This window comes from Nelumbo nucifera, chromosome 7, assembly GCF_055504915.1.
Source record: "Nelumbo nucifera cultivar China Antique chromosome 7, China Antique-T2T, whole genome shotgun sequence".
Classification (NCBI taxonomy): domain Eukaryota; kingdom Viridiplantae; phylum Streptophyta; class Magnoliopsida; order Proteales; family Nelumbonaceae; genus Nelumbo; species Nelumbo nucifera.
In genome coordinates this window covers 48,510,414-48,654,592 of record NC_142655.1, presented here as the reverse complement: position 1 = coordinate 48,654,592, position 144,179 = coordinate 48,510,414, and the positions used below count along the sequence as shown (strand labels likewise).

The window sequence follows — 144,179 nt, the reverse complement described above, 5'->3', positions numbered from 1 at the left end:
TGCATCGGATGGCAAGGTTGTTATTGTCTGCAGTGAAGTTAATGCCAACCTTGTATGCCAAGATTCTTTCTAGGTGATAGACTCAGGTGCCTCATTTCACAGCACCTCTTGATTAGGTTTCTTCTCATCCTATACTACTAGTGACTTTGGCTGTGTTAGGCTTGGGAATGATGTTGTTTCCAAGATCTCTGGCATGAGAGATGTTTGTTTGAAGACAATCATCGATCACAAGATGTTGTTGAACAATGTCAAATATGTCCCTTACATCCGCATCAACCTTCTCTCTATCGGTTGCCTTGATGATGCTAGATACACCAAATACTTTGGTGAAAGGAGATGGAAGCTCAACAATGGATGTCTTGTGTTTGCTAGAGGAGAAAAAGTGAACAGCCTCTACGTCACACAAGCTACAATCTACAACAGGAAGGTGAACTCTATTGAAGACTCTCCATTAAACTATGGCAGAAAAGGCTCAGTCACATGCGTGAGAAGGTTCTCTAGACCCTTGCAAGGTAGGAGATTTTTCCCATTGCCAAAGGTACGCATTTGAAGACCTGCTTTAACTATTTAGCAGGCAAGCAACACAAAATCTCTTTTCAGTGATCTCTTCTTTATCAAAGCTACGATATTCTTGATTTTATTCGTATCGATGTTTGTTCTATGAGCACTAGAACTCTTGGTGGTGGTGTTCTTTATTTTGTTACTTTCATTGATTATCACTCTAGGAAAGTTTGGGCTTATGCACTAAAGTCCAAGGACCAAGTACTAGCCATTTTTAAGAACTTCCATGCCATTGTTGAAAGGGAAACTAGAAGGAAGCTAAAGTGTGTATGAGTTGACAATGGTGGTGAGTATAGGGTTCTGTTTGTTTAATATCGTAAAGAACATGGCATCAAGTTAGAGAAGACCATCCCAAATATACCTCGACATAATGGAGTTTCCAAAAGAATGAACTGCACCATTGTAGAGAGAATAGGTGCATTCTCTCTTACTCAAAGCTACCAAAGCCAATCTGGAGAGACTAGAGATGCTATGAGAACTATTGTAGATTTAATCAATTTTTCTCCATTTGTTTTAGAGTGAGTCTAGAAAGGGAAAGATGTTAATTACAAACATTTATGCATTTCCAACTATAAGGCATATGTTTGCCTTCCAAATAATGAAAGGTCCAAGCTTGACAGTAAGACGAAACATTGCAACTTCTTAGACTATAGTTATGAAGTGTTTGGTTATAGGTTATGGGATCCTGTAAATAAGAAAATCATCAAAAGTAGAGGTATGGTATTCTTTGAAGACCAAATCATTGAAGGCCTTGAGAAGACAAAGAAGCTAAGGTTTGCACAAGAAATCATTGTGGACTTAGTTTCAAGTCCTCCACCCAAGATGCAAGAAGAAAATGGGGGAGAGATTCTTGAAGAACTGATGAATATATAATTTACATATAATTTATGAGGTTTTATGCATGATTTTATGACGGTTTGTTTGATTTTCACCCAATTTCAGCTTAATCTTAGGAAATATTTCAGGGGAAACCAATTCAGGAGAAAGAAGGCATAAAATAAGAAGAAAAGAGCCAAATTTAAGGTTATTTAGCCTAGCTAGAACCATAGCCCAGCCGAGAGAACAAGGGAAGATCACTCGGCCCATGTAGCCCATGCTACACTCTTTGGGAGAACCCAAAGAGAGAGCCTAGCAAGAAAGTTAATTCAGCCTAGCAAGGAGGAGGCCCATTTCAGCTCAGGAGCAGCCTAAATTGCAGCCCAAAAACAACCCAAATTTTAGCCAAGGTGCAGCCCAAAGTGCAGCCCAAGAAGAGCTAGGGGCGGCAATTTCTAGAGAGTTCAAGAGAAAGGGGCATCATTTTCTAGAAGTTTCAAGAGAGGCTAGAGGTGGCAGCTTCTAGACTCCTTGAAAGCCTATTTAAGGAGGTCTCTTGGAGGGGAATGATATTCAATTGCCTAAGTTCAAGTCTCCTTGGTCTCTTGGGATCAAAATTCAAGGAGAGGAGAAGAGAGATAGCTAGGTGCAAGAGAGAAGGAGCTGAGGAGATCCAAGCATTCCAAGAAGAGAAGAAGGTGAATTCGAAGGGAGGAGAAGCTTTTGGGAGATCTAGGTCACACTCTTCCTTGATTTATGCATACTTTGTGTTCGAATTCAGTTAGAGATTATGTAATTTCCCCATCTATCTTTCTTTCTTGCTGTAACTGAAGTTTGATTATTATAAATTCAATTCTGTAATTAGTTTTCTTGAATCATTCGAATAGATCAGATCCAACTTTTATGTTTCTTGATTAGAAAATTGATTGTAGAACTGATTGGCCGAACTGCTATCTTACAAATCCAGATCTGTAATTTCAGATCTGTAATTTGTAATGTCTGAATTGCTTGAGAGAGAATTCAGACATTCTTCATTCAGTATTCGCCGATCTGTTCTAGAGTGCTTGAGAAAGACTCTAGAATTTCAGATCTACTAATCAAGAACTGAATTGAATGCAAGGTTAGAGATAACTTGCACAATTTAGTTGGTGATTATTCAGATGGATTGATGTTCATTCAGCTGAATTGATGCCCTTGAAATGTTTGATCTTAATGCATGCATGAATGATTAGATTCTTGATAGAGATATAAGAATCATCATTCATGCATAGGATGAACATGCGCTTGAAAGAGGCTGTTCATTGCCTTGGGGTTTCACCAAATCAAGGCTAAATCAAATTCTATTTGAATGATATAGAGAACTGATTGCTGAATAAATTCTGTAGCTTATCCTCTCAACTTGAATGCAAGGTGTTTGAGCCAATTCCTAGTAGATAGTTTGTTATGTAGAGTTTCAGATTTGAATTAGATTTAGAATTCGGCTAGTCAGATAAGAGTAGGCTGATTTGATTCTAGTAGTTGCTACATAAGTCCTCGTGGGAACGATACTCTATTCATCACTCTATTACTTGAGCGGCTAGTGCACTTGCTAGTGTCACCAAGACGCACCAAATTTTTGGCGCTGTTGCCGGGGATTTATTGCAGCAATATTAGGAACTATTAGCCACTGTTAATCTGATTTTCAATTCTGTGCATTATTATAGTTCAAATTAGTATGCATGAGACTCCATTGCTGATCTAGTTAGTTTTCTTTCCCATTGATGATCTACTTCATCTTTGATTGCTGATTTAGTCTCAGTAGTAGAGGTTCATTCTATTTTGCATATTTCATAAAAATAGTGTGGATTAGATCTGTATACATTAACTGTCATGGCTAAAATCAAAAATCAGATTTGAGCACATTGAAAAAAAAATGATTTTTGATCTTCATTGCTGATTGTTGTTTTAATCTCAGTAGTATAGTCTTGCATATTTCATAAAATAATGTTCTAGTTTCAGGAGTGGAGTTGCGTTTTCTTTTGTTCTGTATACTTCATAAAAATTGTGTGGTTTAGATCTACATACATTCACTATCATTGCTGAAATCAGAATGCAGATTTGAGCACACAAGAAAAAAAAATTTAAGTCTGATGTTCTAGTTTCAGTAGTGTAGTTGCATTCTAGTCTTGCATATTTGATAAAAAAGGGTGTGGTTCAGATTTGTATACATTACTTTTCATTGTTGAAATCGGAATTCAGATCTGAACACACGGAAATATATATATAGTTGTTCTGATAGATGTAGTTCTTCAAATCTGCACACACTCACATTACTGATTTAGGTAATCTTTTCTTTTAGTTCTGCACTTGTTAATCTGAATTCTCTTTCCTTTGAAATAGGATTCAAATCTATATTTTCTGATATCTGTAGTATAATTCAGATCTGAATTTTCCTATTACTGTTAATCTAATTTTTAGCTTTGCATACATTGCTGATTTTTAACTTTGTATCTGAGAATTCAGATTTGAATGCAGTAGTTTTCATTGCTGATGAAGGTGGTATTCTTTCCTATTGTTGAATTGCTTCATCTTTGGTTTTTGTTTTAGTTTAGGTAGTTTAGTTGATTGCTGGTTTTGTTTATCTCAAAAAAAAAAAGAGATAAAAGTTGAATTGCTGAATTGTTTCATCTCATAGGCGGCTAGTGCAGTTCAGGTCTGATTACCTTAGCTGTGATTTCTGAAATCGAAAATCAGATCTGAACTCATTATGGTTGTTATAGTTTCATTAATGTAGCTGCTCTTTTTGGTCTGCATATTTTATGAAAACAATGTGGTTCAGATCTGATTACCTTACCTATCACTTCTGCAATCAGCTCTGAACACATACTAAAATCAGATCTGTCATAACTTGCTGTCAATTCTGATTTAATAAGATTTGCTAAATCTCTGAATTAAAGTAGGTTTCATATCTATATTTGTGGTGCAGTTCAGAGCTGTATTACTGATCTGTTTAGTGGCTATACTAGTCATGGTAGCAAGATTCAGATCTGTAAACACTAACTCTTACTGCTGAAATCACATACCAGATCTGAGCACACTAAATGTCCTTTTACTGCTGATTGATTTCGGTTTTGTACAGATCTGTATACAGCATGCTTCATTGCTGATATCAGTGGTTTGTCTTGCTGATTTGCTCAGTTTTTAGTATGGCCACTTTAGCTGGTGTTTGGTGATGCACAACTCATAAAAATAGTGGGGTCAGATCTGATATTTAGTAGCCTTTCAATATGGAGCTCAGACCTGAACACAGTCACCTGAACACAGTTGTTCTACTCTCAATAGCTACTGATTTCAGACCTGTACATTGACCTGCAATAGTGTAGTTTTAGTAGCTACTGATTTTAGCAATGAAATCAGATCTATACAATGAGAAAGATTTTGTAAGTTGCAGTAGCTACCTGATTTCAAAGAGAATTTGTAAATTGCTACTGATTTCATATATGTATATTGCTGTTCTCAGTAGCTGCTGAGATTTCAGATCCCAGTAATTAATTTTCATTGCTGATTTCAGCAATGAAATCAAATATGATATTGAGAGAGAATTTGTAAATTATTGTTCTAGTACTAGTAGCTACTGATTTCAGATTTGTATATTGACCTTCAGTAGTATAGTTTCAACAGTTCAGATCTGTGTAATTAATTTTCATTGCTGAAATTAAGAAGATTGCATACTACCCCCAACGTATATACAGATTGGAACCCGAAGAGCAGCCTAAAGTTCTTGATTTTAGTCTTGTTTCGGACCTGTTTGCAGTAGATTTCAGATCTGCTTATTGCTATTGAGCTTGGAATTTTGTATTCTCAGATAGCATTCAGTATTTGCCTTGAAATTTTCAATTAGATTAGGAATTCTGATTGGTTAAATTATTTACATTTTTGAATTGTGTATATTAGTCTTTTTATTGCTTTGACTTCTACAGTTTATGACAAGCAGACCTGAACTGGTTTTCTCATCTATAGCATTTCACTTTAGATTAGTTTTAGGATGTTAGTTAGAATAAAGCTTTTGATCCCTCCTTCTAGTACTTGGTGATTTTCCACTGTGAGACCCCTCATCAACAGAGCCATTGCAGAATTTGAAAATAAACTTCAGGGAGTCCTCTATACCCCTCTCCTTACTTGATGATGCTCTTGCTGGATTTATTGTTACTCCCTAACAGTAGGAACATTGAGGACAATGTTCATCTTAAGTGTGGGGGAGTTAGGCTGAGGCTAGGGTGTGGGGCTAGAACCATGCACCTCAATCACCCCAACACACACATGCAGGCAATGACATGACCAATTAGACTGAAATCCCCCAAGTTCATTGCTGTTTATTAGGTGAATTTAAAAATGGAGTAAAAGGAGTTAAGGGAGACCACTGTAGGTGTCAGTTTTTATTCCTGTGAATGATCCAACTTAGCACAATGCATGAGGTTAAGGGAGCTGAATATGAATTTCATCATGACCAGCCCTAACTACCTTCATGTGTATGAAAGCACTTGATTTCATTATTAATGGTCAGTCGAGCTAGTTCACATATGAGTTGTTAATGCATGAGATTCAACAACTACAAAAGGACAAAGTCCAATTGACTTCACTATTCCGGGCAGAATAGTAAAACTAGCAATTTGGAATATGAGTCTTGTTATCTGCCTCAAGCCTATGACCAGTGTGAGATGGAGCATAAAATGCACTCACACCCAAAAAAATTGAAGAAAGAAAGAAAATTTGGTGACGACTGAGGTTCAAGGGGACAAAATGCAGTTGATCACTCATGAGGTGCAGTTACATATTTGAAACCTAGTTCAAAGTGATGGTTAATTCTGGCGGTCAAGGAGCTGATCTTCATATTGAACGGGAGTGAAAGCTAGAACTTGAAGGATCTCATATTCTCCCTTTCCTTGGCTCTTATGCATATGGTAAAATGGTAGTTTATAGGAATAGGAGCAGAATACTTACAAAAGTTTCCCGACCACTCAATGCATTCCCCTCCTAAAAATTCATCCGGTAAATGGTGGGAATAAAAGGGGGGATGATCAGTTTCTGGCTAATGTCTTTGCTTGAGGACAAGCAAAATCTTAAGTAAGGGGGTATTTGATGAATATATAACTTACATATAATTTATGAGGTTTTATGCATGATTTTATGACGGTTTGTTTGAGTTTCACCCCACTTCAGCTTTATTTTAGGAAATATTTTAGGAGAAACCAATTCAGGAGAAAGAAGGCATAAAACAAGAAGAAAAGAGCCAAATTTAAGGTTATTTAGCCCAGCTAGAACCATAGCCCAGCCGAGAGAACAAGGGAAGATCACTCGGCCCATGCAGCCCATGCTACTCTTTTTGTGAAAACCCAAAGAGAGAGCCTAGCAAGAAAGGTAATTCGGCCCAGCAAGGAGGAGGCCTATTTCAGCCTAGGAGTAGTCTAAATTGTAGCCCAAAAGCAGCCCAAATTTCAGCCAAGGTGCAGCCCAATGTGCAGCCCAAGAAGAGCTAGGGGTGGCAACTGCTAGAGAGTTCAAGAGAAAGGGGCAGCATTTTCTAGAAGTTTCAAGAGAGGCTAGAGGTGGCAGCTTCTAGACTCCTTGAAAGCCTATTTAAGGAGGTCTCTTGGAGGGGAATGGTGTTCAATTTCCTAGGTTCAAGTGTCCTTGGTCTCTTGGGTTCGAACTTCAAGGAGAGGAAAAGAGAGATAGCTAGGCGTAAGAGAGAAGGAGTTGAGGAGATCCAAGCTTTCCAAGAAGAGAAGAAGGTGAATTCAAAGGGAGGAGAAGCTTTTGGGAGATCTAGGTCACACTCTTCCTTGATTTCTGCATACTTTGTTTTCGAATTCAGCTAGAGATTATGTAATTTCCCCATCTATCTTTCTTTTTTGCTATAATGGAAGTTTGATTGTTGTAAATTCAATTCTGTAATTAGTTTTCTTGAATCATTCAAATAGATCAGATCCAACTTTTATGTTTCTTGATTAGAAACTTGAGTGTAGAACTGATTGGCCGAACTGCTATCTTACAAATCCAGATCTGTAGTTTGTAATGTTTGAATTGCTTGAGAGAGAATTCAGACATTCTTCATTCAGTATTGGTTGGTCTGTTGTAAACTCTTGGAAATTCTAGAGTGCTTGAGAAAGACTCTAGAATTTCAGATCTGCTAATCAAGAATTGAATTGAATGCAAGGTTAGAGATAACTTGCACAATTCAGTTGGTGATCATTCGGCTGGATTGATGTTCATTCAGCTGAATTGATGCCCTTGAAATGCTTGATCTTAATGCATACATGAATGATTAGATTCTTGACAGAGATATAAGAATCATCATTCATGCATAGGATGAACATGCGCTTGAAAGAAGCTATTCATTGCCTTGGGATTTCACCAAACCAAGGCTGAATCAAATTCTGTTCGAATGATCTAGAGAACTGATTGTTGAATCATTTCTGTAGGTTATCCTCTCAACTTGAATGCAATGTGTTTGAGTCAATTCCTAGTAGATAGTTTGTTATCTAGAGTTTCAGATTTGAATTAGATTTAGAATTCGGCTAATCAGATAAGAATATGCTGATTTAATTTTAGTAGTTGCTACACAAGTCTTCGTGGGAACGATACTCTATTCATCACTCTATTACTTGAGCGGCTAGTGCACTTGCTAGTGTCACCAAGACGCACCAAGAACTTGAGACCTTGCAGGAAGAAACCTTAAGAGATAGCTCAATACATGATGAGTATTCATCTCTTGAACCCTTCAGTAATCATAAACTAATAAGGTCAGCGAGATAGAGACAACCTTCTAGATTGTACCCTCTAAGTGAATATTTGCTAGTCATTAACAATGATAAGCTTAGGAGTTTTAAAGAAGCATTGGCTTATGAGAACAAGGAAGAATGGTTGAGGACGACACCAGATGAGATGAAATCCTTGCCTTCTCCATCTTGTTTTTTTTCTATTCATTTGGATCACACACTCTCTTACTCAAAATGATAGATCCAACAAGTGGAAGAAAAATAGAAAAAATATCTAATATATGGACCTAATAAAACAAACAATAAGCTACAAAGAATGAAAATAAATGGTTTAGTATACTTGGTGGTAGAAAAGATGCCAACCACTTTTCAAACATGTGGAGAGCAAGTTGAGAGGCCTTTTTGATAAAACTTTAGCTCAAATAGCATGTACGGGTTCATTGCATTCAAAGAAATTGCATTCACTAGAAGTGAGACATACATCATCCAATTTATAATTTGAGAGATATAGGAGATCAATACAAAATAAACTCTATCCTAAAACTATTCAAATTCTCTATCTTATCATAACAAACTCAACTACCTTATCTTTATCCTTGATAAATAAAATTAAAAATTTTCTTCCTCAAATCATTTTCCAAACTTATACAAGCTTTGTCATGAGAAGGAAACTTCATGATAATATTCTTATCCTTCATGTGAAGTTATTCATTCTTTTAAAAAAATGTAAATACAGTAATGTGGGGTTATAAATCAACAATAAAAAGCTTATAACTATTTCATTATGTTTCAGTGTTACGACTCTCTAGAACTTTGATATCCCTTTAAAATGGAGACATCTCATGTGGTGCATTAATTCAAATTCCTTCCTACAAAATTATTCTAATTGGGTCAGTATTGCTTTGCTTGTAACCTTCTTGAGGTCTCCCTCAAGGAGATATGTTGTTCCCTTATATTTTTTTATATGTCTATGAGACCTTATTGGGTCTATAAGATGTCATTAGAGAGGGAAACAAATTACTCCAATTACACTCTCCAAACTTGGTCCTCCTTAGCTATCCCAAACTCACTTGCATTATAACATCAAATATACAGACTTCTTGGCCAACCAAACTTGAGAAATATTTGGGCCTTCTGGTCATCAACAATAGAACTACGAACCATACCTTAACGAGTATAATTGATAACGTAAATTCTAAACTTATAGGTTGGAAGGCTTCAGCTTTAAGCCTTGTTGGTAGATGTAGTATGATAAGCAGTGTGGTTGAGAGTATTCCAAATCATGTTATTAAGTGTTTTAAACAAGCTATCACTAATTGCATGTTAAATAAGATTAAAACAAGGTTTTTATGAGGCAAGAATGAATTGAGACAAAAACAACCTCAAGTCAAATGGGCATTAGTAACTAAGGGCCTGTTTATTTTTTGGATTTTGAAGGGGGGGGGGGGGAGTTGGTTAATGGGATTTTTGGTTCCCATTGACCAAAATACCTATGTTCTTTTTTCAGATTTATGTGGGGTTCATGGAAAATTTATTTTCCCTGGATATCACTTACTAGGTAAGTGATTCTCATCTCCCATGTGGCTAAGTAACTTTTTCACTTAGGGGGAAAATTGCCAACACTTGGATGGGACAAAATTGTCCCTTTTAATAATGGTTTTTTATGTCTAAAATAGCCATTGCCTTATTTACATGGGAAATAAAAGAATATGTGTAAATGCACTTACCGAGGTAAGAATTTCCCAGGAAAAACTTACCTAGGTAAGTTACTTCCCAAAAAGCGAATGGAGCCTAATAGTAAACTTAATAGAGGTCTTAATCTTAAAGATTCTAATGATTTTAACATTACTTTTTAATGAAATTGGCTTAGTGCATTTGGAATAATCAACATCAGATGATTTGAGCTTAGGTTCTACCTAGTCAATATTCTCATGGAAAAGATTTATCAAACTTATAAGTTAAACCTCTCTATCCAGTGAGTGCTCACCCATCATATTCGTGAACGCCAAGGTACCGTGAGAGAGTCTTCTATTTTAGGATAGGCCCCTCCCACATTGGTCTATGACGCCCCTATCATCTTATGAAACAATCCAACAGATTCAGCAGCAAATGGATAGCCCAATTTTATAGTGTATTTCCTCATTACTGAAGGACCCATCTTCATGATAATGATGGAAGGCCTTTAGAGAGTTCATCATATGAATATCCCTATCACATGCACTCATATTTCTGGAGGGAACGAAATATTACGCCCTAGTTTAATTTAGGTCAAACCAAAGTGGCTCTCATTGACTTTCATAAAGCCAAATTTAGATGGGCCCTAAACGGCTAGGGTTCCGCACGGTTCCTCTTGGGGAGGTGTGGGGCCCACCACGAAGGGAGATCATCCAATGATCTTAAGGACACCATGACAATTATGTGCATTCAGCCATGGTATCCATAAGAGCCACTATCGTATCATCATGGGCCAAGTACTTATGGCCCATGAATGTTGCACATCACACATCCATACATCATATGCAGGAACAAAATTGATCCAATTAATTAATATTTGTAAAACCCATTATTAAAGCCCATAAATATCCATAATATTACTGATTAATATTATCTAAGTATATGGGCTGAATTGCAAAGAACAGTTCGAACCATATAGCTTTTATGCAGTTAATGGGCTAAAGCAGTTTCAACACATTAAAACAGGGTTTTACAGGTGTGGGCCGAATTACATCTTGCAATTAACCATCAACTCCTGGACCCAAGAATAAAAAATTAGGGTTGATAACAGCCCCCATCGAACCACAGATTTGCTCCAACCAGTTTGGTCCAATCTGGTTCGAATGGGACTAGGGTTTGATTTTTAATTCAAGAATTAATTCAATATTATGATCTGAAATTAAATTACTAATAAAAGACATTCAAGAATTAGTATAAGGGCTGTTCGTGAATTTGCTACCCTGCAAAACAGAGGTTAGTTCGTAGCTTGCAGTTTCTCAAACTGCAAATCGTAGATAGCCAAACCCTAATCTGCGAAAATCCTTCCTTCTGTGCAATCTGCTTCGATCTTGATTGAAATAAAATAGAAAAAACCTAATTTTCTATTAATATTACATCAAATCGAATTCCTATACATTCAGTCTAAACTTAAAAAAAAATAATTACAGACAAGAATGTGAAAGAACTGCAAAGCGCAGAACTCTTGTGCCAATCAGGATTACGATCTCCACCGTACAAACAGCCCATAAATCAAGAAAAATATAAAGAACCATTCTAAATATAATTCAGATTTATAAAATTTAATTTCAGATCAATAGCCCTTAATCTGGGAACCGATTTCTCAGAAAATCTCTTATTTGCGCAAATCGGGTAGAACGCCTTCTGCCCCATTTGCGCAGTTCCAGATCTGGCTAATTTCAGTTCAAGATTTGAACCTGACTCTGATACCACTAAAGGGATGAGAGATCTATCATATGGATAGCTGAACCCTGCAGGTAGGTTGGGCGAAATTTCAAAAATTTCTCTCTCTTCCATGTGGGAATCACATTCCCTATTTTAGAAAACTGCATTTTCAAGGATCAATCTTGAACCATAAACCAGACCAGATCTGAAACCAAATGGTAGGAGAGTGATATACCTGATACGGAGTAGTAGTAACTTCTAATGAAGGTTTTCACGCCCAAGGAGATCACCAAAGACTGCTCCCACTGAAGATGACACAGCGTAGGGTGTAGCAAAATCAGCAGGGTGGTTCTTCAGCATGAACCTGATTCTTCACCAAGAATCTGATGGAGGGCGAGTGAGCACGACTTCAGATCAGTTTTTCTCCCAAAAACTGATATCAAGAACCTTTCTTGATCGCTCCTACAGGTGGAGATCGAACTGGCAATGGTGACAGCAACAGAAGAAGGCAAGAACAGAAGATGGCGTCAGTCCAACTACAACTGTCTTCTCTCTTGAATCAGTAATCTTGAAGGATGAATTGGGGTTCGCCCTCCTCGTCTATTTATAGCATTAAAGAGAGGTTCTCCTAATCCCATTAGGAGTTTCCTAATCCAAATCTCGTATTTGGATCTGGACTCTCTTTAAGAGATAAGGATAATCCCTTATCTTATCTACAGATAAAAATCAGCCCTCCTAATCTGATTAGGAGTTTCCTTATCCAAATCTCTATTTGGATCTGGACTCTCTGAGTGAATAGGGACAATCCCTTATCCTATCTACTGATCTAAATCCCAGAACCGCCCCTCTTTAATTAACCATATTAAACCAGTTCGAATTGGGCTTTAGGCCCATTAAGTCCATGTGCTCACTTATTCTCCAAACTGCTGCCCAGTTGGGTATCCTTGTATGGCGTGGGACCCAAACATTGATCTACACACCAGCCACATGGGTTCAGCTCAGCCTCTGTTACAAGGCCTGGCCGAATTCACTGTAGGAGACAGTGAACCCCTGAGTCCATCACCATGGGCTCTTAATGGGTCCAACATTTACACTAAATGGTCCTTGGGTCAAGCCACCTTATAAAAACCCAATGATTGTGGGCAGATGCAAGATTATCCCATAAGGTATTACCCTCAATGGTCTTACACTCAACATCTTAGCCCATAATGATCAAACACTACCCGACAAGAGAGGACCTCTCCCTCGGCTGCAAGGAATAGTGCTGCACTCTCTACTCACATGGATCCCAGGAATTAAAACCTTTTGCAAACATTTTGAAACCATAATATATATATATATACCCTCAATGGTCTTACACTCAACATCTCAGCCCATAATGATCAAACACTACCCGACAAGAGAGGACCTCTCCCTCGGCTGCAAGGAACAATGCTGCACTCTCTACTCATATGGATCCCAGGAATTAAAACCTTTTGCAAACATTTTGAAACCATAATATATATATATATATATAAATATATTTTGCAAAACAAATTTAAACGGTTGAAATCGGCTGCCGACAGCTTTGGTTTCCATCAGAGAGAGTGCATCCCCGATCATTTACTTTGTTCGACAAAGGGGCTGATCCTGTCACTATAATCACCCACTCAGATGAATTCTCGGACTGTCCCAACATACCTAGGTTTTGACCCCCTCTAGGGATCTCACTGATTGACATATCAAAGACAGCCCAATCTGACACCTAGTGCAGTATCATAATCGTGTCTAGGGGTCAGGTGTAACATTCCAGTTTTGCCCATCTATCTCCAAGGTCCAGGGCAATACTTGAATTATGGTCCGGTTCAGGGTTTCAAGAAAACACACATCAGGTCTCACCCTGGCAGCTGAGACAAGCCACCCCAACCAACTTGGTGGCACATCAGTATCAGCCTTGGTAGGATAAATCTCCCCATATCTATTCAACGGCTATGAAGATTCTAAACTAACACGAGTCTCATATGTGTCCAGTTTAAGGGTATTACACAGAAATACACCATAATAACATGAATCAAATATGTTTTTATTCATTTACATTAAATGTCATAAGGTACATCATTCTGATTGGAGCTAAGGACAAATACTATCTAACAGAATAAGTGTTTATTTTCTACTTAGGCTGCATTTGGAATTCCTTATTTTAAGGGCTTATCTCCTTTTTGTAGTTAAAAGCTCAATGTTCATAGGGGCATTTTAATAGCAAAAAGCTTAATGTTCACAGAGACATTTTAACTACAAAAAGAAGACAAGTCCTTAAAATAAGGAATGCCAAATGCAGCCTTATTGTGTGATCTCACCACTTAAAATAAGTACTTATGTGTTACTTAACAGGGGCTACTTTTTATCCATATATGGATTGAGGCAAACTTCAAGCCAAATAAATAGAACTAAGCAGATTTTGTTTTGGTATATTACTTTGCTGATTTGGCAAACTCGAAATGATACAATATGTTATAATAAATCATATAATAGAAATCAAATGAAAAGATGGGTTATATTTCACACCGATGAATTTAATTAACACAGATAGTGCCTTAAAGGTCAACCAAGAACAGCGACAGCTGGATGACTCATTACTCATTAGAGATTTATTTTTTTCTTCCTTTTGACAATGGTTAACAAAATTTATGGGGGGCACTCCTCCACTTAAAGTAAATTTTGGAGCTAGAAAAAGAAAAAAGAAACCTATGTAACTAGATCCCATACATTTTCTAAGATCCAAACTATGCCGATTTTTTATTCAAGAAATCAACTAAGAACCCATTCACTTTTTGGTAAATTAGTTATCCGGGTAAATGCATTTACCCATATTCTTTTATTTTTTAGGTAAATAAGACAATAACTATTTTAGCCATAAAAATCCATTATTAAAAGGTGCAATTTTGTACCATGCAAGTGTTGACAAATTCCCCCTAGGTGGGATTGTTATTTATCCACTTGGGAGATAGGCATCACTTACCCGGGTAAATAATACGTAGGAAAAATAAATTTTTCATGAACCCTATAGAAATCTGAAAAAAAAAACATAGGTTTCTTAGTCAATGAGAATCAAAATTCCATTGACCAACTTTCCCCCTCTCAAAATCCAAAAAAAAAAAAAAACAAACAAACGAGCCCTAAGAGGTACATAACGAAAATGGTGGAGCTTGATACATGAGAAAATAGGACAGGTATAGCCTATTATGGGGCCCAACAACCTATTTATCTGGAAGGCAATTAGGCAAGCAAGATGTGTGGAATTCAACATACTAGGTGCCATAAGTCCAAAGCCCAGCCTGGCCCACGATTGGCTCATTAACACCCTTAATTTGCTACAATATGATTTAAACAACTAGTTTCTTTTATAGATAAACAAAAAGATGGTTAGACCCTACATGATATGAATAGAAATTAGAAACGATAAAAATTCACTTTATATAATTCTTTCTCCAATAAAATTTTTAGGTTATGTGATAAAAATTCATATCATCGATTCTGATATTATCATAGGGAGATGTTCCCAATACACAACGGGGATGTGCTATGGGGCATTATGGGGTGGCCCCTTGTGGGGCAGAGATGTGAACTCTATATTGAAGGCCATTGGGAAGGACCAAGCCGAACATTTAGCTGCTTTGAAGTACTCATGAGAAAATCAGGATAAGCTATTTGAATAATTTAAAGGATATTGTACTTCACATGATTGATAATATGAATGGCAATTTTTTCTATTCCCACTGGGTACCTGACCTCTCTGACCCGATGACCCTATCGAATTAGGGATGGGGAGTGAAGTCCCTCGCCCCACCCCGACGATGATTCGAGATTATACCTTGCACTCCCCATGGGTAAACCAAGCTTCATCGAAACGGAAGAGTCTGGGGTACCACTTTTTAGTGGGTCTAGTATCTACTAGAATCGGGCTATGATCCGATCTAGCTTTTGGAAGATGGCTGACTGTGGCATTCCCATTCAGACTAATCCAACTCTCGTTTGCATAAGCTCGGTCCAACCGCTCTTCCACTAAGGCACCTTGGACTACGTGAACCGGTTACCGACTGAACTTCAACTCAGAAAGCATTCAAACAACAAACATTGAGACTTTTTCTTTTTTCAAAAAATTGTCTACAGACCTTTTCTTTTTCTATGAATCGATGCTAAACATATCTTTGTCGTTGCATTTATTTATTTATTTATTATTTTTCTGCTTAGATCGCGGCCATGTTTCTAAACTGTCCTTTTGATTAATTTATACGCAGACTTCTAGGCTGTGTTTGGATTACGTTGGAAATAAAAAAAAAAAAGGTAGGAGCGAAATGGATTCCCATTATCCATGTTCTGTTATTTTATTGCTTCCAAAAGTGGGTGGTGTTCATTGAGATTCCCACAAGGGGCCACCCCACAGTGCATTCCTGCGTGTATTGGGAACAACTCCCGATGATAGGTACCAGAATCAATGATGTCATCATCAGGAGATGTTTTCAATACATGGCGGGGATGTGCTGTGGAGCGTTGTGGGGCGGCCCCTCGTGGGGAGATGTGAACTTGTGTTCATTCCACAAAAAGAAACAGTATTGATGTGATTGTAAATCGGGCCAGGGTTAGGCTGCCACGTGGACCAGTGGAAAAATCACAATTGGCCGAGCCTATGACCACCATGTAGAGTTGTAGACGAGGGCTTGGAGGAGCTGAGCGATTATGTGGGATCCGTCCATATGACCATAAATCAGTGCAAGAGCAAGCTACAAGATCTGGGTGAGATGAGACAGGTGGTGAATGTTGGCCAAGCCTGATGAGATTCCTTGTCTTGTGATCACCTGCCAACAAACATGTTCCAACCCCCTACCAACATGATTTCACACCACACATCTCATTTATGGCGAGTCCTACTTTTATGGTGGGCCCCAATCTCATAGTGAATTGTGAATGTTGGTAGTTTGTTGGTGGAAGATCCTAACTCACTATATGCACCCAAGACTACTATTAATTCCAGGAGTGGTTCTCCACATCACTAAGCACTATGTGAAGAGATAACCCAGTGGTTGTCTCTATACATGTTGCAGATAAGTTTGTATTCCAATTTTAAAGGGAGAAATACACTACAGTCCACTGCATAATTCTGAAATTATAGCCCCCATAGCCTATTAATAGCCCCTCCTCCCCCCTCCCTTATAAACGAGACCGGATCTGTTCCTCACACAGGGCGCCTCACATGCACATCCTACCATGCATTGGGAACATCTCCCGTACTTATAAGTTATTATTCACGGGAGATGTTCCCAATGCACAGTGGATGTGCCTGTGAGGCGCCCCTGTGTGAGGAGCAAATCCCGTTCCCTTATAAACTGTATCCTTAATCGACGGTCAAGATTCATCCCACCTGTACGGGACTAAGAATTCTGGAGGTGGGCTGAATAGTTATTCTCCCAAGTTTAAATGAGTTATACAAAAGTAAAATAAAACACTATACTCTATACATTGCATATACGCTATATTTGGTAAGGAAGACAATGGTGGTTATAAAGTTAAAAGGATGTCAGTGGGTCAAGTTAAATGGTAAACATGCACTGACTCGATCCTATCAAGTTAGGTCGGGTGGGTTAGGCTTGAGTGAGGATGAATGAGAAAATGGATGAATCGTCCAACACACCCCGATTTCATATTTCCAATCTTACCCTCTTAAAATGCCTGAAATGGTCAAGATATCCTGATTTTATATTTCCAGGATTAGTCTTTTTTAACACGCCCCTCACAGCGGTGGTTCCTTTTGAACATTCCCTCTCTGGCCTTTGTTATTTCCTCCGATCATTCTTTCAAGTATAGCTGAACAGCAGAACTGAACGGACTAACAGAAAAATCTTTTCATTTTTCGACACTTGGCAAAGATGAAGTGCAAAAGTGTTCCTCTGGTTTGAGTTCGATGGTATATGAGAATTGCAGCCCCAACTTCAATATAGCAAGAGATCTCTCCACATCTCAAACAGGATTATTGATTACAGTTAAGAAAACCGAAATATGTTGCTCACCACTATTTTTCGTTTGTTAACCTTAATTCTTCCAGACAATTAATTCCTTATATAGCATTGTATGTATGATGATTTTATTCATTTATATGTTTATTAACTACCCCTGTTCTAGGCTGATACATATTTTTGAATTTGTACAAAAATATCCAGGATGTGTAATCAAGGAGGGAATAGCATTATTTAGGAACTTAGGTAAAGTATTTTTTTAGTAAATAACAACATAAAACAACTATTCAACTCTTAATGAATTAGTGACTTCAACTACTCCATAGAACTTAATTTATGGAATCAATCATAGGATTACTTAGAAAGCAACCATGAAAATTGGATTTAAAACATTTGAAGTGGCTTCCAATTAATATTTCTCTTTGAAGGCCACAACCCATGAGCTCAATTTCCCAATAACAACTCTAATCAACTCATCAATCTGATAATGGATCCCTTGGAAATTTCTCTTGTTTTTTTTAGTCCAAACTGTTCACACCACAGAGCAGCAAGTAGAGTCTAAATTTGTTTACCCACTGAAGTCAGATGTCATAAACCACCGATTAATCAATAAACAAATAATATAAATTCAGCTTTCTGGACACATTGAGTAGGCAAGGTTTTTGAATTAGAGCGTCTCTTCTGATAAGGCAATCCTTAGTTAGATCTTTCCAAAGAGCAGTAGACCAAAGTAGAAAAATGATTCTAGAGGGCATTAGACGTTTCCAAATTTGTCTACTAGGAAAGTTGCCTTGGATAGCAAGGAGAAGATTTATAGCCATTGAACTCACCAACTTTTCAAGGGATAACTACACTACACTTCATGTCTGAATTCTAAATTTCACTGTAGACCTATAACAATTCAAATTTTCAAATATCTCCACCTATAACACCAAATACCCGCCCATATATTAGCATCAATTCCGAGCTGGCACCTACCCAACTGTACGATGGAGCTGAAATTTATTGGGGTGGACTGAACAAAAAATGTCCACACAAAGTTGTGCTGGTCAGCACTTCTTAATTTTCTACATTAAAATATTGCCTCTGCATGAGTAATGGTTCATAGCTTTCTTCTTATTTTGCATTTTTAGTTATAACATGTTAGAACCGTTTTTGTATCCTTTAAATTACTATGAACTAAAATATCATGAAAACTGAATTTTGAATTAAAGTTAAACTCAAAACTGTATCATATGTTGAGATTTTCTTAACTTAAATGAATCCTGATTCAAATATCCCATGCATCACATAGGACATTCTACTAGTATGTATATAAGTTTGGTTGGGTAGAAGTGTGTTATAAATGGAAGGGTTTCTTTTGCTCTAACAACCCGTGAATTTTGCCAAAAAAAAAAAAAAACATTTTAGATCCTAAAGAATTCAGAAGGGACATTTTGGCCCTGAAAACCATGCATGAGTCAGTGATTTGCTCACTATGTGAACATTCTTTTTTCTTTGGAAAATTCCAGACCAAGTAAATTAAACAAAGTAAATAGAGCATAAGTAAATTAAGTCAATTAAGTGAATAAACTATTTGATTAACTCAATTAACTACTTAAGTTAGTATTAATTAAGTAAATAAAACAATTAAAGAAACTAAGTAAATAATTGTAATTAAGCAAATTGAGTTATTAAGTTAACTAAGTGAATTAAGTGACCGTTAATTTACTATTAGTTAAGCTAATTAAGTAATTAGTGTTTATATATATGTAATAATTTACTCTTAATTACTGCTAATTTTTTATTTTATAAATTAACAATTGTTAATTTAATGACTCTACTTTCGTAACATCCTTGAAATAATTAATTTATAAATTAATTATTGCTAATTATTTATTTCAAGGTTAATAAAATTTATTTTTTAATTATTAGATTTTCAAATATCTAAAGTGGTATTTTCAGACTTGAAGGTCTAAATTGGCCTTTTCAAACTTAAGAGCAGTGCCATGTAAGCATATTTTTATTATTTTATTCATTGTCTAAAGTATCGATCAATGGCATCTTTAATGTTGTCTATTTTTGTCTTAAAGCGGCCTTTTCATTATAGTTTGAGGGCAAAAATGACCCTTTCAATTCTTTAAGGTCTAAAATAGCTTTTTGCACAGTTTAAGGGTTGCAAGAGCCAAACATCCAATATTCTTAGATGTAAAAAAAATTAAAAATTATAACCCATGTTTACTTGTTGATTAACCAAAAGATTGCATTTCCTAAAGATGAAATGGAGGTTTGAGTCTAATGCATTTGTAAACACACCATTTTTATGCCTGTTAGGGTTGTCAATGGGTCAGGTCTAGGTTGTGTCCAGGTTGAACTGGACCTGATTTGACAATAAATAGTAAAGACCTGGAACCAAACCAGACACGATAGGATCTCTAATTTCAAACCCAAAATCAAACTGATCAGTTCTTGGGACAATCGGGGCTGACCCAATGGACTTGATTATAATAGACCTATTATATATATATATATATTTGAGGGCAAAAATGACCCTTTTAGTTCTTTAGGGTCTAAAATTGATTAAATCAATTCGGGACTGTGTAGATCCAATTCTGAACCAATAACAATTGGGACAATACATCAGGAACCAGAAACCAACCCATTGGTTCCAGTTCATAAAATCAAAACCAAACCAATCAGTTTGAGCCCATCGGGTCGGACCTGACTCATTGACCCAACTGTGTATTTGGAACATCTCCTAATGACAACTATGAGAGATTAGGGCTGTCAATGGGCCGGGTCTGGTTCAGGTCCAGGTAAAACTAGAACTGATCTGACAAGAATTACTAAGGACCTAGAATAGAACCAAACCCGATAGGGTCTACAGTTTAAGACCCAGAACTGAACTGATCAGCTCTTGGGACAATTGGGTTTGACCTAATGGATCCTATTATATTAAACCTATTGAAGATATTATATATATAATATGAATTTATTAAATATATTATACATTTAATATATATATATAGCTCGGGTTGGGTCTAAATCAGTTCGGGACTAGGTGGAACTGGTTCCGACCCAATAAAAATTGAGACAATTTATCAAGAACCAGAACCAGTTCCAATTGCTATAACCAGAACCGAGTTGATCAATTCAGGTCCAAGAAGACCCATTGACATTCCTACAGAAAATGTTCCTAATGCATGCTGAGATGTGCATGTGGGGCACAGATGTGAACAATGAACTCCCATATGGAGTCCTGATCACCTGCCAATAAAATATTTTCCAACACTCTACCGACACAATCTCACACCACACATCTCATACATGGAAGGTCACACTTTTATGGTGGGTCCCAGTTTCATGGTGAGATGGGTGGTGTTAGATCATGTTGGTAAGGGGTTGGAACATGCTTTGTTGGTAGGAAATCCCAACTCCTCCCATACATGCTTGTCATTATCATTCATGTAACATCATATCCAAGTAGTATTGGTTGATATGTATCCATACAAGTAGATATGGATGGATATGGACAAAATGTTGATGGAATGATTTACTTTGGTTGTTTAACCTTTCCAACTAATTTTCTCGCTTACAAGCTTTTCATCTTCATCTATTGATCCATCAACAATTTGGGTCTATTCGTTTCCTCTTAACTCTTATTTCTTAAGAGGAATCTTTTAACTTTAAGAGAAAAATGGTTGTTCGTTTCCTCTTATCTCTTATCTCTTAAAGTAATCATACAACTTTTTGTTTTTCAATGATATCCCAAAAAAAGACAAACGAAATTTCTCATATATGGGGTTAAAATGGATATTTGATAATTTTCAAAATTCAGAATTCAGAATTTAGAATTCAAAACAACATTCTCTGTATTTAGAGTTCAGAAGAAAAAAAAAGTCGATACATCTTAATGTAATTATTGCACTTTCAGATATCAAACTTCAGAGCAAACGAATAGGCCCCTAATGTCATTCTTTTTATTTTTGGTAATTGATAAAACTAAGTGACAAAAAATAAAAAATTATTTTAGTAATTAATTTTTTTGAATTGCATAGGATATGTGTTTGTGTAAATTATTAAATAATATTGTAATGTATAATATACAACAACATATTTATCATTTACAAAATTATAATAATTTACACTAATAATTTCTAGGATAACTAGAAAGCCACCCTGTTCTTAGATGTAATGGCACTTAAACCCTTGAACATAGTTTTGTGACAAAGGCCTCTTTTAACTTTTGGATTCTAACACTTTGCATGCGATTAGCATTCCATCAATTACCTAATGGAATATTTTTTTAAACATTTATGAAACTCCAAACTATCCTCATTTATTTTATGAAACTATTTTGTTCTTTTGAACAAAATAGTTGAACTTTTGATTGATGCATATGGTTTGTAAGATTTGTATCTTAAACTTTTGATCGATGCATTACTAATAAAGTTATTGTATGATATTTATATGTCCTGATATGTTTATTGTAATGACTTCTTTATATAAACAATTAAAAGGATATTTTCTTACTTTTTGTACCTCATTCATAGTTATTTTAACCTTAGATTTAAGCAGCATTCGGTGGTGCTGAACTGAGCTCTAAACTTTGCAATTGTTACTTTTTAGTGTGGTTGGGTGCTTATTTGATTAAATTTTTAGAGGTTGAATTACCTCCAAACAAGTTTTATCTCTGATAAACAAATGTGAGATCAGTTGGAAGTGCAATAATTTTGGAAATTTTGGTTCAGTTTTTGGTAATTGAACCTGATGTGGGTTAGATTGGCCCAGCCCACTAATGCCTGTTAACGTCAGCCACAATAGGCAAAAGCCCTACTGCCTTCGTATAGAGCCAATCACATAACTATCTAGCGTACCGTCAAGGCCCGTAGTCTGACTTTGTACGGCTCTCATCCGAGGCGTTCATCTCTAACTATCACCAACACGCTCGAGTATAAATAAGAGGTAACTGCTCTTGAAAAGGGGACAGAACAGAGTAACTCCAACATTTACTCACTCATTCACTTCCTGCATGCACATTACCTGCCAAGCATTAATTTTAGGAGATCTGGTGCATCCAAGGACTTTCTCCAGGAGCACTCTCGCATTCTCCCCAGCTTCATGCTTCGTGCTAACTTGAGCGTCGGAGCCTCCGCCTCGGGTATCCACCCCGAGGCCTCTGACACTCTTTGTCTTGCAGTGCCTCAAGTCACCAGGGACCTCGCCTTGGCCAGTAGTCTTCGGCTACTATAGTCTTCGGTTACCATAGTCCTTGCCTCGGTTTGCTGTCATCGGCTTCGATCAACCTCTTCTGAAGCCTTAGGTTCCTTGGATAACTCTCGAAACTTGAAGAATAATTTACCTCGTTGCCCTCAGCCAAACCGCACGACAACAATTGGCGCCATTTGTGGGAATCTGTTGCTAAGATGACCCTCACTTTAGGATAAACAATAATAACACTCTAAGATCATCCAAAATTCCTATAAACTTGGTAGCCATGGTGAGGAGAGCCAGGAACACCCCAAACCTGATTACCTACGAATAGTTTCAGGCCGTTCTTGATCATTTGGACCGCCTCACCCAACGAATGGAAGAAGTCAGCCCCCAAGCAGGAGGTCCCTCTCAAGGCGACCACCCCGCTGGGGTGTCAGAAGATCAGGGTCAATGTGAGAACATCGAGATACCAGCCCTCGGCCACGGTAATCCGCTGGCCGAACTATCAGAATCAGGCAATAACCGCCTCCCAGACTCACCTTGAAGGAATGTCTGTCCTCCGAGACGAAGGGAGAGTGCACCCGCTCAATCCGAAGGTAGTAATCTTCGGAGGAGCACCACCGTCGTCATAAGGAGGTCCCCCAGGATGATGGCAGGTAGTTCGATTGCCTTGGAGTTCGCTCCCAAGGCGAGAGCCGACGCCATCCCACTCCACCTCCTGTCTCAGACCTCAGGGACATTTTGAATGACCATCGCGCCCGCAGAGGAGCATGCGATCTTGCCCCGGAGTATTTGGGAATTCGAGCCGACGCCCATCGGGTCCGCGAAGACAAGAGTAGGGCCCATACCCATGCCGACCCAGGGATCACCGAGTTGCGAGCCGGGATTGGGGCCATCAAGGACGAGCTCCACCAGGTTAAGGAGAGCCGAGCCGATGCCTCAACCAGTCACGACAACTCCACTGGTCGCATGGGTGCATTCACCCAGGAAATCATCTCAAAGCCTCTACCTCACACTTCAAGTCTCCCACACTGGAGACGTACGACAGAAGCACTGACCCCGATGATCACCTAGAGGGTTTCAGAGTGCTCATGATACTATACGGCTATTCCGGCGCCTTGACGTGTCAAACCTTCTAGGCTACCTTCAGGGGAGCCACTCGTTGTTGGTTCTCCAATCTTCCTCCTCGATCAGTCAGCTCGTGGGAGCAATTTACAACCTTGTTCCTCGCTTGCTTCATCAGTAGTAGGTGATGCCAGAAGAGTGTAGTCTCTCTGATGTCGCTCAAATAGGAGTCAGGCGAAAGCTTGTGGTCTTACATCAATAGACTCTACCCCAGCTCGGCTCTCAAGTGCTTAGTTGCCAAGACCCCGCCGAAGACCAAACTTGAATTCCTCAAGAAGGCCCAGAAATACATCGTGGCCGAAGAGGCTTCGGTTGGAGACAACCAAGCAAGAGCAGCCGAGCGCCACGATGGGCCCCTGGAAAAGAAGAGGAAAAGTGGAGTCCAGCACCACCTTGACAACAATGTTGGCAAAGACAACAAGAAGCCTGCCACCCTAGCCTGTAGGGACTACATGCCACTCAACTCCACCCCGCACCCAGATTTTGATGCAGATAGGGGAAGAGAAGTTTGTGAAGTGGCCAACGAAGTTGAAGCGGAACCCCAAGAGGGGGAACCCTACGAACTATTGCAAGTACCACCGCGGCACCGTACACGACACTGATGATTGTCACGATCTAAAGAATGAAATAGAGTCTCTCATTTGCCAAGGACACCTTAAGTAGTTCGTTAGAGGAGAGGCCAGCATATCGTCATCCCAGCAATAGCAGCAACAACAACACCAGCAAGTGGCAGTCGTCATTGACGTCATTGCCGGGGGCATGGCCATGGGTGGAGCCTCGGCTTCGGCTCGAAAAGCCTACGCTAAGCAGCTCAACATCCAGGAGCCTGCCCTGAAAAAGCAGAAATACCCGGACACTCCATAGAGGCCGAGATGTTCACATGCCCTCATCTTCACTCACGAGGACCTAGAGGGGGTTACTGTCCCTCATGACGATGCCCTCGTGGTTGTAGCCATCATCTCCAATTTCATGGTGAAGAATATTTTAGTGGATAACGGCTCGTCAACCGATATCATTTTCTATGATACCTATGAGAGAATGAAGCTCGTGCTAGAGAGGCTCTAGCCAACTGACGCTCCTCTCGTCGGCTTCTCCAGTAGCGTCACCATGCCGGAAGGAAAGATTACCCTGCCCATCACGGTGGGGACAATGCCACACCAGGTAACTTGGATGCATGAGTTCCTAGTGGTGAGGGTTGCCTCTCCCTACAATGCAATAATGGGAAGGCCAACCCTTCATGCACTAGGGGCAGCCATGTCTTCTTATCACCTGGCCCTTAAGTTTCCCGCCGAGCACGGCGTCGAAGTCGTTCCTAAGAACCAACAGATCGCCCGCCAATGCTACATGGCGGTGCTAAAAGGAAAAAATAAGGAGGCCTTATCATTGGAGGGCCTCGACCCCTGGGAAGAACCAGCAAGCCAAGGCCAACCAGCCGAGGACTTCGTCTCGGTTCCCCTAGATGAGTAAGCCCTAGAGAGGACAATCCATGTCGGGTCCAACCTCCCCCCTAAACGCCTATCTGAACTAGTAAGTTTCCTCATAACTAATGCCGATGTTTTTGCTTGGTCCGCCGTTGACATGCCTAGAATTGACCCTTCAGTCATTACTCACAGTCTGAGCATGAACCCGAGCTCTAAGCCAATTCGGCAAAAGAAGAGGAACTTTGCACCGGAGCGATGGAAGGCTATAGGAGAGGAAGTTGACAAGCTACTCGACGTCGGCTTCATCCGTGAGGTACGTTGCCCTAACTGGCTATCTAATGTGGTTTTGGTAAGGAAAGCTAATGTGAAATGGTGGATTTGTATTGACTTCACAGACCTTAATCAACCCTGCCTGAAAGACAATTTTCCTTTGCCGAGGATAGACCACTTCGTCAACGACACTGCAGGGTATGAACTACTCAACTTCATGGATGCCTTCTTCGGGTATAACCAGATCCAGATGCACCCCGAAGACGAGGAGAATACATCTTTCATCACTGAACATGGCACGTATTGCTACAAAGTGATGTCGTTCAGCCTCAAGAATGCAGGGGCCACTTACCAACGCCTTGTCAACAAGATTTTCAAGAATCTAATGGGGAGGAATGTCAAAGCCTATGTAGACGACATGGTGGTGAAGAGCTTGAAGGCCGAAGAGCACACATCAGACTTGGTCGAGACCTTTGATACTGTGCGTAAGTTCAACATGAAGCTCAATCCGAGCAAGTGTGCCTTCAGGGTTACCTCGGGGAAATTCTTAGGCTTTGTCATCACTCATAGGGGCATCGTGGCCAACCCAAGCAATGTATAGGCCATACTGGACATGGCACCCCCTCAAAGGCTCACCGGTAGAATAGCTGCCCTCAACCGCTTCATGTCAAAATTGGCAGACCGCTGCCTTTCCTTCTTCTGTGCCATCAAGAAGCTGAAAGATTTCTAGTGGACAGAGGAATGCCAACGTGCCTTCGATGAGCTTAAACTGTACCTTGCCTCACTCCCGCTCCTCACTCAACTGGTTTCAGGAGAAACCCTGTATTTGTATTTGTTAGCCGGGGACGAGGCCATCAGCTCGGTCCTGGCGAAAGATGACGAAGTTTAGAGGCCGGTATACTATGTCAGCAAGGTCCTCAACGGCATTGAGACCCGGTACCCCGAAGTGGAAAAGCTAGCTTATGCCCTCGTCACCTCGGCAAGAAAGCTCAGGCCGTATTTCCAAGCCCACTCCATAGTAGTCCTGACAAATCGGCCACTTAGGGCCATCCTCGCCAAGCCAGAGACTTTGGGACGCCTAATTAAGTGGGCAATAGAATTGTCAGTGTTTGACATATAGTACCAGCCGAGGCCCGCGATCAAAGCGCAAGCCCTGGCTGACTTCGTAGTAGAAAGCACTTTCAGCAGTCCCCTTGGCCGACCTCACGATGAAGCTTCAGAAGAAGCACAACCGGCCGAGGAGGTCCCCCCCCCCCCCCCCCCCCCCCCCCCCCCGCGTAGAGACTTTTTGTTGATGGTTCATCCAACGGAAGTGGAGCAGGCCTCATTCTCCTCACTCCTGACAATGCCGTCATAGAGTATGCACTGAGATTTGAGTTCCCCGCACCCAACAACGAAGCCGAGTACGAAGCCCTCTAAGTTGGATTGCAGCTCGCCCGAGATCTCAGTTCCAAGCACGTCGAAGTCCTCAGCGACTTGCAACTGGTGGTGAACCAAGTCAACAGTGAGTACGAGGCCAGGGAACAAAGCATGGCTAAGTACCTCGCCAAAGTTCAAGAGTTAGCCCGCCACTTCCAACGCTTCTCTCTGTAGCAAGTTCCGCGAGCCAAGAGCTCCAGAGCCGATGCCCTCTCCAAATTGGCGAGCACCTCGGCCGCACTGTGCGCATGGAAAGACTATCCCGGTCCTTCATAGAGGAGATCCAAATCCTACCTGTGGAAGCTGACCCGTCTTGGATGGATCACATCATCGACTTCCTACTGACAGAAAGGCTACCCGATGACAGGAACGAAGTCCGGAAACTCCGCCTACAGGCAGCACACTACACTTTGCTAGAAGGAAATTTGTATAGGAGGTCCTTCACCTTGCCTTACCTCTGATGCCTCCATAGGGAGGAGGGCAAGAATGTGCTCCAAGAAATTCATGAAGGCATCTACGGCAATCACCTCAATGGCCAAACCCTAGCCCAGAAAACTTTAAGGCAAGGGTACTTCTGGCCAACGCTTCACAAGGATGGGACCGAGCTGGAGCGGAAATGTGATCAGTGTTAGAGACATGCCAACCTCAGCCATTAAACAGGGACTACCCTCTCAGCCCTCGATAGCCTCTAGCCCTTTGCCAAGTGCAGGATGGATCTCCTTGGCCCCTTCCCTCAGGCTACGGGAGGCCGGAAGTACCTTGTCGTTGCTATGGATTGCTTCACTAAATGGGTAGAAGTTGAACCCCTAGCCACTATCACTGTGCGTGCAATTAAGAGCTTCTTTTGGAAGAACATTGTTTTCCGCTTTGGCCTTCCCACATGCTGGTCACGGACAATGGGAAGTAGTTCGATGACGCTAAATTCCGAGAATGGTGCACCTCCCTCGGCATCAGGCAGTAGTACACCTTGGTGGGGTACCCCTAGACGAACGGCCTGGCTGAGGTCACAAACATGACCATCTTGGACAAGCTAAAGACCAGGCTGGATAGAGCTAAAGGCTTATGGGCCGACGAACTACCCAATGTCCTCTGGGCATACCGAACCACACCTAGCATAGCGACAGGAGAAACTCCCTTCGGCCTGACCTATGGCATGGAAGCTGTGATCCCAGCGGAGATTGGCCAACCAATGCTTCGGGCCCAAGGGTATACCGAGGACGGGAATGACAAGGCACTCAGAGCAAACTTAGACCTGCTGGAAGAAGCCCGAGAGGAAGCACAGATAAGGATGACTGCCTATCAGTAGCAAGTGGCCCGCTACTACAACTCCAGAGTGAAAGAAAGACACTACAGAGAGGGGTTGTGCACTGGCTTCCCTCTCCTTGGGTGGAAGTAGTACATGGCCTCGGAAGCATGCTTCCTCGGCACGAACATGGGACGAAATAGTTTCAACATCAACTCCACGCCCTTGAGCTGAGGCCATACCATCATAGCCACGATGGTCCGGAGGGCATTAGGTACGAGCTAGCTGATGGTAATGCCGTACAACACCAGCAGCTCGAAAATCAATGTTGGGAGGGGAAACCTAAGGCTAGACTCTAAAAAATGCTGGTAGATGCAGATTTCCCCCTCCTTGGTGGTCAACAGCCTATCGCCCACGTTGAGGACCCTCAGGTTGTAGGACCGAGGTATATGGGACCTCTTCGCTAGGGATTTGACCTGGTAGACGTCCAAGGCACTATCAAACTCCGAACGTGGGGTGCCAGCATCAGCCACCCTTCAGGCAGCACTCCCCCCTACTGGTCCGGCGACGAGTTTTGTAGCATCACCCTCGGAGATAGGAGATCCCTCAGGCTCCCTTGGCGACGCCAAGGCAATGCTTTCATGAGGAGAGTCACGTCCCCGGCGGCTACCTTCGGCACCCCTCGAGGTTAGCCTCTCCCTCAAAACAGCCACCTCCCATTGATGGGGGACTGCAGCTAAGGAACCTAGAGAAGATAAGGGAGAGGGGGTTGCAGGAGAGCTCCCTCCCAAGATGTTCGAGAGTTCATGGCACTCGGGACCAAAGTCTAAAAACAACATTGGGAGATTACCTATAAAGGATGGAGTGTCCTGAAGAAAGAAAGGGGCAAAGGAGTTTTGGAGACTTGGGAGTTAGGGAGCTACGTTCACTTGAGAGCAAGGGCATCTAAGTCCAAATGGAAAAGAAAGGCACCGCCAGGGCCCCTATTTAAAGGAAAACGAATGGCCATGATTTCTCCAAATCTAATGGCTGAAACTAATCCGCGATGCACCACCTAGCGCAGGCCCTCGAAAGACGAAACGACGCCCAAGGCAATGGTTCAGATCGACATAGATCCAACAGACGCGGGAGCCCCATAGAGCAGGCCCTTGGAAGATGAAACGACGCTCAAAGCAACGACTCAGATCGACGCAGATCCAACAGACACGGGAGTCCCCCGCTCCTGCGAACCTGTCTCACCGTACCTTCTAGCGCATTCCCTCAGAAGGAGAAACGACACCACAAAGACTGCTTGTAGCAACCCGCTGAGCAAACCGAAAGACCCACTCGCCGTGAACCACTGGACAGACCGTTCAACCCAACAAACACAGGATTCCTAGGGTGGCCGTCCCCTTCACGGTAGCCCCAATAGGGTGGTTCGCCCGTGTGGGATATGAGACACCCCCCACTAGGCCAAGGCATCCCCGTTGCTCGCGCTTCCGAACCGAAGAGTGACGACGTGAACAACAAAAACAATGCCACTGCAGGGCATCCCTCAGCTAACGATTCCTAAGGCATTGTGACCACTACTCCCAATGACCAAAGCCGAAGCCTCACTTCAATGACCACCCTTATAACGGGTAGAAGCTGAGGCCTCACCTCGGTCTCGGGAGTGGGGGGTAAGTTAACATCAGCCACAGTAGGCGAAAGCCCTGATACTTTCGTACGGAGGCAATCACATAACTATCTGGTGTACCACTAGGGCCCGTAGTCTGACTTCGTATGGATCTCATCTGAGGCGTTCATCTCTACCTACCACACTCGAGTATAAATAAGAGGTAACTGCCCCTAAAAAGAGGCCAAAACAGAGTAACTCCAACATTTACTCACTCATTTACTTCCTGCATGCACATTACCTCCCAAGCATTAATTCTGGGAGATCTGGTGCATTCGAGGACTTTCTCTAGGAGCACTCTCGCATTCTCCCCAGCTTCACGCTTCATATTAACTCGAGCGTCGAAGCCTCCGCCTCAAGTATCCACCCCAAGGCCTCTGACACTCTCTGTCTTGCAGTGCCTCAGGTCACCAGGGACCTCGCCTCAACCAGTAGTCCTCAACTACCATAGTCTTCGGTTACCATAGTCCTTGCCTCGGTTTGCTGTCCTCGGCTTCGGTCAACCTCTTCCAAAGCCTCAGGTTCCTCAGATAACTCTCAAAACTTGAAGAGTAAATTTACCTCATTGCCCTCAACCAAACTGCGCGACAACAGAACCAAACCGGTAGTATTAGCTTTTGGAAATTAGGTAACCATAACCGAACCAAAACCAATCAGTTAATTGGTTGATCGGTTAGGTTAACTGCCGGTTCGATCGTTGGTTTTTCGGCTTTTTAGTTTTTCTAATATATATTATAAAAATATATATAAATATATAACAAAAAATTATAAAAATATATAAAATATTATATTTTAAATAATAAATAATGTATAATATATTATAAATATATAGAAAATATATAGAAAAACATATATACCAATCAATTTGATTAAACATCGGTTTTTTATATTGGTTAACCAAAACCAAACTAATACCTTCGATTTTTTAAAAACACCAAACTGACTGATTCAGTTAACCGATGTCAGACTTAAGTAACGGTCAAGAGTGAAAACCTTGTCTTAAGTCAACTACATGAGACAAAAGTAAAATATCATATCTCAAGGCCTTAAGCCACACTAAATGAGTGTTGTTAGACTTGGGACCAGTAATCCGTATGTTCTAATGATTTTCATATGGATCTTACAAATTTAGTAATTTGGAATCTCCACGTTTTAGATTCTTTATACTGTTGATTGTAATTTTACCCAAAAAAAGGTTATTGTTAATTGCAATGCATCTCTCTTCATAGACTATTAAACTGTGCATTTTTTTTTGGGTAAATTACATATAGGTACCCTATACCTTGGAGTTGTGACAGATAAGTACCCTAAACTTTTAATTGCAACACTGAGTACGCTGAACATTTAAAAATAGGCACTTAGGTCCATCTCTTAGTGTTCCCTCAGTTAAACATTGACAATGTCAAAAATACCCTTCTTGTGTATTTTTTAGATCATTCTACGGAATAAAATAATCACCAGAGAATGCTGTCTTCAGAAAATTTGAATATATTATTCGCTGTCCATGTGTGAATATCATCATAGGGAGATGTCTGGTTACTTGAGAATGATACCAGAAATACATGAGAAAGGTATTTTTGATATTATGTAATGTTTAACTGACGAAATACTAACGGATGAATTGAAGTATTTGAGAGTTTAAGGTAGTCAAGTATTGCAATTGAAAGTTCAGGGTACCTATCTGTCACTACCCCCAAAGTACAAGATACCTATTTGTAATTTATCATTTTTTTGTATGTTCAAAAAGAAGTGTGCATTTCTTAATATTTACACCTTTTTCATAGTTATTTCAACCTCAGATTAAGCGCTATTAAAGTTTTAAGAGTCCTATCATATGCAAGTGTATCCATACCCATGGTTCAAAGTATCGATACGATATGCCCGATACGGGGCGTATCATACCGTATCTTTTGAAAAAGATATGGTTCGAAACGCCTGTTTCTAGGTGTTTTAGAACCCCAATTTTTTTAATAATAAAAGACATGTTAAAAGCTTTCCACAACCAAAATGTGAAAAAAAAAAACTAAAAAAAAAAGTTTCAGCCATTTCTAAGTACCGATACGATACAATACGAAACTCGCGATACTTTAAACCTTGTCCATACCTTTCCACTGTATCAATGCATATCCAAAGTGTACATCTTATGTACCGTATTCAAGCTTACTGATACAAACCTTGCTCTAAATCTTGTCTAGAGAAAGTCTCAAGACAGGTTGATTCAAACAACCCAATCTCCTAAACAAAAATAAGAAGAAAAAGCTTCCTTTTTTCATTACTGAGAACTGTTTCATAATATCATAAGCTGGAGATATAACTTCCATCTAAGCATCCAAAATATCTTAGGGTTGGTATGATAGCAAGCACCGTTCAATTCTTAATAGCTTAAACAATTGAACAGTTGGACCGGCACAAGAATTGAAAAAAAAGGCTTCCGCTTCTTTACCCTTTTATATATAACTGGCAAAAGAACTTTTTCATTCTCTTTCCTTCACTAATTTCTGTTTATTTATTCATTCGTTACTGGTATTGGTTGGGACTACCGGGCTGGGGGTTGGTTGTATGACACATTTGTTTAGAGATCCTATATGCAACATGAAAATGATGAATATCTTCTAAACTACTCTTATGGTTTAGTTAATTGAATATTAAAAAGACTATTTTATCCTATACTTTTCTTTAAATTTTCAAAAAGTGTATCTCCCTTTCCCGTCCGTTCTTTTCTTCGGAACTGCCAAAACTGCAGATCTCTCTCTCTTCCTCTCGTTTTCTTCTCTGGAACCGTTAGAACCGCTAGAAATGTAGATTTTTTAAATCTTTCCATCTCCCTATCATTCTCTTCTTGGAACCACAAGAACTGCCGAATCTGTAGATCTACCGGCTCTCTTCTTGGTTCCAACGAAGCCAGGGACGATCTCCGACAAAGCCAGTGGCGAAGAAATATTGGTTGTTCTTAGCAGTTCTGACGAAGTCAGTGACGGAAAAATATTAGTTGTTCTTGGCGATTCCAGTGAAGCAAGTGATCGAGAAATCTTGGCTGTTGTTGGCGGTTCCGAACGAAGCCAGGATGAAGAAATAATGGTTGTTCTTGGCAGTTCCGCCGAAGCCAAGGACGATCTTCGATGAAGCCAGTGACGAAGAAATCTTGGCTGTTTGATCTATAAAAACCTCAAGCTTCTCCTATTTTGATCTATAGAAACCTCAAGCTCCGTTTCAGATTTCTCTGTTATCAATTCATCTGTTCACTCCGTTTCAGATTTCTTTTAAAACCCATTAAAAGATGATCTCCCGTTTCGGATTTCTCCGTTTATCATTCATCTGTTCACTCGATTAGATCTTGGCTGTTCATGGCGGTTCCGCCGAAGCCAAGGAGGATCTCCCATTAGATTTTTAAAACCCATTAAAAGACTAATATTGGGCAGATTGTACCTCTCAACAATTAACCGGAACTGATTAAATCTTTTAAAAAGAAGTAACGAAGAAAGCCTTTGAGGATGTTGGAACTGAGCTTCACCGGAACTGAGATCTATTCTGCACGCTAGCTACGTCGGAAGCCTTTGAGTTTCAGAACGTCGGAAATGAAGAAAGCTTCCAGACGAGACTGAGAGGAGACCAAGGATGGTGGAAGTTTTAGGAATTTTTAATAAATATATAATGAAAAGTTAATGGATACTAACGGTGAGGATAGAGTTTGGTCAATTTTCAAACAATAAGAGTACACCTGTTCAATTAACTAAAATCATAAGGGTAGTTTGAGAAATTTATCCAAATATTAAATGGTTGCCTGTAGTTGCAAGTCTAACAAGAACTGCACATAAAGAAAATGGACCGACTCTAAAATTATTGAGAATGGCACATGCTGATATCAATGCAAACTTGCAAAGAGAACACCGAAACCAAAACAGGAAAATTTAGATATGGATTGTCCTTTCGTTTTAAATATTTTTTGGGAAACATGAAATGAATTGTCTAAGTAGTATAACAAATGTAACAGAAATGTCCAAAACAATAAAGTCTACAATGTGTTTCATCAAATACTAAGAAAAACCATAGTACAGTAATTTTCTTTTTCTTTTTTTTTTTTTTTTGTGTAACAATACAAAAGAAATATGTAGCCTATCTTCATGATCCGCCACCTATAAGATCATTATCTCGCAGCTTCAAAACTAACAAGAACACTGGGCATGCATTCGCAATGTACAAGTATTTCTTGAGACTTACAGCCATCTCTTCTGGCGCAGTTTGGAGATTGTAAGGTCTGCCCCTCCAAAACCATCCATGACAGAACTTGCTGAAGGGAATTCAGCCCTAGATGTCGAACTATGATGAATGTAATTAAATTAGTAAACAAATATTTATAAGAAAAGAAATAATAAATTCCCATTTGAAAAGCATCTACCATATTCATAGATAACAGATTCCACTGGGATACATACAACACCACATGTTTACAAAAGAATGGTTCCAACAAAAGAAGGCAAAAAGATGACCTTTCTTTTTGCTGACAATAAAACTGATCACTCAAAACAAATAGAGAAGACACCAACTTACCAAGACCATGATTCTCAAAGTGGAGACCCCTAATGCAATGAGGATTTTAGGGAGTTTTATTAGAAAAAATGGGTAGATTGATTGTAGAATATTGGGGTCAAATCTCATCATTTGGTCAAATGGGCAAGATTCACCTATTCTAAGAAGGCTAGACAGATTTCTTTTTAATGGTGAATAGGAGGAGCTCTGCTCAGATATGGTGTAGAAAATGTTATCATTCTCCATGTTATCTTAGTGGCTTTAGTAGTTCGAACCAATAGGAAGAAGAAGAAGAAGAAGAAAAGGAATAGTTGAATCTGATAGCATAAACCCTATCAGTCGATCCTAATATGAATTAGCCTCTAATTAGTTGTACAAAGACAAACTGCCCCACACTTAAGTATGGGACAGAAAGTCTCTATTAAAACTGCCACATAAGCATATAACTTAACAGAAATTGAATGACTAATCTACCCTTATTTGGCTAGCTCTAACACTCCCCCTCAAGCTGGAGAATATATGTCATATAATCCCAGCTTGTTATATATATAGTTCACTCTCCTTGAGCTTAAGCCTTTTGTAAACAAATCTGCCCATTGATTACCTGAGCACACATGCTCTATGTTTCTCTCATGAAAAACAGGGTTAGATGAGATGTGGAGTGCAACTTAATTATCACAGTACAATTTCATAGGTCTATCCATGGAGAACCTGATTTATTGTAGGAGATTCCTCAGCCATACTAATTCATATGTAGTGTGTGCCATGGCTCTATATTCGGCTTCGCACTGCTCCTTGCCACAACCGTCTACTTCTTACTCTTCCATGTTACAAGATTTCCTCCAAGAAATGTGCAGTAACCTGTAGTAGATTTTCTATCAAACACAGAGCCTACCCAATCTGCATCTATATACCTAATTACCTCAAGTCTTCCTCTTGGTTTGTAAAATAATCCATGGTTTGGAGCTCCCTTCAGGTACCTTACAATTTTGAGAATTGCATCCCAATGAGGTATCTGAGGGTTTTGCATAAATTGGCTCACTACACTGACTGCAAAGGAGATGTCTGGTCTCGTGATAGTCAAATAGTTCAGCTTCCCCACTAACCGTCTGTACCTTCCAAGATCATCAAATGTTTCCCCTGTATCACTGCTCAACTTAACATTTGGCTCCATGGGAGTTTCAGACGGTTTTGCACCTAACAGTCCTGTTTCATCCAATAGATCAAGAACATATTTTCTTTGGCACAAGTTTACACCTTGTTTTGATCTAGCAACTTCTATACCCAAGAAATACTTCAATGTCCCAAAGTCTTTTGTTTGAAAATGGTTTTGCAGAAAGACCTTTAGTTTATCGATCCCCAATTTGTCACTACCAATTATGACAATATCATCGACATAGACCACTAATAAAATCTTTCCGGCTTCTGAATCATAGCTGAACACCGAATGGTCAACCTGACATTGTTTCATTCCAAAATTCTTTACATAAATTGCCTTTTTCAATCTGCACACCTTACCATCCTCCCTTGAGCAACAAACCCAGGTGGTTGCTCCATATATACCTCCTCCATAAGGTCACCATGAAGGAAGGCATTTTTAATATCAAGTTGAAACAAGGGCTAATCATACATAACTGCCAGGGAAATTAAGACACGGACATAGCCAATCTTAGTCATTGGAGAGAAGGTCTCCATATAGTCCACCCCAACAACTATGAATAACCTTTGGCAACAAGTTTGGCCTTCAAACGCTCCACACTACCATCTGACAAGTATTTAACAATATACACCCATTTACAACCCACAACATACTTACTAGGAGGAAGAGTAGTGAGTTCCCACGTTTGAGTATATTGAAGGGCAGAGAGTTCCTCCTCCATTGCCTGCCACCACCCAGGTGAGCTAAGAGCCTCTTGGGCATTCTTAGGTATAAAAATAGATGACAACAGTGAAACAAATTGGCGATGTGAAGCGGAAAGGCGAGAGACTGAAACAAAATTGAAAATGGGATGGAGGGTACAACTACGTTTACCTTTCCGTAAAGCAATGGGAAGATCAAGTCCTGAAGGTTCAAGGACAGGAGCAGCAACAAGATCCACAGACAAGGTAGAAGCTGGAGGAGGAGCCGGTGTCTGTCGATAAGTATACACGTGCTGGATCGGTGGTCATTCAGTAGGGATCTGCACTGGAGGTGGTGAAGGGTCAACCCCAACTGGAACAACTGGAACAGGATCACGAACTAGAAGAGGAAGAGGAAGCAAAGGTGGAGATACCGATGCTTCAGGTCTGGAGAAGAAGGGGATAGACTAAAAAAATGTGACATTAGGACAAACATAGCACTTCCGAGTAATGGGATTGTAACACTTATACCCTTTTTGAGTTCGAGAGTAGCCAAGAAAGACACACTTAATAGAGCATGCATCCAGCTTGTCTATCCCGGGACTCAGATTGTGAACAAAGCACACAACCAAAGATGCGGGGTGTTAATGGAAAGGGAGACAAGGTGGGGAACAAAATAGGAAAGGGAGACCAACCATGAAGAATGAAAGAGGGCACCCGATTAATAAGGAAACATGCAGTAAGTACAACATCACTTCAAAATCGTTTAGGAACACTCGTATGAAGAAGAATAGACTGAGCAATTTCAAGGAGATGACGATTCTTTCGTTCAACCACCCCATTTTGTTGAGGAGTGGATGCACATGAAGTTTGATGAATGATGCCATGCTGTTCTAAATACTGTTGAAAGGAAATAAGAAATTATTCACGACCGTTATCTGAATGAAGAACTTTGATTGGAACACCAAATTGTGTTCGTATTTCAGCATGGAATTTTTGAAAAATGGAAAGTAATTCACTTATTTCTTTCATTAAATAAATCCATGTCATCCTTGAACAATAATCAATAAAAGTGACAAAATACTTGTAACCATTATAAGACTCTATTTTAATTGGACCCCAAACATTTAAATGAACCAAAGCAAAATGACTCAACATACGACTATCAACTCTAGGACTGAAGGGAACCCGACGATGTTTCCCATACAGACACGACTCACACTATAAAGACAACAAATGACTCAAAGACAGAAGCAATATCTTGAGTGCCTTGAGAGATGGATGTCCCATTCAACAATGCCAGTGTAGAGGAATGAGTGAAGTCTAAAGTGCAACTGACGATCCACCACCGTCAAGGTAATACAATCCACCAGCCTCATGCCCCCCACCAATCTTCTTCCCCGTCTTGAGATCTTGAAAAATACAAAATGAAAGGAAAAATGTAATAGAACAATTAAGAATCTTGGTTAATTTACTAACAAACATAAAATTGAATGGAAACTTAGGGACATATAGAATAGATGATAAAGAAAGAGAAGTCGTGTCAACATTACCAACACTATAGATGGGAGAAGAGGAACCGTTGGCAAGGGTAACAGTTTGAGATGTGGAAGTTTCAGAAAGGGAAGAGAACACACCTGGAGTCCAGGTCATGTGATCAGAGGCTCCAGAGTCAATAATCCAGGGAGAGGGTTTGGATGCCAGACAAGCTATACCTGAGTGGGCAAGGGTGGCTATAGTATGTTGTGAAGTAGCCTAGAGGAACCTCTCATACTCATCGCGTGGTACACTTACCATCTCCTTCCCGGAAACAGATGTAGATGTGGAAGGTGTTAGATTTGCCTGTTGGTTATCACTGACATTAATCCCACCAGCTACTGCATGATTAGCCTATGTAGAAGGAGGGCCATGGAGATCATAACAAAAATTCACCGAATGTCCGTCCTTGCCACAATGGGTACACTTCCTTGTAGAGTTACTTTTTCCTTTACCACGGCGTCCCCCTGAATCACGACCACCACCACGGCCAAATACGAAACCACCACGACCTCCTCGGGAGGCATGTCCTCCCCCTCTAGTACCACGTCCACCTCCTCTGGCTATCACAAATGCTGATCTGTCAGACTGTGTGGGATTCTCTGTAGATCCCAAAGAAATCCTACGAAGCCATGTAAAAACTTCCCCAAGTGTAGGAAGATTAGAGCCTCCCAATATTTGGGCCCTAACTGGTTCATAGTCTGATTTCAACCCCACTAAGAACCTAGTGACATCTAGTTGTTCCCTCTATTGTTGTTGAACCTTAACATCTGGAGTGAGGGGATGATAGTCATTGAGTTCATTTATGAGGTTATTCATACTGGCATAGTACTCTTCTAGGGTTTTATTCCCTTGCTACAGATCGAAATACTCCTGATAGACCTGATATACCCTTGTAGTATTATCCTACCCTGAATAAAGCTTCTTGGCATGTTCCCATATGTCCTTAGTTGTATCTAAAAACATAAAGTTGGTACTTATTTTGGGTTCCATACTATTCCATAACCATGTCATGATTTGGGCATCTTCTTGTTCCCAGTCATCAAACCCTGGAGAGTCAATTGATGGTTTATCTTCCTTCATGTGTTTCACTTTCCTCTTTGCCTTGAGGAAAGCACATAATTCTCACCATTAAGTTTAATGGAGGTCATCTGCACACCCAAATAATTGGAGGGGATCATCACACTCGGTTTCTGATCACTAGAACCATCTCTCGTTGCTGCCATTATGTCTCCCCACTGCTATCTCTAATGTTGAACTTTCAGTCACCAACCAAATACTACAGCAGCCAAGGCAACACTACAACAGTCTCTAAACTCAGGTGATAGGTTCACAACAAGTCACAATCAGTCACCATTGTGCACAAACTACCATTCAGATTAAGAACAAAAGGCAAACCAACATTCAGACAACACCGACAAGGCAGAAAATTGATGTAGGCAATTCGGCAATTCCTTCCAGCACCCCACCAAAAAAAAACAACTTTTGTTCTTGCTCACACCACTACTGATTACACATAGCCATAAATCACCACTACAGTAACCCTTACACCATTTGGTCACTTTAAACACAGCCTGTTCTTGGGCCTTTTGCCAAGAACCAAGGCTACAAATAACCTAGTTCTTTAAATTCTGATCAGTCCGAGCAGATTTTTGAGGGTTTTCCAACCCAGAAACACCAACAACACAAAAGAAAAGGATAAGCAACCTTGATGGAGAGCTTCAGTCGACCATCCACTTATTTCTGGAGTTATTCTCTTGAAAGGCAATCACGTTTTGAGCAGAGAAAGAGAGGCCGAAGTGTTCTTAGACCTAGGTCGAGTCTATGTTCTCCATTTGCAGTCCAGAGAGAAGAAAAAGAAGTCACAAACAAAAAGGAGCAACAGTCACGAGCAGAGATTTAAAGAGCAACGTCCTACTCTGATACCATGTTATCTTAGTGGCTTTAGCAGTTCGAACCAGAGGAAGAAGAAGAAGAAGAAGAAGAAGAAGAAAAGGAATAGTTGAATCTGATAGCATAAACCCTATCAGTCGACCCTAATATGAATTAGCCTCTAATTAGTTGTACAAAGACTAAACTGCCCCCCACTTAAGTATGGGACAGAAAGTCTCTATTAAAACTGCCACATAAGCACATAACTTAACAGAAATAAAATGACTAATCTACCCTTATTCGGCTAGCTCTAACACTCCATTTCAGATCACAAACCCATTATTCTGAGAAACTTTATCAAGTTGGATGGCCCTAAGCCTTTCAGGTTTGAGAACATGTAGGCTGTAGCTGGGGAATAGTGAAAGAAAAGTGGAGAAATTATTATTTTGAAGGGCAGGATATATCATAATGAGGAAGTTAATGTATTTAAGAGAGGACTCAAAAAGTTTGGAATAAGGAGGTTTTCAGGAATACCTCAGCTCAAAAATCAGAAATTCTTAGAAAAATAGTTGAATTGGAGAGATCGAAGGAGGGTGATATCTTATCAAGAGAAGGAACTGTTAAGGAGGGAATTAAAAGATGTAATTCATAGGAAGTAATGTGGAGGTAGAAATCAAGGGCATTATGGCTAAAGGACGGAGATAAGAATGCATCTTTCCTCCATGCATTGACTAGAAACAGGAGAAGAAATTTCATCTTCAGGGTGGAGGAAGAAGGTAAGGTCATTGATGATCTAAAGGAAATTGAGGAAGGGTGGGAGATGGGGGAGGGGATAAAGGATTGGCTGGACAGAGAATATTCTGAAAGGGGATATAATAAAGGGTCACAAAGATGACAAGGCTCTGGATCCAGATCGGTTTAATCTCTCATTCTCTAAAAGCCGTTGGAAAATTCTAAAAGGGGTATAATGGCAATGTTGGAGGAAAATTGGCAGGAAAAGTTGATTGAGAAGAGTGCAAATGCAATATTTATTTCCCTCGTTCCCAAGTGGAGGGAACTTGTAAAGTGAAAGACTTCAGACCGATTAGTTTGACTTCAAGCCCTTACAAGATTGTTCCAAAGGTTTTCTCTAGAAAATTAAGAATAGTTCTGCTTGAGATTATGGGACTTACTCAAATGGCTTTTGTGGAAGGCAACCGATTCTAGATGGAGTGATGATAGCAAGTGAATGTATGGACACAAGTATAAAAAGTGGCAGGTAGCGGCTGATTTTGCAAACTTGACATTGAAAAGGCATTATGATCATGTTTTGAGGGTTTCAAAGCAGCTAGAGATGGAGTCTCTGTCACTCATCGTCACTCGTCTTCAAATTAATGAAATGTTTGATGATTGGAGTGGGCTACATTTCACAGAATCTCCAAGAAATTGGGCAGCAACCTTGGGATATTTGGTGGGGGAGTTCCCATTTATGTATTTGGGACTCCCAATTGGAGCAAAGGCTTCTATTTCACTAACGTGGCAATTGATGCTGGATAGAATAGATCAAAGATGTATTATTTGTCATTGTTAAAAGTTTCTTCTTCTATGGCAAACTCAATAGAAAAGATGCAAAGAGAGTTTTTGTGGGTAATTGAAGGGATTGAAAAGAAATTTTATTTGGTTAAATGGGACAAGTTTTGTAGGGATAAGAATGATGGGGTTTGGGAATTAGAAAGATGAAGCTTTTCAATAAGGTGTCAAGGAGGAAATGGTTGTGGAGGTTTGGGAATGAGAGGAAGGATTTGTAGGAAAGGGTGGTGACCTCAAGTAAGGAGTGATTGGGTTCGGGTGGGATTCCAGGGAAGTTTAAGTCCCCCTATGGAGTATTATGTGCTTTCAAACAGCTTTCCTTAATTGTATCTTTTGAGTTGGAGATGGCTCAGCAATAAAATTTTTGGAATATGCTTGGTTGGGGTTTGGAAAGTTATGTGATCATTGTCCACATTTGTTCAGGTTGGGTAAGAAAAACAGTTTGGTAGTAGAGAACATTGAAGTTGGTGCCCAAAATTCAGAAGATCTCTTTTAGATTGGGAAATATGGAAATGTGTGGAATTACTCTCAAAATTACAATCAGTTGAAGTGCAATTGGAAAGGAAAGACTCAAGAAGATGGAAAGAATCCATAAATGATTTGTTTTCAGTCAAATCATTCTACAAGGATATGCTAAGGAATGAAATAAAAAGATCTGAGATTAAAGGGGGTTTCGGGTAATCCCATCCCTCCAAGTAAAGAAGCTTTTGCTTGGTTAGTGGCTTTGGACAGTATCAAAAAGATCCAGCTTGTTACAAATATGATCCATCCTAGACTGACCTATACTTTTAGTGAATAGGTTAGCAAGTTGATCTTCTGACTTGACGTACGAGGTAGCAATATCACCACTTGCCACCTTCTCTCTCACAAAATGGCAGTTAACTTCCGTATGTTTAGGCTGTTATTAGTGTCTTTTCTCTGTTAAGTTGTAATCAGGGGTACCCCTGTAATTTTCCTCTTATTTTTAACACCCTAGTAAATAAGTCAGTGAGGGTGACGCCACTGACATCTTTTGGCAAATATTCTTCTCTTTTCCTCTGCTGTCTCTCCTCTCTTCTTCCTTCTTCATTTTAGATGGTATCAGAGCAAGTTTGACAGGAGTTTGAGGCTCAAGTGGATATTTCTTCTCTTCTTCTCTGTTTTCTCTGGAAAAGACTAAAACTTTCAAGATCTGAAAAGGATCTGATCGGGTAAGGACTAAGGAGTGTTTTGCTATTCTTGTTTTTCTTTTTGGTTGTAAGACCAAAAGGCTGATTGTTTGGGTGTTTCTCTCTTATCCTGTGATGGGGTTTTGAGTTTGTGGAGAGGTAGCTCTCAGTTTTTTTGCTGGTTGTGGTATGAGATCCATTCGGCTGTGTGGTGTGCCTTGTTTTATGGATCAACCACCAAGTTCCAACCTTCTGATTTTATCTTTGTGGAAGGAATTCTGTGTCTTCCTCCTGCTAGAAGTGTGCTGTTAGCAGACAAACAGATCTGTTTGCATCTTATCTATTGAGTTGGTGCCGTTTTTATCTTTTCGTACAAGTATTAAGTGTGGTTGTTACATTTGTTGTGTTTGGGAAATGTCTAGAGATGATTCAGCCATATCCAAATTCACTGGAAGTCAGAATATGGTCAGTCCAGGGGCTGAAAGTTGGGGTTTCTCTGTAGCTATTACTGTCCTTGATGGGTTATTATTTGGAGTGGTCGAAAAGTGCTAAACTGTATGTGGGATAAAGAGGAAAGCTTGGATATTTGTCTGGCGAGTTCCTCAACCCACAGAGGCTAGTTCAGCTCATGAAAAGTGGGGAAAAACAGTTATTTGATTATGTCTTGGCTCATAATCTCTGTTAAAAGGCTGTCATCGGTTCACCTTTAGTGCCACAATGGCACTTTTGTAATTTTACTTTATTTTTTTATCACCCTAATGTAAATACCAATGCTGGCGATGCCAGCACAACTTTTTGGCTTTCAATCCTCTCTTCTCTTCTCTCCTCTCCACTCCTTTTTCTTTTCTCTTGCTGCTTTCTACTTATTTTTTTCAGGTTAATATGGTATCAGAGCAGGTTTGTTAGGCCAGAAAACAAGATAGATCAAGTGTTTCTTTCTTTTTTGCTCTATTTTTCTTGGAGAAGCTAGAGAATACAAATCGGACTGGTCTGAGGAAGATTTTCAGGCGTTTTTCTCTTCCTTAGTCGTGTACCAAGAAAAAACTTCTGTAACAGGTTAGTGTGTTTGATGTGAAGGGTTTAGAACCTGTTTTCAATCTTTTTTGCGGATCCTGTGATCCTTATGGTGTGTTTGTAGGTCAGGGGATGACCTGTACTTGCTGTAACAGCAGTAAAGTAAATGTTTGGTGATTGTAGGTCCAGATCTGTCCTGGGTGGTGATTGTTCCACTTTTATTTTATGCTGTATATGCATTTCCAGCAGCTGTACTCTGTGAACTGGAGAAATTACCCTAATTTAATGCTGGACTGTGTGTGGTCTGGAAAAAATTAATCTTTTCAGCTACGTCTGGTGTATCCTCAATTCAAAATGGGCTGAGTGAGGGGATGGATTTGAACTTCCCTATGGCTGTATTCCCCTAGATGGGCTTAATTACCTAGAATGGTCGAAGGGGATCGACTAAGTAGAAATCACTATTTGCTGATTCAGTCAAGTTTCTTGTGAAAGGAAAGAGGGGGAAGATGAAGATTTCAGCAATAGAGAAGGAAGGAGAAGAAGAAAAGAGTAGGAGGTCAACCAGGATTGTGAAAGTTAACCCTAGCCGCCTACCTCTCATTATATTTATATTTAACTTAAAGATGAGATATTACAAGGATGCCCTTAGTAGGGCGGTTACTAAAAGTTGAACAGTCACAACTTAAAAAAAACATAAACTAATGGGCCTAAGGCCCAACAACTTCCTAACTAAATAAAAACAAACCGGACCACTCAACACTCCCCCTCAAGTTGGGAGTAAATGTCACACATTCCCAACTTGCGTAGATCATGCTCCAGCTTGTTCTTTGCAACACCTTTTATGAGAACATCAGCGAGCTGTAGATCAGAAGCAATGTATGGAAGACAAACTTCTCCAGAAGTTACCCTTTCTCTGATAAAGTGTCTATCCACTTCAATGTGCTTAGTTCGGTCATACTGGACTGGGTAATGGGCAATGTTAATTGCTGCCTGGTTATCACAATATAGCATCATGGGATCTTCTGTCTATACACCAATTTCTTCTAACAGAGAACGGATCTAGAGAAGTTCTGAAACTCCATGTGCCATGGCCCTGTATTCGGCTTCAGCACTTGACCTTGCCACCACTGTTTGTTTCTTACTCTTCCATGAGACTAGGTTACCCCCAACTAGGGTGCACACTCTTGAAGTTGATCTCCTGTCATCAAGGCATCCTGACCAATCTGCATCTGTATAAGCCTCTAGTTTCAACTGTCCATGATCAGTAAACAATATGCCTCTGCCTGGGTGTCCCTTCAGATAAGCAAGAATCCTATCAACTGCCTCCCAATGCTGGACTTGTGGAGCATGCATGTATTGACTTACTACACTCACTGCATAGGAGATGTCTGATCTTGTCATACACAAGTATAGCAGCCAACCCACAAGTCTCTGATATCTCCCAATGTCCTTTACTGGTTCACCTTCTGATGCATTGATTTTATGGTTCTGATCAATAGGGGTGTTGAATGCCTTTGTTCCAAGCTTCCTTGTTTCTTGAAGAAGGTCCAAGACATACTTCCTTTGAGAGATAAAAATTCCATGTTTCGATCTTGCAACTTCAATGCCTAAAAAGTATCTCAGTTCTCCAAGATCCTTAATTTCAAATTCTTTATGTAGGTTCCTTTTCAGACTATCAATCTCACTCAGATCATTCCCGATGACAACAATATCATCCACATAAACAATTAGGACTGACACCAAAGATCCCCTACGCTCACAAACAAAGTGTGATCGGATTGAGTCTGAGTGTAGCCAAAAGCAATCAATGCCTTACTGAATCTGTCAAACCATGCTCTGGGAGATTGTTTCAAGCCATAGAGTGACTTCTTAAGCCTACATACCTTTCCCTTTTCAGTATCATTGTAAAAACTAGCAGGAAGATCCATATACACTTCTTCTTGCAGATCCCCATTTAGGAAAGCATTATTCACATCAAGTTGAAACAAGGGCCAAGAATATGAGGCAGCAAGAGAAAGAAGTATTCGAACGGAGGTCATCTTTGCAATTGGTACAAAGGTCTCTAAGTAATCAATGCCATAGGTCTATGTGTACCCTTTTGCAACAAGTCTTGCCTTGTACCTTTCTATACTTCCATATGCCCTATATTTTACTGTGTAAACCCATCTGCATCCAACTGTCTCCTTGCCTTCTGGTAGGTCCACAATGTCCCATGTCTTATTCTTAATCAAAGCCTCCATCTCTTCCTGCATAGTTGTCTTCCACTTAGGTTTGGAGAGAGCCTCACTAACACCCTTGGGTATAGACATTGAATCAAGAGAGGAGAGAAAAGCATGGTAGGAAGGAGAAAGTCCACTGTAGGATAAGTACTGTGAAATACAATGAGCAATACACTTTCTCTTCCCTTTTCTGAGAGCAATAGGGAGATTAAGGTTATCTATAACAGAGTTAGTAGGATCAATGGGAACTGAAACAGTAGCAGGACCAAGAAGAATACCTGAATCCATGTTAGCCGAATTTGGAGCCTCCAAGGAATCGATAGGAAGTGGTGTGAGTTCTGCTGTAGTGGAATCAACCGCCTTGTGAAGTCTCTGTCGTGAATAATGCTGAGAAACAGAACGCAAAGGAGGTGGCAAGGTAGGTGCCACAGGGTGGTGGTCAAGCACAAGAGTAGACACAGGGACTGAAACTGGGAGAGGAATAGATTGTTGACTCACTTCCCCAAAACACTCCTCCTGAGAAGGATTCTTTGAGAAGAAGTACATGGATTCAAAAAAGGTGACATCCATGGTAACATATCGGCTCCTAGAAATTGGATCATAGCAGCAGTTCCCTTTCTGATTCTCTGCATATCCAAGGAAGACACACTTCTTTGCCTTGGGATCAAGCTTTGAGCGGTGAGGACCAAGGATATGTGCAAAGCAGACACACCCAAACACCCTGAGAGGAATATGAAACATCTCCCCCTGAGGAAAAAGGAGACTGAATGGGGTGCTGAATCCAAGTATACGAGAGGGCACCCTGTTAATCAGATATACTGCTGTGAGAACTACATCACCCCAAAACCGATCCGGAACTGTAGATGTGATCATCATGCTTCTTGCAGTCTCAACAATGTGTCTGTTCTTCCTTTCTGCAACACCATTTTGCTGTGGACTGTAGGGGCAATTGCTCTGATAGACAACACCATATTCTAACAGATATGAGGCAAGGTGTCTTTCAAAATATTCCCTGGCATTGTCAGATCTGAACACCTTTATTCTTGTTCCAAACTATGTTAGTACCATCTGATGAAATTGCCTCACCAAGGATGGTACCTCATCGCGGGATTTCATTAGGTAAATCCAAGAGTATCATGAGAAATCATCCACAAATAAGAGAAAATAGCGATAGCCTCCCATAGAAGGAAGATGGTAAGGGCCCCACACATCTGAATGAATAACATCAAAAGAAGAACATCTTTTATTACTAGGTTTAAAAGAATGTCTACAATGCTTTCCAAGTTGACAACCTTCACACTCCAGACTTGACAGACTAATAGACTCAATAAGTTTTGGAAACAAAAAACTCAAAGAAGAAAAAGGTAAATGACCCAAACGATTATGCCAAAGCATAATTTGACTCACAGATCCTGACTCACTATCCCTGCTGACATGATGACTCTAATGAGGAGGAAGTACATCCAAGAGGTAGATTCCATTTACTTCACGACCACTCCCAATCGTCCTCTTTGAATCCAGATCCTACAAAATACAACGACTAGGAGAAAAAATTACTGAGTAGTTCAAGTTTTTAGTCAAATTACTAACAGATAACAAATTAGTGCTCAATCTGGGAACATGAAGGACAGAAGGTAGACAAATAGAATCACTAATCTTGATAGATCCCTTCCCAGCAATAGGAACATGGGATCCATCAGCTGTGGAGACCCTATCTCTTCCAGAACAGAGCTGGTAAGAAGAAAAAATAGTGGAGCTATGGGTCCTGTGCTCTGAGGCTCCAGAATCTATAATCCAAGGAGGTCCCTCCTTACCTAAAGTGGAAACATAATTTGCAGTGATGTGTGAACTACCTGTGTGAGCAAAGGAGGTAGAGTGGACTCCACTAGTGCCACCTGTACCTTGCTGTCCGCTTGTGGCTGAACTGGAACTGGCTGTATCCCGTTAGTTCAGAAGTAGCCCATACCTCTCAAGTTCGGTCCTTACTGCAAAAGCTGCAACAGACTCTAGAGCAGTTGTAGTAGGAGGGGCCGGAGTGTCACCAGTAACTGCCATGTGCACATTTCCCTTCTTATTTTTCAATCTAGTCGACACAAGATGTGGATGAAGCTTCCGACAAATATCTCTTGTATGTTTAGGCTTGTTATAGTAGTCACAGATCAAATCTCTTTTATCTTCCTTCTTGATTTCACTGCCACTTTGTTTAGGTTTCACAACACTTACCATGGCAGACTGATCAGAAATAAGGATTTTCATCATCACATCCCTCCTGCACTCCTCCCCTGACACAAAGGCATATGCTTGGGAGAGAGTGACATTGTCCCTAGAAAGAAGATGCTGTCGTGCAATATCATACTCAGGATTAAGGCCAGCAAGGAATTCAAACACCCTATACTTCTCTAGATGTTTCTGATAGGTAGCTGCATCCTTAGTGGTTTCCCAAGCAAATGTCTCTAAATAGTCAATCTCCTGCCACAGGGTTCTAAGGACTAAAAAATAGGCTGCAACAGATCTATCTCCCTGCCTTGTAGCAATAATCTGATTTCTCAATTGATAAGCCCTAGCAACATTCTCCCTCTGTGAATAGGTTTTTGCAACCCCATCCCATATCTCCGTAGCTATATTTGCCCATAAAAAAAATTTACTTATATGTTGCAACATGGAATTACACAATCAAGTCATCACCATATAATTCTCCTGTACCCACCGGGAGTTGCTAGTTTCGGGTTTCACCTCTTCACCTCTTCACTTCCGGGCTTATTTTCAACTCCGTGGCCCTCCATGCTTCTCAAAAAAGGTAAAGGAAATAACTAAAATTTGCAGCAAGATCAAACAAAACACCTTTTGGAACCAACAACACCTTCCTGGTGTCCTGGACTTTCTTTCCACAAAAGATTCCTTTTCTGTGGGATGAGAGGAGAGAGGAAGAGGCAGCCGCCCTCACTAGAAGCCTCCAAACTAGGCAGGACTTGAATCGCCCCTTACAAAAAACTCCAAGGAACCCTAAAAAATTAGGGTGCCACTTCCTAGGTCAAAAATGAAGAGTCCAACAAAAACAAGACTCTTCTCCTTTCTCCAGTTTTTCCTGTTTTTGATGAAAAACCCTAGACCAGCTACAGGGCACACAGATCCATCAAAAAAATCCAAAAACTGGGCTTACCTGAGAGCTTCGATCAGCCTCTTAAATCACCATGCGGTCGACCGATCTAGGGCTGCATGAGAGAACAACTTCAAGAATCTTCGGCCTATCTGATACCAAGTAGAAATCACTATTTGCTGATTCAGTCAAGTTTCTTGTGAAAGGAAAGAGGGGGAAGATGAAGATTTCAGCAGTAGAGAAGGAAGGAGAAGAAGAAAAGAGTAGGAGGTCAACCAGGATTGTGAAAGTTAACCCTAGCCACCTACCTCTCATTATATTTATATTTAACTTAAAGATGAGATATTACAAGGATGCCCTTAGTAGGGCGGCTACTAAAAGCTGAACAGTCACAACTTAAAAAAAAACATAAACTAATGGGCCTAAGGCCCAACAACTTCCTAACTAAATAAAAACAAACCGGACCACTCAACAAACTATATATCACTGCAAGGGGAAAATAGAGTATATTAATGGAAAGCGTTAAAAGGTTGTTATTCTGTAAGTTTAGTACTACAGGGGTACTTTGGTACTTTCATCATCTTTTATTTTATGTTGTGTCACCCTAGTATAAATAATAAAAAGCTGGCACCACCAGCAGCTCTTTGAGACTCCAAATCTCTTTTCTCTCTTCTCTTTTCTTCCTTCTTCTCTTCTGAACAACATGGTATTAGAGTGGGACTGTCAGATTTAAAAGAAGAGATCGAGCAAACCTCTTTTCTGTCTTCTTCCTTCACCAGCTACAGTGTGATTTGTTGAAGATCCAGATCCAGTTTTCTTTTCTTCATCAGACTGAAGTACTCTCTCTCCTTTTCTCCTTTTTATTTTTTTTTCTGGTCGTGTGCCAGAACAAAACCTGTAATAGGTTCAGTTATTTGATGTGAGGTGAGCAGCACCTCCTTATTTCCTTTTTTGTGGGATCAGCTGATCCCTGTAATAGGCTATAGGTCGGTGATGACCTTTATATGCTGCGACAGCAGCCTTCTGATGGATTTATAGGTCAGGGGAAGACCTGTATATGCTGCGACAGCAGCCATACTTGATTTGTAAGTCAAGAGAGGACTTGCACATGCTGCGACAGCAGCCATACCTGATTTATGGTAGGCCAGTGATGACCTGTTAGTTCTGTAACAAACTAATTTTGTTTGAAGAACTGAGCTTTAAAAAAGGGAAAAGGAGGGGAGTGGTGTCTCCTCAATGCAAAACGGAATAAGTGGGTGTATGGATTTATCCTTCCTTAGGGCTGTTATACCCCTGAATGGCTTAAATTATTTAGAGTGGTCGAGGGGGATCAAGTTATATATTACTGCAAGGGGGAAGATAGGGTATATAAATGGGAGATTTAAAGAACCAAATTTCGGGAATGCTGAGTATGATAGATGGAACCAGGAAAACAACATGGTTATGTCTTGGCTTTAAGTGTCTATGCAACCCCAGGTGAGATAGAACTTTATGTGGGCTGAAATGGCTTATGAGATTTGGGGACAAGCAAAATCGACCAATTCTGAACTATATCACTATGCAAAAATCTATCAGTTACAAGCAGAATCATCCACTTGTAAATAGGGGGAGAGGAACCTTTTTACGTACTATTCAGACTTGACCTCCGTCTGGAAGGAGTTAGATCACTATCAGAGTGTAGACTGGAAGTGTGATGAAAATGCAAAAGCATACAAGAAACTTGTTTCCCAACAAAGAGTGTTTGCATTTCTCCATGGCTTGAACCCACTATATGAATCCATCAGAGTCCAAATCCTAGGCAACAACGATCTTCCATCTGTCCAGGAGGTTTATGCATTAGTACAGTCAGAAGAAAGTAGAAGAAATTTAATGAACAACTCTGGAGGGAATGCAGTTGTGTTGGCAACGAAAGGGAATGTTACTACCAGTGGGGGAATTTTTTTTAAGAAGGGGGACCTTCATAAAAGGGTGGAGGACAAAGACAAACTATAGTGCACCCATTGCCAGAAACCCTGACACATCCGTGAAACATGCTAGGATCTTCATGGGAAACCAAAATGGGCCGAGGAATTGAGAAAGAAGTGTGGAAAAATAAAGATGAAGAGAAGAAGAAATGAAGAGGGAGAGAAAAAGAAATACTTCTGTATTGATAATGTGTTGATGAAACATGTTGAGCATACAACTTAAATAAGAAAAGATAGGAGAGACAAACTCCTAGGATCTCTCTCAATTACTCCTAAAATCTCTCTCAATTAGGGATTGATTAAATCTTTCCTTAATCCTAGGATATGACTTTCCTAATTTTATTCAAATCTAATCTTTACTAAATTTATTTAAATCTGTAATCAATCAAATCAAATCTTTCTAAATTTGCAGCAAATCATATCTTTCTTAATTTGCCACAAATCATATCTTGCCGACATATTCTTTCTAGGAATCTTTAAAGAGATAATTACATATAGGTACCTTGTACAGTTGTACTTTGGGGGTAGTGACACAAGTACCCAAACAGGCATTCTTCACATCCAGCTGATTCAGTGGCCAATCAAGGTTAGCTGCAACAGATAAGAGTACTCGAACTGTATTTAGTTTCGCCACTGTAGAAAAGGTCTCAGTGTAGTCCACTCCATATATATGAGTAAAGCCTTTAGCTACTAGGTGAGCCTTATATCTCTCCAAGGATCCATCTGAGTTGTACTTCAAAGTGAACACCCATTTACAACCAACAACTGTCTTTCCATCCGGCAGATCCACTTTCTCCCAAGTAGCATTCTTTTCCAAAGTTCTCATCTCCTCAAAAACAGCTTCTTTCCACTCAGGAACATTTAGAGCCTCCTGGATACTGTTAGGAATAGAAACACTAGACACTTGTGAAATAAAGGCACAATATGAAGGTAAAATATTTTTCTAAGATACAAAATTTGACAGAGGATGTTTTGTACAAGACCTAATACCGTTCCTAAGAACAATGGGAAGATCAAGCTGACTGCAAGAATTAGAATTACCTGGAGGAATATTTTTAGGTATTTTTGGAGAATTATCATGAATTTCATGATCCACCCTCAGATCAGATTCTTGTTGATGCTGCGGAATAGTGCATTTCCTTTTCAGTGCTAGATGTTCCCTTGAATGTACAAGGCTTTTATACTGTTTTGCACACATCTCTGTTGTTTTAACTTTTTTATTTTGAGATGGCATCACCGAAGGTTGTTCATTTTCAATATTTAATTCATTTGTTTCCACTGCTTTTGTATTTTCTGCATTACTTTCTTTCGGTGACTAGTTGTGAGGAACATCATTATGGACAAATTCAAACATTAAATCAGAACCAACTAAAAGATCATCTTCACTAGTGTTGCTCTCCCCCTGAAGATGGGAGTGTCTGTAGTAGGAGGTTCCTTCAAAGAATGTGACATCCATAGTCACAAACATCCTTTTCAAAACTGGATCAAAGCATTTGTAATCTCTCTAATTAGTGGGATAGCCTACAAAAATACATTTATGTGCTTTTGGATCAAGTTTTGAATGTTTAGGATCATGGTTATGAATAAAGGCCACACTTCCAAAAATTTTAAAGGGAATGTTTGTCACTAGCCGAGAGTTAGGAAAACAGTCAGTGAAAACCTGTATGGGTGTTTTAAAATCCAAAATTCGTGTAGGCAGTCTGTTAATCAAATAAGTGGCTGTTAAAACGGCTTCTCCCCAAAGATACTTAGGAACCTTAGTCTGAAAACTTAGGGCTCTAGCAACTTCAAGGAGATGTTTGATTTTCCTTTCAGCCACCCCATTTTGTTGAGGTGTATTATTACACAAACTTTAGTGTACAATTCCTTTCTCAGCAAAAAAATTCCCTAACACATTGTTAAAAAATTCCTTTCCATTATCACTTCGAAAAATTTTAGTTTGAGTTTGAAATTGTGTTTGAACCATGTTATAGAAAGTTTGAAACATAGTTTCAGCATCTGATTTCTCTTTTAAAAGGAAAACCCAAGTGACCCTAGTATGATCATCAATAAAAGTAATGAACCAACGCTTTCCAGAAAGAATTGTTACTCTAGAAGGACCCCAAACATCACTGTGAATCATGGTAAATGGTTTTGATTTTTTATATGGTTGGGAAGGAAAATCAACACGATGATGTTTTGCTAATTCACAAGATTCACACTTAAAACACGAATGAATTTTATTCATGAATAACTTGGGAAATAGATGCTTTAAATATTGAAAGCTAGGATGTCCTAACCGATAATGCCATAACAAAACTTCACTGTCACTAGAAACCGAGATAGAGCTGAAACAAGTCTATCGGTCTTGCCTTCCAAAGGTTGATCCTTTATTAAAGAGGTAGAGGCCACCATCTAGTTTAGCACCCCCAATCATCTTCCCCGAGGTTAAATCCTGTAATTCACAATAAGAAGACCAAAAATTAACCCGACAATTATGATCAAGGGTTAGTTTGCTGACAGATAAGAGATTGCATGATAGGTTAGGAACATGTAGAACATCTTTAAGATTTAGAGAATGAGAAATAGACACAGTTCCATTTCCGGTAACAGTAGCAAAGGAACCATTTGCAATTTTAACCTTTTGATTCCATGCACAGGGTGTATATGAAGAGAAGAATTGTGAAGTGTCGGTCATATGATCAGTGGCACCTGAATCTAATATCCAGGAGCCATTAGATTTGGTACAAGCAATGGCTGCAATGAAAAAATTACCTGACTAGGCTAGAGAGCAGGATGGGTTAGAGCTTCTTAACGATTGAGATTGAAACATTTTATATAAGTGCTCTATTTGTTCTTTTGTGAAAGGAAGAGACTCCGAGGATGATTGCTGCCCTGGATCTGAATTGCTTACTTGAAGCACGCGGACATTTCCCCCTGACTTGTTGTCACTGTCTGATTTTTTCTTCCAACTTGCTGGTTTCCCGTGCAGCTTCTAGCAGGTTTCCCGAGTATGCCATGGCTTTTTACAATGATCACACCAAGGTCTTTGCTTTCCTCCTCGTTTATCTCCGTCTACGTCTGCACCTCGGGCCACAAGAGCAGACCCTTCATTCTCAGTTTTTGTTTCATTAACATTCTTCAACATCACTTACCGCCATGCTTCTTCTCTATGCACTTCTGAAAAAACTTCTCTTATAGTAGGCAAGGGCTTTCGCCCTAAGATATGTCCCCGAACCTCATCGAGTTTTTTGTTCAAACCAGCCAAGAAGACAAAGACCCGGCCTCTTTCTATCTTCTTTTTGCACCGAGCACTGTCACTCAGACTTTCCCATTTTTCTTCTTCAAATAAATCCAACTCCTGCCAAACAGCCATCATCTCATTACAATAAGCAGTTACGTCACGCTTACCTTGCTGCATCTTCCACATTCGGGTATTCAATTAGAACAGTTGTGAATGATTGTCCAGATCTGAATAGGTTTCCCTAACAGCTTCCCACACATCACGAGCAGTCGACAGGAACATGAATGGTTTTCCAACCACAGGATCCATAGAGTTGATCAGCCAGGCGGTAACCATAGAATTTTCAGAACGCCACTGCCTGTACTTTGGATCATCAGTGGCTGGCGGTTTTACTTCGCCATTCAAATAGCTGAGTTTCCCTTTGCCGTCGATCACCAACCGCACAGATTGAGACCACTCAAGATAATTCTTTCCATTCAATTTGTGAATGGTAATCTGAAGAGAATTCTTAGAGAGAGAGATGGCCGTTGACTGAATACCTCCCTCCAAAGATGTCACACCATTGGTAGCATTTGAAGAGGCTGAACCAGAGCCAACCATGGCAGCCTTAACATTCATGATCGGACCCTAAAGCTCTGATACCATGTGGAAAAATAAATAGGAAGAGAAGAAGAAATGAAGAGGGAGAGAAAAAGAAATACTTTTGTATTGATAATGTGTTGATGAAACATGTTGAGCATACAACTTAAATAAGAAAAGATAGGAGAGAAAAACTCCTAGGATCTATCTCAATTACTCCTAGAATCTCTCTCAATTAGGGATTGATTAAATCTTTCCCTTAATCCTAGGATATGACTTTCCTAATTTTATTCAAATCTAATCTTTTCTAAATTTATTCAAATCTGTAATCAATCAAATCAAATCTTTGTAAATTTGCAGCAAATCATATCTTTCTGAATTTGCCGCAAATCATATCTTGTCGACAAGAAGCAAGGTTCAGATATGAATAAGAAGTCAGGACAGCAAGGTCCAAGAAAGTTCATCACAACAAATATGGCTTCTCAGGAGAATCAGCTCCCCACTACTATTATGACTCAGAGACACATTTCTGGTTCTGACTGAGGGAGGATATTATTAATTCCTTCCGCAACCATTTAGAACTCTATGGTAGAACAATTCATTAGATGGATTCTCCTCCTTCAACTTCATTTGTGTCTACATCAGGTAACGCTGTCACAACTTTCCATGTATCGTCTCTTTTCCCTGACTCTCCTTGGATAATTGATTCTAGAGCATCAAAACATATGACTGGTAAGTCCACTTATTTCCAGACCTACCACCTCCTCTCTGGAAGAGACAAGGTGAGAATAGCTGATGGTTCATACTCTACCATAGTTGGTCAAGGAACCATTTCTCTTCCCTTTGGCCTCATCCTAACTAATGTTTTACATGTTCCAAAATTCCCTATTAATTTGTTCTCTATTAGTAGTATCACTAATTCTTTAAACTCCTTAGTGACCTTTTTCCCTTCTTATTGTGTGCTCTAGGATTTGGCCTCGAAGAAGACGATTGGTAGAGGACGTATCGTAGATGGACTCTACATGCTGGAGAATAAGGCTGGTCTTACAGTCACAAAGTTTAAAAGTCAGTCTAGTACAAGTCAGGTCTATTTATGGCACAATCGTCTTGGTCATTTGTCTTTTGAGTCTTTAAAATTGGTGTTTCCAGAGTTATTTAAGTCAGTGTTAGCGTCAGAGTTTACATGTCAAACTTGTCAATTGATTAAGCATTGTAGAACTCATTTTTCTTCAAAGAATAATAAATCTGAATTTCCTTTCCATATTATTCATTCTGATGTTTGGGGCCCTATTACATTACCATCTGAGAGTGGCTACAATTGATGATTACTCCAGATACACATGGATATATCCCATCTGAGAGTGGCTACAATTGATGATTACTCCACTGAATGATCTTCACCCAATTTCAAACTGAGATCCAAATTTTCCAATCCGATAATGCCAAAGAGTATTTTCATAATGATCTCATGGAATTCTTTGCTTTGCGTGGATCATTTAACTGTAGCACATGTGCCCGAACACCACAACAAAATAGTGTTGCTAAAAGAAAGAACCGACACCTTCTTGAAGTGGCCAGGGATTTACTCATTCATATGAATGTCTCGGAACGTTTGGCTTGAGGTTGTCCTTTGTGCTACCTATCTCATTAACCGTACACCCTCTCGTTGGTTACAGTGCAAAGCCCCACATCAGCTTCTTTTTTCCTAAGGCTCATATTCTTTCTATTACTCCTCGTGTATTTGGTTGTCATTGCTTTGTTCAAAATCTAGCGCCCACCCGTGGAAAATTGGATCATCGTGCTATTCCTTGCATCTTCTTGGGGTACTCCTTTACTCAAAAGGGATATCGATGCTTTGATCCTGTCTCTCTTTCTTTGAGAGTGAGCCTTTCTTCCTTGTTTCTCCTCAGGGGGAGTGTAGGAATGAGGAAAAACTAGTTCAACTCCCTCTTCTTCTTGATCCTCCTCCCTTTCATGTTTTCTGTCGACGCCACAAAGGCCAGCCAAGTTCAAGAGCTGTGGAGCATCTAGAAGCTATACCACCAATGACATCAAACTCTCCGGGGGTGGATTCTACCCAACCAGGTACCTTGGTTCCCATTGATGTTCCTGACCCTATTGCCATTGATACCTCTATTGCTGATGACCTTGACCTTTCTATTGCCAACCGGAAAGGTGATAGGTCTTGCACCACTAAACACTCCATTTCCCACTTTGTTTCCTATGAGAACATTTCACCTTCCTTTCGGGCCTTTCTCTCTTCCATTGACAGTGTTCCTATTCCTAAGAATGTGGAAGAAGCTCTTTTGGTGCCTGAATAGAAAAATGCTATGAAGGAAGAGATTAATGCTTTACATAAAAATGGAACAAGAGAAGGGAAATAGAGAGTAATCCAAGACTGAAATGGAGTAGAATGAGGTTTCATAAAAAAGTTCAATATCTGAAAAGTAGAATCAACGAGTGGAATCTATTAGATTTTGGAAGACTGGAGGAAAGGAAACAACTGGTGACTGCTCAAATTGAGGCCTTGGATAGTAAGGAAGGGAGGGGTTGTTTTACAGAAGAGGATAAAGAGCAAAGATGGAAACTGCGCAAACAATTAGAGGACTGTCTTCTGCAGGAGGAAATAAGTTGGAGACAAAAGTCAAGGTGTAAGTGGTTGAGAGAGGGGGATAGAAATACAAAGTTTTTTCATGCAATGGCAAATGGAAGAAGGAGAAGGAATTATATCTCAAGTTTGGAGATTGAAGGGGCAATAATTTCCAATCAAAGAGAAATTGCAAGGGCCTTTGCAAATCATTTTAGGTCTATTTTTAGAAGACCCCTAAACAATAGAGTATGGCTTGAAGGATTGGAATGGCCTACACTGAAACTGGAGGAAAGAGAATGGCTAGAAAGGATGAAAGAGATAAAGGAAGCAGTGTTCTCTATGGACAGATCAAAGGCACCAGGCCCTGATGGTTTTACGACGACTTTTTATTAGGATTGTTGGGAGATATTAAAAGAGGACCTAAGGCTAGTGTTTGATGAATTTTATTCTTGGTTCCCAAGAAAAGGAATGCAAATCACCTGAGAGACAATAGGCCGACCAGCCTGGTTAATAGCCTATATAAGATCATCATTAAGGTGTTGTCCATTAGAATTAGAAAAATGCTCCCAACAATTATAACAGACAACAAAGGAACTTTTGTGAAAGGGAGGCAAATAACAGATCAAATACTGATAGCAAATGAGAGTTTGGAGGAGTTCAAGAGATCCAAGAAAAAAGGGGTGGTATGCAAATTGGATTTGGAAAAGGCTTATGACATGGTGGATTGGTCCTTCCTGTTGGAGGTGATGGTCAGTTTGGGTTCGGAGACAGGTGGTGTAAGTGGGTGATGGAATGTATCAGGAGATGCCATTATTCCATTTTGATAAATGGGACAGTGGTAGATTTCTTTCCAGCTTTGAGAGGAATAAGACAAGGAGATCCTCTTTCCCCCTTATTCACGATGGTCGCAGAGGTTTTGGGGAGATTAATTTCTAGAGCAAACTCCAGGGACTTAATAAGATGATGGAGAGTTGGAAGGGAGAGCGTGCCACTCTCACATTTGCAATTTGCAGATGACACAATACTCTTTTGTGAAGGAGGGGACCTTAATAGGATAAGAAACCCGAAGCTCACTATACAACTCTTTGAGCAAATGTCAAACCTTAAGGTGAAATTTGAGAAGAGTTGTCTAGTAGGGGTCAATATGGGGGAGGGGGAGACATCGGAGTGTGCAGACATCCTGGAGTGCGTAGTTTCTAATTGGCCTTAAAATTACCTCGGTTTGCTATTAGGAGACAACCCTCAGAAAGATGAGTTTTGGATTCCGGTTGTGGAGAGGTTTGAAAAGAGACTTGCAACTTGGAAGAATAATTATTTGTCTCTTGGTGGGAGAATCACTTTAATTAGATCTACATTAGCTAACTTTCCTGTCTACTTCTTATCAGTCTTTAAGATTCCAGCTAAGGTGGCTAACAGGTTAGAAAAACAAATGAGAGAGTTTCTTTGGGAGCCAGGGGAGGAGAAAGACCATAAGGTTAGGTGGGAGATGGTTTGTAGGAGCAAGAGGGAGGGAGGTTTGGGTATTGGGAATATAAGAAATAGGAATTTGGCACTACTAGGGAAATGGTTGTGGAGATTCTCTTTGGAGAAGGATAAGCTGTGGGTGAAGATAGTGGGCAGCATTCATGGGGTAGCAAACAATGGATGGGATTCTGGGATTTTGGCAAGGACTACAAGAGAAGCACCTTGGAAAGCTATTCAAGCTATTTTGCCTTTGTTCTCTCCATGGATCAGGTATGACTTGCACTCAGGTAATCTCATCAATTTTTGGGAACATATCTGGATTGGGGATTCCCCTTTAAAAGATCAATTCCTGAGTCTTTTCACTCTTTCCACTCTTAAAAATGAATCAGTTTCCTCCTTCCTTGCTCCTTCTAACTCAACTTTTGGGTTCAGCTGGAACTTAGGCTTTAGAAGGGAAATCAGGGACACAGAGTTTGATTGTATCTAATCCTTGCCATCCATTCTTGAAAGGTTATTTTTTAAAGCCAACAAAGACAGACAGTAGAATTTGGTCTCTCACCCCCTCTGGTTCTTTCACATGTGCTTCTTTCTTTAAAGATTTAACACAACCTTCATTGGGTTTATCGTTCCCTGTTCAAGAGGTGTGGTGTCTTCCTATACCCCCTAAGGTTAGGAGTTTCTGTTGGGAAGCCTTTATGGAAAGAGTTAATACATGTGATCTACTTCAAAGAAAAAGACCCAACAGTTGTTTGTGTCCTCACTAGTGTGCTCTCTGTATAGCTGATGGTGAGTCTGAATACCATTTACTGATTTCCTGTCGGTTTACTAAAGGCATTTGGGAGTGGTGTACTTCTTTGTTTGGGTGCAGGTGGACCCTCCCTTTGAATGTGTAGAGTTTATTCAGTTATATGTCGAGTGGGCCAACAAAAAGGGCCAAGGTTATTTGGAGACGTATAAGGGCTGCAGTATGTTGGACTGTCTGGGAGGAGAGGAACTCACGGATATTCTCAGAAAAGGAGAGAACCTTGGAAGTACTTTTGGAGGTAATCCATATTAGGGTGATACATTGGCTGAAAACTTTGGCATTGTTTGCAGATTTTTCAATAGATGAGATGGTAAAAAACTGGAAGGAAATTGCAGAATTAGCATCAGATAAGAAGGCATCGCTTTCTTACTGGAGTCCTCCACCTAACAACTTTATTAAACTGAATTTTGATGGCAGTAGTATGGGCAATCCAGGGCCATCTGGAATAGGGGGAGCAATAAGAGATGAACATGGGAATCTGTTAGCTATGTTTTCAAGACCAATTGGGGAAGGAGACTCTTTGAGGGCTGAGATTCTTGCAGCTCTTGAAGGGGTACGAAGAGCCAAACAGCTGCAATTTAGTAAGCTGATCATTGAAGGAGACTCTGAAGTTGTGGTGAACTGGTTAAAAGAGGATAACTCAAGGATATGGAAGTACAGCAATGAAAAAAGAAAATTTAAGTGGCTGACTAAGGATGTTGAAATTCAGTACAATTGGGTTAAGAGAAGTGCAAACTCATTGGCAGATGGTTTAGCTAGGCAAGGGGTTAATAGGAACTTTTTGTTTTGGGCTTTATTGTAATTGTATTTGCTGCTCATTGATTGTTCTTGGGAGCTAAGATTGTTTAGGCCCCTTGCTTTGTAATTCTTCTTAATATTAATTAATATATTTCACAGTTATTGATAAAAAAAAAGTGCATTTTAGGGAATGTGCCTTGCCTAGGTCCTAGGCGCAACATTTTCAAAAGGCGCATGCCTGGTGCACCTAGGTGTGCGCTTGATGTGCTTTGTAACTCAGCCCAATTGTGTGCCTTTTTAAAATATTTCACTTATTTCGCTTACTCACCAAAGCTTCGAGAACCCCCTATTTGCTAATGTTGTTCATTCGTTCGTCCTAATAAAATATATTCTTAAAAGGCAATTAAAATTATAAAATCGTTATTTTTTTGTGTGAGAATTAAGAATTTAAGACCCTAACATAGACTTGTTTGGGCTTGTTTCAAGGGCACGGTACAAAGGCGGTGCATAGAATAATCAAGAAGGCAACATGTTTTACATCATATTAGTTACTTGGAGTAATACAATTAAGGATAAAAAAGAGATTGTGGGTTTTATATGCTTGAAAATATTTTATATGTTTGATTTTATTTTTAAATTTTCATTAGAATACGCTTTACATGTTATGTTTATGTATTTTAATTTTGGATAATAGGTTTTTAAAACATTTATTTTAAAATTTAAGTTTATATTTTTTATTAATATTATGTTTAATACTTTTTTTTAAGGTACAATGCCTTGCACCTTGCGCCTCAGGTGCAAATTTCCCCTTTATCTTTTTTTGCACCTTGCACTTTTAAAACACTACATGCTTGATCATGCCCGTATTGATTGACATGCTATATGAAGGAATAAAAATGCAAACTTCACTTATGCCTCAAGTCCTTGACAATATACATAATTTTCAAAAGGAAATGTTTTTAGATTTCATACTATTCTTTTAGTACCTCTTATTTTCAAATTTCATTTTTCCCCAAAATGTCCTTCCTACATTAGATATCAGAAAAAACAAAAAGCATAATTTTCAAAATACTTTTATTTCAAAGCTTTTCTTTGCTTTTTAGACAGACTCCAGAGCAACAGAATGTCACCTTAGTCTCTTCCTCTAAAGCTCTACTATATGTAACATTGCTGGAGGTTGAAGATGTTGACATGTTAAGTTGATGCTCTAGTGGTACTTCCCCAAGAACCCTTAAAGAAATCAGAACTAATAGCACAAAATTGAAAAAAGGAAATTCAAATTTCCAAAAGAAAAATTATACAAGAGGCAAGGAATATTGACCCTATCACAGTCTATTACATCTAAGAAATTAATTGGTATTTATGAGCATCCTGACAGGGTGGTGATTAATAGGTCATTTGTCTCAGTTTTGATGTTTGGAAATGGATGGATCATCCCAACACTAAGTGACTACCTAGACAATTCAAATTAAACCACTTGATGTAGCTTATGTAATAAGAAAGAAAATAGAAAATAATTGAAAAAAGAAGGGAGAAGAGGGAATTTGGATGGAATTTCATTAATAAATGATAGATTACATTAATGTTTGGAGACTCATCCAATGAAGAAAGGGCTTACTCACCAAGAGAGGACTCTCTTAACCCTCAAAAGAAAGCTTCTAGCTTCGAAAAATAAAGGTAAAATTTTGGAACTCTCCTTGCTTGAAGTTACATTGCTTGATATAGAGAAAAATATAACTAGTTGTTACAAACCCACTAACAAACTAGTTGTCAGAAGCCCACTAGAAAGCCATTAACTAAAATAGCTATTTAAAGCTCTTTAGTGAGTTTACATATAGTTCCATTTCTCTTGTAAAAAAATGATTTGGAACTTCAAGGAGCATTTTTAAGTTCTGCACATCATATGCAACTGACCATCCTATTTCAAGTGCTTGGAGAATAATGCATTGATTCCAAAATCTATAACCTTCAAATTCCTTTTGTTGTTGAGGAAGAGATTTTTGGGCTTCAAATTCCATGGGTTCAATCAATGAAGAAGAAAGAGGAGTTGGGGGACAAAAATGGAGGGAGGGGGAGAGAGAGAGAGAGAGAGAGAATTGAAGCTTGAACGAGATGTTGAAGAGAATTGACGGAATGCTAACAGCTAAACTGAGTGTATATTTCTAAAAGTTCAGAGTACTTGGTTGTTGCACTTTAAAGTTTGGGTACTTGTGTCACTACCGCCAAAGTACAACTGTACAAGGTACCTATCTAAAATTCTCTCTTTAAAGATTCCTAGAAAGAATATGTCGGCAAGATATGATTTGCGGCAAATTAAGAAAGATATGATTTGCTGCAAATTTACAAAGATTTGATTTGATTGATTACAGATTTGAATAAATTTAGGAAAGATTAGATTTGAATAAAATTAGGAAAGTCATATCCTAGGATTAAGGGAAAGATTTAATCTATTCCTAATTGAGAGAGATTCTAGGAGTAATTGAGAGAGATCCTAGGAGTTTGTCACTCTTATCTTTTCTTATTTAAGTTGTATGCTCAACATGTTTTATCAACACATTATCAATACAAAAGTATTTCTTCTTCTCTCCCTCTTCATTTCTTCTTCTCTTCCTCTTTATTTTTCCACATGGTATCAGAGCTTTAGGGTCCGATCATGAATGTTAAGGCCGCCATGGTTTGCTCTGGTTCAGCCTCTTCGGATGCTACCAATGGTGTGACATCTTTGGAGGGAGGTATTCAGTTAGCGGCCATCTCTCTTTCAGAGAATTCTCTTCAAATTACCATTCACAAATTGAATGGAAAGAATTATCTTGAGTGGTCTCAGTTCATGCGGTTGGTGATCGACGGCAAAGGGAAACTCGGCTATTTGAACGGCGAAGTAAAACCGCCAGTCACTGATGATCCAAAGTACAGGCAGTGACATTCTGAAAATTCTATGGTTACCGCCTGGCTGATCAACTCTATGGATCCTGTGGTTAGAAAACCATTCATGTTCCTGTCGACTGCTCATGATGTGTGGGAAGCTGTTAGGGAAACCTATTCGGATCTGGACAATCATTCACAACTGTTTGAACAGAATACCCGAATGTGGAAGAAAAAATCAGACAGTGACAACAAGTCAGGGGGAGATGTTTGCGCGCTTCAAGTAAGCAATTCGGATCCAGGGCATCAATCATCCTTAGAGTCTCTTCCTTTCACAAAGGCACAAATAGAGCACTTATATAAAATGTTTCAATCTCAATCGTTAAGAAACTCTAACCCATCCTGCTCTCTAGCCCAGTCAGGTAATTTTTTCATTGCAGCCATTGCTTGTACCAAATCTAATGACTCCTGGATATTAAATTCAGGTGCCACTGATCATATGACCGGCACTTCACATTTCTTCTCTTCATATACTCCCTGTGCAGGGAATCAAAAGGTTAAAATTGCATATGGTTCCTTTGCCACTATTGCTTGAAAATGAACTATGTCTATTTCTCCTTCTCTAAACCTTAAAGATGTTCTACATGTTCCTAACCTATCATACAATCTCTTATCTGTCAGCAAACTGACCCTTGATCGTAAATGTCGGGTTAATTTTTGGTCTTCTTGTTGTGAATTACAGGATTTAACCTCGGGGAAGATGATTAGGGGTGCTAAACTGGATGGTGGCCTCTACCTCTTTAATAAAGGATCAAACTTCGAAAGGCAAGACCGATAGACTTGTTTCAGCTCTATCTCTGTTTCTAGTGACAGTGAAGTTTTGTTATGGCATTATCGGTTAGGACATCCTAGCTTTCAATATTTAAAACATCTATTTCCCAAGTTATTCATGAATAAAAATCATTCGTGTTTTAAGTGTGAATCTTGTGAATTAGCAAAACATCATCGTGTTGTTTTTCCGTCCCAACCATATAAAAAATCAAAACCATTTACCATGATTCACAATGATGTTTAGGGTCCTTCTAGAGTAACAACTCTTTCTGGAAAGCGTTGGTTCATTACTTTTATTGATGATCATACTAGGGTCACTTGGGTTTTCCTTTTAAAAGAGAAATCAGATGTTGAAACAGTGTTTAAAACTTTCTATAACATTGTTCAAACACAATTTCAGACTCAGATTAAAATTTTTCGAAGTGATAATGGAAAGGAATTTTTTAACAATGTGTTAGGGAATTTTTTTGCTGAGAAAGGAATTGTACACCAAAGTTCGTGTAATAATACACCTCAACAAAATGGGGTGGCTGAAAGGAAAAACAAACATCTCCTTGAAGTTGCTAGAGCCTTAAGTTTTCAAACTAAGGTTCCTAAGTATCTTTGGGGAGAAGCCGTTTTAACAACCACTTATTTGATTAACAGACTGCCTACACGAATTTTGGATTTTAAAACACCCATATAGGTTTTCATTGACTGTTTTCCAAACTCTCGGCTAGTGACAAACATTCCCTTAAAAAATTTTGGAAGTGTGGCCTTTGTTCATAACCATGATCCTAAACGTTCAAAACTTAATCCAAAAGCACATAAATGTATTTTTGTAGGCTATCCCACTAATCAGAGAGGTTACAAATGCTTTGATCCAATTTTGAAAAGGATGTTTGTGACTATGGATGTCACATTCTTTGAAGGAACCTCATACTACAGACACTCCCATCTTTAGGGGGAGAGCAACACTAGTGAAGATGGTCTTTTAGATGGTTCTGATTTAGTGTTTGAATTTGTCCATAATGATGTTCCTCACAACCAGTCACCGAAAGAGAGGCAGAAAATACAAAAATCAGTGGAAACAAATGAATTAAATATTGAAAATGAACAACCTTCGGTGATGCCATCTCAAAATAAAAAAGCTGAAACAACAGAGATGCGCGTGAAACAGTATAAAGGCCTTGTATATTCAAGGGAACATCTAGCACTGAAAAGGAGAGGCACTATTCCGCAACATTAACAATAATCTGATCTGAGGGTGGATCATGAAATTCATGATAATTCTCCAAAAATACCTGAAAATAATCCTCCAGGTAATTCTAATTCTTCCAGTCAGCTTGATCTTCCCATTGCTCTTAGAAAAGGTGTTAGGTCTTGTACAAAACATCCTCTGTCAAATTTTGTATCTTACAAAAATATTTCACCTTCATATTGTGCCTTTATTTCACAAGTGTCTAGTGTATCCATTCCTAACAGTATCCAGGAGGCTCTAAATGTTCCTGAGTGGAAAGAAGCTGTTTTTGAGGAGATGAGAGCTTTGGAAAAGAATTCTACTTGGGAGAAAGTGGATCTGCTGGATGGAAAGACAGTTGTTGGTTGTAAATGGGTGTTCACTCTAAGTACAACTCAGATAGATCCTTGAAGAGATATAAGGCTCGCCTCGTAGCTAAAAGCTTTAATCAAACGTATGGAGTGGACTACTCTAAGACCTTTTCTCCAGTGGCGAAACTAAATACGGTTCAAGTACTCTTATCTATTGCAACTAACCTTGACTGGCCACAGAATCAGCTGGATGTGAAGAATGCCTTTTTGCATGGAGACTTGGAAGAAGTATATATGGAGCCTCCACCTGGTTTCACTGAGAACTTTGGAACTAAGGTATGCAAGCTAAAAAAGTCTCTATTTGGACTTAAACAGTCTCCCAAAGCCTGGTTTGAAAGATTCACAAGGTTCGTTAAAAGTCAAGGATATAGTCAAGGACAATCTGATCATACTCTTTTCACAAAAAGATCCACCGAAGACGAGGTATCGGTTCTGATTGTCTATGTTGATGACATAATCTTGATTGGACATGATATTGAAGAGATGAGCAGACTAAAGCAGAGCTTAGCCAAGGAATTCGAGATTAAAGACTTAGTCCAGCTAAGGTACTTTCTTGGAATGGAAGTGGCTAGATCAAAGAAGGGCATTGTGGTTTCGCAACGAAAATAAATTCTAGACCTCTTGAATGAAACTGGAATGAGTGGATGCAAACCTTCGGACACTTGGATAGAAGTTAAGGCTAAAATCAGAGAAGTTAAAGATGGGGTTCCAGTAGATGCAGGTAGATACCAAAGGTTGGTAGGAAGATTGATTTACTGGTCACATACACGTCCTGACATTGCCTTCGCTGTGAGCATGGTGAGTCAATTTATGCACTCCCCGTACGAAGAACATCTTGAAGTTGTGTATCGAATTCTTAAGTATCTAAAAGGCACACCAGGAAAAGGACTCTTCATGAAAAATGAGAAGAGAGGGGTTGAAGTGTATACAGATGCGGATTGGGCAGGCTCAATCATTGATAGAAGGTCAACTTCGGGGTACTGCACATTTCTTTGGGGCAATTTAGTTACTTGGAGAAGCAAGAAGCAAAGTGTAGTTGCTAGAAGTAGTGTTGAGGCTGAATTCAGATCAATGGCTCAAGGAGTGTGTGAGGTTCTTTGGCTAAAGAGGGTGCTAGCAGATCTTAAGAGACCAGTGAGTTTTCCTATGAAACTATATTGTGATAATAAGGCAATTATCAGCATTGCTCATAATCCGGTTCTACATGATAGGACTAAACATGTTGAGATTGACAGACACTTTATAAAGGAGAAACTCGAAGAAGGAATAATTTGCACTCCGTTTGTACCAACCATGCAACAAGTTGCAGATGTTTTGACTAAGGGCTTGTTGAGACGGCCATTTGAACTTCAAGTTAGCAAGTTGGGCATGATAGATATCTTTGCACCAACTTGAGGGGGAGTGTCGGCAAGATATGATTTGCGGCAAATTAAGAAAGATACGATTTGCTGCATATTTAGAAAGATTTGATTTGATTGATTACAGATTTGAATAAATTTAGGAAAGATTAGATTTGAATAAAATTAGGAAAGTCATATCCTAGGATTAAGAGAAAGATTTAATCGATCCCTAATTGAGAGAGATTCTAGGAGTAATTGAGAGAGATCCTAGGAGTTTGTCTCTCCTATCTTTTCTTATTTAAGTTGTATGCTCAACATGTTTTATCAACACATTATCAATACAGAAGTATTTCTTCTTCTCTCCCTCTTCATTTCTTCTTCTCTTCCTCTTTATTTTTCCACAAAATACATATGTATCATAAACCATGTGTAAAAAGCATGACCTGGCCCATCAGGCTTCCATCTGATGAATAAAATTTGCAGATTAACCATTGTTCATTGTCCAGTTCAGATAAGCCCTATATAATACCATATATTGGACTTCCCTGGTGAAGCCAATTAATTGGATTTTAGTTTTCTAAACCAAAAATTCTTATACAAAAGAATGCTATTTCACCAAATTCAAGGAGGATAGTGGCTTGAAGTTGCCACATAAGAAGGCGATATATCAAAATATGTAGCCTTTGGCTTCACCAGGCTCACCAGCTAAGTTGATCTAACTAACAATGAAATTTATTGATATTAAGTCTCCTTCATCCAAATGTTTTCAAGAAAACTCCAACATTGTTATTGTTAATGAAGATGATCAAGACTGCTATCAGTCTTGGACACTAAGGAATTTCAGGTTCGGACAGAAGAGAAAGTGAAGAAGAAAGAGGAGAGAGATTAGTGAGAGAGCAGTAGAACACAGGTTTGAAAGGAAGGACAGATTCTGAATGATCTGCCGCCGCCACTTCAATATAAAAAAACTGAAAAGTAAATAACAGAACTAGAATAACAGAATAACATAACAGATAGACTAGGTATATTCTACCCTACGGACAGAGTGGCCCCACAGCTGTGGGGCCCACATCGGTTTCTCTACACTCCCCCTCAAGTTGGGAGTAAATGTTTATCATTCCCAACTTGGATAGATCCGCTTCTAGCTTCTTTCTTGATACAGCTTTAGTGAGGATATCTGCTAGTTGCATACTGGATGTGATGTAAGGGAGGCATATTTCTTGAAATGAGACCCTCTCTCGTACAAAATGTCGGTCAACTTCAATGTGTTTGGTTCTGTCATGTTGCACTGGACTATGTGCTATATTAATAGCTGCTTGATTATCACAATACAGCATCAGAGGCTTCTCATACTCAATACCCAACTCCTCAAGTAGAGATCTTAGACATAAGATTTCAGCCACTCCGTTGGCCATGGACCTGTATTCTGCTTCAGCACTAGACTGGGAGACAACACTTTGTTTCTTACTTCTCCAGGAGACAATGTTTCCTCCCACAAGGGCACAATATCCTGAGGTAGACCGTTTGTCATCAACATTCCCAGCCCAATCGGCATCTATATAGACCTTCACCTTCATGTGGTTATTGTTCTTGAACAGTATACCCCTACCCGGGCATCTCTTCAAGTAGGCTAAAATTCTTTCTGCCGCAAGAAGATGTGTGGTTCTAGGAGAATGAATGTACTGGCTGACAACACTAACAGCATAAGTAATATCCGGCCGAGTGAGGCAGAGATATAGGAGTTTTCCTACCAACCGCTGGAACATAACTTTGTCTTCAAGCAGCTCCCCACTCTCTGCACTAATCCTGTGGTTCTGTTCAATGGGTGTATCTGCAGGTTTGACACCCAGATTTCCAGTTTCAGCCAACAGATCTAAAACATATTTCCTCTGAGAGACAAAGATCCCCTGTTTAGATCTAGCAACCTCAATGCCCAAAAAATACCGTAGTGTACCCAGATCTTTCACCTCAAACTCTTGATGAAGGAGCTGTTTGAAGGACTCAATCTCATGGCTGTCATTTCCTATCACCACAATATCATCAAGCAGTGTCAGTGAAGACTCCACCCTCTTGATGAACAGTGTACGATCTGACTGGGCCTGTACATAACCGAACTTTCCAAGAGCTAGTCTGAATCTGTCGATCCAAGCTCTAGGTGACTGCTTCAAACCATACAATGCTTTATTGAGCCGGCAGACCTTCTTACCTGTCTCTGTATCATAGTATCCAGGAGGCAACTGCATGTAAACCTCTTCCTGCAAGTCCCCATTCAGGAAGGCATTTTTAACATCCATTTGGTACAAAGGCCAACTGTGGCTTGCTGCAAGAGATAATGGAACCCAAATGGTGGTCATCTTGGCTACCGGGGCAAATGTCTCCAAGTAATCTATACCATAAGTCTGAGTGAACCCTTTTGCAACTAGCCGAGCTTTGTACCTCTCAATGGATCCATCCGCATTGTGCTTCACGGTAAATACCCATCTGCATCCAACTGGTTTCTTTCCTTTGGGCATGTCAACTAGATCCCAGGTATTATTTTTCAACAGGGCATCCATTTCAACTTGCATTGCACCTCTCCCCTCCAAGATTGATAGGGCCTCTTGTACTGTTCTTGGAATAGGGACATTGGAAATGGAACTAAGGTAGGACCTGTAGGTAGGAGATAGGCGATCATAGGATAAAAAATGGGAAATACAGTGGGCTGTAGATGTGGTACAATGTCGTTTCCCTTTACGGACTGCAATCGGAAGATCAAGGTCATCTGTAGGAGGTGAAATGGCAACAATAGAAGAAGTCTCTGTGGGTCCTGGGACTGTGATGTCTGGACCTGGAGCCGTAGATGAGATTGGAGCTGGCCTGGACTGCTGATGATCGAGATCAACCTGCCTGGACCGCCTGCGATAGACCCTCAACTCCTAATCCCTTTGACCACCCTCACCATTGCAGCTCCCCCTCAACTCCTGATCCCTCTGGCCACCCTCACCATTGCAGCTCCCATCACCCAATGGAATAGGTAAAGGAACTACCCCACTCTCACTGCTCTCCCCCTGAAGACAAGGACTTAAACCCCTACTCTCACTGCTCTCCCCCTGAGGAGAAACCCGAGGATAATAGGGTGTCTCCTCAAAGAAAGTGACATCGATGGAGACGAACTTCCTCCTTGTGACAGGATCATAGCAGCAATACCCCTTTTGAGTTTGTGCATAACCAAGGAAAATGCATTTGGAGGCCTTGGGTTCAAACTTGGAGTGATGGGGTCCGAGAAGCTGAACAAAGCAAGTACAACCGAATGTTTTAAGGGGAATAGAAAACAACTCCTCATGTGGGTATAGAAGGGAAAAAGGAGATCGCAAATCAAGAACCCGGGAAGGAATTCGATTAATAAGATATACCGCCGTGAAGATAGCATCACCCCAGAAGCGAATAGGGACATTGGAGGTAAACATAAGACTTCTAGCCACCTCCTGCTGAGGTGTATGAGGGCAAGAGCTCTGATGGATAATCCCATGAGTAAGAAGGTAAGATGCCAATGACTTAGCAAAGTATTCCTTTGCATTATCAGATCTAAGAACTTTAATCTTGACATCAAACTGGGTTAGGATCATTTGGTGAAAGTTTTGGGTCAGGGCGGGAACCTCATCTCGTGAACGCATAAGATAAACCCAAGAAAACCGGGTATGGTCATCAACAAATAACAAAAAATATCTGTACCCACCCATAGAAGGAATGTGATATGGCCCCCAAACATCCGTATGCACAAGATCAAAAGGACGATTACTCCTTTTATTACTCAATGAATAAGAGTTTCTACAATGTTTAGCAAACTCACAGCTTTCACATTGCAACTGGGACAACTCAACGGACTCAAACAAAGTAGGAAACAGACTCTTTAAGGACCGAAAAGACAGATGACCCAATCGGTTATGCCAAAGCAAAACCGAACTCACACTCTAGGAAACAAGTGACCTCTTACCCACTGACTCTTCCCGATGAGAACTCTCCCCAAGCAGATAGATCCCATTCGTCTCACGGCCAGTCCCAATCACCTTCTTCGTCTCCAGGTCCTGAAAAACACACCGGTCAGGGAAGAAAGTTACTGAGCAGTTCATGTGTTTGGTAATACTACTGACTGAAAGGAGGTTAGTATCAAGCTTAGGAACATGTAAGACAGAAGACAAAGAGATCGTATCTGATAACTTAATGTCCCCCTTCCCAGAAATAGGAACCAGGGAGCCATCAGCAATAGATACTTTATCCCTACCAGATGACAAAAGGTAAGAGGTAAACAGTGAAGGCAAGCTAGTCATGTGGTTGGATGCACCTGAATCTATTACCCAACAAGGTTCAGTAATACCTGGAGCTGAGGCATGGTAGGCTGAAGCTAGAGGACCTGAATTTACGATTGTAATCTGACCACCCATCTCAGAAACACTGCCATAACTGATGCCTCCAAAGCTGCCTTCTGCCTGACTTTTAAACTCCATCTCGGTCAAGTCTTAAAACAGCACTTGGGCTACCAATCACAATTAAAAACAGTATAGGTCTGATCTGTATTCACAGTGTATGTGCACAAAACTAGGATAACTCTGATCTGAAATCAACTAACAAACACAGCAGTGGCTGTCCGTAGAGCTCTAACCCCTTTAAGAGAGTTCGAAAACCCCAAAAAACTCGGAAAAACAGCTTAGAAGGAGGTTTGATTTGCCTTTGCAGAATTAGGGTTTTAATCAGTCCTTAAAGTGATCAATTCAGTTGCACAATCTAATCAGTACTGTATAGATAGACTTGCAGTAGGGTTAATATGAAACCCTAGAATCTGATCAATGCTAACAATAAACTTGAGGACAGCTTTAGATAGATCACAAGATTCAGTCCAGCACTAGGGCTTGCCGCAAGATCACTTTAAAACTCTAGTGCAGAAAGAAACAAGGCTGAGACAGTTCGGTGTAAAACAGTAGGGTTTTAATCACAGCAGAACAGTAGGGTTTGCTGTAAAACCCTAGTGAATCAAAGAGATGAAAACCTAGAACGGTTCAGCCTTCCTCTCCAGATAGGTCCAACCTATCTTTTCTTAGAAAAGTAGATGACTTACAAGAAAAGAATTGTTCGCTGCCTTCTAGGGTTACCCGAACCCTAGTCTTCTCTGATCCTTCCTAACCACCAATACTCTGCAACCATAACAAAACTTCCAACAGCTGCTAGCACTTCTGGCGATCTCCAAGAATCAGTCTGTGAACTCCACCTTTTCAACTTCTAGTCCTAGGAGATTCTCATGTGGTCGGCTGGTATTAGACTCACATAAGAAACCCTAACCTGGCTCTGATACCATGAAGATGATCAAGACTGCTATCAGTCTTGGACACTAAGGAATTTCAGGTTCGGACAGAAGAGAAAGTGAAGAAAGAGGAGAGAGATTAGTGAGAGAGCAGTAGAACACAGGTTTGAAAGGAAGGACAGATTCTGAATGATCTGCCGCCGCCACTTCAATTTAATATTTATATGTTATGCTAGTTACATGAAAGGACATATTTGCCCTTGGTGTTTACATCATAACACTTAACAATATAAAAAAAACTAAAAAGTAAATAACAGAACTAGAATAACAGAATAACATAACAGATAGACTAGGTATATTCTACCCTATGGACAGAGTGGCCCCACAGCACATCGGTTTCTCTACAGTTAAAAAGATGCTAGTGCAAGCTGCATTAAAATTTCAAATCAAGACATTCATAATGCTGAAATAATATCTCAACATTGGTCACTGATACATAGTTAACTTGAAGGAGAAAACACCTACCTACTCCGGAGAATCACATATGGCATGCCAATTTGCTTAGCTCCCACCACTCCAGAATGGCTTCCAGCAATAAGCACACAGTTCTGTACTGGTACTTTTGCATATTCTGCTCCAGCACGCAATGATGCCACAATGTTTTGAAGACTGTATAAACCACAATTTTTAGATTTCCGTCATTGTGGACAAACACTAATTAAATAACAAATAAATAGCAAAACATCAGTTATAGATGATAAAGGGTTTAAGATGTTCATAAACTTGGTAGTTGCTATGACATGCAACTTTTATCCTTTAATAATAATAATAATAATTATAAAGAAGTGGTTCCATATCATTTATTTGGATGTTAAACCATACAGATGCATCAAAACGGGTACAAGTATAGCATTCATATGCAATACTTTTTATGTAGGACAAGTTCAAATCCTTTCGAGAATGTTGAATGGCTTGATCAGAAATTTATGGCTGTTGATGGCTATAATGGCTTCTCTAATGAAAAAGAAAGAATCACTGTAGGGTATGGGAATCACTCATTGTAATTAGCATAAGCTCATAAAAACTCAATAAACTTCAGTGAGCCTTGTGTAAAACGTCCATATTTATACACTGTAGACTCATAAGAATCTTAGGACTCAAAACTGTAGACTCATGACAAACCTAGCAAGACTCAAACTGAATTGCCATTATACCATTTCAATTCAAAGAAGACTTTAACTCTTAAAATAATGAAAACAGCCATACTGTCCAAAAATACAGAAGTAAATAAAATTTCAGAAAATTCCAATTTTTTAGCTCCTGCATCATTCTCCCTGGTTTGAAAAAACCTGCCCTCAAGTTTTGAAGAACTTGAGGATGAAAAGTTGGCATGCCTCAATGACAAGGAGGAGTTCCCATTGCTTCTTCAATACACTTGTACTGTAGAATAGATGTAACATATGGATAGAAAAGAAAGCAATGAATTGTGTATCTGAAACACCACCTTCCATAACCTTCTTTGTTAAATCATCAATAACATTAGCTTCTTGAACTCATAAATGAGCAATATGCCCATCTTGTGGTGAATCTTCCCCTTCTTCATCACTACAAACTTTCATATCCAAAATCTCAACTGCAACATTTGGAGCTTTCCTTCAATATCTAGTTTAGGAACCACCATATCTATGTATTTAGCTACCATTGGTTCCTTGGTAAACTCTAAGACTTCTTCCATATTGATGTTGGTAGAACTTGTGCTATGTCAGCTTGTAACTCCTGAATTGGTTGCAATTGAACTTGTAGGGTAAAGTCATGACTTACTTCCTTGCTAAGATCTACTACAACCAGAAAATTTGTATCTTGCACCAGAATTTCTTCAATTTGCTCCACTTCTGTATATTCTTGATCATTAAATCCAAGCTGATCACGGGTGTTGGAAACTCCAATAATTTCCTTCTGTTCTTGGTCCATACCCTCTTGATCTGCAATTTCTACAACTTCTCTAGGTTAGAATTTTGGTTGTCTAGCTTCATTTTCAACTTTAGCTCTAGGATAGGCATTAACATGCAAGGAATCATCTGCTTTATCTCCAACTTAGTACCTTCTTCTCATTGGCTTCAAATTCTTTGTTGTAAATAGATGCTTCTCTACCTTGGGAGCCAATTCAAATACATGATCTAAGTCATAAATTCGAACCATTGACAATTTCTTGCTGTCAGCCCTTGATCCATTCTTGAAACGATCTAATTTGTGCATTTTACTTTCTGTAGTGTCACATCTAAAAGATAGTTCACCAAACTTATGCATATGTTAAACTACAGATAGTGTATCTTTCTTGAGATTAGTCAACTCCATATAACCATGACCAACAAGCTCCTGTTCCATGTATCCCGCCCTACTAACACTCTGGTCTAACACTCTGGTCTAACACTCTGGTCTACCTACTAACACAGAAACTCGTTGAGTAATCTGTTAATTTCCCCCCAGTCATGGCTCTGTCTTCCTTCTGGGAAACACTGTAGCTGCTTTCTTCCCCTACTGAAATGCTCAACCAATACTCTGTAGAATCCTTTGATATTCCTTTACATTCAACCACATATATCTTGCCTTCTTCACTACCAGATTCCTGCCAGTTTGTTTGCTTGCCTTTTGACAAGCTCCAATTATGAAGTCCCATAGCCATTCAACTACTTCTAGCCTTTCCAGAAAAATCATACCCTTCTTTGCTTCCCTTATCTTCAGGCTTGGCATTCCCCTGATTCTCATTTCTTCAAACAAAAATTCCTTTCCTTCAACCTTGAAGGTTCTTTTCCATCAACCTGCTTGCATGAACTTCTCCATCTCTGCATCACTATTTATTAGGCCTATCTTTTAGTTCTTGTTTTATTTTTGTATAATGGGCTTTTCTAGTTTGTTTACCATTGAGCCTATGGGCCTCCACATGTTAGTTCTTAGTTGTTACTTCCCTATTAAGTGTATAACTATAAATTTAATAATTAATCATTCATTGCACTAAAGCATAAAAGATAGTGGGGAGTTCAATGACCCCCACAATCTGATTGCTCTTTCTCCCATCTATTTCTCTTCTTCTTTTCTCTTCCTCTTCTCTTCCTTCCCTCTTTCTTGTTTTCTTCTTATTTCACTTATATCTTTGAATTAAATATAGTTCTGTGCTGTTGAAATCAGTCTACTCTTTACCCAGAAATCAGATGTTTGTGATTTTACGTTGAAAGAGCCTTTATGGCAAGATTCTAGTCGCTTCTCTTTTTTTTTCCAGATCCATGGAACATCAATAGCTAACAATCCAATCCTCTGAGTTTATTTTCTTGTGATTCTTTTTTTTCTTGCTTGAGCTCAGTCCCTAATCTTCAGCCTTTTCATATCAAGGATATTTGGTCCAAACCTATTCCTCCTAAAGTGGAAGCTCCTTGCTGGGAAGTGTTTCTTGGAAAAATAAATACTTTGGACAACTTGCAGAAAAAAAAAGAAGACCTGGTCTCATTATCTCCTTTAACTGGTGTATCCTCTGCAAAGCAAATGGAGAAAGTCGCTACCATTTACTAAGCTACTGCCCTTTTGTTGTAGATCTTCGGAGAAACTTTTTGGTTATTTTGGTTGCAGGTGGATAGTGCTGATGCAGATTAGTAGTCTATTTAACCCTACAACCTATGGCCAAAGAGAAGAGGTAGAGTCTTGTGGAGGTGTGCTAGGGTTGCTTTGGTGTAGACTGTTTGGGAGGAAAGAAATGCCAGAATCTTCAGTGCTATGGAGAGGGATGAGACTAATGTATGGGACTGTAAAATAAGCAGGGGTATAAATTGGGTGAAATCTTTGGACCTCTTCTTACCCTTCTCCTTTGATGATATTTGGAGGAATTGGGAGCTGGTTGCCAAAAGTTCTGTTGCTAGAGATAAGCCTGTGGTGGAGTGAAGGCCCCCTGAAGAAAGTATTATTATGTTAAACTTTGATGGTAGTAATCTAGGCAACCCAAGGCCATCCGGAGTTGGGGGAGTCTTCAGAAATGCTGAGGGCCAGATTGTTGCTTATTTTCTAGTCCTATTGGAGTGGGAGATTCAATTAATGCATAAGTTCAAACAGCGTTACAGGAAGCAACATTGCTAAAGAATAGAGTTTTGAACATTTGCTAATTGAAGGTGACTCAAAACAGGGCAGTGAGTTTTCAATGGAAAAGAAGATCAGCAGATGGTTGGCAGAGTATCTAGCCAAACAAGGGGTACATAGGAATCAGCTATTTTGGGCTCAATTGTGATACTTTTGGGATGTTTTGAGGCTGCATGTTGCACCTCCTTGTGGGGAGTACTCTATTCATTTAGAAGGCTGCACTCTATCTTTCGATTATTCTTTAATAAAATCTCAATTACTTGTCAAAACAAAAAAAAGACAATCCAAATCCAAAGATTACAATCTGTCAAGTATTCACCTGGAAACAGAAGACCAATGTTAATTTTGACAATGGGACACAATCATTACATTGGCTGGTAGTAAAAGACACTCAGTTGAGATGGTATAAGTTTTGAATGCGAATATCTTATAAATTTAACATTTAAGATTTTACTAATGAATACATTTGCTTCATGCTACACTAATACTATTTTTCTGTTCTCTTTTCCACCCTCATGATGTAAGATGCATATGAGATGTGCATGTAACATTTAAAATGAACAGACCTTTCAGGTGTGCCTGTACCAATCTCAACTCTGAGCTTTAGCATGGACGCAACCTCCTCTGCTATCCTTAGTTTCTCAGCAGAAGCTGCTCCAGAACAAAAAAATACGATGCCTTTAATAATAAAAATCTTCTGAATGAATACCAATAAAAAAAAAAAAAAAAAAAAAAACTTATGAACAAATGAGAATGCCTCCCATTGAAGTCATAAAGAAACAACTCAAGATCACTAATCTACCTGCTTTCCTAGCTTCCTTGGCTAGTTGCTCATCCAAACTAGAAGATACACCTTTACCAAAAACAAGTTGACCATACAGACTTCGCTCAACCTCCTCCTTTCCAATGATCTTTATATTTGAGATTCTTTCATCTCCAAGCTTTTCAATTATGGACCTTAGAGTATTCAATAGAAGTAAATGTTAGCTTCATCATGTCCACAATCAGAAAACAGTAAAAGAGAAAGGATCTCATCATGCCCACTCTGTTATTGCTGTGCAGTCACTCTCACACAAAAATATTGCCCCTCTTTTGTTTATACCATTTGTACCGCTTGTATGCATTTTTATTTTTCAATCAATTCAACTTCACAGTTCCCAGGCATTTATAAATTAATCAAGTGAATAAACTTTAATGAAAACTAATAACAATAAAACAACAGTCATAGTGAGAGAAATTATAAAGGAAAGAGAAAAGAGATGAAAAGTTGGGTTTTACCACAAGATCTCGATATGCAAGCCGGTTAAAAAAGAGCAGTACAGGTTATTGGAGATACAAATTTGTAATGAGGGAAGTTGAGAGATTGGCTGCAGAGCTGAGAACAAATTGTAACTGCATTTCATGATCTGCTAATGGGTTGCCAGAAAATAACAGGGGTGGTTACAGTGGGCTAGGCCAATATCTGGGGATGCTAGATGCATTATTGTACTTATAATATTCATTTATTCATATTCATAAAATTATAGTACTTCTCAATAGAATGAAAAGAGGTTCTACGTCTAACCGAATCAAGTGATGTGGAGTTGTTTATCTTCAGCTCATTTTTCCATTTTGTCAAATGGCACACCCTCAATCTTTTTAAAGCCACTAGAGGTATTATACAAGGAGATCCTTTCTCTATCTCTCTCTTTTACTATTTATTCTTGTGGCACAAATCTTGAGTAGCCTATTTCAGAGAGCTAATGAAAGAGGGTCCATAAGAGGCTTCATAAAGGGAAAAATGGAAAGTCGGCATGCCATTTATAGTTGGTAGATGAAACCATCATTTTAGGTGAGTTTAGGGGTTTGGGGGAGATTAGAAATCTAAAAGGGAAGCCCAGTACACAAGGTTCCTACCAATGTGGAGTCTGGGGAAGGACATATATATGCAGCCTTATCCCTGTATATACACAGAGTCTGTTTCCAAGATTTGAACCCTGGTCGCTATTAGACAGTTTTGTATGCCCTTAGCTTCAATCAGAATGATGTACTTTATGAGTTTATTATAAATGAATAAAAGTGCATATTTGATTCATGTTCCCTTGGTATGTTTCTGTGTAATACCCTTAAACTGGACACTTAATGAGACTCGTGTTAGTTTAGAATGTTCACAGCCAGTGGGTCGGTCTGGGGAGACCTATCCTGACAAGGCTGACACTGTGGTGCCACCAAGTCGGTTGGGGTGGCCTGTCTCAGCTTCCAGGGTGAGACCCTAGGCACATACAGTGTAGGATTAATTGAATCTATGAATTGGACCAGATTTCCAGTATTGCCCTGGACCTTGGAGATTGATGGGCAAAACTGGAAAGTTACACCCGACCCCTAGACTCGATTATGATACTGCACTAGGTGTCAGATTGGGCTGTCTTTGATATACCAATCAGTGAGATCCTTAGCGGGGGTCAAAACCTGGGTATGTTGGGACAGGAACAGCCCCTTTGTCGGACAAAGGAAATGATCGGGGATGCACTCTCATTGATGGAAACCAAGACTGCCGGCAGCCGATTTCAACCGTTGAGATTTGTTTTGCAAAGTATATTGTATATGAGATATAAAAGTATATATATATTATGGTTTCTCAAATGTTTGCAAAAAGGTTTTAATTCCCGGGATCCATATAAGTGGAGAGTGCAACACTGTTCCTTGCAGTCGAGGGAGAGGTCCTCCCTTGTCGAGCAGTGTTTGATCATTATGGGCTGAGAGGTTGAGTGTAAGACCATTGAGGATAATACCTGATGGGCTAATCTTGCATCTGCCCACAGTCCCTGGGTGTTACAAGGTGGCTTGGCCCAGGGACCACTTAGGGTAAGTGTTGGGCCCATAGAGCCCATTCGATGGGTTTCAGGGGGTGCACTGTCTTTAACAGTGTATTCGGCTAGGCCTTGTAACAAAGGCTGGGCCGAACCCATGTGGCTGATGTGTAGATCAATGCTTGGGTCCCACGCCATACAAGGAATCCCAACTGGGCAGTAGTTAGGAAGGTTAAGTGAGCACTTCCCGGGATCCATATAAGTGGAGAGTGCAACACTGTTCCTTGCAGTCGAGGGAGAGGTCCTCCCTTGTCGAGCAGTGTTTGATCATTATGGGCTGAGAGGTTGAGTGTAAGACCATTGAGGATAATACCTGATGGGCTAATCTTGCATCTGCCCACAGTCCCTGGGTGTTACAAGGTGGCTTGGCCCAGGGACCACTTAGGGTAAGTGTTGGGCCCATAGAGCCCATTCGATGGGTTTCAGGGGGTGCACTGTCTTTAACAGTGTATTCGGCTAGGCCTTGTAACAAAGGCTGGGCCGAACCCATGTGGCTGATGTGTAGATCAATGCTTGGGTCCCACGCCATACAAGGAATCCCAACTGGGCAGTAGTTAGGAAGGTTAAGTGAGCACATAAGCTTAATGGGCCTAAAGCCCATTTCAAACTGGACTATTCATTTAGTTAATTAAAGGGGCGAATTCCGAGATGGATTAGCACATAGGATAGGGTCTTAATCCTATCCACTCAGAGAGTTCAGATCTGAATATGATTCAGATCTATAAACCTCCTAATGAGATTAGGAGAAAACTAATCTAATCTGCAGATAAGATAAGGGTTTATCCCTATCTCCTAAAGAGAAGTCTTATCCAAATATGATTTGGATAAGCTGCTCCTAATTGGATTAGGAGCTGATCTTTTAGGTTAACAAAAGAAGGGGGCGGCAGCCTAAGAAAAAAAAACAACACATCAGATTTTCTTTAGTGCTGAAATCAAGAGAAGAGAGAATTCTGCACCCTGCGAATACTCCATTGCCGCCTTCCTGTTCTTGCCGCCCTGTTTGCCAGTTCGATCTCCAGTTGTGGGAGAAGTCAAGATTGGATCTTGACATCAGTTCTTTAAGAAATGATTGAAAGGAAGCTGTGCTCACGTACCATCCTGCTGATTCTTGCGAAGGACAGAATTCTTGGAGAAGAACACTGCTGATTCTACTCCATCCTGCACTGCGCCATCTTCAGTGGGAGCAGTTTTTGGATCCTTCCTTGGGCGTGAACACCTCCGTTGGGAGATACTACTTCTCCGTATCAAGTATATTTCTCTCCTACTCCTTTTGGTTCAGATCTGGTTCAGTTTAAGGTTCAAGAATGATCCTTGAAAATATGATTTTCTAAATAGGGAATGTGATTCCCAGTTGAAGGGAGAAAAAAATTTTTGAAATTCGCCCCTTATTCCGCAATCTTTGGGCGTCCATAGGATGGATCTCTCATCCCTTCAATCGCCTGGGTCACAATGGAGCAGCCCAGCCATTGTGCCAAGAACCAGCCTCATTTGAAATGGATTTTGCAGGAATCAATCTTGAGCTTGATGATAGAGTGGTATGTGGTGGTGTCCTAGGATGTGACATTGAAACCCAAACAATTAACCAGAAAACTCCAAACATTTTTCAACTTGTACACATAGTATTCAAGGTGCCAAGGCAAGGCTAGGAGACAGAAGGGCAACTAGTAACTACGCGATGAATTTCTTAAATAAAAACCATGAATTCTAGGGTAGTTTCCTAGGTTCAATAGCAACTAGCAACTATCTTTCCTTAATTTCATAACAAAGTATAAACTTTGTATTAAGGAGAAGAAAGAAGAAAAGAAAATCCAAAAAATATAAGGTCAAAGCCATTGTTTGGACAAAATTGTACTTATTCATTCAGGTTTTAAAGTATTTGAGGGTTCAAGACAACATATAGAAAAATGTCAATTAATTGTATTGTACCCTAATAAATATGAAAATAATACAAAAAGACTAGTATATAAATGCACAAAATGAATGTTTTAGTTTAATAATGTTTAATTTATTATTATAATCTCAAAAAAAAAGAATATAAAAGTATTTCATAGAGCCATGAACAAATTAGCTTGGCAATTGAGCAAGGAACCCTCCATGGGTGCCTTGTCGCCTAGGCATCATCGCCTTGAAAACTATGCTTCCATGGTTCCACCCAACACAAACAAAAAAACATATTAGCAACCCACCTGAGAACAAATAAACCAAACTCCAATCAGAACCCAAATACTATGCTCCAACAGTCATCTTCTCTGACAATTTAAATAAATTACCCAAAATGTCATAGTATGGCATTTTCAACCAATTGCTGTTTTGTTTATCCTATTGTTACAAATTAATTGGAGAGTAGTGTTGTATATATAACACCTTCAAATCAATAAAATTTACAGTTATTAATTGGTAAATAGAGGGGGAAGGAAAAGAGGGGGGGGAAGAGAGATGAAAAGAGAACCAATAGGATCATTCTAGCATATCCTAGAATCGATTTACTGTTCAAATGCATTCCAAGATCAGCTAAGTCATTATCAAATACCCTTGTTAGAGACGGCACAGAGACTGTACATTGGGCTACTCATGTATCACATTCTGTTCATGAGAAAATCGGAAATCAAAAAAGGTGTTATATGATCTTCCTTTAAATGCATCATGCCTAGACAGTAGAATCCCTACCACATTCTTAGAGACAAACCATCCTCCATAGTCTAAATTTCAAAAATATGTGCATTCCTCTCTCCTCAAATGGCCCACACAACTGCAAGTGGGAGCATTTTCCATATGATCCTCCCACTCCTATTAAAACGCCTCACTTGCCATATATCCATAAGCTCATAACAGTTAACAGACCCTGGATGGCATAATTGAACCACAAACAGTCAAGCATCCTTGTCCAAATGTGAAAAGCAAATTTGCAATTAGTATATGATTTGCAGATTCCAAACTGACTATTACAAAGGATACAGTTATACCTTTCTACCACTGATAGAAGGGAAAAAAAACAAAGATCTTGGAAGGCACTGTTGAGCAGCAAAACTTGAGTGATTCCAACCCCATATCCTTGTCAGCCTGATTCCTGTTTAATTTTGCATCATTTAGGACTTCCATTAGCTCCAGAACTGAATCCATCTATCAATTATTTGCGTTTCTTCAAAACACAGTATTTGACACAACCAAATCATTCACCTCTTCATAGGTCTCTTTCACAAAGCTTCTTTATTCAGGGCTAGATCAAATATGAATGGAAATGCTTCCTTCGATGGTCTTCCTAAGCACTATTATCTTCAAGAAAACTAATCTTGCTATCCCCTACTGAAAAGAATGGTAGGATCCATCGTATGGACGCCAGAACTGTTGCGGAATGGGTGGGCAAATTTCAAAAATTTCCTACCTCCCTTCCAACTGTGAATCGTATTCCTTGATTTTAGAATTAAAATTCAAGGATCCTACTTGAACCAGAACCGAACTAGATCTGAACCAAAAGACAAGAGAGGAATTATACCTGATCTAGAGAAGTAATATCTCCCAAAGTTGGTGTTCACGCCCAAAGAAGACACCAAGATCCACTCCTGCTGAAGATGACACAGCAACTGTGGAACAGAACCAGCAGAGTGCGTCCTACGCACTGAATCCTTCACAAGAATCCTCTGGAAACAAAGAGCACCGAACTGAATCAGCCTTTCAGTAAAAGCTGATATCAAGAACTCTTTCTTGATCTTTCCCTCTCAGAGAAATCGAACTGGTGGTGGTTGGCAGCGGCTGATGGAGGAGGAAAACTAGAGAAGAGAGTGGCGAACTACTTTTCTCCTCTAGGGTTTCTGAGATCTAATCTTCAGAGTGCAGGTGTGCTCTCTACGAAATCCCCTTGGGTTCGAATTCTTGTAATTCGAATTAGGGTTTTCCTCCTTGTTTCTTAATGATTAAGAAAGCCTCCTAATCATATCAGAAGTTGCCCTTATCCAAATCAGTATTTGGATTACGACTCTTCTTAATTTTATCTGCAAATTAGATTAGCTTTAGGGCTCATCTTAATCTCAGATCCGCCCCCTTAATTGACTGATCAAATCAGCCCAGATCGAAATGGGCTTTAGGCCCATTAAGTAATTAGTGCTCAAAAGTCTTCCAAACTGCTGCCCAGTTGGGCTTCTTTGTATGGTGTGGGACCCAGGCCTAGCCAAATTTACTGGGAAACCCAGTGAACCCCCTTGAGCCCATCACGTGGACCCTATGGGCCCAACACTTACACTAAGTGGTCCCTGAGCCAAGCCATCTTATAAAAACACAGGGAATGTGGGCAGATGCAAGATTAGCCCATCAGGTATTATCCTAAATGGCCTTACACTTAACCTCTCAGCCCATAATGATCAAGCACTGCCCGACAAGAGAGGACCTCTCCCTCGGCTGCAAGGAACAGTGCTGCACTCTCTACTCATATGGATCCCGGGAATTAAAACCATTTGCAAACATTTTGAAACCATACATATCTATATATCATATACATAAATTTTGCAAAACAAAATTTCAACGATTGAAATCAACTGCCGGCAGTTTGGTTTCCATCAGAGAGAGTGCATCCCCGATCATTACCTTTGTCCGACAAAGGGGATGATCCCGTCACTATGATCACCCACTCAGATGAATTCTCAGACTGTCCCAACATACCCAGGTTTTGACCCCCGCTGAGGATCTCACTGATTGGCATATCAAAGACAGCCCGATCCGACACCTAGTGCAGTACCATAATCGGGTCTAGGGGTTAGGTGTAACTTTCCAGTTTTGCCCATCAATCTCCAAGGTCTAGGGCAATACCGGAAATCTGGTCCGGTTTAAGGGTTCAAGTAATCCTACACTACGTGTGCCTTGGGTCTCACCCTGGCGGCTGAGACAAGCCACCCCAACAGTTGGCAACACACCAGTGTCAGCCTTGGCAGGATAAATCTCCCCAGACTTATCCAACGGCTATGAACATTTAAAACAAGCACAAGTCTCATTAAGTGTCCAGTTTTAGGGTCTTAAACAGAAGCACACCACACAACATGAATCAAACATGTACTTTATTTATTTACATTAAATATCAAAAGTACATCAAAATCGATTGAAGCTAAGGGCATACAAAAACTGTCCAACACCTGCCTCATAGTTGATACCTTCACTAAATGTTTTATAGGTTTTGTCAATTCCTTTCCATAATGAACAGCCAAAAGAATTGTTTGCCCACCTTGGATCCCCAATCCCTATTCCTGGATCCATACTTAGCTTCGATCACCCTTCTCCACAGACTGTTATGTTCCTCCCAATACCCCTAGAGCCATATTGGCTTCCTGTAGACTCCTTACTACAACATACCAATCCTTCCTTGGAGTGTAAACTTTTTTTTGACAAGTGGAGTGCAATTTTTTCTCCACTTAACTAAGTGGAATTTAAACTCCTCCCTCCACTCCTTCCACAAGAAATTCTGCATCTTCTTTTCAATTGTTTTTGTTATACAAGATAGGATTGGGAAAAGGGATAGCATGTTTATCCGCAAGCAAGTTAGCAGATTTATTATCAAGATTACATTTCATCCTTTTGATAGGTACTTAATTTTCCACCTTGCCAGTTTTCTATCCACTTGATCAATAATTTGGCTATGAATATTGACTAGGTATAATTTATTTACCTGTCTACTTTCACTTTACATGATCAGGAAAAAAATAAAAAAGAAAAAACAAACTGATTCATTTTAGCCTGTGCCTAGATCCTCCAACTCTTGACATTGGACGATGCTTGTAACTCATGCTTCAACATTATAAAATTGGTTATGTTTTGGATCAAAGAAAAGAATTCAGTCTAGTATTTATGGGAATAACTCACCAATTAATAGAAACAACAGAATGTGTGAAATTTCATTCATTAGTTTCAAAAAAAGGAAAAAGAAAATTTTATAGGTAAATATGTGTAGGGCAGAATAATGCTCACCAGACTTACAAAAACAGAATTGAATGCAATGTAAAAAAAAAAAAAAAGGAAAAGAAAAGAAAAACTATGACTTGAAAGCTTACCAATCCTATGGCTATGTAAGTTGAGAAATAATAATAGTGAATCCTAATCCTCCAACATCAAACCAAAAAACAAAAATGACGGATGGTTCCCAAAAAGTATAAAAATATCCATGAAGAAAAAATTTAATTCCTCAAGGTTTCCATCAAGAATGACCAACTGCTCGTTATTCTGTGCTGGTTAATGGAGTGGTTAGAGATTCTTTCCAGCTACTAGAGGACTGAGACAAGGGGATCCCCTCTCTCCCTTCCTCTTTACCTTGATAGCTGATGTTTTCAGTAGACTTATCTCGAGAGCAGGCACGCTGAATTTGATTAAAGGATGGAGGGTTGGAAGAGAGGGTGTTATTGTTACACACCTACAGTTTTCAAATGACACTGTCCACTTTTGTGAGATTGGAGACCTTATCATATCACCTTGGACAACCTGTAAAGAAGACCTAATCATAGTATCACCCCCAATTGGTGTGTTCTCTGCAAAGGAAATGAAGAAAGTTGTTCCATTTACTACTATCCTATCCTTTAGTTGTAGCTCTCTAGGAAAAGCTTTTTAGTCTTTTTGGATGCAGGTGAATAATGCCGATGCAGATTAGCAATCTATTTGAATCTTCAACTTTCAGGTGTCTTAAGAAAAGAGGTAGAATCCTGTGGGGGCGTGCTAGGGCTGCATTGGTTTGGACTGTCTGGGAGGAAAGAAATTCCAGAGTCTTTGATGAGAAGGAAAGGAATGAGGTCATTGTTTGGGAATGTTTAATTAATAGAGCCATCATTTGGGTGAAGACTTTGGAACTATATTCTCTACTCTCTTTTGATGATGTATGGAGAAATTGGGAAGCAGTTGCCAAAAGTTGTAGTGTGAGAACTAAACTGTCTGTAGAATGGAAACCTCCTCAAGAGAGTATTGTTAAACTCAACTTTGATGGTAACAGCTTAGGCAATCCGGAACCATCCAGTGTTGGAGGTATGTTTAGAAATGCAGAGGGGATAATTATCACTTTATATTCTCCTATAGGAGTAGGGGATTCGGTTAATGCAGAAACAAGCAGTGTTACAAGGAGCTGAATTTTCCAAAGATCTGAATTGTGAACAGCTTTTAATCGAAGGTGATTCCATGCTAGTGATCCAGTGGTTAAAAGAACCAGAAACAGCAGCTTGGTCCTATAAGGGGGCTTTACAAACATTCAAATGGCTAACTACAAGCATGTCAGTCTAGTCCCAATGGGAAAAAAGATCTGCAAATGGGTTAGCAAACTCACTAGCTAAACAAGGGATCCATAGGAATCAGATGTTTGGGACTAAATTGTAATTCTTTGTTTTAATCTGAGGCTGCATCTCGTGCGTCATTTTGGGAACTTTCTCTGTGTATCTAGTATGCTCCTAATCTTTTAATAAAATCATTCATTACTCATAAAAAAAAAAATTGATCATTTGATTTCTCCATCACTTTGTTTCAGGACTGTAATTAATTAGGCAAAGAATCAATACAAGTGAGATATATGGCTGATGTGGATGCACAAATCAATAAATGGCCAATCCAGAGGTTACCCCATCTGAAGGATGGTTGAGAGAAGCTAAAGGGTTCTCAATGTAGAAGAAGGGCATTTCCCCACTTGGCCCAATTAGGAAATTAGAAAGAAAGGAGAGAGAGAGAGAGAGAGAATTAAAACTATAAAAGGTTTACATAATCCAAACAGTAAACTGGAGATTTCAATAACATACCTGGATATCTTATCACCATTTTCACTGTAAGTTGTTAATATAACCACAGGTATACCTTCATTCAGTGCGTCATCAATAAAACTGCATATGAAATATGGTTAAGTATCAATATAAATGTTGGATGCTAAGAAAAAAGAAAACTAAATGAACATCAATAAGTATAAAAGATATTGAAAGGGAATGGTGCTGTATTGCAAATTTTACTGCATCAAGGTCAGCATCATCCATGGTTCACAATTTCAATATCAATGAACATTTTACAACATAGAGATGGATAACTTCTGGAGATTTTTCACTAAAAACAAAAAGAAAGTTTTCTAGAAACAAGAAATTAGTTAAGAATCATTAGAAGAAATATAATTGCACATTTAAGGCTAAAAACCTATAGAAAAGAATTCTATAAAGCAAACAGGAGAAAATTAAGAGACTTTAATGGGTATCTTTTTCTTTGTCTCCCTTTTAGTCTTTTAGTCATCTACTCTATTAGATATGTCAATTGCTTGCCATTTTGACTTTTTTTTGTGTCATTATATGTTTTGATTAGTTTGATAATACTCTTTTGTAGTTATATGCATTTTTCGTTTTCTTTTGAATTATAGTGACTTATTAAGTGAATCATATCAAAATAGTAAGCCAATTATCCAATCACCAATTCCCCGTTGGTTGTTTTAGGAAAATATTTTTAATAAAATTATGATGATTTTAATGAAATACCGGAATTAATAATATTCTAAAATATTGGAGATATTTGTAAAAAAAAGTCCTAGAAAGATTTCCATCACAACCTAGCTAAATGGGGATATTCCCGGGAAATTTCGCAAAATATTGTCGATATTGCAAACCATGGCATCATCTTCCCTTTGGCTACCTCCTAATGCATATGTCAAGCTCAAATTCAATGCAAGTAGTATGGGGAATCCAAGAAGGTCAAATGGGCTGATGGTTCTGTCATGGCTATATTTCTGAAACATATAGGACATGGGGACTCAACAAGGACAGAATTTTGGGCTGTTCTAGAATGACTATGGTCGGGGAAGGAAATAAGGATTAAAGGGATCATTGTGGAAGGAAACTCAAAGGTTGTAATGGAATGACTAAGAAATAAAGCACAAGCAACTTGGACATACAGATACACCTTAAGGGGAATCAGATCATTAGTAGAAGAATTGGACTTTACCTTTCCGTGGGTTCCTAGAAGTGCTAATAGTATGGCAAATGGTTTAGCAAGGCAAGGCAGTAAATTGAACAGAAATGTTTCAGGGTGAGGTTCCAGGGGGGATCCGATGTAGATATTTCAGTAGACAGAAAATGCCAATCTTCAAGGTTCCTATTGTAAACTTGCATATAATGTTTATATTCTAATAAAATTTGACTGTTGCTGATCAAAAGAAAACAAATCTTTAGTTCCCCCCCCCCCTCCCCCTTCTGTTTAGTTTGTTGTAAGCATGCAACATTAATCCTTCCATACCAAATAATATACTATTAAATTGTCCTATAAACTTTAAGAATCAAAACTACATAATAGAGTAAATTTGAGCAAAATTTAAACTCATAAAAAGTGCAAGTGGTTCTAATTAATGAACCAGAATATCTATTACTCAAACAAACGCTAAGATTTAACTTCAAGCCTAAAAAAGTTTCGATCTGACTCAAAGTGATAATAATGTCCATTAGGTGGACAAAAATATTATTACTCCATATGTCCACATTTTTGCCAACTTAATTTATAATACCATCTTGTGTACTCCACATAATGTTGATGGTTTTCCCCAGAGAATGTGTCAAGTTGAAAAACATTTTGTGCTAGTAACCATGGACAAGGTTCAAAATTTCGATGCATATGGACCATTAAGACATGGACTCATAGGATGGCTGAGGCCCAAGAAGCAAATATTAGACACTAATCAAGCCCATAACCTATTAAGTGATTCACTCTTTAATTAATGTGAACTGGGCCTAGTGGTCCCAATTCACTTCAAGTGAGTGAGAGGACCCAATAATAGTTCGATCTAATTGGTTTGGGATTTATACTTATTTCATGAGGATTATAGTAAGTATTAGTTTAAAGTCCTAAAAGATTACTGCTAATTACTATGAAACCTAGGGAACTACCATAGGATTTCTAATTTTTATTTAAAAGACTAATTGCCTAGTCAACTAGTTTCACCTTGGCACCTTGAAAACTATGCAGAAATATTTTCATTTTCTCTTAACCCCCTTCTGAAATTAAAATTCCATACAAGACCATGATCAAATGCAAATAAGCAGTGAGAAACAAAAAACATTTTATTGCTTGCCAAAGAAATAGGCCATGGAAACAATCCTTTAATGGCTCGTTACCTCACTAAGAATCCAATAAGAATTTCAACTTATCACCAAAAAATACTTCATAACATATGTACTCTATAAAAGATTGAGAAATGGGAATTATAGCTCTTCAAAGTGAAGCATGGGTAGCTCTAGCAAGCACACCCACATGCAGGGCCCAAGCTTTGACAGGTTGGGCTTGAGTTTTTGGGATCCAAGATGGGCATAGGCCTGACCTAAACTTGTGTTGGGCTTGGGTTGAGGCTTCAGGTAGCCTGGCCCAATCAAAGCCTGCCAAACATTGTATGTATGACACACACACATATGAAGATGTATATATTTGTACTATGATATGTTCATATGAATGTTAGTTACATATTTATACAATTATAGTTTCACATACAGCCTAGAGTATATTTAGATATTTAAAATATGTATGACTAGACTAAAATCACACCCATGCACAAACATGTATATACACACATATTTAGTTACTTATCTCTTAGTGCTTTGTGTTGGGTTATCTGGTTGGAGTAGAACAGCAGAAATTTTTCCCAATCGATCAGAAAGATAGAAGGATTGATTGGGAGGGTGAAGAGAAGCTTGATTGAATGGGCCAAGGGGCTAGAAGAGTTTAAAGAATGAACCAGCAGCAGATTACAAAAAAGTGGGAAAGAATTCTTTTTGTTGATGATGTAAATGGATGACTGGTGTAGGATGGGTAGAGATCCTACAAAATTAGGATCTAGTGGTGAATTTTGTGGGGTGAATGATGGTTGTGGCCTGTGGATGATCAGAGAAGAAGAATATGGAAGGAAAAGCAAGTAGAATATTTGCTGTTGGCATAAACAAAAAAGTTATACATCCCCTAGAAGAAGAAATTGAAAGAAAGGTAGGATCCATCGTATGGACGCCAAAAAGGTTACAGAATTGGTGGGCGAATTTCAAAAATATCCTACCTTTCTTCCAACTAGGAATCGTATTCCCTAATTTTAGAATCAAAATTCAAGGATCCTACTTGAACCAAACCAGACCAGATCTGAACCAAGAAACAAAGGAAGGGTTATACCTGATACGGAGAATGAAAATCTCCCAATGTCGGTTCACGCCCAAAGAGAGGTCCAAGATCCGCTCCTGCTGAAGACGACACAGCAATGGTGGAGCAGAATCAACAGTGTGCATCCAACACACCGAACTCTTCACACGAACTCGTTGGAAGCTTAGAGCACCGAAACAGATCAGCCTTTCAGCAAAGACTAATATCAAGAACTGATTTCTTGATCTTCCCTTCAATGGAGTTCGAACTATGCAGCAAGGTGGCGGCGGCTGGAGGAGATCCCAAAGGCTGAAGGTGGCGTGAATGCAATTTTCAGCTTAGGGATGACGAGATCCTATCTCAGTTTGCAAAGAACGTATCTGCTAAAACCATAGGTCGAATTCTTGTAATTCTTGAATAGGGGTTCGTCCTTTCTTAGTGATTAAGAAACCTCCTAATCCTATTAGGAGTTATCCAAATCCAAATCTGTATTTGGATAGGGGATAATCTTAATCCTATCTGCAGATTAGATCAACCCATTCCTGATCTCATCAGGAGGTTAATCCTATCTGCAGATTTGCCCCCTTAAGTGGGTGATCATATCAACCCAGTTCGAATGGGGCTTTTAGGCCCAATAAGTAATTAATGCTCAATAAGTTCCAAACTGCTGTCCAGTTGGGCTTTTTTGTATGGTGTAGGACCCAAGCATTGATCTCCACATCAGCCACATGGGTTCGGCCCAGCCTTTGTTACAAGGCCTAGCCAAATTCACTAGAAAGCCCAGTGAACCCCTTGATCCCATCACATGGACCCTATGGGCCCAACACTTACACTAAGTGGTCCTTGGGCCAAGCCATCTTATAAAAAACCAGGAACTGTGAGCAGATGCAAGATTAGCCCATCAGGTATTACCCTAAATGGCCTTACACTTAACCTCTCAGCCCATAATGATCAAGCACTGCCCGACAAGACTAGAAATCTGGTCTTACACCTAGTGCAATACCATAATTGGGTCTAGGGGTCAGGTGTAACTTTCCAGTTTTGCCCATCAATCTCCAAGGTCCAGGGCAATACTAGAAATTTGGTCCGGTTCAAGGGTTCAAGTAATCCTACACTACGTGTGCCTTGGGTCTCACCCTGGCGGCTGAGACAAGCCACCCCAACATTTGGTAGCACACCAGTATCAGCCTTGGCAAGATAAATCTCCCCAGACTTATCCAACGGCTGTGAACATTTAAAACTAACATGAGCCTCATTAAGTGTCCAGTTTTAGGGTCTTACACATGAGCCTCATTTAAAACTCACCCATCATATTCAGGTTACGCCAAGGTACCGTGAGAGAGTTCCCATTTTCTGGCGAAGCCCCTCCCACATCGGTCTATGACGCCCCTATCATCATATGAAACACTCTAACAGACCCAACAACAAATGGATATTCCAATTTTATGGTGCGTTTCCTCAATACTGAATGACCCATCATCATGCTAATGATAGAAGGCCTTTAGAGAGTCCATCATATGGATCTCCCTATCACATGCACTCATATTAGCTGGAGGGAACAAAATTACGCCCTAGTTAATCTAGGTCAAACCAGAGTAGCTCCTACTGACTTTCATAAAGTCAGATTTATGGTGGCCCATAACGGCTAGGGTTTCTGCACGCGACCCTTTTTCAGGGTTGTGGGGCCCACCATGAAAGGAAGGGGTCATCCAATGACCTTAAGGGACACCATGGCAATGATGTGCATTCAGCCATGGTGTGCGCAAGAGCCACTAACGAATCATCATGGGCCAAGTGCTTATGGCCCATGGTCGCAGCACATCAAACATCCACACATCGCATGATATGGAAGAATTGATCCAATCAATTACACACTGTAAAGCCCATTAAACAGCCCATAAAAAAAAAAAAAACACAACATGGGCTTCTGCAGTTTTAACCTCTTAAAACTGGACTTTACAAGTTGGGCCGAATTGGTTCTTCCAATTAAAAAATGACTTCAAACTTGAGAGTGGGAAATAACAGGACTGAATACAGCCCCTTTCGAACCCTAGATTCGGTCCAAATAGTTTTGGTCCAATCTAGTCCGAACCAGTCCAAAAACAACTTTTAATTCAAGAAACAATTCAATGAAAGATCTGAAATTAAAATTCTGAATTTTGACAATCAAAAACAAATCTGGACTGTTCGTACAACCTGCAAAACAGAGGTTAGTAATTAGGGTTGCAGTTTCCCAAACTGCAAAAGCGCAGATAGTGAACTCTTCATCTGCGAATCTCCAGTGCCGCCGCCTTCTCAATCAAGAAAATAAAAAAAACAGAAATCCTATTTCTATTAAATAATTACATTCTTAATTGAATCCTATACATTCAGTCTAGAAAAATAAAAAAAATAAAAAATAAAAAAAATTATTTTACAAACCAGAATGAATAGAAACTGCAAATAACAGGTGCACAGACTTTCTGCGCCAAAACTGATCTTCGAACCCCATGTACGAACAGTCCATTAAATCAGAAAAAAAAATAAGAACAAATCTAAATTAAATTTCAGATTTAATGAAAATTAATTTCAGATCAATCGCCTATACAAGAAACAATTTCTTGAAACAAAACTGCAATCTGCGCAATACTCGGATAGAACAGCTTCTACCGAATTGCTCAGGTTCAGATCTGATCTCTTGGTTCAAGATTCGAACCTGTGGCTCTGATACCACTGAAAGAATGGTAGGATCCATCGTATGGACGCCAAAAAGGTTAAGGAATTGGTGGGCGAATTTCAAAAATTTCCTACCTTTCTTCCAACTAGAAATCGTATTCCCTAATTTTAGAATCAAAATTCAAAGATCCTACTTGAACCAAACCAGACCAGATCTGAACCAAGAAACAAAGGAAGGGTTATACCTGATACGGAGAATGAAAATCTCCCAATGACACAGCAATGGTGGAGCAGAACCAACAGTGTGCGTCCTACGCACCGAACTCTTCACAAGAACTCGTTGGGGGCTTAGAGCACCGAAACAGATCAGCCTTTCAGCAAAGACTGATATCAAGAACTGATTTCTTGATCTTCCCTTCAATGGAGTTTGAACTATGCAGCAAGGTGGCAGCGGCAAGAGGAGATCCCTAAGGCTGAAGGTGGCGTGAATGCAGTTTTCAGCTTAGGGATGATGAGATCCTATCTCAGTTTGCAAAGAATGTATTTGCTAAAACCCTAGGTCGAATTCTTCTAATTCTTGAATAGGGTTTCCTCCTTTCTTAGTGATTAAGAAACCTCCAAATCTTATTAGGAGTTATCCCAATCCAAATCTGTATTTGAATAGGGGATAATCTTAATCCTATCTGCAGATTAGATCAACCCATTCCTGATCTCATCAAGAGGTTAATCCTATCTACAGATTCGCCCCCTTAAGTGAGTGGTCATATCAGACCAGTTCGAAATGGGCTTTTAGGCCCAATAAGTAATTAGTGCTCAATAAGTTCCAAATTGCTGCCCAGTTGGGCTTCTTTGTATGGCATGGGACCCAAGCATTGATCTCCACATCAGCCACATGGGTTCGACCCAGCCTTTGTTACAAGGCCTAGCCGAATTCACTGGAAAGCCCAGTAAACCCCTTGAGCCCATCACATGGACCCTAAAGGCCCAACACTTACACTAAGTGGTGTCTGGGCCAAGCCATCTTATAAAAACGCAGGGACTATGGGCAGATGCAAGATTAGCCCATCAGGTATTACCCTAAATGGCCTTACACTTAACCTCTCAGCCCATAATGATCAAGCACTGCCCGACAAGAAAGGACCTCTCCCTCGACTGCAAGGAACAATGCTACACTCTCTTCTCACATGGATCCCGAGAATTAAAACCATTTGCAAACAATTTGAAACCATATATAAGTATATATCATATATATAAATTTTGCAAAACAAAATTCCAACGATTGAAATCAATTACCGGCAGTTTGGTTTCCATTAGAGAGAGTGCATCCCGATTATTACCTTTGTCTGACAAAGGGGCTGATCCCATCACTATGATCACCCACTCAGATGAATTCTCAGACTATCCCAACATACCCAGGTTTTGACCCCCGCTAAGGATCTCACTGATTGGCATATCAAAGACAGCCTAATCCGACACCTAGTGCAGTACCATAATCGGGTCTAGGGGTCAGGTGTAACTTCCCAGTTTTGCCCATCAGTCTCCAAGGTCCAGGGCAATACTGGAAATCTGGTCCGGCTCAGGGGTTCAAGTAATCCTACACTGTGTGTGCCTTGGGTCTCACCCTGGCGGCTGAGACAAGCCACCCCAACATTTGGCAGCACACCAGTGTCAGCCTTGGCAAGATAAATCTCCCCAGACTTATCCAACGGTTGTGAACATTTAAAACTAACACGAGCCTCATTAAGTGTCTAGTTTTAGGGTCTTACACAGAAGCATACCTCATAACATGAATCAAACATGTACTTTATTTATTTACATTAAATATCAAAAGTACATCAAAACTGATTGGAGCTAAGGGCATACAAAACTGTCTAACAGAAATAAGGACAGAGAGAGGGGAGAAAAGAGAAAATTTTCTGGCAACAACCAGAATTCAGTTCACTAAACCAATCTTTATTTCATCAAATAACTCTTTTATTTGTTTATTTATTTATTTTGCAATTACAATGACTTTTTTATAGACTCGATACATTAGTTCAAATGACCCTTTACAAACTCCAATTCGGACTAGGAAACTGACCCAAAACTTCTAATTGTTTTAGAACTTAGAAAAATCAATTGATGACCCATAAAGACACTCCAATGAGGACTTTAATTACTAAAACAACTCTAAAAACACTTACCCAATCCTACTAAGACTAATTTAATTTCAAGATACCAGAAAATACTATAAACAGTAATCCATGATTTTTCTAAAAATAGTAATTACAAGTACTATGAAATTCCAAGAATTACCATAAATAGTAATTTTGAATAGTAATAAAAAACTAAGAAACAAAACCCTAATCTTAAGATACCTATAAATGAAGAACAAATAAAAAAACTGAAACAGTACCAATATCCTATAACCCAAAAGTTCTAGCATAGGAATTGGAAAATTGGTTTGCTTCCTCATGAATTCTTTCCTTGCTTCTACATTTACATCAATGACTATCAGTACGATTTTTTGTAGCTACTATGCTTTTTGATTTCCCATTCCTTTGTAAAGTGCCTTGGTGTACAGAAGTTAACATGCATCTATTTGACATATTTCCAGTTAATATAAGTCATACTTTACCTTTCAAAACAAAATTATATAAAACCATCTTTTTCTAAGTATTTATAGATGCATTTAGTAATTGGAATTGCTGCTTTCTTTTTTTTTCTTTTTTTTCTTTTTTTCTTTTTTTTTTTGAAAAAGATAAAGTAATTAGGCTTCACTCTTAAATTGGGTTACAAAGCGTGCAATAATAGGTGAATGTGCAAAACATATTCAAAAGTCCTTTCAAACCCACCCAAGCCCGTGCCCTACTCAAGTTGTGTTGGGTTAAGCTCAGGTTAGGGCTAGGTTGGTAAACTCAGACTTGAACTCAGGTTGAGCATGGGTTGGCCCTCAATCCGCCCAAGTTGCACTCCTATTTGTATCCTAACTATTAGTTGAGAGACCATGAATACTCTTGATCATAGCATGCCACAACTTAAAGGCTCTGAGGGGAGATGCCACAACCATTTACCTAAAAGGAAAAGATTTCTAGGCAGAAGCCCAACCACGCCTATTCTTTCTTCACCATAAGGTTACAAACTATCAAACCAGGCTAGTAATCCTAAGCTAAAAAAGAAAATTACATCACAGTCCAAAACATTTGATCCCTGGATAGACCTTGTTCAGCCAAGGAACCTACCAACCCATTAGCAGAAAGCCAGAAATATTGCCTCTATTTCTTTGAAAATATTCCCAATCTCTCTTATGAGTTTGGTTGTGAGTCCTTAATTTTCAATATTCAGCCAGGATAGTACCAATTTCAAGTCCCCTTCCACTTCTACCTTCTGAAACCCAATTGCTTAACTAGTCTTAGACCATGTAGCAGCACCAAAAGTTCTGAATCTAATGAATCTCCAAGACCTATCAGACCTTAGAACATAGCCTAAACCAAGCCATTCCCATCTCTAATTGCACCCTCAATACCTGAAGGTCATATATGACCTTGAGACCTCCCATCAAAATTCAGCTTTACCCTGTTATTAATAGGAGTTTTCCACTATTCATGGACCAAATTTCTAGAGGAAGAAGAAGCTGCTACACCCCCAAATTGTTTGTCTTTCACTATATATTCCTTTAAGATATCCATTCTTGACCCAATAAGCAACTTTCACACTTAAACTTTCAATTATAGCCTCCTTAGTCATACTCTATTCCTTAATAATTCTAGCATTCCTCTCCTCCCACATTGACCAATCTTTTTTTTTTGTTTGTTATTATTATTTGGGTGGAGGGAGGTAGTAGACAGGTAAATTGGCAAAGGTGGAATTAATCATCCTCCCATTGAGTGAGATATAGTTCTTCAAGTAACCAAGTTGTTTGAGAAATGATGAATAACTGCAACTCTAGGGTTTCCTCCTAAAGGCAGACCCAAGTGGTTTAGAGGCCACTCACTTACAAAACAAATTAAGGCTTCATAGCACCTTGGATAAGAGTCACTCAAATTAATGCCTGAAATGCAGCTCTTTCCTAACTTTACCTTCCAAATAATAATTCTTTAAAGAATTTGGCTAAGTATTACAAGTTCTGAGCTCCTTCCTCACCTAAGTCTTCACAGAAGACAACAATGTCATCTGCAAAATGTAAATGAGACATGATGACATTGTCTCTCCCAATCCCCCAAACCCTTGCAAGGTTAAGCCTGTCCATTATAGAACATGGTCTACTGAAGACATCTGCAATGAGCTTGAAGAGGAAAGGAGAGACAGGGTAAACCATGTAAGTTCAGTAACTTTAGTGATGGTATGCCATGTAAAATCTCAAAACCAAGTCAAATGGCAATTACATAATTCAGATTTAAATAATAGCTGAAAGAGTAAAGAAGCATACATATAGGGATATTCAAATTATAAAATATTTACACACAAGAAACTTTTAAATAAAGTTTTTATTTAAAAATTTATTTAAATAACTGACAACCAATGTTTTTATTGTTAAAAACTAAACTTATAAATAAAGTTCAATAAGTTTCATAAAATTATCCAAGTAGGTACAAGTTACACACACTATTGATCTAAGAATAAGCAAGAAGCATGTCCCACGTATATGTCTAAAGAGAGTACATATTTTAAATAACAAAACAACAGGCTTACTTTTCAACTCCAGGTCGTAAAGGTGAAGTTTTTTCCATCACCACCTCTCCCAATGCATTTCTCTGCCAACGAACTAACCAATAATTCAATAGTTTGTCCTATGAAATCATTTTATTGTTTGCATCCCTATGCTCTGTGACTACCCAAGTAGGAACAAGATAAAACTGAAAGAATCAAAATAAACAATCCAACAAATCTAGAATTAGCACAGTAATAATTGATCTCAAATTTGAGAAAGAAAATATTCAATGAAGAATAAAAATAACTTAGACCACAGAAATCAATTCATCAAACTAAAGATCTCTTTCTTCCCTCAAGTAATTGACCAAATATGCAAGAAGCATTGTAAAGATAACTCTTCTATTTCCCCTTCTTACAACATGATCTTTGATTTATATGGCTCATTTGTGATGAAAATTTGTTGAGGCCAGCTAGAGTTTTTACGCTATTGAGAATTTGAGAATTGAAATAGTAGTAAAAACTGTTGCAGGCAGCACCAAAGATCATAAAAGTTCCATTTTATACTAGATGGCTGTAGGGTTCTACCAGATATTTCATTATTCTCCACCAACTCAACATTGGAAAAGAAAGGGTGAAGAAAAATGTTGTATTTAGGTTGAGAGAAATGATGTGACAGCAGCCCTAACTATCCCCAAAACTTATTATTTATAGCAGGGTTTAAGAAAAGGAGTGCAATGATAAATCTGCCCCTGATTAGCAGACCGAAAAGAACAAATTAGTACAGTAGAGGCCTAGGCCCATTCAGCCTAAGAAATAAACATTGAAGAAGAACATAAACAAAAGACAACCCAATCCCACAATGCTAGGTCTCACAACACTCGCGTTAAACATAGATATCTTTCATGCCCAGCTTGTATAACAGGACTAGGTTGTTAGCAATGTTGATTGCAACTTGATTATCACAATACAGCATTAGAGGCTTGGTCACATCAATCCCAACTCCCTCAGAAAAATGCTGATCCAAAGCAACTCGGCAACTCCATGAGCCATAGCCCTATATTCAGCCTCAACACTTGATCTTGCCACAGCAGTTAGTTTTTTGCTCCTCCAAGTGACAAGGTTACCACCTACAAAAGTACAATGTCCATATTAGACCTATTTCCAAGAGAACCTACCCAATCAGCATCAATATAAGATTCCACTTCTATTTTTGTTGGGATTCTTAAACAGTAATCCCTTTCCAAGACATGTCTTCAAGTATCTCAAGATCCTTTCCACTGCCTTCATATGTGGGACTAATGGAGCATGCATAAATTGACAGACCACATGCACTGCATATACAATGTCTAGTCTAGAGAAGGATAAATAAAGCAACTTATCAACTAATCTCTGATATCTCTTTTTGTCAAGTTACAATTCCCCATCATCTTCCTGCAACCCATGATCCTACTCTATAGGAGTATCTGCTGGTCTAATTCCTAATTTTCCAGTCTCCTTCAAAAGGTATACTTTGGCAGATGTAGATCCCCTCACTAGATCAAGCTACCTCTATTCCCAAGAAATATCATAGAGGTCCTAAATCCTTAATTTCAAACTCTAAAGCTAAGAAGTCTTTCAACTCCTGAATCTCATCTAAATCAATTCCAATAGCCACCATATCATCAATGCAAATAATCAATGTTTGTTAGTTTTCCTCCATTCTTTTATAGAACAAAGTTGATCAACACTACTTTGCTTATACCCAACAACCTTCATTTCTTTGCATAATCTCTTGAACCAAACCCTTAGGGATTGTTAAAGGTTGTATAAGGTTCTCCTTAGCTTGCACACCTTTCCTCTCATGCCATACCCTAGAGGAGGATCCATGTAGACTTCTTCTAGTAGATTATCATTTAAGAAGGCATTCTTGATACCCATTTAATGTAGTTTCCAAGAAAAGCTAGCTACTAGAGAGAGTAACACCAGTATAGTATTCAATTTGGCAACTAGAGCAAAGGTCTTCTTGTAATCAATACCTTCTTTTAGTCGAATCCCATTACAACTTATCTAGCTTTGTACCTCTCGATAGAACCATCAACCTTGTGTTTAATTGTATACACCCACTTGCACCCCAGAATTCCCTTCACAACTGATAGATCCACTACTTTCCAAGTGTTTTCCTTTAAGAAGGCTTTCATTTTTGTGTTCGATTGAGAAGAGAAGGAAAGAGAGAGAGAAGAGAGAGAGAGAGAGAGAAGAGAAGTTCGATTGAGAACCAAAGACTTAAGGGCTAGTTGGCTACCAACTTCTTATTTATATTCTCTTAACATAATAAGACCAGTAATTACAAGAATGCCCTTGGTGGCAATTCATAATAATGAACAAATAACAAAAAAGAAAAAAGGAACTTGCTGACAGCATACTAACAGCATAGCAAACCAAAATAAGTTTCATAACACTCCCCCTCAAGTTGGGTTGTATATATCTATCATGCCCAACTTGTCACACAACTCATTGTGCCGCAAGTATGGAAGTCCTTTTGTGAGGCCATCAGAAAGTTGTTCCTTGGTGTTGACATAAAGGATGCAAATTTCCCTTTTTTTCTAATTTTTCCCTTATGAAGTGTTTGTCCACTTCAATGTGCTTGGTCCTATCATGTAGGACAGGATTGTTGGCGATGTTAATGGCTGCCTTGTTGTCACAGTAAAGAGACATAGGATTATGAACAGAAACTCCAAGCTCCCCTAGAAGATTTTTTAGCCAAAGAACTTCAACCACCCCATGTGTCATAGTTCTATACTCCGCTTCAACACTTGACATTGCTACCACACTTTGTTTCTTGCATTTCCAAGTCACTAGGTTTCCTCCCACAAATGTGCAATACCCACTTGTGGACTTATCTATCATCCACAGCACCTGCCCAATCAGCATCTATAAAGACTTCCACCTTTAGATGATTATGCTTACTGAATAGTAGACCTGTTCTTAGATACTTTTTTAAGTATCTAAGAACTCTCTCTGCTGCCTCCAAATAAGGTTTCCTAGGAGAGTGCATGAATTCGCTCAGGACACCAACTGAATAAGCAATGTCTAGACGAGTCATGGACAAATAAATTAACTTTCCCACTAACCTTTGGAACTGTTTTACATCTTTCAGAGGTTCACCATCACAGTTACCCAATTTATGATCAACATCCATAGGAGTATCTGGTAGTCTTTCACCTAACTTGTTTGTGTCTTGTAACAGATCAAGAGTGTACTTCCTTTGAGAAATGAAGATACCACTTTTAGAGCGAGCAACTTCAATTCCATGAAAATACTGTAGAGGACCTAGATCTTTCGCTTCAAATTTAGATGCAAGGAATTGTTTCAACTGTTGTATTTCTGAACTCCAATTTCTTGTGATGATGATATCATCCACATGCACTATCTAAACAGCAACCTATTCCTGACATCTCTTCACAAAGAGTGTGTGATCGAACTGACATTGCTTGAACCCTACTTGTTGAACTACCATATGAAACTTATTGAACCAAGCCCTGGTAGATTGTTTCAAACCATAGAGAGACTTTCTTAGCTTACACACCTTATTCTCACTTCCCTTGGCACAGAATCCCGGGGGTTGAACCATGTACACCTCCTCCTCTAGGTCACCATTTAAAAAGGCATTCTTAATGTCTAGTTGATGCAATTCCCAATCAAGATTAGCAGCTAATGATAGAAGAACTCGAATTGAGTTCATCTTAGCTACTGGAGCAAACGTCTCATCATAGTCAACTCAGTACACTTGAGTGTACCCTTTGGCTACTAATCTTGCTTTATACCTTTCAACTATCCTGTCCGCCTTGTGCTTAACTGTAAACACCCACTTACACCCCACTGGGTCTTTCCCCCTTAGAAGATCCACTAATTCCCAAGTTTAATTTTTTATGGAGGGCATTAATCTTCTCCATCATAGCATCTGTCTATTCAAGGTATTTTAAGGCTTCTGTAACATTTTTGGGTACAGGGATGCAATCAACTGCAGATAGGAAGACTCGGTATGAGGGGGAAATGTGATAGGAGACATACTGGGTGATGAGGTGTTTGGTAGTGCATGACCTGACTCCCTTTCTTTAAGCAATAGGAATGTCAAGGTCATCCACAGTAGGAGCAAGGGTGTCAATAGGTATAGAAGGGTTGGAGTTACCTCCTGGGAGTTTGACGGTGTCAGATGCTCAGTGTTTGGTAGTTCCACATCTCTATCACATTGCTGATCTCTACGGCATGTATGTTAGAAGACACGAAAGGGGGCTAGGTCCGGAATAGAAAGAAGAGAGACTTGGCAGACTTGAACCTACTTCTCCTCTTCCACACTACTCTCCCCCTGAGGAGAAGCAGGGAAGAACGGTTCAGACTCAACGGACACATCCATAGAGTCAAAAAAATTTATGACTAACGGGATCATAGCACCGATACCCCTTTTGAGAGGAAGGTAACCCCAGAAAGATACAAGGAATGGACCGAGGCTCTAAATTCCCCGAGACAGAGACAAATCATGGACAAAAGCACAACAACCAAAGCGACTGCAAGTATAGCATCCATTCAAAACCTTTTTGGAACATTCATGTGTAACATCATCCCTCGAGCTACCTCAAGGTGTTTGTTTCTTCTTTCGGCAACACCATTTTGTTGCGGAGTTCTTGCACATGAGCTCCTATGAATAGATCCATGGGAGGTAAATAATTCATATTGGATTCCTTAATCCACCAACTCAGTTGTCAATTGTCTAGCCAGGGATGGGATTCAAAGGATTGAATTGTACCAAAGATCATCTCTCCAATCATAGATGATCTTCTCTTGTATTGTCTGAGTTACTTTTGCTCCTAGAGGCCCCACAAGTTCCTCTTTCTTTTTTGGAATCCCCAGTTTTTCTGGGATATTCTATATTCCTCTTGCATCTTTTGATGGAGTGTTTCTTCATATGATCACAATAGATAAATGACTACAAGAAAGAGAACATTCAGGAAAATCAGGGAACAACTCAGGCATACTGTAAACCCATTTGGAACTCAACCTTTGCATTCCACACTTGTTATTTTATTTGAGTATAAAAATCAAAGATGATTAAGCCACCAAACATGCTAAAACTATGCCCAAGGAATTTCTTGGAAGTTGTTGAGCATAATACATGATGAAAAAATATTACCTTCTCGCGAATTACACTTTTCATAAATGTTTCTTTCTCATTAGTAGGCAATGAAGTAGGCCAACCAATCTGCACAAACAATTGAGAAAAACAGAGAAAATGTATTATTAAAGAAGCACTGAATAAGTTTTTCTTCTGTTCATGTGTTGAAAGGTGGTTGTTGAACTCTTACATTGTGCACGTGAAACCCAATTACTTTTGACTCAAATATAATGATTGAATCCTTTTCTAGAAAACTTTTACAATTATTGTTTGAACCTTATATTTTATCTGATTTATATGATTAAGATTAATTTGAGAAAGATCTAATTTTGTATTTTGTCATTTATTTATCTATTATGTGTTTTGAATTATTCTGTTCTAAAACCCTTTGATTACTTAAAACTTATTGAAAGAGCCTTTTTAGTCTATTTCCCATCATATTTAGGTTAAAGAACCAATATTTTTGCTATCTGACTTTATAGTCAAGCTTCATTGCATTATCTTGTACTTATTAATTATTAATTATAATATCTTGTATCAATTGTTTATGAAGTGGATGTGGACTGAAACTATATATCTAGGCTTTCTAGTTTTTAGTACCAATATGGTTATTTTTCTGACAAACTGAAAACAGAAATAAACTTATGATTCATGATTTGATTCTATTCAACCTTCTCTATTTACAGAGTTACAATGTGATAACAGTCTTCAGAACATTGGGGGAAGAGGGAGGCAGGGAGGGAGGGAAGGAGAGAGAGAGAGAGAGAGAGAGAGATGACCACTTGCCCTGTTAAAAAACAAGACTAGCATTCTTTCCTCATTGCCACCAGCCTTCCTGAAATGTAATTGGAAATTAATCTACAAATGCCTTTAACATCCTAACTAATTGAAATAAAATATCCTTAGGTAAGTCAAAAAGCCACACTAGAACATCATGGAACTAACCAAGATGATCCAAGTGAAACTTGAATATATGATGCTATTCACTGAGATGGAATTCTGGATATAGAAAGCAATTGGAATGATTCACATTAGAATGAAAAGCAAACTTGGTATGGTTGTACATAAAGTTACACTCCAAACAAGGATGAAACCTCCTACCTATATTAAAGTATAAACTTGAGTTAGTTTTAAGTTCACACCTTAGAAGATCTAAATAAATTGGTTGTGTCCAATTTGCACAGTCCAAGCCAAGTTTTCTAAATGCTGGAAACAGAAAAACAGAAAAAGAGACGGTATAAGTGGCAAATTAAACAGATCACTGGTAACTTTTGTGGTAATTCCTATACAAACATGAAAACTTTGGTCCCTTTTAATTTTGATGGGTATGAAACCATTGATCCTTCTGCATGATAAAGTAACAAAAATCAAATTACTGCATGGTGCACCTGCATTGAAGGCTTGGCGATTGCATGATCGATATACATCCATTAGGACTCTGAAAGAAAGAAAAGGCATTTAGGCAAACTTGCTAGCAGAAGAATGCAGGTAACATTTAAAGTCATATCAAACTCAACATATACATGCTATGCTATTCAACCTCTAGAAAACCAAGAAATACAGGTGCAAGAATAACAAGTTATTAAAAAATAAAAGACAAGTTATGAAAGACTTTTTCTATTTTAAAAGAAATTTTTATTAAAAGGAAAAAAAGAGATACAACCCAGCCAGGTGTTAAGGCAACACCTCCAAACAAACTAACGCATTACAATTTGCCCATAGGCAAAACAATATAAATTATCCAAAACACAAATTTGAGCCCCAAACTTCCCAAGGATGAAAGAATCACTGCTAATATTGCCTATCTATTTCAGACTAGAAGCATGTAGGTCCAGATACTTAAAAGTTTGGCATCCAAGCTCCATCTTAATCCTACATGCCACTCTATAAGTCCTAACAAAGTACAAAAACAGAACAAATCAGACAACGGTAAAGGATCATCCATTATATTTGTTCTGGACAAATAGAATGGCTATCTATAAGCACTGATAACTTTTAAAATATATACATGGTTGCACTATGTATGTGTTGTCTCTCATCTTTCCCCCTTTCCTGTAACATCTGGAATGAGTAGAGTTGCTTTCTCACAATCATTTTTTTTCCCTCCCTTTTTTAGTACAAGAAAAAAAAATCATATTGCATATAATAAAGGATTGGGTCCATGTTAGCAATTCAATCATCTTGTCCTGCGGTGAATCAACAGTTCAACTGCCTAGGCTCATGACATCATAAATCATATAATAAAAATAAAAAAAAAAGATAAAACTACACAAATACAAAATAAGATACAGAAAAATTTGCTGTCCTTGAGACTGTAATAGGGTAAGAGTCAAATCGGATCCAGCCACATCCGATTCCAATCTGATTATTGAAAGTTTAAAACTTCATATCTGAATCCAATCCAAAAGCTGATATATTAGACTTGGATCGGATTCAGATTTAATCCAAATCAGTTTTATTGTGTCAAAATCAAGAAAAATTAAAGTTATAACAATTTTAATTAATTTTTAACTTGTGCAATAAATTTGTATAAATATAAAATATTGAATTTATTGATGTTGTGATAGTGGGCTGTTTTGTTTTTTTTTCTGATAAATAGCTGTTTCATTTTACTTTATATTAGTAGAAATCTGCTGAAACAAAAAAAAAAACTGTAAAAGAAAGGAAGAAAAGAAGTGGTTTTGTGAGAGAAGAGTAGAAGAGAAAGAGTGAAGAAAGGAAGAGAAGGCAAAACTGATCTGACCGCCCTCTCCCATTAGTATTTTAAATAAAAAAACGTGTACAATGACTACTATGCCCTTATAGGGTGGCTGATACAAAAATAAAATAAAATAAAAAATAAACTCAATTGTAGAGAGATTGGACCAAATGGGCCCTAGTACTTGTTTATGTTTTAAGTAGCATCATGTTTACATTTTATGTGTTAATGGGCCTGTTAACTTGTTTTGTTTTTCTTTTAAATTATTTATGTGCTGGCCACTTAAGGGCAGAGATGTAATTAGTCCAAGTTAAGTGAGTATAATAAAAGATTAAGAGAGAGAGGAGGAAACTATTGATCTCTCTTCTCCTTTCTCTACTTCTTCTTCCTTTTGCTGTAATCACTTTTTTTCTTTTCTTTTACTGCTGTAATCAGGTTTAATTATCAGATTTGAAGGACAGTTTCACATCTTGGTATCAAAGCAGTTTTTTCCCTCTTCCTTTTTTTCCTTTTCTTTTCCCATACACCCTTCGATTAGAAGAGTATATGGAGAGATAAGCTTCTGATCATTCAAAGGTCTGTTTGCCTAGTTGGTAGAAGGTTTGGAGAATTAGAGTCTGGCCAAAGAGTTCCAAGAAGTGGAGCTGTTATTTTTCTGTCCAAAACCCCAGCCAACCAGAGAGATTTCATGTTACAGGACAAGGAGAAGGATTGGGTGTGGCACTTAGGGCTTGGGAGGTTTCTTTTGATCCCCAGAATGGGGCAGTTAAGGTTTAAAGAAGGTTGGGCAGCTCTGGTAGGAGCGGCTACGTCTTCTCTCTTTCTCCCATTGAGTCGGGTGCAATGAAACCCTAGCTTTTGAACTTTTTGGTACTGGGCTGACCTCAGTTAGGTCCATAAAGAGTGAAAAACTAGTTTTTTTATTTTTGTTTGATTTGTTGGTTCGGCTGTCTTAATTTGTATGTTTATCTTTGTTGGGTCTTAAGTCATTAGTTATTGGGCCTTAGTTACTGGGCCTAATCTTATTTAGTGTTTATTTTGACTAGGTGTCCCATCACTAATCAAGGGCATTCTGGTCTATTTATGTAACATTATGTAATGTTCTTATATATAATAGATTAGGGCTGGCTGAGAACACTTCTGCCGCCCATCTCATATCTTCTTCTTCTTCTTCTCCTCTCATTCGACAGCTCTATTCCAGCAAACATGGTATCAGAGCGCTAATCTTTCGACTGGTTACAGTAGCCGCCTCTTCTTCTACTCGCAGTTAACTCTTTCACTTCTTTTTTTTTTGGTTGCTGCAAAAAAACCATAGGGTTGGTCATAGAACACAGCTGGACCTACATCTAGGGTTTCCCTTGGTTGTAGGGCCCAAGGGGAGTTAGACCCAGAGGCTGATGCCCTAATAGACGCAGTACAGCAGACTGTAGCCATTCGGCTAAGATAGATCTGTGTAGAATAGATCTAGGCGGAAGGACTAATTTCAGCAGTTCTAGAACTGTTCGTGGGTGAGGTTATAACCTGCGATAGCAGTGCTTAGCACATAGTAGAAGCCAACACAGCAAGTTGCAGGCTGCGGCAGCAGTGATTAGAACACAGCAGAAGGTAGCACAATAGATTATAATCTGTGACAGCAGTAATTAGGGCACAGTGTGCAATGCAGTACTCGGTGTTTCAGCTCTGTGTCGGGTTCTCAGGACTGAGTTTATAGTGCAGCAAGTTCCGTAAGTGTGAAACAGTTCACTATATATTGTGTTTACAGTCTTGACATTTACGAGTAAGAGAAGATGTCTTCCATATCCAGGGAAGTGTCTTCTAGAGATGTTAGGGCTTGTGGGAAATCTCCTAATTTGGAGAATCCAAATCTGCACAGCCTACAGATCACAAGTGTGTCGTTGGATGAGTACAACTTCAGAGAATGGTCTGTCTCAGCCATGCTTTTCATCACATCCCGGGAACTCACTGGTTACTTGGACGGGCAGAAGAAGGAACCCGAAGTGGGGAGTGCTGAATATGCAACTTGGCGCAAGGAGAATGCTACAGTTATGTCCTAGCTACTTGCCTCAATGACTCCAAGAGTAGCTAGGACTGTTCAACATTTCTCCACGGTTGCCAAGATATGGGAAAAAGTTTCTAAAACCTATGGGCAGAAAAAGAATAATGCCAGAATTTATAGACTGAATCAAGACATTGCTGCCTTGAGGCATGGAGATATGAGTGTTGCAACATATTTTGCTACACTAGAAGGACTATGGGAAAAGTTAGATCACCACCTTATTATTGATTGGGAGAATGCCAGAGACAAGGAAAAGCATGACAAACAAGTTGAAGAGGGTAGAGCATTTAAGTTTCTAGCTGGCCTAGATCCTATATATGAGAGCATAAGGTCCCAAATTCTGGGAAGGGATGAAATGCCAGACTTACATCATGTTTACTACCTTGTGAGGAATGAAGAGGTGAGAAGAAAAGAGATGCAGGTTGATACTCAAACTAAACTAGCTGAACAGTCTGTGGAACATTCGGCCCTAATCTCTACAAATCAAAGGGGAAACAGGCACTCTGACAAGAGACATATGAAGTGCACCCACTGTGGAGGGGAAAGGCATGTGAAAGAGACCTGTTGGGTTCTCCATACGCATCTGAAGCCAGCTGCATTGAGGAAAGATAAGAAGCATCAGAAGGGTCAATCTGCAAGTGTGAATCTGGCTACGGGTCAAAGTGATGATGGTTCAAAACACTCATCCACAGTTACTTCCTCTTCCATGGGACAGACCACTAATTCCCCTGGAACCGGGCCCTTGGGTTTTACTGCCGATGAGGTAGAGGTACTTAGCCGGGCCCTAGCCCATCTAAGGACCAATTCTCTTCCATCTTCCTCCCTTGCCAGATCAGGTATTGTCTCTGCCTTTAGTGCATCTAGTACTATTGATCCTGCCTCTTGGATTATTGATTCTGGTGCAATTGACCACATGACACACATGTCTTCTCTATTTTCTTCCTATCATTTAATGTCTGGCCAAGATAAAATGAGGGTTACTGATGGTTCTCTCTCTACCATCTCTGGGAAAGGAGTGGTTGACCTAAGCAAGGACCTCTCACTCAAATCTGTCTTGCATGTTCCCAATCTTTCTTCAAATCTCTTATCTGTCTCAAAGCTTACCAAAAATTTGAATTGTAGCATAACATTTTTTCCTACTCATTGTATCTTTCAGGACAGATTGACAAAGAGAACGATTGGGAGCAGTCATGAGTGTGGAGGTCTCTACTACCTTGATGCAGACATCAGTTCAGCCTTACAAACATCTGCTACTAGTAGTCGGTCCAATGTGGAGTCAATAGCTAGGTTACATCTGTGGCATGCTAGGCTAGGTCATTTACCGTTTTCATCATTGGAAGTGTTGTTTCCAGAATTATTCAAAGGTGTTTCAAGTCAAGAGTTAGTTTGTGAAGTCTGTCAACTATCAAAGCAATGTAGAACTGTTTATCCAACTTCGAGTAATGACATTCAAGCTCCTTTTGACTTAGTCCACTCTGATGTTTGGGGCCCCTCTCCCATTATTTCTGTTGATGGCTTTCGATACTTTATCAGTTTTATTGATCGCTTTTCTCGATGCACATGAATCTACATATTAAAAGCACGAGAAGAAGTACCGCAGGTAACCATGACATTTTGCAAAATGATTGAAACACAATTTGGCACAAAGATCAAACAATTCAGGTCAAATAATGCTGCAGAATACTTTGAAAGGTACCTATTGGAGACTGGAATGATTCATCAGTCATCTTGTGCTAGTACCCCCCAACAGAATGGGGTTGCTGAACGCAAGAATAGACACCTATTGGAGACTGCTCGAGCCTTACTATTTCAGCACAAAGTTCCAAAAAACTATTGGTCTCAAGCAATCCTTACTGCATCATATCTGATAAATCGAATGCCATCCAAGGTATTGGGGATGAAAACTCCTTTCTCTGTTCTTTGCCCTCATCTTCCTGACTTTTCTCTTTCACCGAGAGTCTTTGGTTGTGTATGCTTTATACATGTCAAGGATCCGAAGAAGACCAAATTGGATCCTAGGGCTACAAAGGGAATCTTTTTGGGGTACTCCCCTACTTAGAAGGGATACAAGTGTTATGATCCAGTTACCAAGAAAAAATGTCACAAAGGATGTGATATTCTTTGAGTCTCAATCCTATTTTCATTCTTCCCAGAATCCTCTTCAGGGGGAGACTAGTGGGATGGAAGAGAATTCTTCTGTTCCCCCATTCTTTGTGCCTCTCTCTACCTTAGGCCTTCCATCTTCTCCTCCTAATCCACCTAGTTGTGGTATCCCGGGTGAATCTAGTGAGGCTCCCATTGTACCAACTACTACTAGTGATGTTGCAAATATTACTAAAGACTCCAATAGGCTGCAAAGAGATATCAGAATCACCTACAACAGAAGGAAGAAGGGCCCTCTAACTCATGACAACAACCAATTGGACTCGGATCAACCTGTCTCAGAAACTCAAGGTAATCTTATCAGTTCCTCTGACTTGGATCTTCCTATTGCCCTTCGTAAGTCTACTCGTTCTTGTACTATCAGAGACCCCATTGCTGATTTTGTGTCTTACTCACATTTGTCTCCTCGTTATCGTTCTTTTGTGTCTGCTCTCTCTTCTGTGCATGTTCCTACCAGGTATTCTGAGGTAGTATCTGACCCAAAATGGAAAGAGGCTATGGACGAAGAAATGAAGGCCTTGATGAAAGCAGGGACTTGGGAATTAGTGGATCTACCAAAAGGGAAAGGCACTGTTGGATGCAAGTGGGTGTTCACTGTGAAGCATAGGGAGGACGGGTCCATTGAAAGGTACAAGGCTAGACTGGTAGCAAAAGGGTTTACTCAAAAAGAAGGGATTGACTACAAAGAAACCTTTGCTCCGGTGGCAAAACTCAACACAATCCGAGTTCTATTATCATTAGCTGCAAATTTCTCATGGGAGCTACATCAGTTGGACATGAAGAATGCTTTCTTGAATGGCGACCTGCATGAAGAGGTGTTCATGAATCCTCCACCAGGTTATGGGTTTGGGAAGAAGGTATGTAGACTGAAAAAAGCCCTATACGGCCTTAAGCAGTCCCCTCGAACTTGGTTTGAGAAGCTATGTGGGGCCATGAAGAAAGGGGGTTACACTCAAAGTAGGGCAGATCATACCCTATTCATAAGGAAGAGAAATGGCAAACTTACAGCACTTATTGTCTATGTGGATGATATGGTAATTACAGGGGATGATCAGGAAGAGATTAAAAGACTAAAGGAGGTCTTGGCTGCTGAATTTGAGATCAAAGACCTGGGCCAACTGAGATACTTTCTTGGGATTGAAGTTGCAAGATCTAAAGAGGGCATCTATATATGTCAGCGGAAATACATTCTTGATCTTCTTCAAGAGACAGGCATGATGGGGTGTAGGCCAGCAGATACTCCAATAGAACAGAATCATGGTCTACAGGAGTCAGTAGGAGAGGACTACCTTGATAAGGAAAGATACCAAAAGCTAGTGGGGAAGTTGATTTACCTGTCCCTTACTCGCCCTGACATTGCTTATGTTGTACATGTTGTCAATCAGTTCATGCACACTCCTAAAATCCCTCACATGAAAACTGTGGAAAGGATCCTCAGATATTTGAAGTCTTGCCCGGGGAAAGGGATTCTGTTCAGGAAAAACAGTAAAATTGAAGTTGAAGGATATACTGATGTAGATTGGGCTGGCTCTGTTGGGGACAAGAAGTCTACTTCTGGGTACTGTACCTTTGTTGGAGGAAATTTAGTTACATGGAGGGGTAAAAAACAAAATGCGGTTGCTAGATCTAGTGCAGAGGCCGAATATCGAGCTATGGCTCATGGTGTTGCTGAACTTTTATGGCTTAAGATCCTGCTTGGTGAACTTGGAATTAAGATTGAGTGTCCTCTCAGGTTGTACTGTGACAACAAAGCTGCCATCAACATTGCAAATAACCCAGTGCAACATGATAGAACGAAACATATTGAGATAGACCGTCACTTTGTCAGAGAAAGAATTGTCTCAGGAGAACTCTGCATCCCTTATACTCCCTCCGAGATGCAGATTGCAGATGTTCTGACTAAAGGGTTAGCTACAATGAAATTCGTGGACTTACTTGGCAAGCTAAACATGATTGACATCCATGCTTAGCTTGAGGAGGAGTGTTGGTTCGGCTGTCTTAATTTGTATGTTTATTTTTGTTGGGTCTTAAGTCATTAGTTATTGGGCCTTAGTTACTGGGCCTAATCTTATTTAGTGTTTATTTTGACTAGGTGTCCCATCACTAATTAGGGGCATTCTGGTCTATTTATGTAACATTATGTAATGTTCTTATATATAATAGATTAGGGCTGGCTGAGAACACTTCTGCCGCCCATCTCATATCTTCTTCTTCTTCTCCTCTCATTCGACAGCTCTATTTCAGCAAACATGATTAATGGAGGAATCTGAAAGATAAATGAAGCGGATTCCGGTATCCGGGGTTGGGTCCAATAGATTCCTTTTTGAGTGGAGTGACCACAATTAAACTAGATGGAACCAATTATCTAGCCTAGGCATAGTCTATACGGATTTATGTTTGTAGTAGAGGTAAACTAGGGTATCTCACAGGCAATAAGGAGAATCCTACAGAGACGGACCCTACATATGAAAAATGGATGCATGAGAACTACACAGTGATTGGGTAGTTAGTCAACTCTTTGCAGCTACACATAAGCAATATTACCTCTGAATGACTCCTACCAAGGAGATTTGGGACAGTGTCACCAAAACATATTCACAGAAGTTAAATGTTGCGAGAGCCTATAAGTTGAAGAGTGATGTGAACAATCTAAGACAAGGGGAGAAGAGTGTAGCAATTTACTTCTCCATGTTGAAATCATTGTAGCAGGAGATTGATGTTATGGAGACAATTGTATAAGAGAGAACCAAGGATGCAGAGACATTTAGAAAATTGGTAGAACGAAACAGGGTGTTTGAGTTTCTTATAGGACTTAACCTTGAGTTCAACATTACTAGGTAGAATATTCTGACCAAGGGTGAAGTCACCCTTGCTCAAGCATACTCTATGGTGAACAATGAAGAGAGTAGGCGGCAAGTATAGTTACAGGGACCACCTTCAAAACACTTTGCAAATGCTGTGATAAAGCTGAAAGGGATGACTGAGAAAAAGGAAGTGATATGTGAATATTGCAAGAAACCGAAGCATACTAAGGACACTTGTTGGAAACTCCATCCAAAACATCTCTCGGACAAGTTTCAGAACAATAGTAACAGCAATTTCAAGAAGAGTGGTCAAATAGGGAAGCCTAAAAATGCAAATGTTGCTACAGTACCTGAAGGCGGAAATAGAGAAAGTGAAGAAAAATTGGCTATGGAGAAGTTCGCAACACTAAAGGCAGAGTTTGAAAGGTATGGGAGGTTACTTAATCACTTGGAGGCCACTGTTGTAGCATCCAACCCTTCAGGCATCACCTCGTCATCTGCATTTTCTCACTTAGGTACTCGTTCTTTTGCAAATCATGCTACTATTTCAGGTAATCATAAAATCCCTTGGGTTATTGATTTTGGTGCATCAGACCATATGACTAATATACTTGTTTGTTCATATCAGCTCCTTTTTGGTAGAGAGAAGATACCCCTTGCTAATGGGTCTCTTGCTCTCATCTCTAGCAAAGAGATGTTAAAGTCAAAGCCTCTGAACTCTTGTTTTATCCTCTGTTCTCCATGTCCCCAAGCTTAATACCAACTTGTCATCTATCAGTAGCTTGACCAAATCCATGAATTGTAGCATAACCTTTTCTTTCCTACTCATTGTGTTTTTTAGTACCTGAAATCTTAGAGGATGATTGGGAGTGGCTATGAAGCAAATGGAATATACTTGTTGGACGCACCTAGTAGCAATCTTGGGCCACCTAATGGAGTTGCTTTGGAGTTCGTTTTGTCAATGCCTATTGATTGAGTCATGTTATGTCATTTACGTTTTGGTCATTTATCTTTTTCTGCTTTAAGTCATTTGTTTCCCAAAATGTTTAAGGGAATATCTCTTACAAATCTTCATTGTGAGTCATTTGAACTTGCGAAACATTATAGATAATCTTATCCAATGAGTAATCACCTTGCTTCTTTTCTTTTACTGTTGTAATCAGATTTAATTATCAGATTTGAAGGATAGTTTCACATCTTCAATAAAAAACATAAAAACACTACTCTAAAAGCTTCCCAGATAGTATGTTTTGGTCCCCACTTCCATGACATATTTCCATTTCCATGGGTAGCAACACGAAATTTTACCGCAATCGACATTTCCCCAATGAACACTACCAAACCTACATGGAATACAAGAGATAGTTTCCACAACATATTTCCATTTCCTCTTCCATGGGTAGCAACATGAAACTTTATTAGAATCAACATATTCCCTAGTGAACGCTACCATTACTATGTGGAGTACAAGAAATAGTACTATCACATAAGTTGGTGACAATATTATTGATATGTGAAGTAACAAGTTATTGTCCACCTGAGCTAGCTCAATCATTTCAAACATGAAGTTAAATAATAGTTTTTGTTTTTGTAGTTAATTCTATCATGAAGCTCTGAGCTAGCTCAATCATTTCAAACATTGTGCATATTTTACAATGTTTCCCCCATGTCTATAACTTTTACAATATTTTTGACATTTCCAACATGTTTTTTATATTTGGATGACCAACATTTCCACCGACATCAACATTTTAAACCTTGCTCCTGCCAAATCACATACTGTTTTTAGCTCTATCGGTAATTCTAGCAACTGAACAACACAAGTGCCACCCCTTTAAACTCATTAACCCACTCCACATCTTAAAGCAATACAAGAACATTCTAGAGCCATTCACCTTTAAATCTAAAATCTACATGTCGACATGTTCATAGACAATTATTTTTCCTTTTTACCTTTTCTCATTTAATTTACTGATCAAACTTATTGCCTACTTTAGATTTGAATTGGTGAAGTAACTGTTGTGGTGATAAAGCTACACACTTTATCTACAAAGTCAAACCCATGGGTTCACATTTTTCACATACTAATTTATTGCTACATATTAATTAAATAAAAAAGGTAAGAATTCTTTCCTTTTTTTTATGAGTAAAAAGGGTAAGAATTCTGTTATGAAAGAGTAAATTTACAACATAGCCAACTGAATAAACAAAGGGCAACCTACATTCATGATAACAAATGCTGCAAAAACTAAAAAATATGGATCACACAGTAGGTCAATATAACTAAAGATACTCCAAAAATATACTAAAAGTGAATTGCAATGACCAATGTAACAATCAGTGTCCCAATTGTCAGTGTAGTTCCTCTTTCTCTTGTTCATGTCCAAGCTTCAGACATAGATTTGGCATTAAGGACTGCCGAATTGCCATAATTTTCTGGTCTAGATAGCTAGTTGAATAAATAGCCACCCACAAATTCAATTTTCCGGAACAACAGGTTAAAGGACCAAATGTAGCATAGAATAAGATAATTCTGTACCATTTCATCATGTACATTTCTGTTATAGCAAACAAATATATTTCTCAATCCTAATAAAGTCAAAAAGAAAAGAACCCATTTACTTCAAAAACCTAATTCGTACAGTAAACAAACAAATAGAGATAGAATTTTTTTTTAAAAAAAAAGAAGCACAATATGGGAAATTTCGACAGAAGTGACAATAGCAATTGATATCCAGTTTTAAATATCATTAACAGATCAAAATAATTTTATTAAGAGATAGAAACAAAAAAAAGCATAGCTGTAGAAGAGTTTCTGCTTAGAAGATAAACAGTAGAATACCAACGGATATAACCAAGAAAATGAAAAGAAAAACATTGATAAACAATAAAAAATAAGGAAAAGTAAACCAAAAAACCAAATGAGTATCTATTGCTAATACATTGAATCAAACTGACCCTTCCACTTCAAGAAGAACAGCAAGTTCTTTAGATGGCGTATCGTCGCGGGGACAGGACACTGAGTTGGAAGCAATACACCGACTGAACTGCAGATTTCTACCGTGGAATCGAGAATTCCTGACAGAAGCGTGAGAAACAGAGGGAATCGAATGAAGAAAGGCTCTCCTGGAAATTTCATTGGTGGAGACGCGAAGAGTGTAGAGAAGGGAGCAGGAAGCCGTTTCCATGACTGCAGACCGTTTGAGTGACTGTCTGACTGACGACGAATCTCCTCACCACAGCTTTAGCTTACGTGTTATGAAACTCGCAAATTTATTAATGTACCACTAAGATTTAGGAAATTGAGCAACTATACTCTTTATTTATAAATTGTGTTGAAGTACCCCAACTTTTCTGACAATTGTCTAAAAACATCTCCTGCCGTTAATTTTTCGTCGCACACCGTTCACATATAATATCACGGAATTGATATATTTTTCAAAAATTTCAAAAATATCCTTTAACGCTCAAAAATACCCTTTTGATTTGAGATCGCCGAAGCTTAGACCAAGAGCCATAACAACGAGCTTCATCGCACATTTGTGGTCATTTTGTAACAAGTCAAGGTGTGTACAATGGTTTACTCGCTAAGCTAGACGAAGAAATAAATCCAGCTTCTAGGGTTCTACCCTCCATTCCAAACCCCAAAAGCCTTCATTGTTGTAGAAACCTCTCACAGAGAGATTCTTCTCCCTTTATCTCTTGTGTCTGCTTCCTTCTTTAAGGAGGTTAAATATTCTTTTACAACTGAAATGCTTCTCTGAAGTTTTTTTCTTTTCATTTTCTTGCGTTTTTATTATTATTATTGCCAGCCCAGAGACTTGCCTCTCATTAGTCATTGAAACTATTAGATCTGTAGGCAACTTCTAAGATTTCACTTATATATTTGCTTTCCAATGCCCACTTGAAAGATCCCAAAGCTTTGGCTTCCATAACCCATTTTCTGATCTGGGTTCCTTGCAGAAGAGTTACTCAGCAAAAACTGTTAAAATGAGCATTTTCCATCAATTTGCAATTTGGGTCTTGCTTTTGCTCTTGGATCTTCAATCTAGATATGAGTTTTACCTTCTAAGTAGTTACCCTCACAAACACCAGGTCGCGCGACAGTTGTCGGTGAAGGTGAATTCTCGCACTTCCATCGATAATGAGATGCCACTTAGCTATTACAGTTTTCTATAAAGCCTCTCAAGGGTGTTAAGGACAGCGCCGAGAACCTAATTGAGCTCCTCATGGGAGATAGGATCGGTAATTCTCCTTATAGGTTTAAGATGTACGCTAACAAAACCGACATCTTCCTTTGCTGGGAAGAGGAGGGGTTGCAGGGTTCCGGGATTCTAGTATTTCAACTTGCAGCCTCTCTACTCTCTTTATCTACCTTGCGGCAATGGCTAGGATGAAGATTGAAAGAGGAAAGTAGTTTCTTTTCATCCTTCCAATGGATCCAAACTACCTAATAGTTTTTGAAAATTTTCATCAATCAGATTTTATTCAAGGAATAGTGGAGAGCTAATTCGACATTTCATTTTTTTTCCATTAGTTCTTAATGACAATGTCAATTGTCAAAAAACTTAGGGCACTTTGATACTTTAAGACAATATGTAAATAGTACAGTCAATTTCCTAAACCTTAGAGGTACCTTAAGACATACAAAATAATACAAAATATAAGGTTTTGCATTCTACATATTTGTATTTGTACCGCATCCAAACTCAACCTCAACTACAAATACGTGTAAACTTTGTTTAATGACTTTTATGCCCCTATTTTTATTTATATTTGCCTAAAGCAAAAACATATCATCCTTGGGTGTGGAAACCGAGTGAACAACTGTGAGACATGTCATGCCCTTTGTGAGGACATTCATTTAGTGGTTTTTACCTTTCTAATGTGATTTCCACCCGTAAAACCAAGCATGTTCTTCAGTTACATCCAAATCATCTAACATCGTACATCACATACAAGACAGGTCCTACTTTTATGATGGTCCTAGTTTCATAGTGAGATGTACTAGAACATGTTGATAGGATGTTGGAATGTGTTTTATTGGCAAGAAATCCCAACTCTTTTTGATGAAAACTCCGAAATGCCCAAGATAAAAGGCCTCTTTTGGGTACATCAGATTAACTAAACACTTTAGTTGTATAGCAAGTTGTTGAATTAATGATAATGCTCCACACCCATGATAAAATATAGGGGGCCTATAGTGAGAGATTGAACGGTTATGGGGTTTATGTACTTTCTAACTAGCGTGGAGTGTTATTATTGGTTCCACAGCCTACCTTCAGCTAATCTGATCTTCCATTTGGGTAAATCAGATTAACTAAACGCTTTAGTTGTATAGCAAGCTGTTGAATTAATGATAATGCTCCACGCCCATGATAAAATACAGGGGGCCTATAGTGAGAGATTGAATGGTTGTGAGGTTTATGTATTTTCTAATTGGTGTGGAGTGTTATTATTGGTTCCACAACCTATTGAACATCTATTGCCTTCAACTAATCTGATCTCCCATTCGAGACAGATTTAGAGCGTGTTGCATTAATTGAGTCGTGGTAGGTGGTACTCATTCTGGATAATAAGCTGCCCGGAGTAGCTTTATATTACAGCTTCAATTGTTTTTGTGTGAGCCCCAACTAGAAATGCTAAAAGCAATGTCCTAGAAGCCCTACCAAATGGGTACAAACCATTTCATAGCCATAATGGCTTTTCCGAGTTTCCTCTTAAGCTTCTTCTACTGGATTCTGCAAAGTAGTTCAATGAAAGCAATTCAATCAAAGCTTCAATCCTCCCAAATGAACCCACACCTACTCTAGCACGATTCCAATCTTATTTTGGAATTTGGTTCTATCAATATCCATTTCATTATTGTTTATGAAAGAAAACGTAACATACACAATAAATTAAAGCTCATTAAACCATGAAATTTATGATAAAGATGGCATGACTTGTTCAATAGCGAAGGAATTGATTAAGCTTATATTTATGGAATGTTGGGATTATTGAGCTGCATTCATCTGGTTCTCTTTACAAGTTTATATTTAGAGCTCTCATTCTTCAACTTCATGAAGGGATGAGAGATCCATCCTATGGACGCCCAAAGATTGCGGAATAAGGGGCGAATTTCAAAAATTTTTCTCTCCCTTCAACTGGGAATCGTATTCCCTATTTAGAAAATCGTATTTTCAAGGATTAATCTTGAACCATAAACTGAACCAGATCTGAACCAAAAGGAGTGGGAGAGGATTATACCTGATATGGAGAAATACTTTCTCCCAATGGAGGTGTTCACGCCCAAGGAAGGATCCAAAATCTGCTCCCACTGAAGATGGCGCAGTGAAGGATGGAGCAGAATCAACAATGTTCTTCAAAAGAACTTGACCCTTCACAAGAATCAACTGGACGACTTGAGTACAGCTCCAACCAATATTTTCCCTAAAAGATTGAAATCAAGATCCAATCTTGATTGCTCCCAAGAACTGGAGATCGAACTGAAGGAATGGCAAAAGCAGGAAGGTGGCGGCAGGAGAGAATTCGTAGTATGCAGGAAATCTCTCAATCTCTCTTCCTTCAAAGAGAAAAATGCTATGGATGTTGTTGTGTTGTAGGCTGCCGCCCCCTTCCCCTTTTATAATCTCAAAAGGGATCAGCTCCTAATCAGATTAGGAGCTGCTAATCCAAATCATATTTGGGTTTGAAGTCCCTTAGTGATAAGGGATAACCCTTATCTTATCTGCAGATAAGATCAGCTGTCTCCTAATCTAATTAGGAGGTTTCCAGATCTAAATCCCATTTAGATCTTGGACTCTCTGAGTGGATAGGGTCTAAGCCCAATCCTTTCAGCTGACCAACTTCAGAATTCGCCCCCTTTAAATGACTGATCAAATCAGCCCAGTTCGAAATGGGCTTAAGGCCCATTTAAGGTTATATACTCAAAAGGCTTCCAAATTGCTGCCCAGTTGGGCTTCCTTGTATGGCGTGGGACCCAAGCATTGATCTACACATCAGCCACATGGGTTCGGCCCAGCCTTTGTTACAAGGCCTGGCCGAATACACTGTTAATGACAGTGCACCCCCTGAAACCCATCAAATGGGCTCTATGGGCCCAACACTTACACTAAGTGGTCCCTGGGCCAAGCCACCTTGTAACACCTAGGGACTGTGGGTAGATGCAAGATTAGCCCATCAGGCATTATCCTCAATGGTCTTACACTTAACCTCTCAGCCCATAATGATCATACACTGCACGACAAGAGAGGACCTCTCCCTCGGCTGCAAGGAACAGTGTTGCACTCTCCACTTATATGGATCCCGGGAATTAAAACCTTCTTGCAAACAATTTAGAAACCATACATATATACTTTTATATCTTATATAAAATATATTTTGCAAAACAAATCTCAACGGTTGAAATCGGCTGCCGGCAGTCTTGGTTTCCATCAATGAGAGTGCATCCCCGATCATTACCTTTGTCCGACAAAGGGGCTGATCCTGTCACTATGATCACCCACTCAGATGAATTCTCGGACTGTCCCAACATACCCAGGTTTTGACCCCCGCTAAGGATCTCACTGATTGGTACATCAAAGACAGCCCAATCCGACACCTAGTGTAGTATCATAATCGAGTCTAGGGGTCGGGTGTAACTTTCCAGTTTTGCCTATCAATCTCCAAGGTCCAGGGCAATACTGGAAATCTGGTCCAGTTCACAGATTCAATTAATCCTACACTGTATGTGCCTAGGGTCTCACCCTGGCAGCTGAGACAGGCCACCCCAACCGACTTGGTGGCACCACAGTGTCAGCCTTGTCAGGATAGGTCTCCCCAGACCGACCCACTAGCTGTGAACATTCTAAACTAACACGAGTCTCATTAAGTGTCCAGTTTAAGGGTATTACACAGAAACATACCAAGGGAACATGAATCAAATATGTATCTTTATTCATTTACAATAAACTCATAAAGTACATCATTCTGATTGAAACTAAGGGCATACAAAACTGTCTAACAGCTCCCACTTGCACTTAGGTCCAATCAGGTACTAGCCGGAGTCCCATGCTTTCCACGTGTTTCTCAAACACTTTCTGTGATAGTGGCTTTGTCAATGGGTCTACCACATTCTCCGCTGATGCTACCTCTTTACACTATCCTCCCGTTGGTCCAGCGTTGTCATACAACAGTGGAATGGGTGATGTGCTGAATTCCAAATTCAGGAATGAACACCTTCATTCATAAGGCAGCCTCACTTACGGCAATGCTTTCGGCTTGGGTTGTGGACTATTAATTTGCTACTTAGGACCCCTGTTTGCTGACATTCAGCAAACAGCACACAATCCTATCGTGAAAACATATCCAGATGTAGACTTTCTATCATCTGGGTCTGACTGGAAATCGGCATCTATAAACCCTTGGATCTGTAGTGAGCTACCGTCGAACACCAGACAAAACTCTTTTGTCCTTCGAAGGTACTTAAGTATGTTTTTCACAGCAGTCCAATGCTCCTGCCCTGGGTTGGCCTGAAATCTGCTTACTACACTCACTGCTTGAGCTATGTCAGAACGAGTGCACAGCATGGCATACATGATGCTCCCTACGGCTGAGGCATAAGGAACGTCTTTCATGCCATCAATCTCCTCAGACGTCTTGGGAGACATCTTCTTGGAGAGAGTGACTCCGTGCCTGAAAGGAACATTTCCTTTCTTGGAGTTTTTCATGCTGTATCTTTTGACTATTTTGTCAATGTAAGCAGAGTGGGATAATCCTATTATCCGCTTCGATCTATCTCTATAGAGTCGAAGACCCAGTATATAGGAGGCTTCTCCAAGATCTTTCATGGAGAATTGCTGCGAAAGCCATACTTTCACCATAGTTTACATTCCCACATCATTCCCAATGAGTAGAATGTCATCTACATACAGAACCAAGAAGGTAACCTTATCCCCACTGTACTTCCTGTAGACATAAGGTTCATCCGGATTCTGCTCGAAGTCAAACGATTTGACAGCAGAGTTAAAACGGATGTTCCAACTTCTAGAAGGATGTAGAACATAGAGACCGTTCTCCAGTTCCCCGTATGCGATGAATCTGTTATTCCTTTTAATAGTAATCGTATTACTAAAGAAGACAAAATAACCATCTGCACACAGTTTTGAGACAGAAATCAAATTTTTCTTAAATTTTGTACATAAAGACAATCTTTCAGTACAATTATTCTTTCTCTAAAACATAATTCCACGGTTCCTATGGCCGTGGCTGTAACAGTTGCAGTAGTCCCCAAGTAGAGTGTTACTTCTCCTTCACTCAGCCTTCTGCTTACCTTGAACCCCTGCAGTGAGTTACACGCATGAGTTGAAGCCCCGGAGTCAATACACTAGGACGCAGAAGCTACCAATAAATTGGTTTCTATAACACAAGTTACAAGGGAATTCGCCGTGCCAACTCTTATTTAAACAAGACTCTGACTACTCCATTTTTTGTGCTTTTGATGTGCTTGTTATTTGTATTTGCATCCATATAATAAGCATAAGTTTGATTTCAAATCCTTTCTCCATGTTTTTCTTGGTTATAGTACTTCTCATAAGGGTTATCATTTCTTGGATCCCTCTACTTGTCATATTATAATTAGTAGAGATGTTTTTACAGAGTCTTCATTTCCTTTTGCATCTCTTTTAGTTACTTCCTCTACTTCATACCTACTAGTACATACATATCTACTCCTTTTTCTTCTCCTCCACAACCTTCATGCCCCTCACCTCCACCTACCTCCCCTCTTGTACAACCTACCTCCCCTGTAACTTCACATGAATCCCCTTTATCCTCCTCGTCAGTCCCTAAGATGTGAACGTTGGAATCTGATGCGGCACGATCCGGGCACTCCTAGCTGGCTGCTGACTGGCTTCTTGGTAACGAACGGCACCTATGAAGATGAAAAATGATTCCCGGGGATTTACCCGACGGGAATACTCCGAAGCTTAAGTTAGAACGCTGGGGAGGAAGAAGAGAGAATACAAAAGGCTAAGAGTATAGATCGCGCTAGATCACTATGTCTTGAGATTAGCTTGTGAGCAAGTAATAGTACAAGTTTAGATCTAATTCCGATAGAGTCTGTCTCTCCGCTTTAAGGGCTTTTATAGGGGCGTTCTTGTCAAATCAAGCGTAACTGCCACTGGGATCCTGTTGCAGTCGTTATCTGCCAGGGCTGTGCAGGTGATCGTTACAACGTACTGCTTGCTCAGCTGAGTGACACGTCTCCGAAGGGACAGGCATGCCACCATTTGTTGAGAGACATGGGGCAGACGGTCAATCGGGCAAGGACTACGCCGTCAGTCGAGAGACGTGGCGCAGTCTAACGAGTACGGTCTTGTTAGATGGAAGCTTCCTAAGAGCGTCGCATCACAGTCACAAGTTACTTCATAGTGAGCTATCCTTGCCGCGAGCTACTTTGTAGCAAGCTCTTAGGGGTACTTCGAGGTGACCCTCATCAAGGTTGGTCTTTGGGGTAGTTTTTGCCCAGGCGCTGGAGTGAGCTAGTTTCCCTAGCTTGTGAGCTGAAATAATCTTGGAGTATTCCCTTCTTAGTAGCTCGAGGGATCTGGAGTTCGCGCTGTAGCGAGCTCCCCCTATAGAGAGCTTTGACGTAGCGAGGTGATCTACAGACTTGTTACTTGGTCGCGGTCAAGCCAGGCTGCTGAGCTATTGCTCGTGCTGAGTCAAGTCCACGTGTCATCATCTCAGTAGGTCGGGTCAAATCATCTTCCATCAATTGCCCCCCATTCCTCGAGCTAAGAGTGTTTCCTTAGCGCGAGGAGTTCATGGAGTGTGACAGATTGATTTGACCGAAACTCAAACTTGATTGACTGTTCATATTAAATGCCTACGCGGGAATCAAGGGATTTTCTGACTTTTCGAATACCGAAAACATGCTGAAGCGATTCTTAACTCCGGAGGTCATGCATCTGTCACTACCCTAATCATAGGATACGTGCAACCAGTCACATTTTGGTTTCAAAAGGCGTGCGGTCAGTTTGACTGCGAGCTGTCAGATCTGCTTCGATCTGGGCCATTGATTCGAGGGTACAATGGCTATAAATAGGAAGACCCCCTGGGCCTCATTCCCTTTTGTGGCATTTTGCTGCCTTCGGATTCTGAGGTCGCGCATTCGTCTAGTCTACCCGAGTTTCTCAGTTTACTCTGTTTCGTCTTCTCCTGTGAGTCCCAATCACTGCCAACCATGTCTGGGTACCTATACCACACCTACCATCAGGCGATAACCAAGATGACGATGCACCCTCGAGCTCGGGGGGAGCTTGGGAGTTGGTTCCAAAGGCTCGGGAGACCTCTGGTGATGTAGCATCTACTTTCCCGGGGAGGTAGCCTGACACCTTCGGCCCTTCCTCCATGACGGCGAAGAAGACTCAGGTCTCTAATCCGCTATTTTCACCTCCCTGGGGACTTGGTTTACAACCTCCCCACTAGCAACTTCCCTTGGGAGCATGGTCCCAATGACATAGTTATCTTCTAAGAACAGCTCAAGGCTAACCTATGTCTCCCTTTGCACCCCTTAATAGTGGAGGTGCTAAACCATTTTAACATCACCATCGATCAGCTCCATCCCAATGCTATTCGGAACATGGTTAGGACTATATCTTTGTGTTATGAGTATTGTCTTCCTTTGGACCTTGACATCTTTGCCTCCATTCTTTGTATAAAAAATGCCACTCCAGGGGTTCCACTGGAGAGGCGCTTTTACTACCTCTCTCCCTACCACGGCTATAAGCTCTTGCATGAGCTACCGAATAAGATTCTCACCTGGAAGCGGGATTATTTCGTGGTCCGTAACCCCGAGGGGTGGCCCTTCCCCACTTCTTGGAGGGGTGCCATCCAGGACCCCGGGGCCGAGCTGGACCCCGAAACTCAGAAAACAATGCTGTCCTAGGCATCAGTAGGCTTCCTCTATTCGGACTACTTGACCGAGGAAAAGCTCGTGCAGGCCGGCCTGAGTCTGGGTAGGTTGTCCTTTTAGATCGCATAGTGTCTTGTAGTAATATTGCGTGTATACATGTACTCCGTTCTTTACTGAACTGATATCTTCTGGTTTCTTTTTTGGCAGCTATCATGTCTGGAGTTGATTCGCGCCGCTTCCTTTCGAGCAACCAGAGGCGCAAAGTGAAGAGGTTGCGCCCTGACCAGACTCCCCCCTCTGGGGGTACCGAGTTCAGGTCTGCTAAGCCAGGCTTCACCTCTTTGCCGCCCCCATCCGAAGGAGGTGCTGGCGGGGCCAGCCTCGAGGAGGGTGAGCTCCCGCAGCAAGGGGTGGTTCCTACTGGTCCTTCTCAGCCATTTCCCTACCCATGGTTCCTATTGAGGAACTGGGAGGGCGTGAATGACTTCATCGTGGCTCGTTGGAGGAGCCAAAAAGTGATCTGCAACGAAGAGGTCACTAAGTGGGGGGCGATGGAACCTGGGGATCCTGCCACGCTCGCCGCCTCCCACTGTATGGTAGTAAGTGGTCCTTCTCTTCTCCTTCGTATTTTGCTTCCTTTTGCTGTCCTTTGACTCCGGTCTCTTGTTGGCAGGTGAACATCACCATACACGCCACGGCCCTCCAGACGCACATCCACTCCTGTGACGCTCGTAACCAGAAGGTCAATGTTCATAAGCTCCAGGACGAGCTCGATCGGACTCGGGGCGAGCTTCTTCACACTCGCAAGGGGAGCGAGTCCCAGGAGCTGCTCATCTGAGACCAGAAGGCGCAGATTGCCAGGTTTTCTGAAGAGAGCGCGCGCTATAGGGAGGAATCATCGAGGGTGGCAGCGGAGAGGGAGCTCCTTTACCAATAGGTCTGGGACTTGGAGTCTATTCTTCTGGATCGAACTCGGAACTTTGACAACATGGTGGAGGCCGAGCGAGAGAAGGCGGTCTGGGACTTCAAGAACACCTAGGAATATCACGACCTCCAAGTGGAGTATGGCTCGAGCTCGTACCACTTCGGATTCAAGCTCTGCCGTTTGTTGGTCCAAAAGAAATTTTCCGAGCTCAACCTTGACGGTATTACTATGAAGGGCCTCTCTCCTGAGACAGCGGACCAGGCGGCGGAGAAAGAGCCTGACTCCCCAGAGGACGAGGACGAGGTGGAGGAGGTGGACCCCTGAGGCTGGCGGCGTTGGTTTTCTGCTTCTAATTTCTGGTGGCTCCCGGGTGCCATAAACCCGGTCTTGAAAAGATCTTGTTGGGCGGTTGTGCCCTTTTTACTTTATGCTAAAGTTTTTCGAGCTGTGTTGCTCGGTCGCCTTTTCTTTTTTTTTTTGAAACAGTAATGAAATTTCTTTTCATCTTCTAAGTATGGTGTGCTCTTTTTATTTTTGCTAAAGCGTTCTCATCACTTTGAGCTGTTAGGGCTACACACCCAAAATAGGACCTTTCGACAGTTATGTTTAAGGCATCCCTATAGTATACCGCAGAGTGGTCACCATGTATTCCCGAGCTACACGTTTGTTTCCTATACTTTGGTTTAACCAATGTGCCGAGACGAGCCATGCTCCGTGGGGTTTAAACCCAGGCCGCCTACGCCTTTGATATTCCATACTTTTCCTTCACCACTTAAGTGACTAAGTCTTTCTGATGCCGAGGCCTTTGTTAGCTCGACGTTTTTGCCCTTAGGCTGAGGGGGTGACACAGTTTGCCCTTGAAGTTTGCCCATGCCGTGGAGGCGATTGGGTCTTGTTGCGCTGAGGTCGTGTTAGCTCGACATTTTGGCCCTTAGGCTCCGGGAGTGACTCTTGGTCTACTAAGTAGTTCGCCCATGCCATAGAGGCAATTGGGTCTTATTACGCTGAGGTCGTGTTAGCTTAGCATTTTGGCCCTTAGGCTTTGGGAGTGACTCATGGTCTACTCAGTAGTTATAGGTAATATTGCCTTAAGTTGACAATATTCCATGCCCGAGGTACTTGTTTCCCTTCAAGGGTTTTGAGCTCGTACGTTCCTTCCCCGAGAACTCATTTCACTCGGTAAGGTCCTTCCCAATTTGGTCCGAGCTTACCAACGCCCGGCTCAGGTACCATAATTTTTTGAAGGACCAAGTCGCCAACGCAGAGGTTCCACTTCTTGACCCTAGTGTTATAGTGCCGAGCTACTCTTTGTTGATAAGTTGCGGTCCTGATATATGCAATGTCCCTTACTTCGTCGAGTAGGTCAAGGTTGGTACGTAGCTCGTTTTCATTTGCCTTGTTGTCGTACGCTTCCAGTTGTAGCGAGGGAACATCAATCTCAGTTGGGATGACTGTTTTGGTGCCGTAGGTGAGGTTGAAGGGAGTTTCTCCTGTGGCGGTCTTCTCCGTGGTTTGGTAAGCCCATAGAACGCTGGGTAACTCGTCTGCCCACAGTCCTTTAGCTCGGTCTAGGCGCGCTTTGAGTCCGCGAAGAATAGCTCTGTTCGTGACCTCTGCTTGACAGTTTGCTTGAGGATGTGTGATCGAGGTGAAGTTCTGTCGGGTTCCCATGTCTTGGCACCAGTTCTGGAATTTGATGTCCTCAAACTGCTTGCCATTATCAGAAATCAATACACGAGGTAACCCGAAGCGGCACACTATGTTCTTCCAAAAGAAGTTCTGGACGTTTTGGGCTGTGATTGTTACGAGAGGTTTGGCTTCTACCCACTTGGTGAAATAATCCATTGCTACCACTAAGAACTTCCTCTAGCCTGCCACTGGTTGAAATGGCCCAAGTATGTCGATACCCCACTATGCGAAAGGCCACAGGCTGGTGAGGTACTTGAGGTCGGTAGTGGGCTGATGGTGGATGTTAGCATGCTTCTGGCACTTGTCACATTTTTTGACAAGCTCAATGGCGTCTGCTTTCATCGTTGGCCAGTAATATCCCTGTCGTAGTGCTTTTTGGGCAAGGGCCTTGCCCTCCAAGTGTCCGCCACACAGACCTTCATGAGTGTCGTAGAGCACGAGCTCGGCTTTGGTAGGTCGCAAGCATCTCAGGTAGGGGAGCGTGTAGGATCTTCGATACTGCCGTTCTTTTATCATGATGTATTTGGCCGCTTGACGCTCTACCCTTCTTGTGGCGTTGTGATCTGCAGGGAGGATCCTATGTAGCAAGAAGCTTGCGAGCGGGTCAATCCAGTTCGGCTCTGCTTGAACGACGAGAGTGACCTCCTCCGCTCCCCCGAGAATGCTAGGCCGAGGCAAGTTCTCTATGTACACGGTTCTCATGGTATTATTACTAGTACTAGCTAACCGGGACTGGGCGTCGGCCTCAGCGTTCTCCGACCTTGGGATTTGCCTGATGAAGTATGACTGGAAGTTGAGCAGAGGCTCTTGTACTTTGGCTAGGTAAGCAATCATAGTTAATTCATGAGCTTCGTATTCTCCTGTGACCTGATTGACCATGAGCTATGTGTCGCTCGGCATTCTCCGACCTTGGGATTTGCCTGATGAAGTATGACTGGAAGTTGAGCAGAGCCTCTTGTACTTTGGCTAGGTAAGCAATCATAGTCAGTTTGTGAGCTTCGTATTCTCCTGTGACCTGATTGACCATGAGCTATGTGTCGCTGCAGATGATAATGTGCTTGTCTTTCATTTCTTCGGCTAGAGCTAGCCCAGCTATCAACGCTCCGTACTCCGCTTCATTGTTGGATGTCGCGAACTCGAAGCGTAGTGTGTACTCCAACTTTGTGCCACTTGGGCCGTGCAGGACTATTCCGGCTCCACTGCCCTACTGGTTCAAGGAGCCATCTACGTAATGGATCTAGGGCTCCTCATCCCAGTTCGTGCTTGGCCAAACTAGGAGAGATGCCGCATTGGCTGCAACCTCACGGTGCTCAGACTCGACCGAGCTAGGGGCCTCGTGCTCAACCGGCCTGCGGACTTCGGAGCCGAAAGTGCATTCTGCAACGAAATCTGCTAAGGCTTGGGCTTTGATAGCAGTCTGTGGCTTATATTGGAGATCATACTCACTGAGCTCAACGGACCACTTCGTCAGTCGACCAAAGACCTCGAGCTTGAGTAAGACTTGCCTTAGAGGTTTGTCGGTGAGGACGATAACAGTGTGAGCTTGGAAGTACGGGCGGAGCTGTCTTGTCCTTATCTCTGAAATTGTCTCCTCTTCTCTTCAGTTTAGGTAATCCTCCTTCATTTTTTACTTGTTTCCCTTTAATTACGATGTCGAGTATTAGCAATGGTAGCTTGCTAGACGCCAGTAATGAGTCAGCTGGGGCCGAGGTGGACTCCTCGAGCCAGATGGTAGAGTTTGGTCCTGCCGAGGTGGGCACTATGATACATAGTTCTGAACTTAGCTTGTCTGAGGAGGACTCCTCGTCAAAGGAGCGAGAGGTCTCTGGGAAGGAGGCATTGACCTCTTGTGGTTCTTGGAGGCCGGGACTAGATTGCTTTGCTCCTTCGGTGATGACTGTAGAGAGGCTCCAAACCCTAGCTTGGTATTAAAAGTTTCCCGAGGAACATGTTTGGAGTATTTCGTTGGGAGGGTACCCCTGGGATCATGATTCCAACGAGGTCGTTGTATTCGAAGAGCAGCTAACTGCCAGGCTGCACTTCCCTCTCCACCCATTCATTGTAGAAATCCTTAAGTTCTTTAACATAACCATATGCCAGCTCCACCTGAACTCAGTTCGCTCCATAGTAGGCACCATTTCCATGTTCCATCACTTCAGTAGATCTTTGTCTATGGACACATTTAGCTCAATTTGTTCTATCAAGAAAAATTCCGCCAGTCTTCAGTCTTCCAAGCTCCGAAGTTACTACCTGACTCCCTACCTTGGGTACTAAATCTTGTATGGCTTTCCCAATAAGGTCCCGGCCTGGAAGAGGCATTATTTCATTCTTACTGTAGCTGGGGAGTGGCTGTTTCCTACACATTGGAGAATGGCCATCAATGATCCCGACATCAAGCTAAACAAAGACATGAAGAAGCAAATCCATGCCTGGGTGAAGCTTAGCTTTGAGTTGGACACCTTCCTAGCTGAGGAGAAATTAGTTAATGCGGGGTTGAGTCCGGGTAGGTCTTCACTTCGGTTGCACGCACTTTGTCTCTCTTGTGCTAGCTTTTTCTTATTAGAACGACGCTTTTCTTCCTTGCAAGTACTATGGCAGATATCCTGGTCCCCAAATTATTCTCTAACATAAGAAGAGGAAGTTATCTCGCAGCAATCCCCCAGCTGTTGAGCCCATCACTACTACTGTTGTTCCGACTACTCTGAGAAGGAAGGAAGACGCCTCAATGATCGACCTAGTTGAGGAAGACCAAGGAGCTAAGTCCTCAGTGACCCTAGCTCGACCCTAGCTCACCAACTCGAAGTGGCCTAGGAGCCCGACCCCCGGCCCATCCAACCCGAGGTGGCTGCTTGATTTTTTTACTGCTATCCATGGTTCTGTGATCCGTAATTGTCATGAATAGTGGTACAAGTAGCAATTAGGTTAATATATTTCTGGGTCAATTGTTCGTGGCAGCCTTTGACCAATGTATAAACCTGTTTTAACCTAAAGGGAATCGATGGAACAAAATTCGATAATTGCAGCTATCTCAATTATTGTTATTTTGGTTTAACTATTTTCACAAAGCTTAATGCTATCATTAATTATCATGGAGCGCTATTGTACCCAGTTGATTAAAGATAAGTGTTGATCGAATGCTGGGGTTTGGTCAACTGATTTAGGAAAACACAAGGTTTATTATGACTATCCTAATAAATTTAAGGTTAAATGCTTGAATTGCAAGAATGCTGAAATTTACCTAGGATCGATGGCCAATCGATTCAACCCGAACCCTTGAACCAGAATTCGGTAAGACTGATTTTCTCTTGTTTGTTTAGTTGCTTTCTTATTCTTTTCATTTTAGTTATTAAATTTTCCCACTCAATTATAGTATCCATTCAGCTAAGAGATTATTGTTTAGCTCCCTATGGGATTCGACCTAGTACTACTTTTACTACAAATATTTTATTGCGGGACTTGTACTAATTTTGAGGGCTTCGACAACCTGTTAGTGGTTCGCTAAGCAGTGCGTCGATTTGGAGGGTCTTCACCGGATTGTCTTCAAGACTCGGATATGGGTGGTTTCCTCCATTGCGGCAGCTCCTTCCTCTGTATGCTCAGATGGAGGCTCTAGTTCGACATCATCAACCAACTTCGCCTTGCCCTTCAATGCAACCACATAGCACTTACACGATTCCAACTGGTCACCTTGTACAGCCTATACCCCGCAGTCTATCGGGAACTTCATCGCCAGATAGTAGGTGGACACCACTGTGCGGACGGCATGCAGGATAGGTCGACCTAAAATTGCGTTGTAGGGGAATGGAGTCGCGACCACGAGGAAGGTGTGCTCGAAGCGCACTAAGTTGGGCCACGTTCCTATTGCAACTAGCATTGTGATGCGTCCAAGGGGCCTGACCACTTCACCGCTGAACCCTATTAAAGGCGAGCTAACTGGCTGCATATCACTTCATTGTAGTTGTAGTTTTTCGAAAGCTTATAGAAAAAGGATGTCCATTGAACTGCTTGAGTCCACCAATATCCAGTTTACCTCGAAGTCATTAATGACTAGCTTGATAGCGAGGGCATCATTGTGGGGATACTGTATCCCATGAGTGTCATCCTCCGTGAAGTAGATGTGCTCTTTGATCTGAGGTCTTTTCGGTGGATTTTCTGCTTCATGTTCGAGCTCTCGGATCGATGTCTTTCCTGCTACAGTGGTACACCCCGCAACAATAGACCCGTCGGTGATCATGTTGATCACCCCGTGGATCGATCTGTCCTCAGGTGGCTGCTGCTGCTGGGTGACGGAAGCATGAAAATGTATATCTAAAGTGTACTCAACAATTGACATTTGTAAAATAAGGAGTTTAAAAGTAATATTTTATCCATAATAATTTTATATATGTCAATTTTATTATTTGTGCTATTTTTATGCTGAAATAATTTAATATTGAATGGAGGAAAGCCCAAACATAGGTCCAAGAAACCCAGACCCAAGTTCCATGGCCCAAGTATGAGTGCTGATTCGTTTCCCGTTTTACTCCGAACAGAATCCAGTATTTTGGGCATGTCTTTCTTTATAGATGTCAAAATTGAGTAATTCTTGAGGCTATGGACAGATAAGAGATAGAGCTACAATTCAGATGTTGATAGATTTCTCTAGATCAATATCTATCTAGGCGAAAATTGGGGGATAAGACGCGGATCCGGGCTGAGCAGATTGAGGAATCTGGTAGCACAATAAAAAGGAAAAGTCTAACCTAAAAGGGGGACGACTTGCAGAGGTTACTTTGGCATTATTTTCTTAGTCTTTCACAGAGGAGAAGAGGAGAGAATGACATCCAAGTGCGACTAAAGCTTCAACAAGTCTAGGGAGGATCTTGATCGATGAGTTTGACTTGTTATTTTAATTTGATTCCTTAAGAGATTTCAATGTTTAATTTTGTTCTTGAGAGATTTCTTTTATCATTTTGATAAGCCCTAAAGTTATATTCTTCAATTTTCATATAAGATTGGTCATGCTCTTTTTATGTGCAATTTGTTAGAAAATAATTGATTGGGTAGATTTATTTTATGAGTTGATCCTTGACTGTAATACTGTCAATCTGATAGGTTGTCGTTCTTGGGTAGCTTGTAAGAATAGATCATTTTGTTCTTCAATCAAAAATTAATTCTCTTAGAACAAATACTTTTGTTCTTGTCGTTAGTTTCAAAGTTATATTTTCTAATTGTTTGTTTGGAATGTGAAACTTGCAATTAAGTAATAAATATGAATCAAAGTCGAGACCAGTTAAGCAAATTGATCAAGTGAATCTCAAAGCCTTGTTCATTACAAACTACTTTTCATCCTTTAATCATTGTTACTTTTATTCAAATATTTTTGCTCTTCTTTTTATTTTTAGAAAATCATTTTTTCTAGGTTATTCACTCTTAGCGATAACTCCTTTTGTTGGTTTAATCAGCTTCTCTGTGGATTCAACACCTAAAGCTACACTTCAACGACCACTTAGCCAAGCGTAATAATTTTGGGTGAGACACTAGGGTGGCTGGTCATTTCACCTGCTCGACTCTAGAGCTTCTCTTCTTTGGTCAGCTTGGTGGTCCATTGATTCTTTACCTTTGTTTAAGATGTACTTTTTTAGGTACCCACGATGAATAAGCTCTTCAATCTCGTTGTAGAGGTTTCGGCAATTCTCAATGCTATGCCCGGTGTTGCGATGGAAGTGGCAATAGTATTTTAGGTTCTTGGTCGCTAGATCTCCTCGCAACTTGGGCGGCCACTTGACAAAGGAGGAATCCTTGATCGCCATCAGGATTTCTCCTCGATTCGCATGAGGGGGGTGTAGGACGTTCTTTCAATAGGTGGGGTCCTGGATCGTCGACCTGATTTAGAACCCCTAGATGGAGACTTGCTCTTCTTTCTTGGAGACCTGCTTCTCCTCGGTGACTTACTCTCTTTTTGTCGATGTTTACTACTACTAGATTCTTCATCTTCCCTTTTCCTCTTTTCTCCTTGTGGGGCCTCTACCTTGGGGTTAAGCGCCTCCTTGGTCCTCATAAAGTTTTCAGTGTCGGAGAGAAATTTCTCGATGGTCTTTGGCAGATAAACATCGAGGTGCCACGTGAACTCTTTGTGCTTGACTCCCTTTATCATTGCGATGAGTTGGACAGTTGGTTCGAGATCCGGTCTTTGTAAGCATTCGGCATTGAAGCATGCAATAAAACTTTGGATGGTCTCATTCTCCCTCTACACCATGTTCAGAATGTTCGCTTGGGACTTCGGGCACTTCTTGCAAGCGATGAAGTGGGCATTGAAGCGATCGGAAAACTGGGCCTAACTAGTAATTGAGCCCGGCGCTAAACTCTTGTACCAGGTTCTAGCTACCCCTCTGAAAGTAGTAGAAAAGGCGACACACATGCTTGCCATGTCTGCCTCGGCAAGGAGCATCTGAGACTGGAATGCATTGACGTGATCATTAGGGTCGTACTTCCCATCGTAGGTCTCCAGATTTGGGACCTTGAAGTCCTTTGGTCTCAGGGCTGCAAGGATCTCGATGTCGGGCTCTTTCTGGCGGAGTGTCGACGTGACTTGCGACAATGTCGCTTCTTTTCTGTTTCCACATTGGAATTGTTCACCTCCGTGTCATCCTGGACTTCAATCTTCGTTCGCTCACATTCTCGGAGGCTGTCGCGAGGTGGGAGAGGCTTCTGGCTTCTTGCTTCTTAGCAGTCCCGAACTTGCTGATGGTTGTTGCGGGGCTCGGAGGGGACTCGACGTGAGCCTACGCCTCTGGCTCCGATCTGTTGTTGATTACTTGCTTGGGGCTCTCTCCGTGAATGCTATTGCTGATCGGTTCATGTTTGGTGGATGACCTCAGGCCAATCGTTTTGATTTTTACTCCCTTGAGGTAGTGGAGGAGTACGCCAGCTCTCAATCCTATCCCGAGGTGGAGGCTGGTTCCGAGGAGGGATTAGAACCTAGGGATTCCTCATACCCCAGGGAAAAGATCAATGTACATTATTCTACTGTTGGTTCGGATTCCTGTTCAAGCTCGGGTTTTGAGATTGATGTTGGGGCTGATGCTGGTTCTGCAGCGGTGGGAATTGCTGCTGGTACTGGTGGTAGAAATAGTACTATTGAAGTTGTTGGAATTGGTGCATTTGATTAATCTATAGCTGTATGGTTTGAACACTCTGAACTAGTTCATCGAACTGCTGACGCCCAACTCCAAGGGGGACCACAAAGGGCTCCGACACAGAGAAAGTGGTGTTCACCTGAGGTAGCGAGACGTTCAGCTGCTGTGTACCGTAACAAGTCTGCTGAGGAGAAATCCCCGAAGCCATGAGGGGGATAGTGAACTGGCCAATGCAGACCAAAGGGAACTCCTGGTTGGTTGTGCTCTAATCTTGTCCCCCTAAGATGGTCACCTCGACACTTTTTCCAATATTGCTTAAAGAAGCCATTGAGTAGGGAATAATTGGAAGATAAAGGACTTTAGCTTTTCGTATGTATTCCCACAAACGTCGCCAATTGATCATGCGTGATCTGGATGCTCCTAGCTGTAGGGTAGCTTAGACGTCAGTTGCCAAGTGGATCGCCCAAACTGCAAGAAAAAATGGATCAGAGAACCTAGGGTGGTTAACACAGCGAGGTCGCTCCGATGCTTAAGTCAGTTCTCAATAGGTATTTGCGAACTAGAAATCAATAAAGTAAAGAGCTAGAGTGCAATTAATCATGCATACCTTATGTTATGGGGTTAATGCCCTTATAGTGTTGAGCTGTCGTGAGCCCCAAGGAGCCTTCTCCAAGATCTTCGGACCAGGTGGTAGGAGTATGTTCCACTTTAGAAGGTGGATAACGTGCCGGTAGATAAGGCTCATTGTCTCCATCCGATTTGGCAGGATGAGGATAAGGCCTATAGTTCCGCGTCGTGATCCCGGAGGACTCGGAGACAACTGGTGAACTTCTAGAATCTGCTACGTGTCACTTTGTTAGTTTCACCAATCCGAGGTCCCGGAGTTTAGTTCAGCGCTACTCGAGGTGACCGGGACTCCCGAAGTGACTCGACTTTCCGAGGTGACCCGATCCTCCGAGGTGACCATAGTGCTGAGTCATCTTCTAGTTGGTGGGCTTCGTCCATGTGTCCTCCATTTATTAGGTCGGGACAAATCACCCCTCATCAGCAACTATTTGATGTAGGTTTTAGGTACATCCTAATATTCACATATCATTTGCAAAGCTTCCAAGTATACAAGTAAGACAACTCATCATGTTGAGGCCATTTTGTAGACTCAAATATCCTTTACCCGAGTTGGAAATGTTCAAGCATTCAACAACATCCTTTGTGGTAAGGTTGAACTTCACTCCTTTCACATAAGTGGTAATGTAGTTCCTAGACATATCTTTCTTGAGATTGCCATAGAACAATCTAACTAATTAAGAATACACTTTCTCTTGGATGTAAAACATCTTATTCCATCTTCGTCTAGCAAACATGAGTTTTATATCCTCTCATCTAGAGGTTCCTGAAGAAAAAGAACAATCACCACAATATGAAGTTGGATCAATCTTATCCAGCCCTTTCTTTGAAGACAAATAGATGGAAAATTGTATTTTAAATACTTTGTTGAGAGAGAAGTTATACTCAAAAGCTGTCGGAGAAAGAATTGAGAGCAACCGGATCACTCAATCCAGAGCTTTTTCCTTCGATTAGATGGTTTGTTAATGACTAATCGGGTTTGTCCAATTTGGTACACTAATTATGGACCATAAAATGTGGACTGGTCCAACCCAATACAAAAATTTCGACCATCTTGTTGGCTTTATGAGAGCTAGCATTATCCCTCAGGATTTAGAGGCTTAACATCCCCACCCGCTATAAGGAATTGAAGTAGTACCTTCGCTATCAACTTAAGTTTTTGGTGTAATGGTAAGCATTAATTTTTCCTTGAACGACAACTTGGTATTAGAGTTAGGTCATAGTTCGAGTCTCATGAGTAACATTGAGGGGAGAAAAAATGTTGGCCCTATGTGTTTTGGTGGTAACAAACACATTGGTAATTTGGTAATACTAATGATTTTTGTTAAGTGTGTAATTGTATTTATTGAGTTAAAAATGATTAATAAATGCTAAAAGAAGCAAAGCATGAATGAAGTATTGGGCATCTATCAATCATGGTGAATTTCTCCAAAGGAAGATATTGACTACCCATTAACTAAAGGAAGAAGAACATTTAAGTCCAAGTGGTCTATATTGTGTCATGTTATGTTATATATGTATTGGATTTGATGTAAATCTTAAGCTTAAGATGTACACTAAGAGCTCAAACATGACCAAACTCAGTTAACTTGAATCTTAGAGACCAATGGTTAGACTAGGTCTAGTTTTTAGATGTTTTAGACTTAAAAAAATATTTAGTCTCACTTTGGAAGCCTAACGTAACAAAGTATGGACATTTGGAATAAATTTATGCAAGGTTCTAAGGTTATGGATAATTAGCAGTCAACTAATCATTCTCATGCATGAATCGACTACCCTTAACAACCAAGGCCTTTGACATCAATGAGAACACTATTCATGAATTGACTACCTTTGATAGCTAAGGCCTGTGATATGTTGTTATATTCATAAGTTGACTATAGGTCATTGATGAGTCAACAACCCTTGATAGCCGAGGGTTGGCATAAGTTGTTAGTTGACTAATAAGTGGGATTGGTTGATTACTAGAGGATAAAGATTCCCACCTGCAAGTGATAGTCGACCAAGAGAGTGTGTCAATTGACTACTTGTATAATTTGACTGTTGGAAGGCATCATGTCAATTTCTTGTTTTGGTATTCCTTTTACTCATTGGAAGCTTGATCTAAAACATTACCAAGACTGGTTTGCATCCTCCCCAACATCTCTCTAATGGTCAGACGCTCTCATCACTATAAATAAGTGGTTTTGGATTAAAAGAAAAATAGGAACTTCTTTTGTGAACATCATCTAAAGAAAATAGAGCATTTTTTTGTGAACAAGAATCTTTAAGAATGAAGAGTTCTTTGAACCAAATCAATTAAAAGTGAGAAAAACCAAGTAGCCATCTTGACTTAAATGTTTCTTACTCAGATTCAAGAATCTCTTCAAGTGGTTGAGCTTAGCAGTTTGTGCAATCTCTTGTTTTGATTAGTTTGCTTTATATTTGTTGTCATCAGCCTACTAAAAAGTATTGGATTTATCTTTTTGCTTACATTGTAATATTCTTTTTATTTAAGGTGTTTCAAGAAGTGAACACCTGTGAACACCTGTCTCAACCTCCATCATGCTCATGTTTTTTCTCTCGTCGGCACCACTCTCAGACCACTCTCTCACTTGGGTGGTGGCAAGGTTGACATTTGTTAGACAATTTTGTATGCCCTTAGCTTCAATCAGAATGATGTACTTTATGAGTTTATTGTAAATGAATAAAGATACATATTTGATTCATGTTCCCTTGGTATGTTTCTGTGTAATACCTTTAAACTGGACACTTAATGAGACTCGTGTTAGTTTAGAATGTTCACAGCCAGTGGGTCGGTCTGGGGAGACCTATCCTGACAAGGCTGACATTGTGGTGCCACCAAGTCGGTTGGGGTGGCCTGTCTCAGCTACCAGGGTGAGACCCTAGGCACATACAGTGTAGGATTAATTGAATCTTTGAACTGGACCAGATTTCCAGTATTGCCCTGGACCTTGGAGATTGATGGGCAAAACTGGAAAGTTACACCCGACCCCTAGACTCGATTATGATACTGCACTAGGTGTCGGATTGGGCTATCTTTGATGTACCAATCAGTGAGATCCTTAGTGGGGGTCAAAACTTGGGAATGTTGGGACAGTCCGAAAATTCATCTGAGTGGGTGATCATAGTGACAGGATCAGCCCCTTTGTCGGACAAAGGTAATGATCGGGGATGCACTCTCACTGATGGAAACCAAGACTGCTGGCAGCCGATTTTAACCGTTGAGATTTGTTTTGCAAAATATATTTTATATAAGATATAAAAGTATATATATTATGGTTTCTAAAAGGTTTGCAAAAGGTTTTAATTCCCGGGATCCATATAAGTGGAGAGTGCAACACTGTTCCTTGCAGCCGAGGGAGAGGTCCTCTCTTGTCGGGCAGTGTATGATCATTATGGGCTGAGAGGTTAAGTGTAAGACCATTGAGGATAACACCTGATGGGCTAATCTTGCATCTGCCCACAGTCCCTGGGTGTTACAAGGTGGCTTGGCCCAGGGACCACTTAGTGTAAGTGTTGGGCCCATAGAGCCCATTTGATGGGTTTTCAGGGGGTACACTGTCTTCAGCAGTGCATTCGGCCAGGCCTTGTAACAAAGGCTGGGCTGAACCCATGTGGCTGATGTGTAGATCAATGCTTGGGTCCCACGCCATACAAGGAAGCTCAACTGGGCAGCAATTTGGAAGGTTTTTGAGTACATAACCTTAAATGGGCCTTAAGCTCATTTCGAACTAGGCTGATTTGATCAGTCATTTAAAGGGGGACGAATTCTGAAGTGGGTCAGCTAAAAGGATTGGGCTTAGACCCTATCCACTCAGAGAGTCCAAGATCTAAATAAGATTTAGATCTGGAAACCTCCTAATTAGATTAGGAGACAACTGATATGATCTGCAGATAAGATAAGGATTATCCCTTATCACTAAGGGACTTCTAACCCAAATATGATTTGGATTAGCAACTCCTAATCTGATTAGGAGTTGATCCCTTTAAGATTATAAAAGGGGAAGGGGGCAGCAGCTTTGAAGAATACAACAACATCAATAGCATTCTTCTCTTTGAAGAAAGAGAGATTGAGAGATTTCCTGTATACTGCGAATTATCTCCTGCCGCCACCTTCCTGCCATTGCCATTCCTTCAGTTCGATCTCCAGTTCTTGGGAGCAATCAAGATTTGATCTTGATCTCAATCTTTTGGGAAAAGATTGGTTGGAGCTGTACTCACAAACTGTCCAGTTGATTCTTGTGAAGGGTCAAGTTCTTTTGAAGAACGTTGCTGATTCTGCTCCATCCTGCATTGCGCCATTTTCAGTGGGAGCAGTCTTTGGATCCTTCCTTGGGTGTGAACACCTCCATTGGGAGATAGTATTTCTCCGTATCAGGTATAATCCTCTCCCACTCCTTTTGGTTCAGATCTAGTTCAATTTATGATTTAAGATTGATCATTGAAAATATGATTTTCTAAATAGGGAATACAATTCCCAGTTGAAGGGAGAGAAAAATTTTTGAAATTCGCCCCTTATTCCGCAATCTTTGGGCGTCCATAGGATGGATCTCTCATCCCTTCAACCTTCCCAGCGGCAACATCGGCCACACCAACGACCGAAGCTTTAGGCTTCTTTTTAGCATGCAAGGTGAAGTAAGTGATGACGGCCACTAAAATAAATCTTCCGGAAGCCATGGTCATCGGAGAAAAGGGTAAAGCGCACCATGGGTGAGCCGTGCCTCCTCCTTGCTGTCCAAACAGCCTCTTAGATGCCTCCACCCTGACAGCCTTCACGTCCTCCTGTCTCATCTCTACGGCTCTGCCATTTTCTCCGGTGGTTCTTCGTTCCACCACTCTCTCTCTCTCTCTCATTTGGTGCTGTAGTAGAGCGAACTGTGAAGAGATGCATGGAGGAAAGAGCCGGCGAGCAATGATGCATCTGCTACAAGCTACAGGTTGTATCAGGCTAAATCTACAGGCTATAAGCTATAGGCTAAAGCTATAGGTTGTAGCAGACTATAGGCTAACAAGTTATATTTACACTGACGCGTATTCCAAATTCTGAAAAAAAAAAATCATCGAAATTTACATCTTAACAATCAAATAGATTGATGTAAATATTCAAAAACAACCGATTTCAATTTTTTTCCATTACTGAACCGGTTCATATTTATATCGGTGTAAAATTGAATTTATACCTTAAACAAACATAAAGAAAATCCCATAAAAATTTTGAGGGAGAAATAATAAGCTGAAATGGACCAATTCACTGATTGAAAATTTAGGCGTGCACCGACGCATAATTTGTAAAGACAGGCCAATTCCAGCCCACCATATAGTCCAATAGTCCAGGTTGAGGTACCGTTTGGGCAAACTCGCGTCGTGATATTTTGTTTTGTCGGCAACTGTCATGTAATTCACCGACAAACTCTTTGATGTACGGTTTTTGAACTGCCATGACTCAGTCGGTCGGACCGTTTGTGGTTAAAACGTTTCTGATTCCGCATCGTTCTTTTAAAACATTGCTTTGATGTAATTCGTGTCGCTTATGAAGAGCTCAAATAAAGCACGGCGGCTTTTTGGCTTTTATAGGTGATTCAACACAGACAATTTATAAGCTATGTTTTATATTTCGAGAGCCCGAATTGGTTGTCCATCAGTCAGCATCTTTTTGGGCCTGTTTGGGAGGGCTGAGTTGAAGGTACGATTAATCTAGTTCAATTGCTTTGAAATGACTGACTGAAGTGGACAATCTTTGAAATGACTGACTGAGAGTTGAGTAAAGCTGCTGACTTCTGTCCACCTAAATGAATATTAAATAGCTTATCAATCCTCCCAAATCTTAAGTTCAAACCTCCCAAATGGGCCCTTGCTTTCTTATGATGAGAAAGCCACGCTGTATTCTAACTTACCATGGCAATCCTAGGTCCTAGGCCTAATGGGCCATAAAAAGGTAATAGACGTGAACTAGGGTCAAGGCCTCAAGGGTGCAACTTTGGTTCTGGTTGGATTGGAAATTTGTTAAATTTCAATGGGCCAATCTCGAGCCCAAACCCACTATAGTTGAAATTCTTCAAATCAAGTAATTCTACTTGCACCGCTAATAAGGGGCACAGCTGGATTGAGTCTATTTTGGATTGGGGTGCTAATCGAATACTTGAAGAATTACGCAGATTATGCATGAGATATCAGTCTTTTCAGTTCCCCACATAGATCGCAGAAAACTACATAATTATTAATTGTTATGCAACAAAACAGAAATGGACCAAGCTGGTTAGAGGTGAATAAGGGTGTTAATGGACCGGTTTTGGATTGGACGGGGTCCAATCCATAATTAATCTGGACATGTCCATTGGAAGCACCAACAAATTGGCATATTGAACTGGACCAATCTGATTCAAAATATTTATTAGATAAGATTTAACCTGATTCGTTCATAATAAGTTTATATTGAATTGGGTTGGATTAAGCTAATATCTGGTCCATTAATATAAGATAGGAATATAGGTGTCAATAGACTGGGTTTAGCTTGAAACTAACCTAAATTAAAATTAATTTGAACAAATTAGATGGTCCAGGCATTGAATTAGACCGATCCAAAGTGGTCCAAAGAAAAAATTAATCTTTGGCATTCTTTCTTATTTCTTTCTTTTCTTTTTTTTTTCCTCTTTTTTCTTTTTGATTTTATCATTGCAATAAAACATTTTTTCAAAGAAGAAAGATGGTCTTATTGTAACCTTGCTCACCACATTCATATATTCACTTTAATATTGTTTTCTTCTTTTGTTATTTACGTTTTAAAAGATTGATTAAGTGTTTATTTAAGTGCAAGTTGAAATTTGATATTTCAAAGTCAAGCAAGCCAAATCAGAAAATTCCGTTTGAAAACATTTATTTGAAGTGAGGAAGACTTTATTGAAGAAATAATATGGATTGTCAAAACTGTTCCGCTAGCTGCATAGTGTGTACAGGAACACATAACTAGATTCTATCTCTCACAATCAATCAATCAGAGAAAGGTAAATGTTTTGATCATCAGTGAACAATTTATAAATTTGTTCCAGTTGCAAACAAGAAAGGTATAACGTAATATCATTATGCTGGACCATAGATTATTTGTTCATGAGTCTATTTTCTTATTAATTAATGGACCGAATATTGATTTTTAATTTAAATACCGACTTGAGTAATCAACAGAGTTTTATCACTTTATGACGCGTGGAAGGTACAAAGCAAGCAACTCATTCCCTCCTTTTCTTTGCTTCTTTAAAGTATTTGACCCAACTTCTCAGAATTAATTTTCTCTCATATCTCTTAATGACACCAACCAATCAGGATGAGAAATGTGAGTGTCGGTATTCAGTCTCTGACCCTCTGGTCTGACAAAATCCAGATGATGATTTTAGTCCATGAAGGATATTGATGTGAGAATTGCATTCATAGAAACTTTTTCACATGCAAAATGTTTTGATCATGTAAACAAAAATTCAGGGTTCAATAATCCACAGAAAAAAAAACAAAAATGGGATCCGCTTGTGAAAAATGCAGGATTCAGTCCGTTTGGGAGCGCTTAATTACTTTGACTATTTTAGGAGTCGTTTACATTTCTTATTTCTTAACATTTGACTTTTGTTCAGAATTAATTTTGTTGGCTCTTGACTTAATTCTTAACATTTTCTTAACAATTGTAATGTACAAACACATTAAGAATTAATTTCTTAACAATTGTAATGTGAACTTGATTTCCTCATTTTCTTCATGGAAGGAACTTTTGCAAGCGTGTATACATTTCAATTTATTTCCTCAGATGGAATGAATATGAACCAAGAAAAGGAAAAGTTCCTTCCATGAAGAAAATGAGGAAATCAAGTTCATGAGCTTTCAAATGTATTTTTTTTTACAAGACTTGATGTAAATCAATTGTAATGTGCACTACGAGTCTCAGATCTACTTTGGTTACAATACAACTTAGTAAGTCTACTATTAGAAGTTAATAGTTAAATATCAGAGAAAAAAGATTTCAGGCCATGGCTTTCAAAACTGGGCCGGACGATCAGATTGGAAAAACCAGGAATCGGTCAGGTGACTGGTTTCGATTTTCTCCAAAATCGGAATTTCTTAAAAAATAGTTGATTTTGGTCAACAAACCACTGACCCAAGTGGTTAACCGTTTGGATCATTTTTTTATTTTTTTTGTCAGAACTGGCCGGCCGTTCGGTTTGAATGGCCGGACCGTTCGACCCGGTAACCGGACCTCTGACCGATTTAATCTCTGGATCGGTTTTAAAAACCATGTTCTAGGCTGCATACGAGTCAGTCCTCAAGTGTAACAACTGAAGTAGTCTAATACTAAGAGTTGATAGTTGACTACTTTTCACAAATCTCACTTGACATCTCTCTATTTTTGAACGTTTGAAGCTTCTAACAACTCTTTCATCTTCTTGTATGCCCTAAAACTTGTTGAAATGATATTTGAACATTTCGAATAGAAGAACAAAGTGCTTGCAATAGCTCTATAATGGCTATTTGAGTTCTTCCATGCATTGATTTGAGTATAAATTAGCAAGTTCTCTAGTGAGAAAAGTGGAGAAATAAATGAGGAAAAAGTTGCAAGAAAGAAAGAGCAAAAAGTAAGAATTGGCTCCCAGACATTATGAGTTGGCTCAATACTAAAAGTTAGGAAAGGTTCTTGGGCTCTTCCTGAACTCAATACTAAACGTAAGTATGAAAAATCTAAGCATGGAAGTGTAAGGAGTTGGCTCCCAGACATTAGGTGTCATCTATCAAATGTTCTATGTTTGATTGTCCATAAGGTAGTAGTCGATTGCTTACACAGTCGAGATTGGTGTCACCTAGTAGTCGACTACATGTGACAATTGAGCCTAGTTTCACACTGTTTTTTTATTAATAGGTGTCAGATTGGTTTAAACATGTAATTGACTATCCAATAGTTAATTAGTAGTCAACTATGCAAGATAGCCAAGATTGGGTTACAAGTAGTAGTCGACTACCAAAAGAGAAAGATTCTCTTTTGTGAATAGTAGTCGATTACTTAGTTCTGATAGTCGATTACCTACTTCTGACAAGATTAAGCAGTCAACTACTTGGTCATGATAGTTGATTACTTGACAAAGAAAAATGAGATTTTTGATCGTTTGAAGGTTCAACAGCTCTTTCTTTTTTTGATAAGCCTTCAATATCATGGGAAACAATCTTTGAATATTTCCTTGAGTGGTTTAATCCCTTCCCAACGGCTTTATAATGGTCATAATCTCTCTAAATTTGATTATTGCTAAACATGAACACATTTAAGCTAAAGAATTGTATAAGAAAAAAGAAAGTGAATTGTGGTGTTCCGAGTGAAAAGAGAGTAAAATTAAACCAAAGGAAAAAAGAGTATGAAGAGATTCTGAGCTAAAAAGAGTTTCATTTATGTGAGAAAAATTGAAATAGCCATTTATGCTATATTGAATGTCAAAAGAAACTTGAATCTCTTTAAGTGCTATAGCCTATTGATTATTATGCATTTTCTTGCATTTATTCAACTTTCATCATCATTACTGTTGTATTATATGATTAGCTAGTAGTTTTATCTGAATGTTGTTGGGTGTTTTAATATTGAATACTTTAAGGTTGGGATAGCACTTACAAGTTTATCCGATTAAAGGTCTTATTGGCATCGAAAAGTTCGACTGGTGTAAAGGTTTTATTGGCACTCAAAAGTCCAATTGATATAGTGGAAATTCTCAAATGATGTGCTTAATTAGGGAGAAAACATAAACTTGGTTTGAC

The 144,179-nt window shown here is 40.0% G+C and overlaps 1 protein-coding gene across 2 annotated transcripts; it reads right to left on the bottom strand.

Moving 5' to 3' along the window:
* Window positions 1–33,735: 33,735 nt before the first annotated feature.
* LOC104608090 (Haloacid dehalogenase-like hydrolase (HAD) superfamily protein) lies at window positions 33,736–115,413 on the bottom strand. Of its 2 annotated transcripts, none has more exons than XM_010273966.3 (11): window positions 115,106–115,409; window positions 103,815–103,864; window positions 103,569–103,632; window positions 103,213–103,261; window positions 102,445–102,513; window positions 97,317–97,378; window positions 86,648–86,728; window positions 76,853–77,007; window positions 76,617–76,701; window positions 72,454–72,597; window positions 33,736–34,163 (listed from the first exon to the last, which is right to left on the bottom strand). In XM_010273966.3, exons 1-11 carry the CDS (start codon window positions 115,333–115,335, stop codon window positions 34,061–34,063), a joined length of 1,092 nt encoding a protein of 363 aa, XP_010272268.1. In that variant the 5' UTR covers window positions 115,336–115,409; the 3' UTR covers window positions 33,736–34,060. The 2 variants fall into 2 exon arrangements, with proteins under 2 accessions (XP_010272268.1, XP_010272269.1); XM_010273967.3 differs by lacking the exon at window positions 33,736–34,163 and adding an exon at window positions 52,925–53,065 and having other exon boundaries at window positions 115,106–115,413.
* Between the last annotated feature and the right edge of the window lie 28,766 nt (window positions 115,414–144,179).

What these genes read in the sequence shown, in the direction of transcription:
- LOC104608090 (XM_010273966.3), bottom strand. Translation starts at nt 115,335, where the DNA reads ATGGAAACGGCTTCCTGCTCCCTTCTCTACACTCTTCGCGTCTCCACC. An exon ending in GTTCTTCTTGAAGTGGAAGG is followed by an intron (nt 103,865 to 115,105) that starts GTCAGTTTGATT and finishes TCTTTCTTTCAG; the next exon opens with AGTCCTAATGGATGTATATC. An exon ending in TAGTCTTGTTTTTTAACAGG is followed by an intron (nt 102,514 to 103,212) that starts GCAAGTGGTCAT and finishes TTGTTTGTGCAG; the next exon opens with ATTGGTTGGCCTACTTCATT.